The sequence below is a fragment of the Sus scrofa genome, chromosome 12 (genome assembly GCF_054392235.1).
Source record: "Sus scrofa isolate SSC_HxYL_T2T_F1_AM1 chromosome 12, Sscrofa_HxYL_maternal_Yorkshire_Landrace_v2.0, whole genome shotgun sequence".
Lineage (NCBI taxonomy): Eukaryota > Metazoa > Chordata > Mammalia > Artiodactyla > Suidae > Sus > Sus scrofa.
In genome coordinates, this window is record NC_139394.1 from 12,073,694 (window position 1) to 12,215,890 (window position 142,197).

The window sequence follows — 142,197 nt, forward strand, 5'->3', positions numbered from 1 at the left end:
CCAGAGAGAGAAAAACACTAAGGACCAAAGAAGCTGTGCAGATCGCGCCACTGGCCCAACCAGGACTCCAGCTTTTCTCCCATCCTTTTCCCCTCCTTTCTTTCATTAACCAACATCTCACTCATTCCGCATAGGATTTGTTTCTCCTCTAAACATTCCTTGAGGGCCGAGTGCGGTGTCCCACACATCCCCATTAAATTACAGAGCAACGCTGCTGTTGGATATTATTATCCGGTTTTTAACTTTTCCTTTTCACATAAGAAATTGAGACCTAGAGATTTTAAGGAACTCACCCAAGGCTGTCCCACTGGCTAGTGGCATGACATGGCAAAGCCGGCGTTTTCCGCTGCACTTATTAGTGAGGCTGCCTTGCTGCCCTTCTGTATAGAAGTCCCATCCTGCCTAAAAGGCTCGCTCTCGGGGACAGATCCTTCCACTTGCGGGTCCCCGACACGCAGGTCTTACCTGAAGCTCCCCGGGGGTCCCAGCCGAGACGGACGCTGCCCCCTGGCGACAGGTGGGCGCAAGCGCAGCGCACGCTCCGGAGCCGGCGGCGCGGCTCGCTGATTGGCTGGCGTGGATCCCGGCTGCTTCCCCGGGGGCGCGAGCCGCGCGAGTAAAGGGGCGCCGCAGGCAGCAGCCGCCCGCCCGCGCCCCCCGCGCCCCGCGCCCCGCTCCCCGCGCCGCCCGGGGACGCCCTCGCCGTCTCTCTGTCGCGGGGCCTCTCCCTTTTCTCTCTCGCTTGGGTCCTGGTTGTGAATTCACCCAGGGTCCAGGATGACAATCCGACACCAAGGCCAGCAGTACAGGCCGAGGATGGCATTTCTCCAGAAGGTGAGCGTGGTCTTGTCGCCTGAGCCGGGGAAGGTGCGCAGGGACCCAACTCGGAGAAGAGATGGTGGGACCAAGCCTGTGGACAGGAGTGGAGGAGGGCATCCCTTGCGGTCCAGTAGTGCTGCTTGATGTTATTAAGTGACTTATTTGTTCTGTGTATGGATACGTGTCTGTCTTTTAAAGACTATGCTGATTAGGGCTGTTTGTAACCTGTTTATAGTGGAGCATATGAAGCCAGGGGCGATGGTCGGCTGGAGGCTGAGAACAACCTGTTACTCGGGAGAGGAGGCGCCAGAAAGCAGTTCAGCGAGGCTGGGTCAGATCTGAGACAGTCTCCTGAGATTGTTTTAAGGCACCCAGATGTTCAATGAACATTTTTGCTGTAGTTTTTCTGATTCAAAACTGCAGGATTTTAAAGCGTGTGTGTGTGTGTGGTGAGTATGTACACACAGACCATGAACATGGTGTGATCTGTGGGATAAAGGGACACCCCACTTCCAACGCTCCTGGGTTCCTCCTTCAGGTGTGTGTACTTGTGTATTGCAGGTGTCTTGGTGCTGGCAGCCGAGTCAGAACTCGTTTCCTTGTGTGGCAGAGGATTTCTCAGACCAAGTGGCCAGGCACAGGGTGTCTATCTCGGGGACTTGTGGAATGCATCTTATGGGGTGATCTGTTGGGGATGAAGCAGCTTCTTTTCTTCTGGGCTTTTGAAATAACCAATATGGGAAGAGTTCGGCCGAGGATTAGGTCCTGGGTCACTCGCCCTCCCTCCCCCCCATCCCATCCACAGCGACTTTTCACAGTGCGTTGTCTACCTTCTTAGGCGTATCTTGAGTAGAATTAGCGGAATGCTTTGTGACACTAAGAGCCCTGTCCTGAGCCTCTGGAGCTCAGCAGATGTGTAGTCAGTGAAAAACTGTCCTGGTTTGTCTAAGACTTTCAGTGCTAAATCCTGGCCAGTCCTGGGCACACTGGGACAGTTGGTCACATGTGGTCCACCTGCTTTAAGAAGCTTGTGCATATTGCAGGTGGTAGAGACAGAAGATCTAAAACAGAGAGGCAGAGGGTTGATTCATGGGGAAAGAACCCTTAGACACCAGCTCCTACAAGCAGAAGGAACCGCCTCATCCCAGTCCCTGAGAGCCTTCGGTCCTCTTCCAGGCTTTTCCCAGCACTGCCTTCTTCTCCCAGACAGGGTAGCTCTGGCTCAGAGGCTCAGAGGATAATTGTCTGGAGACATTCCGTTTGTTTTTGAATCTTGGACATCCTGTTCCTTCATGCTGTTACCTGGTAGATCTCCTGCCTTTACCTGGGCTTCCCGACTGGTGTCTTGGTCCCCAACCTACCCTCCTCCCCAGCCTGCCTGCCTCCACATACCCTTCATCCATCAGCCCGTTGGTTTTCTCTCCCAAACCAGCGCTGATCTCCTCGACCTGACACCCTGCGCTGACTTCCCATGTGCACAGGATGAGCCCGGCCTTCTCAGCCTGGCCACTCAGGATCCTGCCTCCCACCCCCCATCTCTCTGGCTTCACCTCCCACCGCCTTCCACACCTGCCCTCCAGGGACCCAGAACAAAGCAGCCAAAACCACTCAGTGGGCTCTTGACTCAACGACCACCTTGCCTTTCCAGGAACCCTGTGCCCTTTCAGGCCTCAGTTTCCTCCACTGGGAAAGCCCTTTCTCTGCTTACTCGCCAGCCGAGCCCCTGTCCCTCCTCCTCCCAGGCCCAGCTTCCCAGGTCTTCGGTCAGGTCACAGTGCTCCTTAGAGCAGGTCCCAAAAGCCCATGACAGGAGGTTCTTTTTTTTTGGCCATACCTGTGGCATGCAGAAGTTCCTGGGCCAGGGATTGAACTTGTGCCATGGCAGTGACAGTACTGGATCCTTCACCCGCTGAGCCCCCAGGGAACTCCTCCAGGAGCTTCTTAACAATGAACCAGCTGAACTAGATTCTCAGCCTTCGGGGGAAGGACCCCAGCCAAAGGAATGTGGACTCGGTGCAAATGTTACCCACCACTCAATGAATGTTTATGAAGTATGCTGTGTCCCCAGTGGGGGCTTTACATGCATAATCTCCTCTATTCCACAGGACAGATGCATTTTACAGAGCAGGAAAGGGAAGCTCAGAGAGCGGAAGCCCCCTCGCCCCAGTCCTGGCGCTAAGTGGTGGAATCAGGAAAAACACAAGACTGACCACCGTCTGTCGTCAAATGTGATCCAGTGCTATGAGCTTTCCTCCCGTGTAGGCTGGAGAGGAGGCCATGGAAAGGCCTGGCTTAATGTGCCTGTGGGATGCAGAGCTGAGAACTGAAGGGTAAATTCGGGTTCTAGGCCGCAAGAATGAGGAGGATGTTCCAGGCAGAGAGAACAGCATGTGCTAAGTGTGTGTGTGTGTGTGTGTGTGTGTGTGTGATGACACACCGTGGACCACCTCCTATGGCTCCCATGGGCTCTTGTCCTTGGGCTGGCCCCATCCCCCCTGTGACTTCCAGCTCTCCATCCCAGCCAGTACCAGTCACTGCTGCCCTTGGGAGTCACTGCGGGATTGACTTTCTCGGTGCCTCGTGGAGACGCCTTCTGTCAGACTCCTTTGCTTTCTTGTGTGGCATCGGGCACCTCCTTTTGCTGGGGGAGAGAGTGGGGAAACACCTCTTAGGAGACCTGGGCACGGCAGGGGCTCTTTTGCTTATGTTGTTCTTACATTCACTACACACACAGAATCGTGCACTTATGCACCTGGTGCTCAGGACACTGTGGAGATTAAGACATGGCCTCTTTTTTGCTGGAGCTTAGAGTTTAATGGAGAAAGACAGCTGCATAAATAAGGAGAGTATTTTGCAGGTCTTGGCAAACTTTGTTAGAGGACTCTCATCCATCTATCAGCCTCTCTCAGCCATCTACCTATCTGACTACCTATCTATCCATCGATCTATCTATCGATTGATCGATCTATCTATCGATCGATCTATCTATCTTTCTGCCATCTACCTGTCTATCTGTCTATCCATCTATCTATCCATCTATCCATCTCTCTCTCTCTCTCTCTCTATCTATCTATCTATCTATCTATCTATCTCTGTATCTATAACCCCAAAGTGGGAAGTGGCCAGTCCTACCTGGAATCCACCTGCTTCACAAGGGGTAGTTGGAACTGAGTTGAAGTGTGAAAAAGTAGTAGTTTTTCTTTGTTTTTTTCGCCAGGAGGATGGGAAGAGGAGTGACATTTTGGGCAAGGCAGGACTCCGACGTGTGGAATAGCGCGGTGCTGTGGGAGAGCCCGCAGGGGTTGGGGTAGCTGGGTGGGGTGGGGTGGCAGGGACTCCATGCTGGACAGACTGGTAGTGAAGAGGGGCCCAGAGCTGGGGGGCCTCGCACATCTTGAGAGGGGGTTTGGTGCTTTCTGTTTCAGTGAGAAGCTGTTTGATGTTTTACAACCAGGGACAGATGAAATGAGTTGGTTTCCGTGTTAGAAAAATGATTCTGGAGTTCCCGTCGTGGCGCAGTGGTTAACGAATCCGACTAGGAACCATGAGGTTGCGGGCTCGATCCCTGCCCTTGCTCAATGGGTTAACGATCCGGCGTTGCCATGAGCTGTGGTGTAGGTTGCAGACGCGGCTCAGATCCTGCGTTGCTGTGGCTCTGGCGTAGGCCGGTGGCTACAGCTCCGATTTGACCCCTAGCCTGGGAACCTCCATATGCCGCGGGAGCGGCCCAAGAAATAGCAAAAAGACAAAAAAAAAAAAAAAAAAAAAAAAAGAAAAATGATTCTGACAGATGATTCTGACCTTACCTAACAGGGTAGGTAGCAGTGCCTCTCTACCGTGGCTGCCCTTAAAAAAAGTATTGCTTTCAAGTCTCCATCCTTAGAGTTTCTGATTTTCTTAAGAGATACGTAGGTAGTTAGGTCGGGTGGAACCCAAACACTGCTGTGTTGTTTTGTTTTGTTTTGTTTTTGAAGCTCCCCAGGTGATTTGAATTTACAGCCCAGAGGCCAGCCCCTGGGACATGTGGCGGCTTCTGGAGACCTTTTGGGTTGTCACAGCTGGGGAGGGTGATGCTCCTGGCATCCAGCCGGGAGAGGCGGGGATGCTGCTGGACACCTACCAAGCACAGGTGCAGCCCCACCACAGGGGCTAGTCTCAAATGTCAATAGTGCCGCTGCTGGAGGGTGCCCTGGAGGCTGGAGAGGTGCCCGGCGGGAGGCAGAGGCCAGCGGGCAGAACGTGATGGTCCAGGATGGGGGTTAGATGTTCCACTGAGGCAGGACTTAGTGGGCAGGTAGGAGACACGTCACAGACAAACGCAGAGTCCGCAGAAGTTGGCCACCACTGGCCAGGGTCATGAAGGGTGCTTCCTGGGCTTTGGGCCAGGGCAGGAAGACAAGGTGTTGGGGAGAGACGGCGAAGCACCGATCAGGGCGTGTGTGTGTGCTGCTCCCGAGCGTCCACGAGGCATCAGGAAGAGATGGCTCGGGGCTGGCTGGCCGCTGTGTGGACGGCCTCTTCTCCTCTGTTTGCAAAACCACCCTTTGGCTCCTGGTACCGGGTCACTTTCCCCATGCTTGTTCAGAAAAGTACTCATTATTATAACTCCCCCGGGAACTTTCTCTGGCTCAAAGGAAAATTCCAACCCAGAGATCTTGCACAGTGAGTGACAGCTCCTTAGGCAAGGAGCTGCGTGGGCGGGGAGGGTGGGCGACGTCGAGGCCTTCAAAACCCCTGTTTCTGCTCCTTCGTGACATCAGGGTTCCCTGACATGCCCTCAGTCACCCCGCAGCACGTTGGATCTGACACCCCCATCTGCCCACAACTCGGGGTCACCTGGGGTCCAGTGCGACCTGGTGACCCCACTGTCCTTGGGCTGCCCGGGGAACAGGAGTGGCTCCTTGGGCAGGGGTGGGGGGCCGTGGAGCTGAGTCTTGGGGGGGGTGCTCTGCCATTCGGGGTGGGGATGGCATGCCCTCCCTCATCTCTGGAGGGACACCCAGGCCCGAGGAGGAGGCTGTGGGAGAGGCCAGGGCTCCTCACTCGCCGGGGCACCTCCCCTGTGTGATGTGCGAAGGGGCCTTGCCCTGGAGTCCGGATCCGCGTGGTCCGGCTGCTGCGACAGCGCCCTGCAGGCTGGGGATCGCATGGCTGGAGCTCGCGTCCTCCCAGCTCTGGATGCCCGAGGTCCCCGGCCGAGGTACGCGCAGGGCTGGCTTCTCGGTGGCGTCTCTCCACGGCCTGCAGACGGCCGTCTCCTTCCTGTGCCCTCGTGTGTCCTCCTTCCATGTGTGTCTGTGTCATGCATGCCTCTTCCTCAAAGGCCATCCAGTCATCGTGTCAAAGCCCCCCTCTCCTGCCCATGACCCCATTTTAACTGCAAATCCAATTGCGTTCTGAGGTCCAGGGCCGTGTGCGTGCGTGTGTGTGTGTGTGTGTGTGTGTATGTGTGTGTGTGTGTGGTTAGGACTCTAACCTGTGAACTTGAGGGCTGGGGCGGCAGTCAGCCCAGAACCATCTCTTGGAGACAAGGCCACGGGCCAGAGTCCTGTGGTTTCTGTGGTTTCCTTGTTGGGTGACTGAGGAGACCCCTCAGGGGAATTTACACGAGCAAAGGTCCGAGGAAAGTGGATCCGGAGCCCAAAGGGGCGAACGCCTCCTCCAAACGGTTCCCAAGGTCCCTGTAAAGTTCCCTCCTCCCACCAGCCCTTCCCTTCTGCAGAGGGTGACACACCTGCCAGAAAGAGATCTGACTCCCCTCATTGTGTTTTTAAAATAACTCTCATTATTCCTCCTCTGAAAGGTTATTTTCAAACCCTCTGTAACTCAAAAAAAATTTTTTTTTTTTTTTAATGCAAAGAGAGGGAATCAAATCCTCTGACTTTCTCTGGGAGAATCTCAAGTTCCTAACTCCTAAGGGGGCGGTTTCTGTCTCTTCTTCAATCTATGGGCCTCCTGAATCCATGAAAGGCTGCTGTTTCATCTCATACAAGTTTTTGAATAAATGGAGACTTTGCTCGGACGGTTGGGAGAAGGGAGGCCTGGGCTCTCACATCAGAAAGGCAAGCGCTAAGTATTTCATCTAGAATGGGTAAGCAGTGGGGTCCTGCTGTACAGCACAGGGAACTCGAGCCAGTCACTTGTGATCGAACGTAATGGAGGTAGTGTGAGAAAAAGAATGTGTATGTATATGTGTGTGTGTACGACTCGGCGACTTTGCTGTACAGCAGAAATTGACAACATTGTAAATCAACTATAATAAAAAAAATTAAAAATAAAAAAGTAAAGCTCTGATTCGTTCTATACATTTAAAAAAAAAGAAAAGAAGGAAAGGCAAGCAATTCTCATGTCCAATGAAAATCTGAGACTCTCAGTTGAGAAATCCAGAAAAAGCGGCTCCTGCAGCATCTGGCTTCTCTGTTCCCGATCGTGTTCCTGAGATGCGGGGCCACCTTCCAGCCTCCCCAGGACCCTCCTCCCCTCTCTCTGCTTTGAGCTGCTCAGCTGAACCACTTCTGTGAGCCAAGAAAGCGTCCGTGCAGACACAGCTCATGGTCGGTCCTGCACGCGGAGCCCTGGGCGCCGCTAGGGCCCCAGCCAGTCTGAGTGCTGGGCGCTGTGCCCGGAGCAGCCTTGACCTTGCCCCAGATCTTGGCCGTTTCTCAGAATTGTGGTTCTGCTGCAAATGCTGGTTTAGCAACAGATGGAAATAGGACATCCCAGCCCTTGGGGCTGACTTAGGACATTGTCTGTCCACACTCCTTCCTGCCTTGGGAAAGTGGGAGCCTTCCAGCTTTGGGAGCCGGCTGAGTGGGAGGGGGCAGGTAGAGTTTTTCTCATTCGAGGTTCCCTTACATGACCTTTCACCTCCAGTGCATGTCCTTTTACCTCCAGTGAGATGGGCCGCTGTCTCCCTCTTTTAAAAAAATTCTGTTTTATTATGTTAAGAACACTTTGCTTGGGCATCTACCCTCTTAATTTTTTTTAAGTGTGCAAACAGTGTCAATGTTAACTCTAGAAATAATATTACAGGGCAGATTTCTAGAACTTAATTCCTCTTCTTGGCTGTAACCTTATGCCTCCTGATTAGCAGCTCCCCATCTCCCCCTCCCAGCCCCTAGCAACCACCCTTCCACTCCGATTCTATGAGTTAGCCTATTTTATTGCATTTAAAAATTTTTAATTTGTTTTCCTTTTTACAGCTGCACCTGCAGCATATTTAAACTCCCAGGCCAGGGGTTGAATTGGAGCTTCAACTGGAGCCTCTGCCACAGCCAGGGCAACACCAGCTCTGAGCCGCATCTGTGACCTATGCTGCAGCTTAGAGCAACTCTGGATCCTTAGGCCACTGAGCAAGGCCGGGGATTGAACCTGCAACCTCACAAAGACAAGTTGAGTTCTTAACCCATGGAACCACAACAGGAACTTCCTCTCTTTTAATTTTGGAGGGGACCCAGCAGACACCGCTTTGCATTCCTGCCAACAGTGCACCAGAGTTCACTCTTCCTCTTTCCTGCGTAGAAAAGCGCGGGGCTCCTCACACCATCCCTCCCTTGGGGTACAGCCACCTTCTGAGAAAGTCGTTCTCATCCTCTGTGCACGCTCTTTGGGGGATCACCTCAGCTGCCCTCTTCTCCTGGCTCTTATTCGAATCTGCTCCTTCCCTGTTCTTTGGAGCCTAATTCAATCGGCAGTTGCTGTCTAATAAATACTTTGCGCATAATCCAGTACTAATTGCTTTAATGCTTAATCTTGTTTAATTTTCAGGACAGCCCTCTGATGACGTAGGTACTGTTGTCATCTCTCTCTTACAGAGGGCTGGCTCTGAGAGAAGTTGAGCGATTTGCCTCGATTACTCGTTGGAGTGGGATTTGAACTGAACTTTTTTTGCACCCAGATCCCTAGTGTTTATCTTAGTTCATTAAAAAATCTTCATAAACACGTCTTCCCAACTCTCTGAGGACTGGGAGGCTGTCTTTGACCTCGTATCCTCCGCAGGGCTGGACACCTAAGATGTGCTCAGTAAATACCTGTATTTGGATGGTTAGCAGAGCAGGATTTTTACTCCTAGGCATCTAATGGAAACTTTTAAAGAGGTACTAGTTGTAAGGATGTAACATTTTCTTTCTTTCTTTCTTTTAAAATGTAAAATTTTAAAGATGCACCAGTTGTACAAACACTACTGATATTAATGGTTCTAACCACAACCACTAGCAAATATCTCGCCTTATAAAGTATGTATCTTTATGCTTATCTGTCTTTCGGTATCTTCATATGTCTGTCCTTACAAAGCATCTTTACACAGTTACTTAGATTTGGAGACATAACAGAACGCTCTCCGCTGTGCACGTGCTATCATTTTATGGAGGAGGAAGGCGATTCAGAGAGGTCGTGTGGACTCCTGCGGTTAGGGGGGAAGGGGGGGCTGTGAGGCTGTGAGGACTGTGAGTTCCTTTCCTTTGAGGCACAGCCCATGCAAACTCTAAAAGGACTTTGGAAATGGTAAGGGGCTGTGCGGTGTGAGGGAGTGTTCTTTTTTTTAAGTAGCAGGAGAATAATGATGACGTCACCAAGGTAGTTAAACCAGGGAAGCGTTGCTTTGTAACGCGGTTGGAATGTGATCAGGTTGGGTTTGAGGGGTGATGGGTCCAGCTGTGTGCAGCTGCCTTGACCTCCAGAGAGGGCGTCCCCACCGGAGGAGGATGGGAAAGGTCTTTGTTCCCACTTACTTGTTCCTATTCTGTGTTTTTTGGTCCATGCCCATGGCATGCAGAAGTTCCCGGTTGAGGGATTGAATTGAGAACCATGGCAGTGACCCGAGCCACAGCAGTGACAACACTGGATCCTTAACCCATTGAGCCACCAGGAAGCTCCTTGGGTTGATTTTTTAAAAAATTGTGCCAACCCACCCAGTTTGTTTCAAAACATCCTTTATGGAGTTCCTGCTGTGGCTTAGCAGGTTAAGGACCCAACATTGTCTCTGAGGACGCGGTTTTGATCCCTGGCCTCGCTCAGTGGGTTAAGGATCTGGTGTTGCCGTGAGCTGTGTTGTAGGTCACAGATGCAGCTCAGATCTGGTGTTACTGTGGCTGTGGCGTAGGCTGGCAGCTGCAACTCCAATTTGACCCCACACCAGGAACTTCCATAAGCTGCAGGTGTGGCCCTAAAAAGAAAAAAAAAAATTCTTCAGTTGATTTTACTCACGTTTAATTTTTTTTCAAGTGGAAAAATATTTTTGTCATCGACATTAAAAAAAATGGTGTAAAGACACAAGGCTGACCTTGTGGATGTCTTCTGCTGTTCAAGCCTCCCTGGACAGCTCCTTGATTCTCTTTGGTTTCAACTCTCTTGTCCCATTCACAAATCAGGTTCACATCTCTGACCCTTGTGTCCTTTGAACTTATGCCATTCACTTGCCGTCACCTTCCAGCAGTAGCTCTCTCAGCAGCCCTTCATCATCAGCATCCCCCCAAACAGAAACATGTGCTCTTAGAAAGTGCTCCTGTTTTTGAATTTTCTATTTTGGTGACTGGCAACTCCTTCACATAAGTCGTAAACTTTGCCGCTATTCTTAGCTGCCCTTACCGAACCGGTCAGCCACTTGCAAGTAGAGCGAATCCCGTTACCTCGAGTTAGAACCAGGGCTCTAAAAGCCACCGCTTCTCATCATCCTCCCTGCCACTGCCTTCATCTATGTATTGACTCCTGCCCCAGTCGTTTCCCGGGTACTGTCCGTGCACCAGGCCCTGTTCAGGCAGTCAGAATCCAGCAGCGAACAGAACAGACAAAAGATTTGCCCGGAAAGAACTTACTTTCTAGCAGTAAGGGAGACACAGGGTAAACATTATGATAAGCAGATCCACTATTTTTGTATGTTGAAAGCAGAGGGCTATGGAAGAAGGGAAGGGACCAGGCATGCCAGGGTGGAGTTCAGGGCTGCAGCACTAAGTGGGATGGCAGGGGTGGGGCTGCCTCCTGACACTGTTAGAAGAGGAGGGAGGTGAGGGAACCCATCAGCTGGGGAGTGGCCAGAGCAGGGGCCCTGAGGCTGGGGCTGGGCACCCTGGGGGCAGCCAGGTGGGGCCTGTGTACCTGGGTCGGGGTGGGGGTGGGGGCTGGTTTGGCAGCGATAGAGGAAGAGTCAGGTGGGAAGGGGCTCCCAGCCACCATGACGACCCGTAGGAGAGCTCTGCCCCTGACTGAGTGGAATGGCTCTCTCAGGGTTCCCAGCAGAGGAGAGACACCCCCTAAACTAACGGAAAGTCTTCCTCTGGCTGCTCGGCTGAGAACAGGCTGAGGGGGTCGTCCTCCTGCAGGGCCTTTGCTCCATTGTGTGACAGCCACCCAGCTAGGCGGTGGGCTCCTGGCTGGATGTGCCCGCTGTTTCCCTGTGCATCTTCTGCTCCCTGCGTGCTGCGGAAAGGGCCTCCCTCAGCCTCGGCAGTGGTTCTGGTCCAGCTTTTGCTGTTCTGTGTTGCAGATTGAAGCCCTCGTGAAGGACATGCAGGACCCAGAGACGGGGGTCCGAGTGCAGAACCAGAAGATTTCCGTCGCCAGCATCCCTCACGCCATGACGGGTAACGTAGCTTAGGATTTCGTCCTTGGCCTGAAACAGACCACACCCAGGGGGGTTGGTAGACTTACAGCTCTTTGGCCAAGTGTGGCCTGTGTTCTGTTCTTGTGAATAAAGTTTTATTGGCACAGATACATTTACGTAATGTCTGTGGCCGCTTTTACACGGCAGTGGCAGAGTTCAGTGGTTGTGCAGAGACCATATTGTGGTCCACAAAGCCAAAAATACTTACTGCTCCTTGCTGATTCCTGGACCACAGGGTCCTCCTGAGGAGGGAGTCAGAAAGAAAAGAGAAAAGAATTCGGTAGGTCGCCTTGTGAATCCATTCCTCGCAGGAGGTCATTTTAAAAACACTTACTGTTGTTTTTTTTATTTGTCATGTTTGCTTTGTTTTCATCAAATCAAGTAGCAGGAAAAAAAAAAAAATTGGGGCTTTGTTTGCTCCATCTCTCCCTGTCTTCTAATTTCATATTCAGACACTTTTTTAACTCCCCCAAAGGGGTGGCACCGTGGTCTCCTTTCTCCGGGTGTGGGAGGAAGGGCATCATGTAAAGATAGGCGGAAGGGGCCGGGCCCCCAAATAAGAATGCATTTTGATCAGCGTGTTGTATATGTTTTGTGATTCTGGGTTGGCAGTAAAGAGTCTGTTTCCTGGAGTTCCCATCGTGGCGCAGTGGTTAACGAACCCGACTAGGAACCATGAGGTTGCGGGTTCGGTCCCTGCCCTTGCTCAGTGGGTTAACGATCCGGCGTTTCCGTGAGCTGTGGTGTAGGTTGCAGACGCGGCTCGGATCCCGCGTTGCTGCGGCTGTGGTGTAGGCCGGTGGCTACAGTTCCAATTAGACCCCTAGCCTGGGAACCTCCATATGCCGCGGGAGCGGCCCAAGAAATAGCAAAAAGACAAAAAAAAAAAAAAAAAAAAAGAGTCTGTTTCCTGCTGAGGCATATTGTCTGCAGAAGCAGGCGACTTCTCAGAGCACAAGGAGCCTGGGACTCGCCGTCGTGCCGTGTCCCCTGTGAACCCTTCCTCTCGACCCCATGGTGACCTGAGTATTTTTCACTCAAGGTGCCAGAGTCTTTGCAGAGGCAGGCTGGCCGGCCGTGTCCCATTTCCCTTTCTGACTGCCTGAATGGAGAAGTGCCTCCACCAGCTCGGGCTTCCTCCGTGAATGCAGCAGAAGACCAGCTCTGGCTGGTGAGAGCAACAGGGGAATTGATCAGAAGGCGACAGGGTGGCTCACAGAAGACAAGGCAGCTCTGATGGGCTTGGGAAACGCCAGGAACTGGAGTAGCCTGGACCCCCAGAGAGCAGGGGCCGATAGGCAGAGTTCGCAGGGTGTCTCTACTCTGCTGCGGCATTTAAGATGCTGCTGTGACAGTCCCTCCTGAAGGCATCCTGGACCCTGTCCCTTCTCTGCCTCTGGTTGTCATTCAATCTGGCTTGAATCGGCCACTGGACTGGGCCACCCTCGAGGGGAGCTGTCTCGTCTGGCTCCTCTGTGTACCCAGTGCTTAGCACAGCCGTGGGTTGAGGTGGAAGTTTAATACAGGTTTATGGAAGGTGGAAATCAGTCCTGGTCTAGAATCATCCAGAGGGCATCTGATATTGAACCAGACACCCCAGGATCAAGTCCTTTGGATATATATATATATATATATATATATATATATATATATATATATATATATATTTTTTTTTTTTAAAGCTGTGTAGCCCTAGTCTAAATGCTCTTGTTTTATTTTTTTTATTATTATTTATTTTTTGCCATTTCTTGGGCCGCTCCTGCGGCATATGGAGGTTCCCAGGCTGGGGGTCAAATCGGAGCTGTAGCCGCTGGCCTACGCCACAGCCACAGCAACACAGGATCTGAGCCGCGTCTGCGACCTACCCCACAGCTCTTGGCAACACTGGATCCTTAACCCACTGAGCAAGGCCAGGGATCGAACCCACCACCTCATGGTTCCTAGTCGGATTCTTGACCACTGCCCCACGATGGGAACTCCAAAGCTCTTGTTTTAGAAGCAGCACCGGCGACCCCTGCCTAAAGGCATGACCGCGGGAATCGGATGAGATGGTACTGTGCACGTGGCCAGCACGCAGTGGTGCTCGTTGGGGGCCGGCTGCCGGCAGTTTCCCACACTACGTCACCCAGAGTGAGTGTAGGGAAAGATGGGACCATCCGTCCCCTTCCCGCAGAAGGGGACACGGAGACAGAACGAGTTCTAGCAGCTCGTCCCCATGTCACTGAACCCAGCGTGAAAGGCCGAACCTGGATTTGCAGTCGCCCAGCTGCACGGCTCCAGAGGCCACACTCTGCCCCACTGCCCAGGTGTGTGAGCTGCTCTTCTTAGTTGTACATGGTGCAGCTCACCAGGTGTGTGGACTCCTTTTCGTCCTTGCACATGAGCCACTTGGCCCTGGATTTGGGCGGGGCTGCCCCAATTTCTCATGCACCTCTGAATTCCAGCTGCAGTCAGAATGGAACTCCGGAGGAGCCCTGGCCAGCAGCCTCAGCGCTAAAAGCAAATTGGATCATTGCCGCCTGATTCCTCAGATGGCAGGGGACCAGGGACCTGGGGACGATGGCGGCTGACATGGGAGCCTGAAGTGGCCCGTTTGTACTGTCTGCACAGATCGCTTGGTGGACATACCCACCGACGGCCCCCTAAGCTCATGGGCTCTGCTTCGGGAGGCAGTGGAGCAGATGAGAAGGCCCCGGGCTCCTTGCGGGCAGTGCTGATTGGGCTGCTGGCTGCCCGCCGCTCTCTTTCTTGGTCTGCACGCCGCTGTGTAGAGACTTGGGGTGGAAGGTCCGAAACACCAAGTCCTAGGATTTTAAGTAGGATTTTAGATGAAGAATTGTGCTTTTGAAGAGCGAACCATGGCTGAATAAAGCCAAGAGCAACAGAGGCCCCACTGAAGGCAGCTGGGGTGGGCATGGGGGCACTGTGAGCTGATGGCTGGATGTGCCCCGGGCACGTGTGGGGAGGAAGAGTCACAGGTTGTCTGTCCTCTGCCTTGACGTGAGCAGGTGACAAAGGCCAGAGAGTCCTCCCTGGAGGGCAGCGGAAGAAATGCCCCTTCACCATCTCTGAGGGAGGAAGTGTCGTTTGCAAGAGTCCAGCTACTAGGACACAGGCAGTGGGGTCTCGGACCCTGACCCTCCCCCTTGGTGTGTTTTGTGGGCCGGTGTGCATGTGGGCAGGCCCCTCAGCTTGGCCTTTGTAAAGCAGGCTGGAGTTGCTGGAGAATGTGGTCGTTGGCATTTGCAAGACGGCATCCCAGTTGGGGTCCTTGGTTGTAGAAGAGGCCGGCTTTCTTCTGAGATGCTGCTGTCCGCTTCCTGCAAGGAGCATGTCCTGCTTGAAGGGCCTGAGGGCCCAGGTCCAGGAGGTGGTGCCCCATTTCCTTGAGGGCCTGCCGCAGCTCTGGCCGTGGTGGTGGAACTTGGCCTGCCTTGGCCCTTAGACAAATCTGAATCTTCGTGGTGTGGGCGAGACGGCTGCCCGTTCCCTCCTCATCTCCTCCTCATCCGCCCTTCTGTTTTGTTCCACACCAGTCTTCAGTCTGCGTTGCTCCCGGGCCAGCGGCTGGGACTCGCGGGGCCCCGCGCGAGAGGGCCCGCGGTCCATTGTCTGACGTTATAAATCCCCCTGCAGAGTCCCTAGGCTATGTCCTATCCTTCTGCTCTAACAAAAGTACCTTGACGGCCAAGTTTGGATCTTCTTGACTCCTCAGAGTTCTGTCTGGGAACTTGGAGGTACAGAGAACCAGTGCCGCTCCCCCCACTTCTCCGCCCATCCCTGGCTCTGATTTCCTCCGTGTGTCCTGTCTCCACGGACAGCTTGCTTTGGGTCTGTTTTTTTTTGTTTTGCTTTTCATTAAGACTTGGTTAGCTTCCTACTTGATGGCTGACAGTCTGTGCACCACTGATGGTAAGAATAGAAGTACCCCAAGCGGTAAAGGCTGAAGGCGTGTAGGGGAGGTTAGGCTGGAAACCTGGCTGGCGTCCGATCATGGAGGGCCCCGAATGCCAGGCTGCAGGGTTTGGACGGAACATCGCTGGGGGGTGGGGTGGAAGGGAGTCCCTGAAGGTTGTGAGCAGAAGAGGGACGAGATCCCCTCCAATCAGGGGATCGGGGCAGCAGCGTGGAGGAGGGCGTGGGGGTGGGGGATGGGTGAGGAGGCTCCGACGGTGACCAAATCCTTCTGCTTTGCAGGAAGCGATGTCCTGCAGTGGATCACCCAGCGGCTCTGGATCTCCAATCTGGGTGAGAGCTCGTCCAGCTTGTCCGTGGCCCAGGGTTGCCGTGCCCACTGCATGGGTGGGGGCATCTCTGGAGGGTAGAAGCTAGATGGAGGCTTAGCCTGTGTCTCTGCGAAATTGGCATTTTAATTGGAGAGACAAGGTCTTCACGGGTAAAACAACAGACTCGAGATGGAAGGCGTGGTACTTGGGGCTATCAACAAAATTGTCGTTTCATGCACAATATTGGGAGCATGTAAGTAACAGGAGTAACTGGGGAGGAGTCAGTCAAGAGGGCCTTCTCGGAGGGGGTGAGGTGCACATATGCTTGTTCTTGAAAGATGCCTCTGAACTGTGGAGGGGAGCTCGGAGGGTCTGTCTTCCTGGGGTGGAAATTAGCAGGAGTGTTGGCTTAGAAGTGGGATGATTAAGAAATGGAGGGAGTTCCTGTTGTGGCTCAGCAGGTTAAGAGCCCAACATAGTGTCTGTAAGGTTGTGGGTTTGATCCCTGGCCTTGCTCAGTGGGTTAAGGATCTGGCATTGCTCTGGCTGTGGCGTAGGCCAGCAGCTGCAGCTCCGATTTGAACCCTAGCTGGAGACTTCCATGTGCTGCAGGTGCGGCCCTAAAAAGATTAAAAAAAAAAAAAAAAAAAAAAAGAGTTGAATGGTAATGAGAGGAAACCAGGAGTAGTAACTTCAGCTGGATATGGGAAGCTGTGGAAGGGCGGGATGCTTCTGGTATATTCCTAGATTCCAAGTTTTATCGGAGGGAGAGAGAGGCGGTAGTGATCCCTGGGGGATTTCTGAGCATGGCAGTGTGTGTGCGATAGTCGTGTTTAAGCTAGGATGTTTGGCAGCAGTTTGAAGGATGGATTGGAGCAGAAAAACTCTGGGGAGCAGACTTGCCGCCGGAAAAAAGCTGTTGGTACACGGGGCGTGAAAAATGAGGGTCTGGTGTCTGATGGAGGGAGGGTGGGAGGCAGGCTTCCCGCTCCTTGGAGGCCAAGCTGTGGGATGGGCCCTCGGACTTGGAGGACAGGGAGAATGGGATTCTCTCTCCGTGGTAGAAAGACACCTGCTCTCATTGGAACCTCTGAGACTGAACCAGGACTGCTGTCCTTTTAATGGATGCAAATCCAGAACCCCGACTAAGTTTCTGAGCAGCCTTGGTGGGGTGGGAGTTATAATGAGGTAGGGAAGAGCCAGAGGATCTGGGCCTGGGATCCAGGCAGAGTTGAGCTTGGGATTGAAGCTGACATTAACCATGGCCTTGCTTTCCCTTCGCTTCTGGAGCAGAAGCGCCTGTTGGATAAACAGAAACGTCCTCTCCCTGCTCCTGGGACCCCTCCACACCCAAAGGGCCCAAAAGTGCATCTCCAGGATTTTCCCATCTTTCACCCCAAAGACCTGCAGTGGACGCCCTGTGCTGCCCATCGTTCACAGACTCCCCTCCAGGTTTACTGAGTTGTCATTCCAGGGGGTCAGTCTGGGGAGTCCTCCTTTTAGCATCAGCTCTCCAGCTGCTCCTTGTCCACAGCGCATTTCAGGAATTGCCGTCTTGGATGAAGTGCTGTTAGGATGCAGGCACCTCTGTTGGGAGTTTTAGGTGCTCCAGGTGGGGAGCAGCAATGAGCTTCTGCCTTCAGCCCCCGCTCATAACGTCCCTGTCTCAACTGCTTCTCCTCAGAGGCCCAGAACTTGGGCAACTTCATTGTCAAGTACGGCTACATGTACCCCCTGCAGGATCCCAAGAATCTCGTTCTCAAGTCTGACAGCAGCCTCTACCGATTTCAAGTGAGTCTTGGCCTTGACTCGGGTGTTAACGCAAGGTTCATCTAATGCGGATAGGTAACTGGTTGGCACTTATCCTCATGGAACTTTAGAGACAGGGGAGGGGGCTAAGGTAGTTTTCTATTTTAAGCTACAGGGCTGGGGTGCAGCCTGGTGTTTCAGCACGGTTTCCTGCTTTCTTTTGTAGACGCCGTATTTCTGGCCCACCCAGCAGTGGCCGGCGGAAGACATAGACTACGGTAAAGCCCCACCCCTCCTCCAAAGGCCTTGGGTAACACCTCCCATGCTGCTTATTTACCTGCTGCATTGTGGGAGCGTTTGTCTTGCTGTCATCATGAGCTTTGTGTCAGTTCACATGTATGTTAGGAGTGATGCTGGGAGACGGGACCAGGTCTGTTGAGTGTTCTCCTCACCACGCTGAGCGCAACGGTCTCATGCATAGAGGGGCTTCGAAATGTAAGGATGGTGGAAGATGTCATTGTGTCCTTTTCCAGCCATCTACCTGGCCAAGCGAAACATCAAGAAGAAAGGGATTTTAGAAGAATATGAGAAGGTATGGAGATGCTTTCAAGTATCAGTTCTTATAATCGAGTGGACTACAGTCTTGAGCTGTTTTCCCCTGTTCCCCCCGTTATCCATTAACACCTCCCCTCAACCGTCCATCCATCCATCTTCCCACCCATCCGTCCATCACCCAGCCCTCATCCAGCCACACATTTAGAAGCAGCTGGCGGAAGTAAATTCTCCCCCATGTTGAGCTTCAGTTTCCCCTGCTGTGTTTGAAACCCTTGCCTCAGTAACCACTGGGCACGCAGTAGCTACCGCTTTCCTTTTGCCGTCCTCAAATAATATGACTTAGTATGTGTGACAATGCAAGTTATAAAGGATGGACAGATTTGAACTTGAGTTCCGAACACAGCAGTACAGACTTTTGTTCTAGGCAGGGTGAATCAGATTTCTCAAAGAACACACCCTAACCTGCAAAAGGCTAGATTTCTGGGCGGACGGCAACACTATTGCTTGTTTTTATTCTTTACGAACATGTTTTTAGAAGAGCCAGCGTCACCCCAGTGTTAGGGCTTATCTTTGCGGATTTGTGATGCTCTGTGGTTGCGTATTAAGTTTCCAGAGTCTTCACACTGTTCCCTTCTTCCTAATCAGATTTTAGAAACATTTATTAAAACAATCCAAACCACGTTGTGGCTTCTGTGGTGAAGGCTGTTTGAGGATTTGGTGCTGCCCTTTGAGCGAAGGCCTCTGCAAAGCTGGTCCGGGAGACTGGCCAGGTCTAGTCGCTGCAGAGCCCAAGGCCTTCCTTGTTGACTTAGGACTTCCTGCCCTGTACACTCGGCCTAGGTCGTGGGGCTCAGTGTTCTCATTTTGTTTTCCCCTCTCTAGGAAAACTACAATTTCCTGAACAAAAAAATTAACTACAAGTGGGACTTTGTGGTTATGCAGGCCAAAGAGCAGTACAGGTGAGTCAGAGATCTCCCCATCCTCCGGTTGTCCCTCCCCCCCGCAACCCCCCTCCTGAATACAATCAAGTTTTGTGGGCATTTCTGTGTTAAACAGTGGGCAGGGCTGGGGCGGGGGGGTAAAGCATCATCTGGGGAGTCAGCAGACCGGCAAGCAGGCCATGGGGCTGTCATGGGTTGAGAGCCGCGCTTCGGGGCTTGGAGAAGGAACTGTAGAAATGACTTTGAACCGGGAGGCTGCGTGGAATTCATCCAGGTGGTGGATGGAGAGGAAAGGCGAGGTGGGAGGGAGGGGGCGCTAAGCAGACAGAGCCAGAGCCTGGGGGAGGGGAGGCCCACTCGAAGCTGTTCCTTGTAGCCGGCACCGAGAGCGCAAAGTGAGACTGCGCCTGTTAGCGGGAGCGGATCGTGAGGGGGCTTGGAGGTAAGGACCGTGGGGAGCCATAGAAGGATCTTAAGCAGGGGAGAGATGTCATCAGATGCACCTTTCACCTGTTAGAGCCACCCCCTGCTTGCCCAGGATTTGGTTTCTGAGGAGGACTCTCTTCTGGGCTTGCAGGCAGCTGCCTTCTTCTTGTGTCCTCACATGGGGGAGAGAGAGAGAGAGAGAGACAGACAGACAGACAGACAGACACACACACACACACACACACACACACACACACACACACACACACACAGAGACTTTTGGGTATCTCCTTTCACTAGGGCATTGATCCTCTAATAAGGGCCCCATCCTCATGACCTCATCTAATTACCTCTAAACCCTAATTACTTCTTTTTTTTCCTTTCCTTTCCTTTCTTTCTTTCTTTCTTTTTTTTTTCTTTTAGGGCTGCACCAGCGGCTTATGGAAGTTCCCAGGCTAGGGGTCAAATTGGAGCTACAGCTGCCGGCCTGCACCACAACCACAGCAAATGCAGATTCAAGCCACATCTGCGACCATGTTACACCACAGCTCACGGCAACACTAGATCCTTAACCCACTGAGTGAGGCCAGAGACCGAACCTGCATCCTCATGGATACCAGCCATGTTCATTCCTGCTGCACCACAACGGGAACTCTTCTGTTTTTAAATTGAAGTGGGGTTGATTTACAGTGTTGTTTTAGTTTCCTAATTCTCAAAGACCCCCATCTCCAGATACCATCACATTGAGGGTTAGGGCTTCAAACATAGGAATTTTGGGGGAGGGTGGATGCAAGCACTCAGTCTGTAACAGTCTGTTGGTTCCTCCGTAAACTCCCAGTGCTTAGAACAGAGTCGGAGGTCAATAAATACATGAATGAATGAATGAATGAGTGAACAAGTGAATAATTGATTAAGTGACACCATTGCTGAAAAAGATTATTACGAGATGAACTAAGACTACTCCTCCTTTACTGGTTCTCGTGGAGCTCATTCATCGTAAGTCTCCTCCAAGAACGTGCATCACAGACGAGCAGAGGAGCAAAGCCAGAAAGGACTTTGCAGTAAATTAGCGATCGACTCTATTCCTAAGACTGTCCCGAGTTATGGAGACGCCGAAGCGCCTCGGGCTGTCTGCAGCGCATGCCCCCTGAGGACCCAGGGTCGTCAGCCCAGCAGAAAATCCAGTTAGGTTGGCCAGCGGGGGTGGGGGGGGCGGAGACAGTGTGTGTCGTTAATTTCCAGAGGAGGTTGCAAAACCCCCACACTCTCCACACATCTGGCGCTCTGGATGTTAGGATGTGATTCATGGTGCCTTCGCTGGCACGTCAGTCTGCAGACTCCATCTCGTAGAAGGCACGTGTGTCATCTCGCGTTGCCTGGGCAAACAAGCAGCACGGAGCGCAGGTCGCCGTGGAGATGGGGCTGAATGGGGCCCACGGCAGGATCACCCACGTCCCTTTGCTCCCGTGGGAGGGAAGTGCAGCATCACTTCCTGTCTGTGATGGGAAAGGGGGGGACTGGGTGATAAGAAGGAAAGCACCTAACCTTTGACAATTAGAAGCTGGGCTCGGAAAAACCCTGGCTTGTCACAAACTCTTTGAGGTGGCGGAGTGGAACTGACAGGTAGAGAGAACCGAGGGCTCCCCAGGGCTGGCGTGCTCCCCGTCGCAAGCGCTGACATGGGCGGCTCTCTGCTTGTTCAGATGTTGACGATGTTGTTTATCAAAGTGGGGAAGACGGGAAGCCAGGGGGTCAGGTGTCAGCCTGGAATGTCACCCACATCCAGAGGAGAGGCTGGCGGAGACGGTCTGCTTCTCAGGCTCATCATGTGGCACGTTTGCTTCGCACCCTGGTGCCCTCGGGGGGAGCCGGACTCCAGGACCAGACTCTGGGGTTCAGGTCCACTCCTGTCCCATGCTCCCAGATGGGGTGACCCTCAGTGGGGCCCTCCACCTCTCTGCTTCAGTCCCCGGAACTGCACAGTGAGAAAAGCTCGCTGGGAAGATTCAGTGAGTTAATGTGTGTGCAGTTACGTAGCAGGGTACCCAGCACGCCAGTGTGACGATGCTCCTGTTTCCGTTGTCATGATTATTATTATGGCGGCACACGCAGATGTTTGGACAGATTGGGAGAGTGGTCTGGATGGGGTCCCTCACTGCCAAAGATGCAAAATCGTACTGGCCTTCAACGTGCCTTTTGGCTTTTCAGGGCTGGAAAGGAGAGGAACAAAGCCGACAGGTATGCGCTGGACTGCCAGGAGAAGGCGTATTGGCTGGTCCACCGATGCCCGGTGAGTATTACCTCCGTGGTTTCGCCCACCTCCTCCCGGGCCTCCCCACCCCCATGCGTACCCACCTCCCCCTTCTGCTGGCTCGTCTCCGTCTGGAGCTAGAGTCCAACCTGCAGGGGTTGCCGCTCGGTGTTGAACCAGCATCCACGTGCCTCTTGGCTGGACCAGGAAATTCACCGTCTGGGTGGAGTCTGCCCATGACCCATCCGTTGGTGTTAGGACTGAGCGAAAGCACCCAGAGGAGGGACCTCAGTGAGTTTATCTCTTGGGGGTTGGAGGTTGGGACTTGACGCTTTGGAATAGGATTTTAAGAAGAAAAACTAGAACGCAGGCTCCAAAGTAGAAAAAAGATCACGCGCTGCAGGGAACTGGAAGTCCGCCGGCCACAGCCATGGCCGTGTCTCCTGCTCCCTCTCCCTTTCCTCCTCTGCATCCCGTCCCAGCAGCTGCGGCGGGCGAGGGATAAACGGGTGCCAAGCCCTGCCGTGCAGAGCACTGTGCCTCTCTGGCTCTGGGACTTCACGTGGCCTGGAGAGACAAGCTGTCTGTAGGTGATGTGACTTGTCTCAGCTCATGACTTGGGAATGGCAGCCTCATGTCCCAGCACAGAGAAGCCGGCTGGAACCACTGCCCACTCTGGGGAAAGTCTGCAGCCCCAGTTTACTCCTGCCTCAGCCCCCGAGCTGCCTGCGGGGCCTCGGAGCTGGGAGATATGAAAGAGAATCTGAAAACGGAAGAGTTCAGAACAAATGTTCCTTTTCGTCCTCCTTTGGTTTTCTTGCCTGATAAGGAACCCAATTCTCAAAACCAGGGGTCAGTCCAGGTGCCAGAGCTTCTAGATTTTTGAACTTCAAGGCTGTCAGATTATAGCCGTTTTGCTAATTTTCTTTCTCCATTCAAAACGGATATCTTGGAAGGTGTTCCATCTGTGAGCGTGTTGGCTTGGGTGCCTTGTTGCTGAGGTTAAGGTCCTGGGGTTGACCTCAAGAAGCATGTTTGGTTTTGCTTTGTTTCAGGGCAGCTCCTCTAGGTAGACCAGTTGGCCGATGCCTGACACAGGTCGCGAGGGGCCTGAGCAAAGGGCTGGTTGACTGAGCACGGGGTCCTGGAGGTTAGAACCCAGCACACACTGCCCCATTGGTAGCTCAGGAGTGAGATCTTTGTATGAGAAGGAACCAGCCTTTTTTTAAATTTAGTTTTATTGAAGTATAGTTGATTTACAATGTTGTGTTAATTTTTGCTGTAGAGCAAAGCGATTCTGCCGTACATGTACACATATCCATTCCCACATAGGTTTTCACAGAACAATGTGTAGATTTCCCTGTGCTGCGCAGCAGGGCTCCGTTGACCATCCGTTCCGTATGCAAAGTGTGCGTTTGCCATCCCAGCCCCCTAATCCATCCCTCCCCAGACCTTCCACTTGGGTAACCGTAAATTTGTTTTCTGTGTCTCTGAGTTTGTTTCTGTTTTGTAAACAAGTTCGTTTGTGTCATGTTTTTTTAGATTCACATATAAGCGAGAGCATACAATGTTTGTCTTTGACTTACTCCACATAGTATGATAATCTCTAGGTCCATCCATGTTGCTGCAAATGGCACCATTTTGTTCTTTTTTATGGCAGAGTAGTATTCCATTGTATATATGTGCCACATCTTCTTTATCCATTCCTCTGTCCGTGGACATTTGGATTGCTTCTTGGCTTTTGTGAATAGTGCTGCAGTGAACACCGGGGTGCATGTATCTTTTTGAATTATGGTTTTCTCCAGAGAGATGCCCAAGAGTGGGATTGCTGGGTCACATGGCAGTTCCATTTTTAGGTTTTTAAAGAACATCCACACTGTTCTCTGTCGTGGTTGCACCAGCTTACATTTCCACCAACAGTGCGGGAGGGTTCCCTTTTCTCTGTAGAGAGGGAAGTAGACTTTGCTCAGTTATCTGTTCATGAACGGGAACCCTTGGTGGGGATAATGGTAAGCCACTCAGCTGGCAGGATAATGCCCGTGCCCAGTGGCACCAGGACCGAGGCAGCCCTGCCCCTTGCAGGGTGGAGAATGGCCTCCATGTCACACGCAGAGACTCCGTGGTGTGGGGGGGATGGGAGTGCATCCTTGAAAGGTGACATAGACTGGCGGTGCATAGCATCTGCCCTGGGTCCCGCTCCCCTCCCTCTGTCCCTGCAGCCAGAAGGCCTGTAGGGACACAGTGAGAAACAGAGTATCTGAGTTCTCCGGGGGTGAGCTCCCTGCCCCCGCACCAGGCCGATGGCTGGGTGGCTCTTTTCCATATGCTATAGAAGCACAGCAATTTGAGAGTGTCTCCCTCTGGGTGCTCATCCTCTCCTGTCACCTCCCCTGCCTCTGCTACCTCTCCCTCTGCCCCCACTTTCTCCACCTCCATCACCACCACCATCCTCATAGCGGACCTGCATGGAGGACTTGCAGTGCCCTGGGCACAGCGCTCAGCATCCTTCTGCTGGCACTTGCTTACTTCATCTCTCCAGCCCTGGGGGGAAGGCAGCATAATTGGTCCCATTCTGCTGATGAGGAAGCTGAGGCTCAGGGATGTTGCTGATTGGCCAGCCAGTGAGCACAGCCAGTGAGCACCAGGGGATCTGAACCCCCAGATTGCAGAGCCCTCCCTCCTGGTTCCGGGGCTCTCCTGGTTCCTAGACTCTCATGGGACCATGTGTCTTTAAGACCTTTTTTTCACCTCCTCAGTCATTAGAGCATCGCATGAATCTCTGTTGCTCTCATAAACACCATGCCAGGGTTCAGAGGCACCTGCCCCCTCATTGGTAGCGGTGAAGGGGAGGCACATTCCTAATGAGGCTTGATGTGCCCTGAACAGACACAAAACTGCTCTTTGTAGCCAGGCTCTCTCACTGCCACTCGCCTTGGTCCATCCTGGACCAGGACTCTGTTCTCTATGTCTGTGAGTCTGTTTCTCTTTTGTAGATAAGTTCACCTGTGCCCTATTTTAGATCTCATGTGTAAGTGATATCAGATGATACTTCTTTCTGATTTACTTAGTATGAGAATCTAGGTGCACCCATGGTGCCGTAGATGGCATTGTTTTGTTCTTTTTTATGGCCGAGTAGATGCAGACTATTACATTTGAAACATATAAACAACAGAGTCCTACTGTATAGCACAGGGAACTCTATCTAGTCTTCTGGGGTCAACCGTAGTGGAAAAGAATATTAAAAAAAGAATATATGTATGCATGTGACTGAGTCACTTTGTTGTACAGCAGAAATAAGCACAGTGTTTTAAATCAATGATACTTAAACAAACCAGGAATCAGAGAGAGATGAGGCCAGAGTGCCCCTGGGTCTCCCAGACTTCCTCACTATCTGTCTGTCTGTCTGTCTATCTATCAATCTATCTATCTATCTATCTGTCTATCTATCTATCTATCTGTCTATCTATCTAATTATCCATCTTTTTTTGGCCACGCTGGTGGTGTATGGAACTTCCTGGGCCAGGGTTCAAACCCACATGACAACAGCAACCCAAGCCTCAGCAGTAACAATGCCAGATCCTTAACCCACAGTGCCACAAGGGAACTCCTCCCCGACTTTCCTAAAACCCTCTAGGCCAGAGACCGTTAGTATTAAGGATGTGTCCTGTTTGCAGAGCCTCAGGTTGGCAGGCTGTCTCAGCCTGGAAAGGGAGCAATCTGCCTAACAAACTCAGGAAGTCCAGGAGCTTGGACTGTCAGGCTGGCTCCCGGAGACCCAAACAGACTGTCAATTGGGTGGGAAAGAAGCCGGCCAGGCAGGCCAAGCATGTGGCTGGGGGAGTGCAGGGCCGCCCACGCAGGGACTGACTGTAACTGACCATGGTGGCTCCCGAGCAGGTTCGTCCCTTGTTCACTTGTCTGTTCATGAATCTGTGGGGCCTTCCTGGGGCCCTAAGTCTGTGCCAGCTGAGGAGTTGGGTGCCAGGTGTGAAATAACAGCTGAAAGTGGTCGAGCACCTGCCCCCGTGCCTGTGTTAAGCTCTGGGCACAGTGCATCCCTTTTGCCTGACGACGATGCTGTCACGTTGGGTGTGCCACTCTCTCCATGGTTCAGAAGGGGAGGCCACAGCGCAGGCGGTTCAGGGCTGGGATGTGTGTCCGCCTCTGACAGGCTGTGTGGACGGTCCGCCCGTGAGGCCCCTCCCTCAGCTCCAGGAGCTCAAAATCCAAACTGCTGTTCATAGGTGAGCCTCGTGCTCCAGGGGTGATTGATTCCGGGAGGGGGGCGCATCCTGTAAGGAAGAAAAACAATGTTCCTCCCTCACTTTTTACCCAAATGGAATGAGAGACAGATCTGGACACCATGCAAACAGTAGTTCATTGTGTAAATGAGCAGGGGCAGAAATAGTTCCTTTAGAAAAGTCATCTTGGGGACTCCCCCGCATCTTTGCTGCGCCTTCTGCGATGCCTGTGTCTCCCCAGGATACGGTCCGCTGACATTCGGACCATAGATATTAGGACCCTGTGGTCCAGGGCAGAGGCTGCTTCTGCGCTGTGTGCTCCACAGCAAGCAGTTGTTTTGTCTGAACATCGAGCTAAACGGCTTTTGTTTCAAGCACAAACGCAGACACCCGAGAGGATGTCTGCTCTCGATTTCCTGTCGAGGTTGGACTAAATGTCCAGTGATGGACACTGGCAGAGTGCATTAAGCTATGGCCACACGATGGAATATTGTGACACCATGAAAATAATATTTGCAAAGGAAAATGATCTGACATATCATGTCACATCCTTGAAATAGGATGGAAAACTCCCTTTACTCAGATCCAAATTTTTTTTTTTTAAAAGCAAACATCTATTTTATGAATTCCCACTCCATGCCAGAGGCTTACAAGGCATGAGGGTACTTGAATTAGAAGCCCGTGCCCTCAAGGAGCTTACAGTCCGGTGGAGAGACAAAGACTAGAACTATTGCACAAATGAGTGTGTCCTGCACAGATGCCAGGGCAGCTGTGAGGGGCCGGGGTCATGTACAGATCCGGGGTCCCAGAACCTCCCTGCATGGAAGTGACAGTCAAGCCGAGATCCGACTCTTCCACCCCTTCAATCAAACCTCGTCTCCCCGTGGCAGCCTCTTCTCTCCCCACTGTTTTATTTTGTTTTTGAAACTACTGTGTATTTTATTTGTTGTTTGTTTTCTGTTCCATACACGAAAAAGGTCCAAGCTGTACGTTAGGGAAGAGAACGATGGTGAGAGAGAACGATGGTGAGAGAGAACGATGGTGAGAGAGAACGATGGTGAGAGAGAACAAGTCGAGAGGGACACGGGCCCCAGGATGTGACATCCCTGCAGCACCCACTCTGGCCCTGCTCGGGGTGCTGATTCTGGGCCTGTCCCCTCCTCGCGGTGCCCTTAATGGTACAAAGGTCCTTTTTTTTTGGCCATGCCTGTGGCACGCAGAAGTTCTGGGCCAGGGATCGAACCTGTGCCACAGCAGTGACACTGAATCCTTACCCCACTGCAGCACCAGGGAACCTGCCCCCCACCCCTCGCCAAGGCCCTTTTCTAACCCGAATTACGGGGCAGTTAGCAGATTGTCTCTTTGGCCTTGGTGTGAGGGAAAGTTCTCGGCACTGCACCCCGGCATTCAGGTTCCTCCAGGTCAAGGCAGTTGAAGGGGGAGCGCTTCCTGCACGCGGCTGAACCTGTCTGCCCTGCTTATCTGCTGACAGCCCACCGCAGGGCTGCCGGTTGCCCTCGTTTCCTGTGCATCGACCATCAGCTCTGCGTTATCTTCATTCGAGCTGCCTCCTGTGTCCCAGAAACTGCGTCAGCAGTGACTCTTGGTGACTGTTGCAGGGAACAAAGACCTCGTGCTTCCTGGTGAATGAATGAATGAGTGAGTGAGTGAATGGAGCCTGGGAGTCTCCCCCAGACCAGCAGAGGTAGAAGGGCAGCTCCTTGGGGAGGTGAAGGAAGGGCACTGGGGTGGGCCTGCTGCCCCACGGGAACAGCTGGGGCTGGCGGAGCTGCTGAGAGGAAGGGAGGGGTGGCTGGGCAGCCAGGGCAGCCAGAGGGGCTGATGGGGACAGGTCGGCAGAACCCCAGGGCCCGGTCGGCAGAACCCCAGGGCCCGCTGGGTGGCTCCAGTTCTGAGGGTCTGAGGCCTCGGGTCCAGGGAGCTAAGGGCAGCCTTGCACCGACTCTGGTTACACAGATGCACTGCTGAATTTAGATCAGAGCATGGGTCAAGTTCAAAGGAGAGTTGGAGAAGGACGTGCGCAGATGCCTGCCCTGAGCTGCTGAGGTTGTGAGGGCTTGGGGCGGGGGGCACTAAGGGTGTGGTCTCGGGGGCTGAGTGTGAGAGTGTGTGCATAGATGTACTTGTGTGAGTCGCAAGCGTGAGCACGTGTGCCCGCCATCGGAGCATGCGTGCAGGCCTGGGAGAGTGCGAGAGTGTGACACGTGTGCATTGTAAGTGTGAGGGAGTGTGTACACGTGAGTCGTAAGTGTGAGACTATACATGTGTGTGTGTGAAGCCTGTCTTCTGTCACCCTGGGGAGGGAGTTCTTTGGACCTGCTGGAAGGGGCGATTCCTAGAATCCGAAGGTATTGGATTCTGTGACCACAGCTGCCCCCACCCCCGTGCTGGGTTGGATCCCGTCAAGGGCTGCATGGACCTCTAGCTTGTCCCTTTGGAGAACTTGTCACAACCGTAATTTCTCACTGGTGTGATTAACGGCTGAGTGGTGGCCTCCTCCGTGAGACCAGAGGGGCCTGCGATGCCTGCTGCGAGGCAGGGGTCCCCTTCGCCACGGCTCCCCAGAGCTGAGCACATCAACTCTGTGCATACTGATCGATGGAGGCCCCTGTGTAACAGCTGGGTGAGGACATCCGCTCCCTCCCCCTGTCCTCTGCCCCGCCCATTTTCTGTTTCTTTCTTTTTTCTTTTCCTTGCCTTCACCGCATGCCCAATATGTGTCCCCAGGGTGGCCTGCTGAGCTAAGTGGCTTAATTTAGTAGATAAAACAGAGGGTGCCCAGTTAAATTCACATTTCAGGTTAACAGCAAATCATGTATGTCCCAATATATTTTTTATTGAAGTATAGTTGATTTACAATTTTGTGTTAGTTTCTGGTGTGCAGAAAAGTGATTCAGTTATACATATACATATATACATTCTTTTCCGTTATGGTTTCTTACAGAACATTGAACATAGTTCCCTGTGCTATAAGTAGGACCTCGTTGTTTACATATTTTAAATATAATAATTTATATCTGCTAATCTCAAATGCCTAATTTATCCTTCCTCCACCCCCTTTCCCTTTGGTAATCATAAGTTTGTCTTCTATATCTGTGAGTCTGTTTTGTAAATAAATTCATTTATATCATGTTTTAGAATCCACGTATATGTGATACCCATATGATATTTGTCTTTCTTTTTCTGATTTCCTTCACTTGTATGATAATCTCTAGATCCATCCATGTTGCTGCAACAATGGTATTTCATTCTTTTTTATGACTGAGTAATATTCCATTGTATATATGTACCACCTCTTCTTTATCCATTCACTGCCGATGTCATGTCCCAATATTTTTATACTTATTGTATATTTATACTAAAAAAACCCATATACTTTTATATAGAATTACTTCAAAATTATTTCTTGTGTATCTGAAATGCAGACTTAATGGGGCATCCTATACTTTATTTGGTAACTCTACTTTTGAGCTAAAATGTGGCTGATCGTCTTGATGAGACAGAATCTGATGGGGAGAAGGCCCATTGCTTCCTGCCTCTGCATCAGCATAGTCGTCCTGGTTAATCACCAGGTTAATCACGTGTGTTGAGATTTGATGGTTGCCTATACCAGGCCAACAGAGAGGAGGTGAAAAACCCAAATTGCTGGCCTTGAGTTGACAGGGACCAAGCAGGACTGGCTGGGGACCTGGTTGCCTGATGGAGAAGGACAAAGACTGAGACCCAGCTTTTGGCCGGGCATTTATATGCATGACCTGAGAATGAATAGAAGCCTCTGCTTAGTAACAGCTACCCTCTGTTGAGAGCCTCACACTGCATCTTGTTAAATCTCCCCAAGGACTTGACAGGTAAAAGGATCATCTCCAGTTCTCCAGGGTAGTGAGAGCAGAGAGAAGTAGTTTCCAAGCTCCTCCTCAGAGCTGGGAAATGACAGAACCAGGATCAGAACCTCTGGGTGCCTGGCTGAAGCCTGGACTCTCTAAGGCCGTGATCTGTAAAGTGGGCAGGGGCTCTGCAGGGGAGGTGGGAGTCCCATGTGCTATTCCCAGTGAGCTCCTGTTGAACTTGAGTGTAATGTATCCATTCACCTACGGACCCACGCATCCTCCATCTACCTCTCCATCCATCTGTCCATCCACCCACCCATCCGTCCATCCCTCCCTCCCTCCCTCCACCGATTCCTCCTCCATCCATCCATCCTCTCATCATCTCTCCATCCATCTATCCATTTATCCATACATCCACTCACCCTCCATCCTTCCCTCTATCCACCCACCCTCCATCCATCCATCCACCTATTTCATTTATCCATCCACCCACCCTCCCATTCATCCATCCACCTACCCACCATCCATCCATCCATCCATCCATCCATCCATCTCTCCATCTGTCCATCCATCCATCTCTCCATCTGTCCATCCATTCATACATCCACCCACTCACCCTCCCTCCCTCCATCCATCCCACTTTGTTAGGTTCTGGGGGTGCTGTGGTGATGGAGTAGCCCCATGAAACCCACCAGCTCACCTAGAGATTCTTACACACCCTTCTAGCTCCCCTTGGACTGGGCTGCAAAACTCAGCTTGGTCTCACAATTGGCAGCCTGGCCAAGATCCAAAGTTGGCCAGAAACTGGAGACTCTCCCAGCAGTGGTCCTTATGTTGCGTTTTCTGCCTCCAGCCAGGAATGAACAACGTGCTGGACTATGGCCTGGACCGAGTGACCAATCCGAATGAAGTTCAGGTAAACCAGGTAGGTCTCTGCTGCATACCTGGGGCAGGGCCTAGGTCAGGATCCTAGGCCAGGAAGGTGTCCACACGTCTGTTGTCCATGTCTGTGGGCAGTGGTCTCTCCCCTTGGAGACTGCCAAAGAGAGGAGGCCTACGGGCTCCATGTGTCGGGGGGTGGGGGGGAGGCCGTGGTGAATGTTCTGCACCCAGAGAGATAAGAGATGATAGAGCACAGGTCAGAGCAAATGGGATCCAGATGGTTGGGTTTCAGACTTTTCTGAGTCACTCTTCCTCCTTGAAAATCTGATGAAGGTTATGCACCTGTTTTACCCAGAGATGCACAGACAGGCATTTTGCGGTTTCTGCCAGGTCCCCCACACCCTGACGTCTGTAGGCCCAGGTTCACAACCCTTCAAATAACTTTGGGATTAAACCTAAATCCACGAGACAGGGCCTGGAATGTCCCACTTTCTTTTGCTTCTCAGTAGGGTGGGATCTCTGCAAAGACCCTTCTATGGTTTTCATCTTAAAAGGACTCTTTCCCTCAAGAGACCACCATTCATGATGGATGGACAATTTCCATGATAGGTTTTTTCTTTCTTTTTTTTTAAATTTTTTTTTATTTTAAGGAAATGCATTTCAGAAGCTGCTAAAACTGTGAACATCCCAGTTGGGTCTCTCAACCCTGACACCATTATTTGGGGCCAGATAATTATTTGGGGGGGGGCTGTGCTGTGCGTTGCTGGGATGCTTAGCAGCCTGCCTGGCTTCCACCCGCTGGATGGCAGTGGCTCTGTGCTTTCTCTCCCGGTCCCGATGATCAAAACTGTCTCCAGGAGTTCCCGTCGTGGCGCAGTGGTTAACGAATCCGACTAGGAACCATGAGGTTGCGGGTTCGGTCCCTGCCCTTGCTCAGTGGGTTAACGATCCGGCATTGCCGTGAGCTGTGGTGTAGGTTGCAGACACGGCTCGGATCCCGCGTTGCTGTGGCTCTGGCGTAGGCTGGTGACTACAGCTCCGATTCGACCCCTAGCCTGGGAACCTCCATATGCCGCTTGAGCCGCCCAAGAAATAGCAACAACAACAACAACAACAACAACTAAAAGACAAAAAAAAAAAAAAACTATCTCCAGACATGTCCCTGTGTACCCCAGGGGGACAGGACAGCCCCTGTTGAGAAGCACAGATCCCACTCAGGCAGCCTCAGACCCACTTAAGCTGGTCGTAGATGGTTTCATTGCTGTCCGTCAAATGTTATCTTTTGGGCAGCGAGGGGTCAGGAACCTCTAGCCTCGTGTGTCATCTGTAAGCCTCCGCAGCACCTAAAGGCACACGTGAGAGCCTGGAGGGATGTGCCAGGAAAGAAGAAGAAGGCAGTTGAAGGAGAAGGAGGGAGCAGCAGGGAGAAGCTAGAGAGGAGGCTGGGACGGGTAGACTTTGCCCCCCGGGACTGGAACCTGGGGTGGCTGTGGAACTCCCACCAGTGCACGAGCCAGAGGCCCAGGTTTAGGGGAGGTGGGGGATGTGGTGTCCCCAGAGGGGTCAGCCTTGGGCACAGCTCAGAGTGACCCTTCCTGTGATACACACTTGGCACCGTCAGCCTTCAGCAGCCTTTTCTGAGTTTCGCCTCATCAGATGACAGATAATTGCCGAGGCCGTGTCGGGCTTGGTTGCCCCGGCAACAGAGTCATCAAGGAAAATACTGGGCCAGGGTGGAAGATTTGCTTTTTTTATGGGTAACCGGTGGCTCTGGAAGCTCCTCTGCTGTGGGGGAGGAGAGGGTAAAGGGCGAAGGCCTGCCACGCACTCTGAGCAGCCAGCCAGCACAGGTTGTGTGTGTGTGTGTGTGTGTGGTTTGTGGTACGTGTGTGGGTGTGGGTGGTGTGTGTGGGGGTGTTGTGTGTGCGTTGTGTGTGCGTGGGGTGTATTTGTGTGTGTGTGGTGTGTATGCGTTGTGTGTGTGGGGGCGTGTGTGGTGTGTGTGTGGTGTGTGTGGTGTGTGGGGTGGGTGTGTGTGTGTATGTGTGGTTTGTGGTGCGCGCGCGCGTGTGTGTGTGTGTGTGTGTGTGGTATGGGGGGAGAGTGTGTGTGGTGTGTGTTTGTGTGGGGGTAGTGTGTGTGTGTGGTGTGTGTGCATTGTGTGTGGTGTGTGTGGGGTGTGGAGTGTGTGTGGGGTGTGTGTGGGGGGTGTGGGGTGTTTGTGTGTGGGGGTATGGGGTGTGTGTGTGTGTGTGTGTGTGTGTGTGTGGTATGTGTGTGTGTGTGGGGTATGGTGTGTGTGTGTGTGTGGTGTGTGTGTGGGTGTGTGTGTGGTGAGGCGGGACCTCTGACTTCAGCCCTGGTGGGGCAGCTGAGGAGCTGAGCTGCTCCCGTCCTGGGTACGATTTGGGGTCACTGCCCGGCGGCGGCGGCGGAGGCCAGTCGGGTCCCGCTGAGGAAGCGTCTCCCTGCTCGTGGGCGGCCAGGCCCGGCGAAGAGCGCGCCTCTGGCTCTCGAAGCCCATGCTTAGCAGATGTGGGCCCTGCGCTGAGGCCGGGGTCAGAGCAGCCGAGCGGGAGGCCGAGGGCCGTGGCCGCCGTGGGGGTGTCTGAGTGCGGTTCCCCACCGTCTTCTCTGTCTCTCTCTCTCCCGCCAGCTCTCTTTGTCCTGTCTGCACCCTGGCTGCTCCGCTGTGTTAAGAAGAACAAGGAACCGTAATTCTCCTGCAAGCGGGGCCCCTCGCATCCCCCCCCCCTCCCCCGCAGCCAGCCCCAGCCAGGGTGTCACATGCAGCGGTTAGGGGACGGGGGCCCGTGTGGCAAGGGTCCCCCGTTGATCTGGCCTGGGAGGAGGGGTCAAGAAGACGTGACGATGTGTGTCCGGGAGGCCCTGGGCGTGCAGAGGTGTGGGGTTTCTCGCATTTCCAAGAAGATCTCACGGTGTTGGTTGGAACGGAGAGCCCATTTCTGAGAATTTGTAAATTCTTGAAAAGATACCTGTTTTCCTTAAGTGGAGGCAAATAATCCAAAGGAAATGAACCCCATAGAGCACGGGAAGGGCTGTGGGGCCAGCAGGTGTCCAGGGCCTTGGGTGACCCACTTCCTCTGTTGGCCAGTGGGGCTGCCCAGCCCTGGGAGGCACTGCCAGAGCAGGGTCCCTCCCAGAGAGCGCGTCCCAGTTCCCCCAGGCCTGCGGGGACACGCAGCACCCACTGTCCCCACCTTCCCTTTATTTCAGAGAGAATTTGGCTTCAGGTGAGGAGACGGGGGTGGGTGGCCAGGCCCTAGCCTGGCTGTGGACAGCGGTGCCCAGGGCTGGCCCTCCATCCCCGACTGGGACAGGGTGACGAGGGTCATTTTGTGGTGCGGGCCAGTGCCGCGTGCAGGAGTGAGCTTCGACCTCAGGGTTATCCCAGCTCCGCTGCTCCCTGGCTGGGTGGTCCTGGACAAGCTCGTGTGCCGTTCAAAGCCTCGGCTTCTGCGTCTATAACATGGGAATAACAGCAGTTCCTTCAGGGGTCTTTCATGTGAAGCATCTAGAATGGTATCTGGTGTGTAGACACGCCACAGTCAGCATCCTTGTTATAACTGTCACCATGCTGCCAGAGAGAGGCTTTATGGGGCTCCATAGCCCCCAGACCCTGTTTTGGGGAGCCGTACTCAGCCAGTTTTCTCCGTCCTTATACCCGCTCGTACGTCTGCCCTGGTTGGAGGCAGAGAGAGGAAGGTACACAGCGATTTCAGCCTCCCTGCCTGGTCCATCACCAGCTGGCGAGAACAGCGCTGTTTACTCTGGTGGCCGGTGAAAGGTAGAAATATGCTTAAGCACCGTGCTTGGCAGAGCCCTCAGCCTGGAGCCTTCCGTGAGTGACAGCCTCACTCCCACCAACTGGGCACAAACAGCGTTCTTCCTGTGGCTCCTTTGTGACCAGTCGTGGCTGGAGTTGGGGCGGCTCTCAGAGGGTGGCCTGTGGACGGTGCCCCGAGGGTCAGGGCTCGAGGAAGACCCACAGCAGCAGTGTTGTCAGCGTCTCTGTTTCGTAGCTGAGGAGGCAGGTGGAGGGTGTAGGCAGCTCCTCCAGGACACACGTCTCGGGACTGGGAAAGCCAGGTTTGAACCTCAGCTGCAGGTGCCTGAGCCCGCTCTGTACCCCACTTGTGTGTCCTAATGTCCCTGATTCGGCCTCTGGAAGCTCTGTTGGATGTCACTCAGTTCTCACGGCAGCTTGATAAGAGAAGGCATATCAGTTCCATTTAAAATTTTTATTTGTTTATTTATTTATTCATTCATTCATTCCCAGGCTAGGGGTCGACTCGGAGCTGTAGCCACTGGCCTACACCGTAGCTCACGGTAACGCCGGATCCTTAACCCATTGATCAAGGCCAGGGATCGAACCTGCATCCTCATAGATACTAGTCAGGTTCTTAACTCACTGAGCCACGATGGGAACTCCCCAGTTCTGTGTTTCAGGGGATAAAACGGAAACAGAGAGAGGGAGCCGATGGCCCGGGCTGGGCTGGCCAGGGGTCCCTTAGCTTCTCCTTTACGCATCTCCCCTCCCAGACCGCGTCCTCGGCTCTTGCACTCCGTGCTCGATTTCCTGGCAGGGGACATGTCCTCACATGCCCAGCAGGCCCCACACGTGGCTTTAGGTCTTTGTTGTCCTAAAAAAAACCCTGACTACGGCTTTTGGGACCTGCAGCCCTGCATTTTCAAGTTGCCCTGAGCTCTGGAAGCCGTGGGGTCAGTCCCACCTCCACCTGATCAGGAAGGAGGACGTGGCAGGACAGAGACTTACTTTGATGACCACAGCCCAGAATTCTTGTCTCCGTGGACAGCCAGCTGCCCCCCCCCCCGCCGCACCCCCCGCTTTTCCTGGCAGCTCTCTGCACTGACCACTCAGCACGCAATTTCCGGGTCTCTGGCTTTTGACCCCCTCTCTGCTCCCAGCCCCAGTTCCTCGTGGTCCTCCCCGCCTTGCCTTTCACCCTGGGGCTGGCCCGGCCCTTGCCTGCGCATCCGCAGAGGTTCCTGGCCACCCGTTCTCAGGGCCCCTCCTTGCTCCTCTCCTGGGCTCCCGTGCTCCTGTCCGTAGTAACCCCTGGGGTCTCACAGGGCACAGCCCTGACCCCCTCGTGCCCTGTAACAGTTGCCTGCAGCCTGCATCCGGGGCTCAGGGCTGGCCAGCTGGTCACCACAGAGCTGTGCAAACAAGCGCTGGATGTGTCCCTATTTGGGCAACGCTGCAAGTGAAAAATAATAAGTTAGAATCCCAGGAATGCAGAGTATTTGAAGATCCCTTAGGGAGAGTGCTCCTCCTGCAGCAAAGTGTGTCACTGGGGCGAAGGACAAGGAAGTGACTTTCCTCCAGGAGCGCCAAGCGCTGAGAAAGTTGCGGCTTGTGCGTGAAAGCCAGGGCGAAAGGAAGGTTTCTTCCTCATTTCAGCATTCCTCGAGTTGCTTAGAAATGTGCGTGGGCATGTTTTTAGTAACTTTGCTTTACTGTTTCTTAGGGCTTTTGGCTGAGTAATAAGATTATCAAGAGTCGGTCTGTGAGATCTAACAAATACAATACAGGGTGCCCTGTTAAATTTAAATTTCAGATAACAGGGAATCAGTCTTGTTGGTATGAATATGTCCCCAATGTTGCACGGGCATCCTGTATTTTTTCTTGCAACTGGGCTAAAGCATCTTCTCAGCAGCATATGAACCTTCATCCATAGCCAGGGTGCACTGGGTCCCTGCTCTATGCCAGTCTTTTAGGTCCTGTTATGTCACTCAGTCCCCCTATTTTCTATTTCCTTTTACAAGTGAGAAAACACAGGCTTTGAGATACTAAATAACTCATCCAAAGTCCTGTAGCCTATAAGTGACAAAACCACAATTTGGACCTTTCTGACCCCAAAATCAGAAAAAAAAAATACTTTTTTTTTTTTTTTGGTCACGCCCAGGGCATATGGAGGATCCCTGGCCAGGGCAGGGATAGAATTCAAGCTGCAGCTGCGACTGTGCCACAGCTTTGGTAACTCCGGATCCTTTAACCCACTGAGCAAGGCCGGGGATTTGAACCTGCATCTCTGCAGTGACCCGAGCCCCTGCACTCGGGTCCTTAACCCACTGTACCACAGCAGGAACTCCTCAATACTCTCTCCTAAAACTACCCTGACTCCATCACATTCTCTCTCTGTCTTTCAGAAAAGCCCAGAACCCTCTCCCCCACTGCCCAGGTACACATACACGCACACTCCTAAAAGGACAGAGACACCCTGTTTGTCAGTCTATGGGAAGCAGGTCTCATGAACAGCCATTTTTAAAGCTAGAAATAAATGCTAAAATCCATGTGGACAATCCAGGATGCTCCAGGGCAAGCTCCTAGACCCAACCCAATCCGCTGCAGCCTGATTCCCAGAAGGCAGCTGATAATTTTGGAAATCAGAAAACCAGCGCAGAGCTCTAGAAAGATAATAAAGTCAAGAAGTGAAATAAAACATAAAACGTAAAAAAAACCTGAAGCCTGAGTTCATGGCCCCAGAAATAAACATCTCAGGTCAAAGTCAGACCACACCAGATAGACCTGCAATGAGTGTGCGGGCGGTTGGTTTGCAAGGACAGCGCCCCGTGGAGCCCAGAGCAGGTGGGCTGTTTGTCCACTTAGAATCCCCCTAGTTGGAGAGCACTGGTCCACAGGAAGTTTCGTCTGGGGGCCTGGGCGCTTGGAAGGAGGGTGTCTATGGAGCCGCCCGCTGGGCACAGGCCCAGGGCAATTGCAGCCTTTGCCCTCAGTAGTGTTTCCCCCGCTGAGCTTTGTGGAGATATTATGGGCATACGGCATAGGCAAGTTCAAGGTGCACAGTGTAGGATCAGATGCTGGCATATATCCCCCAATGATCGCCACTAATACAATTAGCTAACCCTCTCCCCGCGTAATTTAAGTTTTGTGGCAACAACAGTTAAGATCTCCTCTTGTAACGACTTCCAAGTGTCTGACACAGGGTTGTTAGTGACAGACACCGCGCTGCGCCTTAGATCCCAGGTCGCCTTTCTCTTCTAGCTGGGCGTCTGTTTTACCGTCCTGAGGGCTCATTCAAGAGCCTTTCCTGCGTGTGTGCTTCCTCTTGTGATGGGGCTCAAACGCTTATTTTTGTTTTAATTTTAAACTAAATGGCTGGACAGAGGCATCCCATTCTGCGGGATCTTGAGCTTCAGAGCAGGGAAGGACTCGGTGATGAAACAGACTGTTTTCTGTTTCTCCCGGGTCCCTCCTCAGCTTGGCAAAGGGCAGGTGTAGGGGTGAATCCCGAAGCGGCCAGTTACCGACCAGGAGATGCTGAGCGCGTTGCTCGTCGCCTCTCTCAGCTGCAAGAATAATAAAACCTCCCTCCCTTAAACATTGTAAGGGCTCAGAGAGGCGTAAATTGGTTTGTATTATTGCCTGGTGCCTCTGATTACCGCAAAGTCCAGCCTCCCGTTAGAGCAGAGGGCATCAACCAGTAGGTAGTTTTCTGAATCCACTTCTGCAGGACTTGAACTGAAGAATGATTGTATTAGGCCTGCATGCAAATCCATTCTGACCCCAGGGTCCTCTTCTACCTAAAATATGTATCTTCTAAAACAGCCTTAATTTAGGAGAGAATGGAGCAGTGTGATTGCCAAAATCCTTGGGTCCTTTGGGGAGTGTTTTCAATTTTTTTTTTTTTTTTTTTTTTTTTTTTTTGCTGTGCCCGCAGCATACAAAATTTCCCTGGGGCTGTGGCAGCTACCTGAGTCACAGCAGTAACAATGCTAAATCCTTAAACTGCTAGGCCCCCAGGGAACTCCTCAGTTTTTTAAGTGGAAAAACATTCCATTACCCTTAAAATACATCTCCGTTTTTCTCACCTCCAAGCACTCGTTCTCACTTGTTTGATATTTAATGAGCACTTACTCTGTACCACCCTTGATGCTGGGGAGAATAAACACCATCTTCCTGCTCTGGATGGTGCCTAACGGGTGGTACGTATGTTTAACTAAGAGTCACATGAACACATATGTAATTACAGTAGTGACGAGTGCTATGAAGGAGGACGTTTAGGGTGTGAGCATTACCTGTCTTAGGTACCTCCCCTTCCTCCCTCATCCAGGAAGAAGGACCTCCTGTGAAAAGCAATTGCATAAACGCATTCTAGTGAAGCACAGTGAAACCCAGCACGGGTTGGAAAGGAGAGACTATGTCAGATTGGACCCCCCACACTCCTTCATTCATTGCCAGTGGACGCTGGTCCAGTCCTTATTTTACTAACTGGCTGAGGGAAATAGTGTCCTTCTTGGACTTCTGACTCTTCCAAATGAAAACCCGGTTGCATTAGCAGCACAGATCCTAAGCAGCCAGGAACTGAGGTGCTCAGCTTGCAGGATACATGTCAGTGCCTGGAGGCCGCTAAACCTGGGAACGCTGAGAACGCTGAGACGGAGATCCCCAGCTGTGCCCAGCTTCCAAGAGGAGCCTGGGGCAGAAGAGCGATACCAAGGAAGCCTGTCAGCTGGTAGGAGAGTTTAGTAGGGAACAGGTCTGAATGGCTCCCAGGAGCGTCTTTGAGCCTAGACACGGAGTCCTTCTTGCAGCCGTCCTCTTCTCTGCTATAAACCGAACATTCCGGAGAGAGGGTGCCATGCAGTGCATCCCCAGCATGAACTGGCTTCAGCAGCTTCAGGGGATGAGAGCCTCGTATAATCTCCCATATTACAGTCCAGTTCTGGGACTCAGCTTGCAGTGGGGCTGGTCTCGAGTCTTTTAATTGTGTGCTGTATTTTTGGCGATGTGGCTTCGCCCCCAACATATGCTATTGGTCAAGTCGCTGGTTTCTCCATCTTTACCTCTCCTTCCCTTTAAGATGGTCTGTCGGCAAGCAATCCCAAACTTCGTCTTTAATCCATCTTGGCGTTTAAGAGAGGAGAGTAAAGTGTTTCTTTTTTTTTTAAATGATTCTTATTTTTTCCATTATAGTTGGTTTACAGTGTTCTGTCAATTTCTACTGTACAGCAAAGTGACCCAGTTGCACATATATATACACATTCTTTTTCTACATTATCCTCCATCAGGCTCCATCTAAGTGACTAGATATAGTTCCCTGTGCTATACTGCAGGATCTCATTGCTTATCCACTCCAAAGGCAAGAGTCTGCAGCTATTAACCCCAGACTCCCAGTCCATGAGGAGGGAGTAGAGTCAGAGGGGGCCATCGCCCCCCTTCGCTTGCCAAACCTCTCAGTTGGTCTGATTCTCCCGTGGTTGTGGAGAATAGGGCGGAAGGGTGGTGATGGGGAGATTCTGTCGTTTAAGTAAAAAAAAGCTGGACGGTTTTCTCTTGGGGAAAAGGGTTTTTATTTTTCAAATGGGTATTTGAAACGTGATTTGATGACATCTGTTTAATGGTTTTCTGCTTCTTTGCTTTTACAGAAACAAACAGTCGTTTCTGTCAGAAAAGAGGTAATTAATCTCCCAGTTCAGGGAAGTTTAATTAAATTAATTAATTAATTGGGGGGAAGTTTGATTTTAAATCCTCTAACAAATTATATATACTTTGGATACTTTTTTTTTTTTTTGTCTTTTTAGGGCCACACCTGAGGCATATGGAGGGTCCCAGGCTAGAGGTCGAATCAGAGCTGTCGCTGCTGGCCTCCACCACAGTCACAGCAAGGCCTCATCTGTGACCAACATCAGAGCTCACGGCAATACTGGATCCTTAAGCCAGTGAGCAAGGCCAGGGATCGAACCCTCATTCTCGTGGATCCTAGTTGGCTTCGTTACTACCGAGCCACAACGGGGAATGCCAAATTATATGTACTTTGGTTTCACACGCAGTGAGGAGATGAAAACCATATGTAATGTTCAAATACTTGTTTCCAAATTAGCAGGCAGCGTGTGACGCCAAAGCATCTCCTGTAAGATTCGGATGGGGCTGATGCTGGGATGCAGGATACGAAAGCCCAGATCTGAGAGGCTGGGAGAGGACGTGCCCCACCCTGGTCCCTGCTCCTACATAAATGGCCGTTCAACATCCGTCCGGGGGCAAGCGACCTATTTTAGCAAATCTCGTGTCCAGGGCCCAACACAGAGCCCTGAGGACCGCTGCCCGTGGAGGTTCGGCCTGCTTTTGTGAGTCAGAGGCATTTGAAGGAAACACGCTGAGCTTCTCTCCCTAAGCCCAAAACACCAACTTGGTTTTTTCCTAGTGGATCTCTTTTCCGAGACTAACACATGATGAGCTAAGAGGCCCCTCGTTTAGAATTGGGGATGGGGGGGTTACCCTTCCACTGCCCACCAGAGCCCTGCAGGTACGGAGGTGGCCAAGCTTGAGGGGACAGAAGGGGATGCTTGGCTGGAGAAATGGCTTCTGGTTTGGAGGCCAGTGGAGGCGTCAGCGGTAGTGACCCTCCGGGGTGGGGTAGGGCACCTGCTAACGAGTGTGTCTCTTGCAGATCATGTATTACCGACAGGCCCTCATGAGGTCCACGGTGAAGTCCTCCGTGTCCCTTGGAGGGTAGGTCCCTGATTTGTGGGTCTTGCTGAGGTTTGAGCAATTGGCAGCAAGAGGAGCACTGCTGCTTTAAGGCAACATTAACAAGTCATAGGCTGACTTAAGACCCCAAAGGACTCTGAGGGACAAAAGCAGTGTCTTGGGGGTTGAGTGACTAGTTCCTTGCTCAGTGTCAGTCTCCAGGTCTTGAACTGGGCACAGTCAGGGGTCGACGAGGCTCGGTGCAGGGCTGTCTGTGGGGATGGGAAAGCGGGAAGAGTCAGAACTTCGTGGACTGGATTTTACTGTCCAGCGTACTGATGCATGGCCATCGTCCATCTTTGATTTAACATCGGATGAGGGGAAATTGGAAATTTATGTTTGATTGATTGCATGTTCAGGCTATTTCGACCCAGTCCCCCCAGGACATTATTTGGAAGAGGCAAAAAGGTTTAGCGTTTCTCTCCACCCCCACCCACCATGTAAGCAGTTATCCTTTTGTAGGGAGCACCTTGCTAATTCTGATTTTTCTGCACATGTGAAAACGGACTTGGCTTATTTCTGGGGAAACACAACATGGCTACTCATTTATTCTGACCACGGAAGGCTCCAGTTGTGGGACTGCTTGATTGGAAGATGCTGTGTCTGGTCCACTGCCTTTCTTCCAATGTGGTGAGGGGTGGGGATCCTATAAAAATCTTCCAGTATCTTCTTATGTCTTCCCAAACCCCTAGTTTGCAAAAATACCTGCCCAAGAAGCCGTGCCCTGATGTCACCCACTTTTTCACTTCTGTGCCCAGACACAGATGGGCGTGTGCCCTGGTCCTCAGTGGGAAACAGCGATAACCATTGCTCTCTGATAGTCAGACTCATTGACTCTGATGTTTCATGAAACTTAACAGAAAGGACATCAAAAGAGACTCCAAAGCTACTGGATACTTCCTAGGTCCTCTTTCCAATTTTTAACTGTCTCGGAGCCTCATTACAACAAAATATATATATATATTTTTTTTTTATTTTTTTATTTTTTTATTTTTATTTTTTTTGTCTTTTTAGGGCTGTACCCAAGGCATATGGAGGTTTGCAGGCTAGCGGTCGAATTGCAGCTGTAGCCGCTGGCCTACACCACAGCCATAGCAATGTGGGATCTGAGCCGTGTCTGTGACCTACACCACAGCTCAGGGCTGGATCCTTAACCCACTGAGCGAGGCCAGGGATCAAACCTGCGTCCTCATGGACACTAATCCGATTCATTTCTGCTGGGCCACGATGGGAACTCCAACATTACCGTCATTTTGACACCATTAGAATTTGGACATGTGGACGAGCTATTTTCCTTCCCTTCAACTGCTCCCATGTAAAGGATTGATAAGAATGAGAAAGTCTTGGGAGACGTGAAGCCAGGGACTTGAGTTCTGCACAGAATGGTAAACTGGGAGCGTTGGCACATCTCCAGGGCACGGGTCCTGTTCTATCAGAATCTCGTGGCTGAGGGCAGACTTTGTGGCAGGTGCCTTATGTATATACTGTGGACACAATTCCCCACCTGTAGGGTGAAGGCGTGGCTGGTTTGTCCAAACTGCTGGACACCAGGAAATATGGTGACGCAGATCTAATCCAACTAGAGCGAATTAGCTCTTACCCACGTTTGTCTCAATGAGACCACAGTTTTGTTTTGTTTTTCCTTTTAGGGCCACACCCGAGGGATATGGAAGTTCCCCAGGGTCAGGGTCTTGGGGTCAAATTAGAGCTGCAGCTGCGGGCCCACGCCACAGCCACAGCAATGCCAGATCCGACTTATGCCGAGGCTTTTGATAACATGGGATCCTTAACCCACTGAGCAAGGCCAGAGATCAAACCTGCATCCTCGTGGATACTAGCCGAGTTCTTAACCCATTGAGCCGCAGCGGGAACTCTGAGACCACAGTTTTGAATAATGGGTCGAAGCTCTCAAACATGGGTGTTATCTTGCCAAAGGGTGGACTCCAGGGTGGCAACAGAGCCTCAGAGCCCGTGGGCACCTCGTACTTCCAAGATGGCGCCAAGACACCTGTGGGAACACCTGCAAACGGAGTCAGCTTTGAATTTTGAACACTGATGGTAAAATGCAAAGAGGCCAATGTTAACGAAATGCCCGCAGAGACATTTCTGTTCCCACATAGAGTGAGGACAGATCTTGTTAAACACCCGCCTATCCCTCGAGCTATGACAGTGTCTTTCTTTTCTTTTTTTTGTCTTTTGGGGGCTGCACCCATGGCATAGGGAGGTTCCCAGGCTAGGGGTCGAATCCGAGCTACAGCTGCTGGCCTACACCACCGCTCACGGCAACGCCTGATCCTTAACCCACTGAGCGAGGCCAGGGATCGAACCTGCGTCCTCATGGATGCTGGTTGGATTCATGAACCACTGAGCCACGACAGGAACTCCAATGAGAGTGTTTTTCTAAGAAGGCAATAACACGTGTGTCACTAAGTCAGTGAAGTTGAAGGAGGACAAGCTGGTCACGTCGTCCTGAGTGTTGATTTGGTCTCCGGGGCGGTGAACCTGTCGGCACCTGCTTTCCCTTTGCTTTCCAGGATCGTCAGGTACAGCGAGCAGTTTTCATCCAATGACGCCATCATGTCAGGCTGCCTGCCCAGCAATCCTTGGATAACAGATGACACCCAGTTCTGGGATTTAAACGCCAAATTGTATGTATGCCGTGTTCTTTTAAAAAGAACTTTTTTTTCTTTTTTTTTTTTTTCTTTTTTTTAGGGCCGCACCCATGGCACATGGAAGTTCCCAGGCTAGAGGTCGAGTTTGGAGCTACGGCTGCTGGCTTACTCCGACGCAGCATCCCCAACCCACTGAGCGAGGCCAGGGATTGAACCCGCAACCTCATGGTTCCTAGTTGGAGTTGTTTCTGCTGCCATGCCATTCACCCATTTAAAGTGTACCATTCAATGGCTTTTGCTGTATCCACAGAGCCATGCGACCATCACCACAGTCAGTTTTAAAACATTTTCATCACCCAAATAAGAGCTCCCTACCCTTTAGCGATTACCTCCTCCCAAATCCCCTCCAGCTCTAGGCAACCACCAAACCCTTTTCTGTCTCTATGGCTTTGTCTGTTCTAGACATTCAACATCTAATATGTGGTCTTTTGTGATTAGCTTTTTGTCTCTTAACAAGGCCTTCAAGGTCTATCCATGCTGAGTGTATTAGTACTCAACTCAATCCCTATTTATGGCTGAATAATGTTCATTGAATGGGGCGATCTCACTGTGGCTCAGTGGAAACGAATCTGACTAGCATCCATGAGGACGCAGGTTTGATCCCTGCCTTCACTCAGTGGGTTAAGGATTTGGTGTTGCCATGAGCTGTGGTGTAGGTCACAGACCTGGCTCAGATCTGGTGTGGCTGTGGCTGTCATGTGGGCAGGCAGCTGCAGCTCCGATTGGACCCCTAGTCTGGGAACCTCCATAGGCCACAGGTTCAGCCCTAAAAAAACCAGCAAACAAAAAAACCCGTTGAATGGATCTACCACATTTTGCTTCCATTCATCAGCTGATGGACACGTGGGTTGTCTGCCCTTTAGCGAGTGTGACTAATGCTGCTGTGAACGTTTCTTTGCTGGTTTTTGGTGGATGTTGTCTTCCTTCCTCGGGGCTGCGTACCTAGGAATGGACCGGCAGGGTCGAATGGTAATTGCGTTGTAACAATACGTCGATTGTCTTCGAACACAATCCTCCTCGTGGCTTTGCATGTTTGATCTTCTAATTAGGGTAAAGTTCCTGGGCGGCAGGGCTCTAAACCTGCTTTGGGGATTACTTATATCACGCACGCCTTTGCTGTTTGTGAGTTTTGAACAGTTGTTGCTGCAACCTGTGCCTGCGTAAAGCTGTTGTGTGGAAGAGGGGACAGAGGCCGAAATGCAGGTGGAAAAGGCCACGCAAATGAGGGAAGGAAGAAGAGATGGGGCAGTGGGAGGGGCTGGGAGGGGCCGAGATGAGTGTGAGGCAGGCGGGGTTGTGGGAGACAGATCCCTGGTTACATACCGCCGCTTGGGTCAAGGCCAGGGCCATCCCCACCCAAGGCAGGAGGAATATCCAGGTGCGGGGTGGGTGGGGTCCAGCCAGGTGAGCAGGCTTAGCTGGGCGCCCTTTCCCCTGGTCCAGGTGGCTGTTGTGGGCAGCAGATGGATGAAGGAGGTCACCCATCTGGAGTTGGGGGTCACTACTTAAGAGTGTCACCTGCAGAGCCCAAGATTCTAAAACCCTCTTGTGGGGAGTCTGCTGGGGCTCTAGTTACTAGGATGGTTGTCGGGGGCCCGGGTGTCTGATCAGAGGGACGTGCCGAATCGCCTTGTGGACAAGGATGTGCAGCATTCCGCTCTCCGTGGAGGAGAGGGCAGGGCCGCCTGGCAGGGACCAGGGCTGTGGCCAGGGGGTTTGCGAAGGAGCTGTGGACAGCTGCCGGTGTTGAAGGAGGTGGAGAGGATGGTGTGAAAGCTCGAAGTAGAGATTTGCTGGTGAAGAAAAGGAGGCGAGGTTTCTGTAAGAGCCCTTGAGCAGAGGTCCTGGGTGGGTGCTGAGTGGGTGCCGTTGAAAACAGGAGGCCTTGTTCTTTTTTCTTTTTAGGGCCACACCCGTGGCATATGGAGATTCCCAGGCTAGGGGACTCATCGGAGCTACACCTGCTGGCCTACAACACAGCCACAGCAAAGTGGAATCTGAGTTGAGTTTGCAACCTGTGCCACAGCTCATGGCAGCATTGGATCCCCGACCCACTGATCAAGCCCAGGGATCGAACCTGCATCCTCATGGATACTAGTCGGGTTTGTTAACCACTGAGCCACGACGGGAACTCCCCTGGAGGACTAGTTCTTGATTTACATCACCTATGACGCTTCAAGAAACAAAAAACCTACAAAAACCCATATCCAGCCCTTATCACCAAAGCCTCTTGCTTGATTGGCCTGGCTCACCTCCTACCACCTTTTTTTTTTTTTTTTTTTTTTTTGCCCCACTCCATGGCATATGGAGTTCCCAGACCAGGGATCAGATCTGAGCCACAGATGCAACCCACACCTCATCCTTTAACTCACTGTGCCGGGCTGGGGACCAAACCTGCGTCCTGGCTCCCCACCGATGCTGCTTATCCTATGGCACCACAGAGGGAACTCTCCATCAGTCAACTTTAAAAGCTCCTATTGGAGTTCCCTGGTGGCTCAGCCAGTTAAGGATCTGCTGTGGCTTGGATTCTTTCCCTGGCCCTGGAACTTCTGCATGCCAAGGGCATAGCCAAAAAACAAAAAAGTCAAAGCTCTCATTGATTTTTAAAAATTAAAACATTTTTTATTAAAGTTGATTTACAATGTTGGGCCAGTTTCTGTTGTACAGCAAAGTACAGAATGTGTGTGTGTGTGTACCTATGACTGGGTCACACATTCCTTTTATTTTATCTTCCATCACGGTCTGTCCCAGGAGATCGGGTATGGTTCCCTGTGCGGTACAGTAGGACCTCGTTCTTTACCCATTCCGAGGGTAGTAGTTTGCATCTGTGGATCCCAAACTCCTGTCCATCCCACTCCCTCCCTCCTTCCGTGCTCCCATTGACAATAATGAGCACCTAGCTTCACAAGAATGGCTTAGAGCCTCAGCTCCCGGGATGGGCCCCGGACCAGCAGCATCAGCATCCCCAGGGAGCGTGTTGGAAATGCGAATTCTTGGGGCCCACCCAAGACCCCGACTGAATCCAAAGCTCAGGGGATGGCGCCCAGCAGTCCTTGTTTTAAGGAGTTTTCCAGGGGCTTCTGATGTGCGCTGAAGTTGGTACAGCTCTCTTTTACTCCAGACTCTGCTTCTTACTGTGCGAGCCTGGGCAAGGATCTACCCTCCCTGAGCCTCGGTCTCAGGGACCATGATATCCAGCTCACCGTGCTCTCCTCGGGACCCAGCGAGGTCTGTGTAAAGCCCAGGGCTTCACAGATGGTGACACTTGTAAATCTTACTCCAGGACTCTTATTGTTCCCACGCTGGTGGCGTGGAGAGTGTAAGCTTGCCTGGCCCGCTTTCGACCCCATAAGCATCACTTGTTCCCAGTCCTGGTTCCAGCTGTCCCATCCGTGGGAAACGTGGTGTTGTGGGCTTGGAAACCCCTATTTCCAAGGGGCTGTGTTGGGTTACAAAGAATTTCATAAGAGGAGAAAGACCAGCTGTGTCCCTGATTTTCTGGAATGTGAGACCCATTGTAGCCTGGCTTACATGTCCTGCCTGGGATCAGGGAGGCTGTTCAAAACAAGTGGGAGTGGAGGGGGGCTTGCATCTCAGAGGAGGCTCGTGGGCGGCAGGTGCTGTGGATGTGCACGAGGCTTGAGGGCAGAATCAGGGAGAACCACCAGATGTGGCAAAGGGGCAGCTGTGCGGTGGGTGACAGGCATTGCCTGGTGCTGTTCTGGGCTTCTCTCCTGGTCTGGTGGCAGCCAGAGCCTCTGAAGGCCTTGCAGGAGGCCTTGGCATCCTGTTGCCCTGAAGAGTGGGGGTGCATGGGGCTGGAGCAGGAGGTGGTCCGCCAGGGGCCGCCTTCTCCCTGGGGTGGCCAGCAACTCTCGTCTGAGGCTGCGTTTTCCTAGCAAGTGACTCCTTGGGTTGTTTGCGCAGGGATGGGGGAGGGGAGGGTTGGTCTCATCCTGGGCCCTGGGACTGGCGGAGGTTGGCGTGGGGGAGGGGGGCACTGAAGCACGGGCACTCTTTGCACAGTGTCTGCAGCACTTAACGAATCGTGGTCCTTGCAGGGTGGAAATCCCAACCAAGATGCGTGTGGAACGATGGGCCATCAACTTCAGTGAGCTGATCCGAGACCCCAAGGGGCGTCAGAGCTTCCAGTACTTTCTCAAGAAAGAATTCAGTGGTGGGTCTTTTCTTTATGTGTATATAAAACGTTTGCCTTTCGAAACACTCCAGAATGTCTGGCCTCGGGTCCCGAGGATGCTCGGCAGATGTTTCCACGGCTCTGCTCGTGCAGACTCTTAAAGAGGCGCTTCCGGCCCCATGCACTCCATCGGTTCCAAGGGGCCCCACAGTTTGGGGGAGGAAATTGCTTCTGCTCACAAATTCCACATTCGCCTCACTCGAGCTGGCGGCTTGCTCACCCTGATCCCCGGGGCACCCGCCCCCGAGCTCCTGGATCCCCTGTGGCGGTGTGCCTGGTTTTCTTCAGCCCAGTGCTTCTTACCTTGGCGGCCCGTTCAGTTCGCCTGGGGATATTTTAAAAGACATTTGCTTGGCTCCCATCCCCAGAGATTCCTTTTTAATTGATTTGGGGTGGAATCTCCGAAGATTTGAAAATCCCCCAGGCGATTCTAACCTGTGGCTGTACTCGAGAGAGACGCTGTCTCCGCTCCTGGTCTGCTTCCTTAGAGGATTTGAATGGCGTGGATGGGGCCATATTTTCTATCCCAGCTCTGGGCAGCTCACCATGGGCGGCACCTGCAGCCTCTTGAATATACTGCACGGGGAGACCTCAGGAAGAGCAAAGTCCGATTAGGACTGGTTTTAGTAGGCTGAGCATTCTCTGGGCTTCACCACCTTCACTGGCGTACTTACTTTTACAGGGTCTTTTTACTTTTTCAGCAATCTCGGTAGGGGAGAGCATCACATTTTTTTTTTCTTTTTTTGCTATTTCTAGGGCCATTCCTGCGGCATATGGAGGTTCCCAGGCTAGGGGTCTAATCAGAGCCGTGGCCACCAGCCTACACCATAGCCCCAGCAACGCCAGATCCGAGCCGCGTCTGCAACCTACACCACAGCTCAAGGCAATGCCGGACCCTTAACCCGCTGAGCGAGGCCAGGCATCAAACCCGCAATCTCATGGTTCCTAGTCGGAGTCGTTAACCACTGCGCCATGGCGGGAACTCCGGGAGAGCATCGCATTTGAGCCTTGACGCTTGTTCACCAAGACCCCCTTGCCTGTTTGGTTGCACTGGAAATTAATCCCACAGGACATGCCATTAGCCTGTTTGACTGCCCTTTAGAGCACATTATATTGTTTTTTTTTTTTTGGGGGGGGGGAAGTGGGACAGGAGTTGCTTTTTTTATTGACTTTTTGTCTTTTTGTTGTTGTTGTTGTTGCTATTTCTTGGGCCGCTCCCGCGGCATATGGAGGTTCCCAGGCTAGGGGTTGAATCGGAGCTGTAGCCACCGGCCTACGCCAGAGCCACAGCAATGCGGGATCCGAGCCGCGTCTGCAGCCTACACCACAGCTCACGGCAACGCCGGGTCGTTAACCCACTGAGCAAGGGTAGGGACCGAACCCGCAACCTCATGGTTCCTAGTCGGATTCGTTAACCACTGCGCCACGACGGGAACTCCAGAGCACATTATATTGTAATATGGATTCCTGAAAATACTTTTTCCCCCCTAATTAAGCCTAATTGCCAGGATATAATCAAACCCCGAATAGATGGATGGGAAAGAGAAGTGCTTTTAGCACAGGCCGGAAGCAACTGGCGACTAAGTGGATAGGGTGCCATCTAGTGGCCGGATGACAAACTACATCACAAGCTTATCCCACTCACGCATGCCTGAGTGAGCATCCCTAAGATTTTCTGTGTTTTAAAAATAGAACTATTGTTGATCTCTGGATGAGATCTCTTGACTTCAGGTATGAACGAATAGATAGTTCTTTTAATTAAAATTGTTAAAAATTTAGGTATGCTTCACATGCTACATGCATTCACATACCATATAATTCACATGCCATAATCCACATACCCTTTTAAAGTGTACAGTTCAGCGGGTTTTCGTATATTGACAAAGTTTCACAAAGGTCACCGCTATATAATTCCAGAGCATTTTCACCACTTCAGAAAGAAACCCCTAACCCATAGAGGTCACTCCCTGGGCCACTCTCTTCCTCTGCTCCCTGCTCCCCGCTCCCCAGCCCTAGGCAACCACTCATTTACTTTCTATTTTCATGGAGTTGCCTCTTCTGGACATTTCCTATAAACGGAATCCTACAATATGTGGCTTTCCGTCTTCTCACACCTAGCGTAGTGTTTTCAGAGTCCTGCTCTGTGTTGGAGCAGGTGACAGTGCTTCATTGCTTTTTATGGCCAAAGCATCCATTCTGTGGATGCCCCACATTTTCTTTTATCCTCGGCTGGTGGACGTCTGGGTGGTTTCCATGTTTTGGCTGCTATGAATAGCGCTGCTGTGAACACCATGTATGCCTTTTTGTATGCTCATTTCATTGTTTCACAGTGGTAAGATATTCCTACGACGCACCATTTTAACCATTCCAAGTGTACGGTTCAGTGATATCAACACTGTTGTGTAACCTGAGTTCCCCCAGTGGCCTAGCAGCCTTGTCACTGCCATGGCTCTGGTTCGATCCCTGGCCTGGGAACTTCTGCCTGCCAGGGGTGCCGCCAAAAAAATAAAAAATAAAAAAATAAAATCGATTTTCATCCCTTAAGGAAAAAAAAAATTGTTGCGCAACCATCACCACCATCCATCTCCAGAACTTTTTGATCTTCCGCAAATGGAAACTCTGTCTCCCTTAAACAGTAGCTCCCACTCCCCCCTCACCCAGCTCCTGGGAACCACCATTCTACTTTTAGTTTCTATGAATGTGACTATCTAGAGGCCTCGTTTAAATGGAATCACGCAGCATTTGCCCTTGTGTGTCTGGCTTATTTCACTTGGTGTAATGTTTTCAAGGTTCACCCACATTGCAGCATGTGTCAGAATGTCATGCCTCATAAGGCTGAATAATATTTCTCGTACGTATGCGCCGCATTTTATCCGTTCATCTGCTGAGGGACGTTTGGCTTGTTTCCACTTTGGGGCTGTTGTGAAAAACTGCTCGTTTTAGTTTTACCCCTAAGCAATGAACCGCCTTTAGTTCTGGGCAAGGTGGTCTCCAGGGCACTTGATGTAAGACCCATGGCTGCCACCTAAGAGCATCACTGGCCTGTTTACCTGTGCCTGTGATCAGTGCTAAGAATGCCCTGGATTTCAGGCCGAAGAGGAAGGCGCTCTGTGGAGTTAGGGGACGGAGGTCAGCTAGCGTAGTGCAGACTTTTCCAGTCCGAAGTGCTTGGGAGCCTTGCAAAGAAAGGGGAAGAGGGGACGGTTTTATGGACTTTCCCACATAGTGGCATTCTCTCTCTCTCTCTCACACACACACACACACACACACACACACACACACACACACACTTGCTCCCCACTGGTGAGACCACATTTATTTTCTCAGGCATAAATTACCACCCGGGATGGCTGTACCCAGGTGTTCGTTCACACTACTTCCGGGTGCTGGGGTGAACAGGTGAGAGAAGGTGAAGTTGGAGTGAAACAGGGTGTCAGCAGGCATCTGGCTTCCCCTCTGCGCCCCAAGGAGCAGCCTCTCTCTGGCTCAGGTGACGCGCGGTCAGGTCCAGGCCTCCCTGCAGAGCCAGTCTATCCGCATCACGGCTTCCGCAGCTTCTCTTTGAGGACCTTTGATTGAAACGTGCCCCGCGAGGGGCTCTGAAAGAGGGGTCTCTGCACACAGGGGAGGCAGACATCCCATGTCGCTGTTGAACACGAGCCAGGCCAATGGGGCTCTTCGTGGGGGAGACCTAGAGGGTGGCAGTGCCTCTAAGCCTGATTGTACGTGTGCGCGTGCAAGCCACGTGTCCCTCAGCAGGATTCTAGAACAAAAAGGAACGTGACAGCTTCTGGGGATGGGTAGGATATGAGCTCCAACTTGTATGTCACTGGGGGAAGCACAGGTTCCCAGCAGACACGCAGGGCGGCACACAGCGTGTGTGCCAACCTAGTTCGATGCCAAGAACAGGTAGCTGCACCCACTGGGTTAATAACAGTCTCTGAGCCCTGGATGAAATCCGGGCTCCTCCTCCCCAGGAGTGTGTGGTCCAGCCTCGCCACCTGCTGTGGCTTGTGCGAGGGAAGCTGTTCCCCCCCCCCCACCACCCAGCTGACCTGTTTCTTTTCTCTCCTCTTTTCTCCTCTCATCTTCCTTCCTGTCCGGCTGGACCCTCTGCTCCCTGCGCAGGGGAGAATCTGGGATTCTGGGAAGCCTGTGAGGACCTGAAGTACGGAGATCAGTCCAAGGTCAAGGAGAAAGCGGAGGAGATTTACAAGTGAGGAGTAGCCAGAGCGAGGGGATGCCTCCCCTCCGAGCCCCCCCACCTGACCCCCTCCTTGCGCCTGAGGATGGAGGCTGAAGGGAGGCACCCTGTCCCCATCAGCCACTGCACCTTGTGCTGTAAAGACCTTACTGCTGCTCAGGGAGGCTGGGAGGCGGGTGGCGTGACTCCCCTGCATGGAGGGGAATGTGCCTGGGGTGAAGAGCAAGCTGCCCTGAGTGACAGTGCACAGGGCCTTGTCTCCCTTAGGTCTTGTGAGGGGTGTGTGTGTGTGTGTGTGTGTGTGTGTGTGTGTGTGTGTGGCAGAGAGAGGAGAGAACATAAGTGAGGTGGGAAAGACTGCTCCCAGGCTGCCTTAGAGAAGCAAGCACGGGGGTGGGGATGGGTGGGAAGGAGTGTCTGGGACAGTGAGCCCAGCTTGGGGTACAGATGTGACACACACCCCCTTTTTTGTCTTAAAATGGTCCTTTGTGACCAAGGAGTTGGCCAGCAGGCATAGGTGGCATCGTGACTGGGGTTAGATTCTGCCCAAGGTCGCCGCATTGAATTACACAGAAATGTCATCCGCAGGACGTTCCCCCTCTCGCATCTCATCATTCGGGTGTAGCCTCCAGATGACCCAAGAGGCAAGGGTTCCCTTCGGAATGGCCAGGCTGGCTTCCATTGGCTGGGTGGAGCGGGGAGGGGGGTGCGATGAGCCCAGCAGGGTTGCTGAGGGGCAGAGGGGCTGGAGTCTGCACCCCGTCCGGGGTGGAGGGCGCCCTGGTCTGGCCGTGGTCACTCCCTGCCAGTCCTTCGCTCTGCACTGGCCAGAGTGGACCCCCGTCTTGGGCTCTGCTGACTCAGTGTGTTTAGTTCATAGTGGTTCCCAGCCTGTGCTGCTGAGCAGCAGGCAGCCCTCTGAGCGCGGATCCTTCTGGACCCATGGGCTCAGGACGGACATGCCAGTTTTCAGGGGGGCACTGCTGTGGAAGGGAAGGTCATGGGGCCTCACTCCTCACACTTGGCAGCTCCTGGACTTTCTCAGAATTTGCCCACCTCGTCCCCCAGGGCAGAACCGTGCACAGCCGCAGAAATGGGGTGAGGGAGGGGCTGTGGGTCCAGGAAGCTGCCGGGACACCTTCCCCAGGACAGTGGTGCCCCTGGCCTCGCGCACAACCACCCAGCATCGCTCCTGATTCCAAGACTGGCTGCCCCGCCTTTGTGTTGGCTTCGTCCCTCCTGGGCCCCCTGCCAGGCACAGCTTCGTCTGAATCTCTAAATCTTAATGCGCAGCTGAGGAGGGCGGCAGAAGAGCCACAGCCGTGTTCCCAACCCCTCAGCAAGTCAGAGAGGGAGACATCAAGAGAGCTGCTGGGGCCTGAAATACCGGGAGGGGCGGGGGCAGGATGCAGGACATGCCACCGAGTCTGGATTCAAACTGGCGCTCGTCATTGAGTGCCAGGTCATCAGATGGGCTGCCTCCTGACTCCAAGTTTAAGACTCTGGATTGGGCCAGGGGAGAGCAGAGACCCCAGCACACCTGTGTGAGGGTTTCTTAGCCTGATTCCAGGGGGCCCTGAAGCCTGATAACTAAGGAGACAAGTTATAGAGTTGGAGGCTGGATCTGTCATTCTAAAGGCGAGAGCAGGCGTTCCCTGGTGGCTCAGGGGGTTAAGGATCCAGCATGGTCACTGCTGCAGCTTAGGTTCAGTCCCTGGCCCGGGAACATCCACATGCCTTGGGAGCGACAAGAACAACAGCAAAGGCAACAGCCTGGGGCTAATCCCCCAAACCTTTCTCTGCTCTCTTGCAGACGTCAGGGACAGCACAGTTAAAGGCAGTTTCGCATTCCCAGGGCTGGCAGAGCAGCTTTCTCACTTCTAGGAGATGTTCCTGGACAGCCCGTTGGAATTCTCCTGTGTCTCCTAACAAGGGACCATGCTCAGCCCCAGCGACTTGAGTCACGTCTGCCAATCCTCGCTCCCAAGCTGCTGGGAACGTTTCATTGACGGATGTGGTCTGGCTGCCTTTGCTGACATTTTCCTCTGTCTCAGGCTGTTCCTGGCCCCAGGGGCAAGACGGTGGATAAACATAGACGGCAAAACCATGGACATCACGGTCAAGGGGCTGAAGCACCCCCACCGCTACGTGCTGGATGCCGCACAAACCCACATTTACATGCTCATGAAGAAGGTAGGTGGTGTCGTGCTGCGCCTCTGAGGAGGCCGGGGGCCCTTCCCTCCCCAGGTGCCTGGAAGTTTCTTTCTTTTCTTTTCTTTTTTTTTTTTTTGGGCCACACCTGCAGCATGTGGAAGTGCCTGGGCCAGGGACTGAACTCATGCCTCAGCAGTGATGACACTAGATCCTTCACTGCTAGGCCACACTAGGCCACCGGAGAACTCCTGGAAGGTTCTTCTTCTTCTTCTTCTTCTTTTTTTTTTTTTTTTTGTCTTTGTTCCCGCGGCATATAGAGGTTCCCCGGCCAGGGGTCTCATCAGAGCTGTAGCCACTGGCCTACACCAGAGCCACAGTGATGCCAGATCCGAGCCACGTCTGCAACCTATACCACAGCTCAGGGCGATGCTGGATCCTTCATCCACTGAGCGAGGCCAGGGATGGAACCTGCGTCTTCATGGGTTTGTTACCACTGAGCCACAACGGCAATTCTCTGGAAGGTTCTTTAGATACAGGGAAAGGGAGTTAGTATGTGGGTTCCACTTCACTGGTGTTGGGATGCAGAATTGCCAACTGTCTCTTCCACCTGTCCACGGGGATGGCCCTTCCTCCTGCCACCAAGCCCTCTGGCCAGGGAGGACCCTCTGCGAGGCTGTGGGTTTCTGTGAATGACAAGGTTTTATTAGCTTCCCTTATTTATGTGTTTTTATTAATCTTTTATGTAGATTGTGTTATAAAATTTTAAATTTACTTTAAAAATAGGTAATCATTTATCATTTTCACCAGGCCAGATGAACCATTTTTTAATCATTTCTTTTTTTCATCAGTGGGTTTTCTCAGTGTTTACAAGAAAATTCGCAGCAGGGTTTCTTTCTTTCTTCTTTTTTCTTTTTGTTTTTTGTTTGTTTGTTTGCTTTTGGCCATTCGTGTGGCATATGGACGTTCCTGGGCCAGGGATCGAATCCCAGCTGGAGTTGTGACCTATACCACGGCTGCAGCCATGCAGGAGACTTAACCTGCTGAGCTGGGCGGGGAATCAAACCAGCGTCTTCATGGGGACAAGCTCGCTCATTAACCCACAGCAGGAACTCCAACAGCAGCGTTTCCTTAATCATGCTCTTCCTTGATGTATTTTAAAACTACATTTTGATTCTTAAAAATGGGGTTTTCATAAAACTTTATAGGGAGTCCCCCAGAGAGGGCAGCTGCGAGCCAGAACTAGCCCCTCGTCGTGGGTAACTTAAGAAGAGAATAACATATATGCTTCTTGGTCTCTATGTCACGTGCCGTGTGACACAGTAAATTTGCAGTGACCCAGTGGTTCCAGAATCCCTGTTCCAGAGGTCTAGACTGTCTCCTAGTTCTTCTGACTTCTTCTTTTTTTTTTTTTTTTTTCTTTTTGCCATTTCTTGGGCCGCTCTCATAGCATATGGAGGTTCCCAGGCTAGGGGTCTAATCAGAGCTGTAGCCACCGGCCTACGCCAGAGCCACAGCAACATGGGATCCGAGCCGCGTCTGCAACCTACACCACAGCTCACGGCAACGCCGGATCCTTAACCCACTGAGCAAGGCCGGGGATCGAACCCGCAACCTCATGGTTCCTAGTCGGATTCGCTAACCACTGCGCCACGATGGGAACTCCCTGACTTCTTTTTATTTAAACTGAACTATAGTCAAATTACAACATTGTGTGAGTTTCAGGTACACAGTAAAGTGATTCAGTTGTGCATACATATGCATGGGTATGTGTGTGTGTGTGTGTATGTATATATGTTCTTTTTCAGATTCTATTATAGATTATTACAAAGTATTGAGTATAAGTCCCTGTGCTAGACAGTAGGTCCTTGTTAGTTATCTATTTTATATATGGTAGTGTGTATCTGTTCATCCCAACCTCCTAATTCATCCCGCTCCTCCTCCTTCCCCTCTGGTAACCCTAAATGTTTTTCCTATGTCTGTGAGTCTGTTTCTGCTTTGTAAATAAGTTCATTTGTATGTGTGTTTTTTAGGTTCCACATATAAGTGATATATAATATTTCTCTTTGTCCGATTTACTTCACTCGGTGTGATCATCTCTAGGTTCATCCATGTTGCTGCAAATGGCATTACTTCATTTTTTATGGCTGAGTAATATTCCAGTGTGTGTGGTGTGTGTGTGTGTACACATAGCATATTTTCTTTCTTTCTTTCTGCTTTTTTTTTTTTTTTTATTTTTAGGGCTGCACCCACAGCATATGAAAATTCCCAGGCTAGAGGTCAAATCAGAGCTGCAGCTGCCAGTCTTCACCACAGCCATAGCAACGTGGGATCCGAGCCACGTCTGTAACCTACGCCACAGCTCAGGGCAATGCCGGATCCTTAACCCACTGGGTGAGGCCAGTGTTCAAACCTGCGTCCTCATGGATATGAGTTGGGTTTGTTACCGCTGATCCACAACAGGAACTCCCCAGCGTATTTTCTTTATCCATTCACCCGTTGATTGGCACTTAGGCTGCTTAGGTTGCGTCCATGTCTTGGTTATTGTGTATAGTGCTGCAGTGAACATTGAGGTGCATATATCTTTTCGAATTAGAGTTTTAGTCTTTTCCAGGCATATGCCCAGGAGTGGGATTGCTAGATGATATGGTAGTTCTGTTTTTAGCATCTAAAGGAACCTGCATACTGTTTTCCATAAGTGGCTGCACCAATTTCCATCCCCACCCACAGTGCGGGAGGGTACCTTTCCTCCACACCCTCTGAAGCATTTCTTGCTTGTAGACGTTTCGATGATGGCCACTCTGACTGGTGTGGGGTGGTACCTCATTGTGGTTTTGATTTGCATTTCTCTCATAATCAGTGATGTTGAGCATCTTTTCATGTACCTGATGGCCGTATGTCTGTCTTCTTTGGAGAAATGTCCACTTGGGTCTTCTGCCCCTAGTTCTTGTAACTTTTACTGCTACTACTTAGTCTTGCGAATGGTACCATTTCAATACATTGTTTAAAAATTCTCAACTGGTTGTTGAGAAATTCTCACGGCTGTTGCTGTGGGCTTTGTCCTGTTTTTGTTATGACTTGAGTTTTCAGTCGGCTTGGAGTAGCAAGTATTCAGGAAACCACTTCTCTGACTGCCCAGGGCCCAATAGGAGTCTGAGCCTGGGTCGTCCTCTTTTGCTTTCAGTTTTTTTGCTTTGTTTGTTTGTTTGCTTTTTAGGGCCACACTCATGGCATACGGAAGTTTCCAGGCTCGGGGTCCAATCAGAACTGTAGCCACCAGCCTACGCCAGAACCATGGCAACTTGGGATCTGAGCCATGTCTGCAACCTACACTACAGCTCATGGCAACACCGGATCCTTAACCCACTGAGCAAGGCCAGGTTCCTAGTCGCATGGTTCCTAGTCGGATTCATTAACCACTGAGCCACGACGGGAACTCCTCTTGGTTTCGTTTTTGAATTCTCTTGCCTGTAGCCTCAAATTCCGGGCAGAAGGGGTTGTTAGCGGGCTTCAAGGTGGAGGGGACTGGGTGAGAGAGGGCGCTTGCTGTGTCCTCGGTTTCACGTGTACGACCCTGAAGCGTACATGAGATGTTGTGTGGGCAGCTGTGGACCCCGGTTCTCACCCGAGGTGCAGCAGCATCACCCGGAGGCTGGTTGGGACTCAGCCGGACCCACACCCTGGGTTTCGGGACCAGGGTGGGCCTGAGGACGTGCATTTCCGGCCAGGGGCCAGATGAAATCGAGGCTGTGGGTCTGGGTCCCACCCTTGAGAACCGCTGCTTTAGACACACCCCTGAGTGCCTTTCACACAAGGACACACCTTCTCTTAACGCAATCATCTCCTGGCCAGAGAAGGCTGGAAAAACGTGGAGTGTCTTCGTGTGATGTGACACTTTCCTTCTCCTAATGACGGTTTCTCTCTTGTTCCCGCTAGGACTCTTATGCTCGCTATTTAAAATCCCCAATCTATAAGGAAATGCTGGCCAAAGCCATCGAACCTCAGGAAACCACCAAGAAAAGGCAAGTCAATGGATGGTCATTGCTGGTCACCTGCTGTTTTTGTTTACAGAGACACGAGGGTCCCTTTCAGCCAGATGGCTGTTACTGAGACCCTTGCCTGATGAAAATGCTGGGGGGTAGGAAGCAGGTCGCAGGGTATCGCTGCCTCCTGGGCTTCACGATGCCCAGAAATTGCGCTCGCGAGACGTGCACAGGAATTACTGCCCGTAAGTTTTGCTTCCCCAACACGGGTTTGAGAGAGTTTGGATGGTCAGATGGGATAATTAGCTTTATCGCACGTGGGAGCATCTCACTGGCATTTCCACTGTTCCGCTTCTCCACGTCCACCCTGATGTTGTAGGAATCATGTAACTACGTCCTGGTGATGTGCTGGGTAATGGCCGGAGCCCATGGAGAGAACAGTTGATTGCGCCCCAAGAATCTTGGTCACGTGTTCGGGGCAATGAAGAGGGATGCTCCCCGTGTTCTTGCGGACCTGGGGGGACGGCCTGCTGTCAAGTCCCTTCATTCCTTTATTCATTCTCGCCTTCCTCCTTGGAGATGAGGGTCGTGCCACCCAGCAGAGTCCTTGGGCGAAGGCTGAGATGGTCTGCGGGGCAGTGTGAACGCTTTGGGGGAGGAGGGAAGAAAACTCTCCGGGGAGGGAAGAGTCACAAGAGTCACTGAATGACGGCTTGAACAAAGATGGGGTGGGGGGCTCTGGCGGAGGTTTAGCAGCACCAGCACGTGCCCCCCCCCCCCCCGCCACTGAGCGGACGGTCCCTTGTTTGCCGGCTCAGCCCCCATGCTGGGCTCTCTTCCCGCGTCTCCAGTCCATGCACAAGAGCGGTGGTTGGACCCGAGCCTTGATCAAAGGCACTTAAAAAAAAAAAAAACAACTAGTTTCATTCTTGAGGATAATGGGCCTGTTATGAACAAGAGAGAAAGGAGGTCTTTGTGGTGCTGCTAGGTTTACAGGCTGAGGAAGGAGTTCAGTGTCCCTGGGGACTTGAAAGCTGCTTCTTTAAGCCACAAGAAAAGGGCCATAAAAGCTCCAGAAGTTCTGCCCGGAGCGGGGAACCGAGGAGAGACTCCAGCTTCTCTCTCCAGGGATTTTTTTTTAAGCTGGCGTGGACCTGAGAGATCAGCTGGATTGTTGGTGGGCACCCTGGGGGCGGTGTTGGGGGGGAGTGCTGTCACCTCTATTGGGAATGAGAGCCCCCTTAGGACGTGGGAAGCCTGGCCAGTCACTCTGTGGAGATGGCAGAGGGTGCGGGTTTGTCCCATGAATTCCGGGTGTGAGACAGTGCACAAAACTTCATTTTTCCAGAACAAGTTAAATTGGGAGCCCCTGTCTCAGGCATGACTTACGGGGAGGGGAGCCCTCTCCCTCCCTGGGGTAGATACGAGAGCTCCAGCGGCTCATGTGGCCCTGAAATTTGGGGAGGTCTTCAGTTTTAAGTTTCCTCTTGCTGCCGAAATGCTTATTTTCCAAGCCTGCTCAGCATCGCCTGCAGCACTCAGGCACCTGGAGCTTTGTCCTGGCTCCCAGGGCTGTGGTGGAGAGACTTGGTCTTGGGCATCTCCGTCCAGCTCTTGTAAACGGTGCTGACCTGTCCACCTGCACACGGCGCCACCAGCTCATCGCCCTCTTCAGGCCCCTGCCCCTTTCTCCACCCACCCAGGCTTGCTCTTGGACAGCTCAGCTCTTTCCTTCCTTCCGAGAACCTTGGCTTTTGAAAACAAAGGCTCCAACGGTCCCTAGAGGCAAGAACCCTGGGGCTTCCAGTATCCAAAAGCTCCTTGTCCCTTTCTTTCCCTTTCTTAGGAAGTTTAGATGACGTGCGGATTTCTAAACATTGTAGAAGGGACGTCTGTACTTGCGCCCCAGCCTGCGATCTGATGGCAGCTGGCGGTCCCTCTGGCGCCATCCTCCATGGGGGAGAAGAGAGCTAAGGCCAGATGTGCTTCTGTGGGCTCTCCCGAGGTTCCCCAGGAGGATGAGGGAACAGTCCAGAGTCTGGCGAACTGCCCTCACCTCCTGCCACCGGTCCCCTTGTCGCCATCGGGCGAGCACCTGGCTTCCCACCGACTGCCCGTCTTGTCCTTCCTTTCAGCTCGAGCCTCCTGTTTATGCGACGTCACCTGCGCTCCAGCCCGAGCCCCGTCATCCTCAGGCAGCTGGAAGAGGAAGCCAAGGCTCGAGAGGCAGCCAACACCGTGGACATTACCCAGGTCATGAGCAAGCTGGACCGCAGGAGCCAACTCAAAAAAGAGCTGCCCCCCAAATAAATCCACCGTCATTCCCAGGGAGGGGGGTTGGGTGGAGGGGCACGTGGGCAAGGCCAGCAAAGAGGCAGGTCAGAGTCTAGAGGAGGCCCTTCGGCATTCGTGGGGCAGTGGGCTAGTCAGAGTCTCCCCGATTCCTCTGCCCTCCATCATGGGTTTCCTGGTCCCACTGCAGCAGCACACCGAGGCGCCCGCTGGGCATGGTAGGGGAGGCATCTGACTCATGGGGCTGTGAGATGGTGTGCCTCACCTTAGGGAACTTTTGGGAGGGAGACCCAGAGAGGAAAGGCCGCCTTGTGCACCGCCATGGGCTTGGGAAAATTAACCAGAAGCCCTCTCCCACCCCCAAGGCCTTGTTCATTCAGGCAGGTCTGTTTCCAATAGCTTCATGAAGCCCCTCATCCTATCTCTGAGGCAGTGGGGGGGTCCCCCCAAGGGGCAGACTGCAGGGCTCCGCACAGATGTCCTGCTCCTGGACCTCTCTGTACACCTGCCTGGAAAAGCTCGGCTGAGGCATTTCTGCTGAGCTTGTTCCTGGTCCTGGTTTTTGAGGGTTGGTGGGCTCCCTCCTCTCCTTTTGTGTCCCCATCGCAAAAGGAGATGATGCCAGGGGAATTGGTGGCTTGTCGGAATGAAGGACTCAGGTTGGAGGCCTCTGGGACGGTCAAGGTGAGATGAGCTTCCAGGTGTACCCCCCCGTCCTTGGACAAAGGACATGGGGAGGGGGCTGGTAGCGGTCTGGGGATTTTCACAAGGAATCAGAGTCAAAAGAAATACTCTCTGGGATATTTTCTAGATGTTGGATCTTCCCTCCTCTGTAGCTTTAGATGAGGCCAGCCTGCGTCAGGGACGGTGGGGGCGGGGGTGGTCAGAGCAGTTCCAATTCTGACCTTGGAGCCCTAGAAGGTAATTCTCGAAGTTGGGTCTACCCCTGTACACGGGTGTAATAATGCAAAGGAGCTAGAACGAGTCGATGAGCAAGGGACCAACCCTATACACCCAGAAGACTCATTGTTCAGCGACTTAACTGAGCACCTACTATGTGCCAGGCACTGGTGAATAACACAGACATGGTCACTGCCTCATGGGGTGTATAGTCTGGGACTCATGAGAAAAATCATGAAGCCAACTATAGCACATAGCTATTGGCTGTGTAACAAATGACCACAAAACTGGAGTGGTATGTAAGAATATGTTGGGACCATGCTTCTGGTCCCAACCAGATATGCCATATGGGGTCATCTCTGTGGCTGTGTTGATCTTGGTGGGGCTCGAACTGGGGTGGCCTAGGCTGGGATGAGTGGAAGGTTTCTGCTCACACGTCTCTTAGCCTTCAATAGCCTGGCCTAAGCATGAGCCTGTGACGATGGCAGAATTGCAGGGGAGTAGTTAGGAGCATGTGAGGTTCTTGTGATGAAGGCTTGGAACCCGTACCTCATCTTATTAACCAAAGCAAGTCACAAATCTAGCCTCGAGGCGAGGGGTGGGGAACATGGTTCTACCTCTTCCCGTGAGAGGAATTTCACAACCTTGCGGTAAAGGACAAGGAGACAGCCTAAGGAGGGCTGAAGCAATCCTTGCAATCAACAACTCAAACACATAAGAGGATAAAAGCCGGAGAATATGCTTCAAGGGAATGGATGTGGTGCTAGGACAGGGAAGATGAGGCGAGTGTAGACCAAAGAGGTGGTGACAGACAAGAGGAGTTGGCCATACGGAGTGTGGGCTGGGCAGGAAGAACTTGTCCAGGTGAGGGGACTGCTTGAGGTGGGGAATGGCTCAGAGCGGATTGAAAGGCCAGGGGAATGGAGCCTGGTGGACATGGGGGAAGTGGTGCCAGATGAGGTTAGAGAGGTGGGAAGGGCAGGTGATCAAAGACTTTCTAGGCCATTGTAAGGAGTTTGTGGCTCTTGGTTTCGTGTTAGAAAAACGATCTATTACTTCCCCCATGTTCCCTGGTCATAGACTCTGAAAGAGCACCTAGAAATATGCTGTATTCATCTCTGTTTTGAAGAATGTTGGAGTCTTCTAACGCAGGGAGGGCACCCTAAGCAGAAATTTCAGGTGATGAACCGTTGTAAACCAAGGGACACGAGGGGAGAGACCCGATCTCACTCACTGTTTGGAGTCTAATGCCTGAGATGTAGTGAATTCGGCATAAATATATTACAAGGGTAGATAGATGGTTGGATGGATAATGAATAGATGGTTGGGATGGATGCATGGATGGATGAACAGATGGATGAATTAATGGATGCTTGGATGGATGGATGGATGGACAGATGGATAGATGGATGATTAGAAAGAGCCTTGGATTTGTAGAAGGCATCCTAGGCTCTGGTCGTCATTCTACCACTAGCCATGTGATCTTGAGCAAGTCACATCTCCTCTCTGCTTCGTGATTTGAGAAATGAGGGGTTGGGACCAGATCCATGCTTCTCAAATCAGACTCAGTGAATTCCAAGAGGATACTCAGCTTTGAGCATCCGTTTTACTTGAAGATTTGGGATGGGAGAAAAGTTAGATAATTTTTCAAATTTCACATTAAAATAATCGTGAATATATTACGAATTAGACTGCAAGATGTATATGAATTTTTTAAGATAAAGTTTGAGACATCAAAGACATCTCACGCTTGGCTGTGGCTTTGCCCTCAGACTCCTGGGAGAGCAGGGTTCCCCGGCTCGCCTGCTGTTTGACCTACTTTCATGGGAAAGTTTGAGAAGCATGAAACTGGAGGTATTCGCCACCCCTTCTAGTTATCCCGTATGACCTGGGATTACACATCTAGCAAAACAGTGATAAGGGGATGGAGGGGGAGTCAAAATATATCCTGAGTTCATCAGGGCACAGACCATGTCTTGTTCATCTTTGACTCAGCCATTCACCATTTTACTCCTCTCACGTGAGACAAGCCTGCTTCACTTGACTCTCATCCTCCATCAGACTAGCAGGTGCTCTGTGTCAGACACATAGTAGGTTTGCCACACATATTGATGGAAACCTCTCAAGGTCGGACACAGAAGGATCCCACAATCTAAGGAGAGGCACAGGCAGGTTACCAAAGTAGGTTATCATTCTTGGATGCACGAGTAATGAAGGGCCTCAATGCGACCCATCTGAAGGAAGGTAGATAATAAATGGCTTCACTTCTTTTTTTTAAGGGCCACACCCATGGCATATGGAGGTTTCCAGGCTAGGGGTCAAATTGGAGCTGCAGCTGCTGGCCTACGCCACAGCCACAGCAATGCAGGATCGGAGCCACGTCTGCAACTTACACCACCGCTCACGGCAATGCCAGATCCTTAACCCACTGAGCCAGGCCAAGGATCGAACCCACATCCACGTGCGTGGATACTAGTCAGGCTCCTTACTGCCGAGCCACAGTGGGAACTCCCAATGGCTTCACTTCTGGATGGCAGCAGTCACGCTCCACAAATATATTTTATTTTTCATATTAAAGTATAATTGATTTACAGGATTATATTAGTTTAGTGTCAACATACACAATGATGTAGGTGTGCAACATAGTGATTCAATGATTTTGTAGATTATACTCTGTTTAAAGTTACTATAAAACATTGGCTATATTCCCTGGGCTGTATATTCATTATACCCTGGTCTTATTTATTTTCTACCTAGTAGTTTGTACCTCTTAATGCCCATCCACAAAGGTATTTTTAAAAACCTGTTTTGTGGGAGAGCCTGTGGTGTGTGCTGTGGCACAGATACAAAAACCAACAATGTGTTCTCTGCCCTCAGGGGGCTGACAAGGGTACATAGATGCCAACAGCCACAGCCCGAGGCAGGAGGTGATCGTGGCTGGACAGTGTACAACACGCATGGAGGTGGCAGAGAATCATTTGGCCTGGGGGATTAAGGCAGGATCCACCAGGAAATTCTGATGTTTGGTAGGAAAGGAGCCACAGGTCCCTACCCAGTTTCGAGGTTTTGTAAGAGCATCTGCTTCTAGACTCCAGTCAGTGGCACCTGCTCCCACCAGCTTTGTTTCTATGCATCAATCTCAAATAGTATAAAAATAGTGTTCATGTGGACAGTATGATGGATACATTTAAATTACTATGATATCCTCTATTATGCCATGTACTTAGGCACCCTCTTAATTCCATTAATGCTGTGGGGTTTTTTTTTTGTTTGTTTGTTTGTTTTTTTTTGCCTTTTCTAGGGCCGCTCCCGAGGCATATGGAGGTTCCCAGGCTAGGGACTGAGTTGGAGCTGTAGCCACCAGCCTACTCCAGAGCCACAGCAACGTGGGATCCGAGCCATGTCTTTGACCTACACCACAGCTCACAGCAACGCTGGATCCTTAACCCACTGAGCAAGGCCAGGGATTGAACCCACAACCTCATGATTCCTAGTCAGATTCACTAACCACTGTGCCATGGCAAGAACTCCAATGCCATGTTTTAAAGACAGCATGAGTCTCTCCACCCATGTGTTGTGTATCTTATACTAGAATATGTTATGCTGTGAGATACGAGGATTCCTTTTGGAGGATTTCAGATTCAAGCTTGGCTTTTGGGGAAAAGACTGCTTTTGTTGTGAGAGTTGAGTGGAACTACAAGGTCTGGGGACAAGACCATATGAAATAGAGTGCTTAGGAAAATGCCTGGTGTATTTGTGCTCCGTAAATGCTAGCTGCTGTGATCATCACAACCGTTATTATCATTACTATTATTACCATCACCACCACCACCATCACCGTGATCAGCACTGTCACTCTCATCATCACCACCACCACCACCAACACCATCACCATTGTCACCATCACCATTATCATCACTTTCATCACCACCACCTCCATTAGTACCATCACCACCACCATCATCACTCTCATCATCACCACCACCAACAGTACCATCACCCCCACCACTATCACCATCACCATCATCATCACCATCACCACCACCACCATCAATACCATCACCACCACCATCACCATTATCACCATCACCATCATCATCACTTTCATCACCACCACCGCCACCATTAGTACCATCACCCCCACCACTATCACCATCACCATCATCATCACCATCACTCTCATCATCACCATCACCACCACCACCATCAATACCATCACCACCACCATCACCATTATCACCATCACCATCATCATCACTTTCATCACCACCACCACCACCATTAGTACCATCACCACCACTATCTTCACCATCACTCTCATCATCACCACCACCAATACCATCATCACCACCATCACCACCATCACCATCACCACCATCAGTTTCATCACCACCACCACCACCAATAGTACCATCACCCCCACCACTATCACCATCACTCTCATCATCACCACCACCACCAACAGTACCATCATCCCCACCACTATCACCATCACCATCATCCATCACTCTCATCATCACCACCACCATCACTATGATCAGCACTATCGCTCTCATCACCACCACCGCCATCACCATCATCGTCACCATCACCATCATCACCACCACCACCATCACCACCACCATCATCACCACCACCATCAACACCATCATCCCTGGTAGCTTGATGGTCTTAAAGTGTGCTTGTGCGTTCTTGCATCTGTCAGTGTTGCCCAGTACTGTGATTCACTTTATTTATTATTTAGGTAATCTCCTAAGGTGTATTTAAAGCATTGTTGACCCAAGTCATCTTACTTCCCTTGTCCCTCAGAGTCTAGCTCCCAAGGGACCCTTTAGGAGATATTGGAGGGAGGAGAATGGGGCGCTGGTGTCATGTCGTCTGTCTGCAGCTCCTATGAGAGGGCTGACCAGCAACAGCATAGTGACTGGTCAGTCAGTCCATCGATCCTGAGTTTCGTGGCTGGGTAAGGGTCTGTTCAAAATGAGGGGGTCTTGTGCTGGGCTGTGACAGATGAGATGACCGGTAGCAGAAGTGGCGTGCTCATCCACGTGGACTTTTTCCCCACGGAGCCAACTTTGCTCATTCTCTTTTGGAGGCAGTGGGGAAAGGGAGGGGGGGGGGACGGGAAGGGGCTCGGGTACACTGCATGCTGCACCGGGACGCGACCCTCTCCTCCTGCCTGCACCCAGGAAGTGGCCGCAGGGTCTCCTCCAAGTTCTCAGGACAGGAAGTGAATTGCATCTCTGCACCACCTGCTTTGCCTTTCATTAAAAAGCCTGTGCTGTGTTCTCATGTCAAGGAACCCCCTCCATTTCATGCTCCTTTCCCCAGCTCTCTTTGCTCCCTTGCATAATAAAATGGCAGCACACAGCCTAGCGTTCCTTCGCCGTGTCTCTGTTGTGTCATTTCTTTGCCACGTGCCTTGCACGCCTCTGCTTTGCTACTTCACACCAATGGTGGGTGTGGCATGGGCTGAAGGGGCAGGGTTTCTGTGGGAGGGGCCAGGGGCACCGAGGGCCAGGGTAGAGGAGGCATCTTCTTGCTTCAGTGTCCAGGGCCCATGGGCTAATGGCTATTTGCCCAGAGAAAAGGATCTTCTCAGGCCAGGTAAGTGAAGCAGGACCATGGCCACCTTCCTTGCCTGTCCTGTCATTCCTCCTGGGAAAAAGAAGGTACTGGGGGAGGAGAGGAGTCGGGGAGGAAGGTGCAGGATTGGGTGGGGGGATAGGGAGTGGCTCATCCTATCATAAGCTGTATAATCTTGGTCAAGCTGCATCATTTCCATGAGCCTATGGTTTTTTTGTTTTGTTTTTTACTCTATAAAGTGGGGATTATAACAGGGGTTTGGGGATTATACCAGGAGTCTATCACAGATTCTGAGTAAGTGGGCTTTACATGAATGGACTGAGGGCGGGGGGTCCTCCGTCGGCTCGAGGGAGGAGAGGATGCCTCTCTGTCTCTCTTAATGAAGCCTATTTCCTAGTTTGGTGTTTTGACCCGCTCACCAGGACTCCAGGTCCTGTCCAGATCCCACAGGCAGTGGGAGGCAACATGGGTCAGTAGAAGAAGCAAGGGCTCTGGGGTTACACCCACCTGGGATAGGCTTCTCATTTGGTCACTGTATTGGTTATTGATCGCTACAGAGCAAATCAGCGCACACAGCCATTTATTATTAGCTCAGGTGAGACTTGCCGGGGTTCTCTGCTCAGGGTACACAGCTCAAGGTGTTGCCAGGCTGTCTATGTTCTTTTTTTTGGAGGGGGTGCTGCATCAGTGGCAAGCAGAAGTTCCTGGGCCAGGGATCGAACCCATGCCATACAGCAGTGATAACACCACATCCTTAACCCACTGAGCCACCAGGGAACTCCAGGTGTCTCTGTTCTTATCTGGAGGCTCTTGGGAAGACTCTGCTCCCAACCTCCTTCAAGTTGTTGCAAGGATCCAGTTTCTCGTTGCAGGACCGAGGGTCCCCTCTTTTTGCAGGTTGTTAGCTGAGGGTTGCTCTCGGCTTCTAGAAGCTGTTTGAATTCCTTGCCACATGCTCCCCATCCTCCATCTTCAAAGCCAACCAGGGAGAACGTCTCCCTCCTTAAATTCCTATCATGCTCAGACCTCTCTGACCTCTGTCTGTGGCCTTGAGACTCAGATTAGAAGTGTCCCGTGCTGAGGTCAGGCTCCCTCGAGCCAGCCCTTTGTAAAGTCACCTGTGCCCCATCACATGGCCTGACCACGGGGGTGGCTATCCCATGACATTTAAGTTTACAGCCATCCCGAAAGACAGCCAGGGATCTTGGGGCCACCTTAGAGTTGCACAGTCACCAGTTTGTTGTGGGAGCCTGGGGAAGAGACTGAACCCCTTCGGTCCTCAGCCTTCTGTTCTTTAAAATGGGGTGGTTATGGATTCCTGGAGTACCTGGCACCTAGGAGATGCTTAATAAACTGCAGGCCATGCTTCCACCTAACACTCATCTCCCAACCATCAGGGCTCAGTCTCCCCTGCCATTAGTATCATTCTTCTTTGCAGACTGTGTCCTAAGTGGGGACCTGTGTCCCTGTAGCAGGTGTTAGAAGCACAGGGCAGAGCTCACCTACGTACAAGGCAGTGACCTCCGTGTTTGTGAGAAGAGGCTTCCCTGAGTCACACCCCTGAGATGCTCCTTCCGTGGGGCTGGGCTGGGGCTGGGATCTGCGTTTATAATGGGCGCCCTGGGTGATTCTGATCTGCCCGCCACACAGAGACATCCAGCAGCCCTCACCCATGCATACTGTGCTGCCAGCGAGCCTAGTTTCAAAGCCTGCTCACCATTCCCCGTGGTCCGGGGGACTGGTTTCTCAAAGCGTCCATTTTCCCATCTATAAAGCGGGTGTCATCATATCCAGCGGCCTCCCTGGGTGGCTCTGGGGGGTAAATGCCATGATCCACAGAAAGGGCTCAGCCCAGAGGCTCACATTTGCCAGATTCTCACTGCACATTAACAGCAATAATAACGACTTTTTTTTTTTTAATTTTTGGGGCCGCATCCATGGCATATGGAAATTCCCGGGCTAGGGTCGAATCAGAGCTGCAGTGGCCAGCCTACGCCACAGCCACAGCAATGCTAGATCTGAGCCACATCTGTGACCTACACTGCAGCTCACGGCAATACCAGATCCTTAGTCCACTGAGTGAGGCCAGGGATTGAACTCACATCCTCATGGACACTAGTTGGATTCTTAACCACAACGGGAACTCCGTGATAATGATTATAATAAGCCAGCGCCCCCAGGTCTGGGCCTTGGCTCTGGTTTGTTGGCCTCTCTGAGCAGTGGAAGAGCATCAGCAGCTCTGAGCTGCTGTTTCAGAGTCTTGCTTGGACAGCAGGGGGCAGGTGGGGGAGAATGGAGAGCTTCCTGCCCTGAAGGCAAAGCCCTCTGTGGCCTCCTGGATTTTCTCTTCCTCCAAAGGCTTTTCTCGGATGTGCCTGCCCTTCCCTCTTCAGGTGGGAACTGGCGCACTCAGGTGGCCTGGGGACCAGGCCACACTCCTCAGAAGCCAGCAGCCTGCAGCGCAGCGCCCGGAGCTGCCCTCCTTTGGCCCCAGGGCAGTGTCCGGGCCCCGCGGGCAGGCAGCTCCCTCTAATCGGGCCGCCGTGTGGCTGTGGCCATTTCAAAGAGGGTTTGCTCTTCACTTCCAAGTCTCTACTGGAGGCAGACTTGGTCCGACCATCCTGGAGCGTCCCCTCCCCGCCAGGATCAGCTCATCTTCCAGCTCCGTTCACACGGGCCTTTGACAAGGCATGTGGCCTCGACAGGCCTCCTGGAGGGGACGGTGAACCGGGTGGAAGAGAGGTGAGAGTACAGAGCCTCCCTGAAAATTCTGATTTTAGCAAAGCTCTCTCGGGCTCCTTCAGCTGGAAACGTGCCTGATCCCACGCTCGTGCCCCGCTGCTCCAGGACACTGGGGCCACTGTGGACCCAGAAGGTGGATATTCCTCCCCTCGGGGCACTGAGTAACCTCTTCCCCCTGTATTCCTGGTTCCTTCTCCTTGGCTGTGCCTGCGGGAGGCCTGGGAAAGTGGCCAGTGTGGACATGGGTTGGGGTCAGGACAAGGCGGGTGGACTTGGGCCTGGGAGAATCAGCACCAACACATCGAGGGTTCCTTCTGCCACCTCCACTGCTCTGTCAAAAGACGTTTCTTTCTTTCTTTCTGTCTATCTGTCTTTTTAGGGCCGCACCCACTGCATTTGGAGGTTTCCAGGTTCGGGGTTGAATCAGAGCTATAGCTGCTGGCCTACTCCACAGCCACAGTAACACAGGATCCAAGCCACGTCTGCGACCTACACCACAGCTCATGGCAACACCGGATCCTTAACCCACCGAGCGAGGCCAGGAATCCAACCCTCGTCCCCATGAATCCTAGTCAGGTTCTTTACTCTTGAGCCACAACAGGAACTACTCAAAAGAATTTTAAATGGGAGTTCCCTGGTGGCCTAGTGGTTAAGGATTCGGGTCGGGGTGGTCATTGACGTGGCACGAGTTCCATCCCTGGCCTAGGAACTTCCACATACTATGGGCCCAACCAAAATACGATAGGAAAAAAAAAAAGAGTTAAAAAAAAAAGAGTTTTCAATGCCTCTGACCCTTAGGTGGTACCCTGGGGGGGAGAGCTTGGGCCGGCATGTGGTGGATGCTAAGCGTGGCTCACTGCGGCTGGAGCTAATGGATGACTGGGGGCGCCTGGCCGCACCCCAGCATCTCAGGCCTGGAAGAAATTCAGTCTGTGCCCTGGGATACAACTGTCTGGCTCTGGGGACATGGCTAGGGCTTGGGGACAGGCAGGCCCCTTGGCAGGAGGTCTCTGGGTGGCCGTGCCATTCTTCTGAGTCCCCAGGAGGCAGCTAGACGGAGCCCGAGCTCCAGGCTCTGGAGGGGCTAAGTCAGCAGAGAGCAGCCCACGGGCCGTGGACCGGCCGTGCCACTCACTCTGAGCTCTCTCTCTCCTTCTCCGCAGCTGGGCCAGCTCATGGCCCCCAGCCCCCACCTGGCCGTCTACACTGGGACCTGCGTGCCCCCCTCTCCTTCCAGCCCCTTCTCCCCGCACTGCCGCTCCCCCCGCAGGCCCTTCCCCTCGCCCTGCCGCTTCATCCGGAGGCCCAGCAGCGCCGTCTGCCCCTCGCCCATCAGAGTGGCCTTGGAGAGCTCCTCGGGCTCAGAGCAGAAGGGGGAGGCCAGCGGGGCCGGAGCCTGCCGCGGGCCCTCGGATGCTGAGACCAGCGAGGCCTCCGTGGACCAGCCCCGGCCCGGAGCCCCTCCCAAGGCCCGCGTGGCTCTGTCCCTTGGCCGGTTTCTGAGGCGGGGCTGTTTAGCCTCGCCCGTCTTTGCCAGGCTCTCACCCAAGTGCCCCCCTGTGGCCCACGGGAAGGTGCAGCCTCTGGGGGACGTGGGCCAGCAGCTGCCACGACTGAAATCCAGGAGGGTGACAAAGTAAGAACAGGGCAGATTGTGCATGTTTCTGTGTATGTGTGTGTGTGTATGTGTGTGTGTGTGCTTGTTTATAGATGTCTGGTGAGGACTGCACGTGCATGCGTGTGTGTGTGCACGTGCATGCACACACAGATGTCTGTGTGTACACACACGGTGAGGACTGTGTGTGTATCTGTGCATGGATGTCTGGTAAGGACCGTTTGTGTATCTCTGTGTGTGTGTCTGTGCATGTATGTCTGGTAAGGACTGTGTGTGTGTGTTTGTGTGTTTGTGCACAGATGTCTGGGGAGGACCGTGTGTGTGCGTGCACACACGGGTGTCTGGTGAGGACTGTGACTCTGTGGTCCAGGTGCTGGGGGAGGTGGTTGGGGGCTGGGTAATGAGGAAGATTCTGGGAGATCAGACACCACAGGCAGCCCTTCAATACCCCTGGCCCGCTGGCTAGTTTCTAGAAGCTCAGAGCCGCCCTCCTCTGTCTTCCCGAAGCGAGAAGAGTGTCTTTCTAATCCATCCTTCTCCCTCTGCCTGCACTTCTGCCCACCCTGCCACACCCCAAGAACGTTTAGTCTTATGAATCTGCGGCATTTTTTTAAAGGGCAGGAAAGTTCAGTGGCAGCAGTGGGAACCCAGGTGGTGGGTGTCCAGGGCGTGGTTCCGGGGCTCCACGTCCCCTTCCCTGCCTTTGGTGCCCACTCCTTCCACCCCAGCGAGGTCCCTCAGAGGGGCTGGCAGGGATGCCGAAGTGCCCAGTCTCTGTCCAGGGGCGGCCCCTCTAAATTCCACCGCGAGTGGTGCTGCAGGACTGGCCCCATGCCCCGAGGCAGCTCTCTGGGTACAGAACAGAAGCTCTGAGGGGCACCTGATCACTCCTGGACCAGTGGCAGAAAGGAACGTTCTAGACAATGCAAAACAAAGAATCAACCCCCACCTTTATTTGCTTTGGGGGAGACCTTGGGGGATATCCCTGGACCAACTGACACGCTGCTGTGTCTGGCCATGCCTGGTTCTGGAGAGAGGAGCCCTGCTGAGGTCTTAGGTTGCCATGGATACCCCAGTACCCACCTCTACTGAGCAGTGTGCTGGGGGACAGCCGGGAGTTGACATTACTGCTCCTCTCCTGCCTGGGTCGGCTGGTGGAGGAGGTGGGGGAGGGTCGGGATGCAGCTCGGACACGTCTGTCGATTCTTCCCAACTGGCCCTGCTGAGGGAACGTTCTAGCTTTGTGGCCACAGCCATGTACACATGCAGACTTGGGCCTATCCGAAAGCTCTTTTCTCAGTGGCCACCGCTTCATGGAAGCCAGTTTAAAGGGGCTGAGGATTAAGTCCTTACAGGTGCAGTATTTGTTCTGCGTTCATCAAAACCGTAAAAACTCAGGTCCCTTGAAAATGAAAATAAAGCATTTTCTGAGTTATCTGAATTTCAGCGGGAAAATGTGCGTTTCCCCTCATCCCCAGTGAAAGGGACCTGCTGGGCAATCCCTGCACACATAGCTTTTGGCAAATACACCTGTGTCCACGCTTCTGTAGGGGCATCGGGGTGGGTTGGGGATTTGGTGGCCCTCCTGTCCCCACACAGTTGCTTTCCTCTTGTGCCTGAAGCTTTTTCCAGATCAAGATGGATGTGCCGACGGGAAGCGGGACCTGCCTGATGGACTCGGAGGACACTGGGACAGCAGATCAGGATGGCCAGGCCATAGAGAAGGAGGTCATCTGCCCCTGGGAGAGCCTGGCCACGGGGAAAGCTGGCTGAGCGCGGCGCCTCGGACCGGGAAGACGCGCCCACAGACTCGGCTGGATGGGGCCACGGGACACGCTTGCTCTGGAACCAAAGTGCATTAGATCATGTGTGGGGATTGGAGAAACAGATGGGATGGAGTCCGAAGAAGAGCATGCTGGCCGGGCTCCCGGCGGCCAACGCCTTCCCCTTCCCCTGACTTTTCCTCCCTTGGTCAGAAGACAGGCATGTGGACCAGAGGCCTCTATTGCTGCCTTAAACACTGATAAAAGGTTAACTTATAAAAGTGTTTGGGGGCTGGAATGGTCGTGTGCCTGGTTCCTCTCGCTATTGACGAGCTATGGCTTAGGAGATAAACGCCTATCTTTGGTTTTCTGGACAAAGGGAACGGAATCCCTTCCAAGAAACTCCCTCCCTGTCTAAATGGGTTTGCGTGTGATGCTTTCATCAGCAGACGCCCCCGAGGGGAAGCCTGGGGTTGGAGGGCATCACACAGAAAGAGGGGGTTGGGGAAAGACATCCTGCAGATCCACCAAGAAGCAGAGGTCAAGACGGGAGGAGGTGCTCAAAGGAATTTTTGGGGGAAATACCTGTGAAGGGTCAAGGGTGGGAGCTGGACAGGGTGGTGGGAGACATTTTTTGGGTGCCAAAACTGGGGCGGGAAGAGCTATGGCATCGAATGGGTAGAGGGCAGGGATGCAGCTAAACATCCTAGCAGGCACAACAGAAGAGTATCTGGTCTAAAATCTCAGTGTCACTATTGAGAAACCCTGGACTAGAGGTTGTGGGTTACACCCTGTGCCACAGGGCGCGTGCCCCCTGTCACTGGTTTCTGCCCAAAGCCCCGAAGCCTTGCCCCAAAGGGTCCCACTGGGATCAGATTTGGATTGGATACTGGGTTGAGATTAAGGGTGGTGAATAAAACATTTCTTAAAAGTTCCGTGGAGGACCTGACATTGTCACTGAAATGGCCTGGGTTTGATACCTGGCCCAGGAACCTCTGCATGCATGGGCGTGGCCAAAAAAAAAAAAGTTCCAAGGAAAGTCCTTGTAGGAACGAAAAATGTTAAGTGGTTTGTTGAGCCCTTAATTATGCTTCTTACCTTGTAATCCTCAACTTCATCAGAACTCAGGTAGTGAATAAGGGCTCCTTACTTGCTTTTGCCATGGACAACTGACTTTATTTTGTCCCTAAATACTGGGGTCACTGAGCCATCTCTCTGCTCACATCTGAAGATGAGAGGTGGCAGGTGCATCGCCAGAACCTGGACTCACTGACCCTGCAGGGAAACACAGACACTTCACAACTGAAAAATGTGCATCATTTTATTTTTTGTTTTTTGGCTGCACACACGGCATATGGAAGTTCCCAGGCCAGAGATCGAATCCCAGCCGCTGCCTCAACCTACATCACAGCTGTGGCAATGCTGGATCTTTAACCCACAGTGCCACATTGGAAATGCCAAGAACATCTCACTGATTCTACAGAAGCTACTCTTTTGGGGTCACAAGAGTCACTTATCCAGAGGAAAGGAAATCTTTCTCCCAGAGAATAAGCCAAATCAGCCAGCTCTGTCTTGGAAGGCAAGCAGGCCAATTAATTTGATGTCTTGACGTGCAAAACTGGTCTAACATGAGATTAAAGGCAAATCCATACCCTACCAGCAGCCAGTGTGTCTGTAAATAAGGAGAATTTCAACCGTGAACTTGCATATTTGCATTATGGGGCTCTTCTCCTGGGCCCCCAGAGTCCTATAGAGAAACCAAGCCTGCCTGCCTGGATCCCCAGCATCAGTGACAGAAGGCTGCAGGACTCTCTGGGGCATTAGGCAAGTTCCAGACCCAAGTGCAGTAACGAAGACCCCGAGAAGGAAGACAATGGTTCGAACACGAAGGAGTTTCTATCTCTGCCACCCAATTGTTCAGAGGCAGGAGGCAGCCCAGGGTGAGAGGATTCCAGGGGACACAGGAAATCCAGGGACCATTACATTTTTATCTTGCTGCTTCACACATCCCCTGGGGGCCGGTGTGATTATTCTCTATCTTGTCTGGACATTAGAATTCTCTGGGCCAGGCCCAGTGCCATCAAGTCAGAATTTCTGGAGGTGGAGTCTTGGTATCAAAGGGTGTGGTAGTTTTTAATTTTATTTATTTTTAAAAAATTATTTTAGTATTTATTTATATATTTTGCTTTTTAGGGCTGCACCCAGGGCACATGAGAGTCCCCAGGCCGAATCGGAACTGCAGCTGCTGGCCTAAGCATTAGACGGCAATGTGAGATTCACAGCTCACAGCAATGCCAGAGCCCCCACCCACTGAGTGAGGCCAAGGATTGAACCCCCATCATCATGGATACTAGTCAGATTCATTTCTGCTGCACCACAATGGGAACTCCCTAAAATTATTTTTTAAAGCTTTGCTCTTTTTAAATTTATTTTTATTTTTTGGCTGAGCCTACAGCATGCAGAAATTCCAGGACCATGGATCAAACCTGCACCACAGCAGTGACCTGAGCCACAGCAGTGACAATGCCAGATCCTTAATCCACTGAGCCACCAGGGAACTCCCAAGGATTTTTTTTTTAAAACCTTTCCCAGGTGATTGCAATGTCCACAGTTAAGAACCACTACCCTTGGGTAGTGACTGAAGCTGATTCACCACCTCAGTGTCCACGTTCATGCCCTGGGAGACAAGGGACAAAGAGGACATGGTGGGAAGGGAGCTTCTTCTTAAGTTCATAACCTGGAAGTAGTATCATTTCCACTCACCTCCCATTGGTTTATACTTGGTCACATGGCCACACTTAGGTACAAAGGAGGCTGGGAATTGTAGTCTTTAGCTGAATTTCTGGAGGTTCTAATACTAGGAAGGAAGATGCAGAGAGTGGATAGTTGTGCACAGGTAGCCACTCCCACACTTCAACTGTTGCATAGTCTTGGCTGGGGATGGGAAAATGGGAGGGGGTAGGAGGTGGGCCAAGAAGAGATGGGAGTGGCTGATTAGTTTTTATTTAGCCAAATAGTTTGTAAATAGTTATACAAATGCAGCCACGCTCTATTCCAAGGCTGGGTGGCCTTTCATTCATTCAGACTGAATGCCTGCTAGGTGCCAAACACCAAAGAAGGTACTGGGAGTAAAGCTGCTTAAGTGGAGGAGCTCTATTCTTGCTCAGAAGGCAGGGAAGTTGGGTCCACGGATAACTGGTGGATTGTAGGCTTCTGGGATGCTTTAATTCTCCCCCCTTTCCAGCATGGGATGGCACTTCAATTTCTGTGAATCGGGTGGGGGCAGGGGATCATTTGACCTTCCTTATAGGGTTATTTGTAGATATATAAAATGAGAGGATACCGGAGTTCCCACTGTGGCTCAGCGGGTTAAGAACACAACACAGTGTCTGCGAGGATATGGGTTCTATCATTCAGTGGGTTAAGGATCCAGCGTTGCTGCAAGCTGTGGTGCAGGTCAGCAGCTGCAGCTCAGATTCCAGCCTCAGCCTGGGAATTTCAATATGCTGCAGATGCGGCTATAAAAAGAAAAACAAATTAAAAAAATGAGATGCTACCTATGTAGTTTTCGCCCGTTCAGAACTTGAGAGGAAAACAACTTTATATTTTCCTCCAATTCTCCCTTTAAACCTACCCTGTGCATTATTCCTCTTCTTCACCCTGAGTGAAATCTCGGGCAAGTCCCATAACCTTTCTGGTCCCTTTCAGATAGTAAATCCTCTATGTGACAGAAACAATCTGTTGCAGAGCCAATGTTCGTGTAATGAACAAACTCAGAACTTCATCCCGGAGTAAACCCCTTCCCTCGTCCAGCCTGAGCTATTCCAGGCTGCGGGGACCTGTGGCGCCCAGGTGGGGGCAGAGGGGGTCAGCGTCTTCTCTCTTTGCCTGCCCTGCTCTGCCTTTCTTTTCCTCCCCACTGCAGCCTCTGGCTCCTGGGGGCGGCGGTTGGGAGATCAGGGAAGTTCTTAGTTGCCTGACACGGAAGCCGCTAGGTTTCTCCTGCTGACTCTTCCTTAGGTGGGGGTTTTCCTAGATTCTCGGGGGCTTTCTGGCTTCAGCGTCCTTGGTCAGAAGCCACCACAAGGCTCCTGCAGCTGGCTGCCCTTGAGCAGTCCTTGCTCCATATCTTGCTTCTGGTCCGATCTCCAGGTGCCTGGGGCAAGATTCCAATGGCACTGAACCCTCCCTTCTGCGTAGCCCTTTCAGACACCAGCATCCTTGCCCAGCAGGGCAGCCCTGACCTCTTGCTCTCCCCTCGGCTGTGTGGCTTCCTCTGACCTCAGCTTTCCTCCAGCCCTCCCTCCTCACTCTGAATGGCCCTGTGAACCATCCCCCCTGCCCCCCGCCACCGCCACATAGCTTAAGAAAGAGCAAAGCACCCCCTCCACGACAGGTGCAATTGCAAGAATGACTTTCCAGGAGTTCCCACTGTGGCACAGCAGGAATGAATCTGACTCGTATCCATGAGGACGCAGGTTCCATCCCTAACCTCGCTCAGTGGGTAAAGGATCTGGTGTTGCTGCGAGCTGTCACAGACACAGCTCAATCTGGTGTGGCTATGGCTGTGGCGTAGGCCAGTGGCTACAGCTCCGATTCGACCCCTAGCCTGGGAACCTCCATATGCTGCGGGTGCAGCCCTAAAAAGACTGACAGACAGACAGACACACATGCACGCCCCCCTCCCCCCCAAAATGACTTTCCATCCGCCAGGCAGACGGATGGCACTTTGTTACGACCTAAGCAAGTGCTGCTCTTTTCATCTCAGCCTTTGGGACCACAGCCGAAACAGAGACAGAGAGAATCCAATGTTAACGGCCCATTCCATTTGCCCACGTTTCAGGAAAGTGTTTCTTTTTCCTTCTTTGGAAAATCTACAACCAGGGCAGTTTCTCTGGAGTCCTAAGGTGGTTGTCCCTCTGGGGAGGGGACCCTTGGTGGCCCACGGGAAGCTGTGAATTCATTGATCCTGTGAGGAGACAGCGCTGCCCCTTGCTCGTGCCAGGCAAGGGAAGAAGGATGAGGACGTTTGCAGCAGCTGAGTGCTCTGGGGTCCTTGAGTGCAGGGGAGGCAGGCTCGGGGGTGCGGTGGGGTGAGGGCACAAGGGGCCCCCGCCCACCTCGGCCTCAGAGGCCCAGCCCCCTCCCCACACTTCACCAGAAGAGGGAGTCCGAGGCTCACAGATCCCCAAAGAGAGGCAGCTGGGCTGTCCCCTTCGGAATTCAGAGACCGAAGTGGGGGAGAAAGAAGAGAGACTTGGAGAAAAGTACTTTCCTTGTCGGAAAGCCAGACATGGGAGGTGGGGGGGCAGTGAAAGGGACTGGGCCTCCCCTACACACTCTGTCCTGTCCTCAACCCTGGAGGCCCTGGAACCGGCAGAGGTGGAGGCTGATGAGAGAGCAGGGGTGGGCCCGATGGGGTTCTCCTGGCTGCTGTGTCCTGATGGGGACTCGGGCCCCTACTCTGTTTCTAGCGACTTTTGGGGAGGGTTGAGCCTCTGCATAAAAACTCCTGCAGAAAGAAAATCCCCTTCCCCACCCCCCAGGGACCACCTGTATAAGTCCGCCCTTTGGGGCCATCTCTTTGAGCCCAGCTTCTGCTCCTGGGACTATAGACTGATTCAGCCTCCTTCAGCCTCCACTCCTCAGCCCGATGCGATTTGTCAGCTCCTCGCTGAGCGGGTGAGTTTGGAGCGCCGGGGCATCCCGAGGCACCAGACTGGGGTCATACACAGAAATACATTGTTATCAGAAAAAAAGCTGCCACTTCTGGTGAGAGGGAGATGTATGGCTGTTTGACAGGGGATTGCAGGAAGAGCAGGCTTATTTTCTTTTTCTTTCTTTCTACCTTCCTTCCTTCCTTCCTCTCTTTCTTTCTCATTAAAGCATAGTTGATTCACCATCCTGTGCCAATTTCTGCTATACAGAAACGTGTCCCAGTCATGCATACATGTACATTCCCTTTCGTATATTATCTTCCATCGTGTTCTATCCCAGGAAACTGGATAGAGTTCCTCGTGCTCTACAGGAGGGCTTCATTGCCCCTTAATTCTAAATGTAATTCTAAATGTCTGCTAACCCCAAACTCCCCACTCCACCCCTCTCCCTCGGCAACCACAAGTCTGTTCTCTATGACTGTGAGTCTGTTTCTGTTTTGTAAATAAGTTCATTTGTATCATTTTTTTAGATTCCACATATAAGTGCTATCATATAAGCGCATATAAGTGCTTTTTGCATTTGTCTTTGTCTGACTGACTTCACTTAGTTTGAGAATATCTAGTTGCCTCCATGTTGCTGCAAATGGCATTATGTAATTCTTTTTTATGGCCGAGTAGTATTCCATTGTGTATATGTACCACATCTTCTTAATCCATTCATCTGTCAATGGACATTTCAGTCGTTTCCATGTCTTGGCTATTGTGAATAGAGTGGCTATGAACATAGGGGTGCAGGAATCTTTTTGAATTAGAGTTTTGTTGGGATATATACCCAGGAATGGGATTAGAACAGGCCCATTTTCTTCTCAAGAAGTAGAACAAGAATATTTGAAGGTCCCTATGTGTAGGAGGAGTGTTGTAGGGACTACTGGGCTGGTGTACAGGTGCTGGTTTATCAGCATGGCTGTGTCTAAGGAAGGGAGGGACTTGGCCTGCGTGCGTGGAGGTGTGTGTGTTCACATGCGTGCAAATGTGTGTGCACCCTGTTTGTGTGTGCAGGATGAGCCTTGAGGGCATTATGCTAATGAAGTCAGACAGTCACAAAAGACCAAATACCATATGATTCCAATTATAGGATGTGATATAAAGCTTATTTGAAGCCGAAAATATCTGAAAAACATCATTTCCATCCATCCACCCATCCATCCAATTTCACAGAGGGCCAGCCAGCTAGGCATTCAGTATGTTGCTATGAATGAAATCAGGGCCTGTTTTCAAGAATGTATAGTTTAGTTGGGGGACCTACTAAAAATTAGCATACTCGGTATTAAGAAGGGGTGCAGAACACGACAGCTAGGAGCACCTGCCAGGTGCACAAGCCCTCAGGTCAGATCCACGTTCTACCCTTTTCTTTTCTTTTTTTTTTTTTTTTTTTTTTGTCTTTTTGCCATTTCTTGGGCCGCTCCTGCGGCATATGGAGGTTCCCAGGCTAGGGGTCTAATCAGAGCTGTAGCCGCCGGCCTACGCCACAGCCACAGCAACTCGGGATCCAAGCCGCGTCTGCGACCTACACCACAGCTCACGGCAACGCCAGATCCTTAACCCACTGAGCAAGGGCAGGGATCGAACCCGCAACCTCATGGTTCCTAGTCGGATTCGTTAACCACTGCGCCACGACGGGAACTCCGTACGTTCTACCCTTTTCTACCTGAGTGACCATGAGTGTTTTATTAAAAGCCTCCAGGCATCCTTCAGTGGTGCAGAAGGTTAAGGATCCAGTGTTGTCACTGTGGCAGCTCCCGGCCGCTGCTGTGGTGCGGGTTCTATATCTGGCCTGGAAACTTTCACATGCTGTGGGCAGGACCCTCCCTCCCCAAAAAAGACACCCTCCAAACTCATCCATAAACTTGGGATCTGGGTAATGTCTGCCTCACACAAAGGCGTGAGGGTTATGAGCAAAGTCATGTAAAAAAGGAAGGCACCTCCCATCGGTGCTTAGTCCCTAGCGGATGCTTGATGCGTATTTGCCATGTTTACACGTGCGGTTGTACTAATGCAGAGGAGACGCGAGAAAACCCCAGACTGTTGGCCCTCTGTGTGGGGTAGGCTAGGGTAGGGAAGGTTTGCATTGCCCGAGGAACATGTCTGTTGGAGGGAAACCCAAGAAACATATCAAAATAATCTCAGGCGCATCCCAGGCTTGCTGGGGCTTTGGGTGTCTATTGTTGAGTGTCACCACCACCCGGGGTCCCAGTACCTCTCAACAGGAAGTGGGGGGGGGTCTTTAGTATGACCTCAGTTACCATACACTTTGCATCCTTTGGGTATGTGATTTGTCTTCCCCCGGGGTGGTGAGGTGCTTAGGATCAGGTACCAGTGAGGCATCTTTGTGTGGATGGTAAGATTTGGAGAAGCCTGGGTTCCCTCAAGCTGGAGAAACAAGCATCTGTTTTCAGCCTTCTTTGGGGGCTTCTGCCCTGGAGATTGCTTCCACCCCACAGCTTCCCCAGCAGCAGCCGTGCACCCTATGACTGCAGGCATTAAGTGTGAGCCACCCCCTGGGCTCCCCCCCCCCTTAGCAGGCCTCAGGATATCAGTTACTGTGTTGGGCTGTCCTGACTCCAGAAAGTGACTCACCTGGGACCCTCACCGTGGGAAGGCCCACGCAGGAGAGGCTGACTCCTGGGTTGCTGAAATAGAGGAGGCAGTTCCTGCCGATGGCTGCTTAAAATTCATGTTGCCATAGCAGCGTGGCATTAGGCCACGGGTGATCCAGCTGCACAGAGCTTTGATCTCGGGGAAGGCAGGGTTTCTTTTGCTCTTGAGCTGGTTCCGAGGGGACATTGCCTTGAGGTCAAGCTTTGGCTTTGCTCTGAGCCTGGGGATCGTCCTAGGAGTGGCAAGCTGAGGACTGGAGGACAAAGAAAGAGGCCCTCAGAAGTCGGCTGAGCCTGGAGACTGAGATTCCTGTCTGGGGGAAGTGCCTGGAAACCTTCCGGGCAAGAGATCTGGGTCTGAAGAGAGAGCAGTTGGATGGGTCTGTAATGAGAGGATGCATCTGCGCTGCTTGATTTGCAAGGAAAGCACAAATGAGATGGGTGTGTGTGTGTGTGTGTGTGTGTGTGTGTGTGTGTGTTTAGCAGCAGAGCTGAGGAAGAGAGGGGTTTATCGGTAGACGTGGCAACAACCTTAGTCCTTTTAAGGATGACTTAGGTTGATCCCCTGTCATGAGTATGTGTTGGGTGGTTGGTGCTTGAAGAGGCAAGAATGGTTGGCATTGCTTCAGCCCTCGAGGGCTTTCCAGCTGGTCAGGGCACTAAGACCTGCATTAAAACGATACAAAGCAGGATGTGATCAACTGCTTGCAGAGCACAGAGTGTCAGGGAAGAGAGATGCACCCTGCTGGTGCCACAGGTGTTTCATAGATGACTTTAGGTGGAACTTTAAGTGATGGGAAAATGTTCCCTGTGGATGTCACTGTGGGTGTCACTGCTGTGGCATGGATTGGATCCCTGGCCCAGGAACTACTGCACACATGCGGTGGGCATGGCCTAAATAAATAAATTAAAGAAAGGCTGAGAAGAGGACAAGGAAAATGTTCCAGCTGGAGGGAACCACAAGGACAATGGTGGGGCCTGAGGATAGAGAGGGGGTGTGTGTAAGAACAAAGAGGCGTCTGGTTTACTACGTGGATAGTCAGAGATGATCCCAGATGGTGATACAACTTAGGTTGATCCCAGAGCTGAGCTCAGGAGGGTGGACATAACGTGATTGGCAATGGGGGCGTCCCGGGGGATGTGGAGCTTGATGAGGGCTGATCAGAACCTCACCCAAACGAATACATCTGGGGACAGTGTTTGGGGTGGCCTGAGAAGTGAAGCCACAGGAGCTTGTGAAATCTTCATAGGACGGAGAGGAAAGGGGACTGGACCGGGGGAGCCGTGGGACTGGAAAGGAAGGAACAGGCCAGAGGGGGGCCAGACCTGGAAGATGACATCAGAGGGAAAGGGAGGGTGAGGCCACAGGCAGCTGAGCCAGTGGAACGCGGTGTGTGGAAGAAGGGAGCTGCCCTTTGATGAGACCAGGAGATTCAGAGGCGGAAGTGGTTTGGGGGAGATGAATTCACGACGCTGGGTTGGAAAATGTGGAATGGGTCCCTGGGGGAGGAGACGGGAATGGGGATGTCGCTTTTGCGGACCTGCTCATAGACGTGACGGAAACACGGAAGGCCCGGAGGAGATGAGGATGTGGGGGACAGAGCAGAGAGGAGAGGGAAGAGCAGGATCGGGGGGAAAGTGGAAGTGAGAATGGGCAAGAGCCATGCGGAGGGCTGCTGGCCGTGCTCAGGACCCCCTGCTGGTTAGGGAGCGGGCGTGAACACGACGGCGCCCATGGAGGCTGTGAGTTGGGCGGCTGCTCCATGTCACAGGAGTTTTCATGGGCAGCGCCACCTTACTTAGGTGTCTACATATGTGTCCTTTAGCCCTTCCTCCCTGTAGGCTGACTCTTCATATTTAACCTCTTCAGTCACATTTTTGGTGACTTGCAACCCTTTCTTCTTCCTCCTCCTCCTCCCTCCCCCTTTCCCCCTCCCCTTTCCTCTCCTCCCCCTCCTGCTCCCTCTCCTCCTCCCCTTCTCCTCCCCCTCCTCCCCCTTCTTCTCCTCCTCCTTCTCCTCCTTCTTCTTCTCCTCCTTCTTCTCGTCCTTCTCCTCCTCCTTCTCCTCCTTCTCCTCCTTCTTCTCCTCCTTCTCCTCCTCCTTCTTCTTCTTCTCCTTCTTCTCCTCCTTCTCCTTCTTCTTCTTCTCCTCCTTCTTCTCGTCCTTCTCCTCGTCCTTCTCCTCCTCCTTCTCCTCCTTCTTCTCCTCCTTCTCCTCCTTCTTCTTCTTCTCCTTCTTCTCCTCCTCCTTCTTCTTCTCCTTCTTCTCCTCCTTCTCCTCCTTCTTCTTCTCCTCCTTCTTCTCGTCCTTCTCCTCCTCCTTCTCCTCCTTCTTCTCCTCCTTCTCCTCCTCCTTCTTCTTCTCCTTCTTCTCCTCCTCCTTCTCCTTCCTCTTCTCCTTCTCCTCCTTCTTCTCCTCTCTCCCCCTTTTGTTCTACCCAGCTATGTGGAGGGTTTCTTGCCCTTTTTGGAAGTCTAAGGTCTTCTGCCAGTGTTCAGCAGATGCTCTATGTAAATCATCTACATGTGGATTTTGTTTTGTTTTGTTTTGATGTGTTTGTGAGAGAAGGTGAGCTCCACATCCTCCTCCACTGCCGTCTTGAGCCCGCCGGCCCTTTCTTTGAGACATAGTCGAAATTCCCTGATGATATCCCTCCTATGTAGCATAGAGGAAAAAAATGCTTTATCCTTAAACAACCTCTTCTTTTCACATTTCACTTCACCCACTTGAGCCATCATGTGTAAAGAGGGGCATACAAGCAATAATAGTGTTTTTCCTCCCCTCTACATATTGGTGATCATCTAGGTTCTAAATTTCAGTGGTTCCTAAACTTTGCACTAAGGAGCTTTTTTATTATTCTGTTCTGCCCGCATTGACCAAGTTTAAAAGAAAGGAAATTCATTTAGCATTCATACGTTTTCCTGTGGTATTCATTAAAAATTAAGTAGCTCCCAATTATGTCTTCTGGTCCTTGGCTCTTCTGATGTTTTCAGGATTCTGGAGGACATTCGTAGGACCAGAATCTGATGTGAGAGAAGGAAAGACCAGGGATACAGCTAGAGGGGTAAGCCAGATTATGAAGATTGTTCTATTTTTCTTTCTTTCTTTTTTTATTTAGGGCCGCACCTGCGGCGTATGGAGGCTCCTAGGCTAGTGGTCCAATCGGAGCTGCAGCTGCCAGCCTTCACCACAGCCACAGCAATGCCAGATCCAAGCCACATCCGTGACCTATGCTGGATCCTTTAACCCATCGAGCAAGGCCAGGGATTGAACCACATCCTCATGGGGGTATTAGTAGAATTCTTTTTTTTTTTTTTTTTTGTCTTTTTTTTGCTATTTCTTGGGCCGCTCCCGTGGCATATGGAGGTTCCCAGGCTAGGGGTCGAATCAGAGCTGTAGCCACCGGCCTACGCCAGAGCCACAGCAACGTGGGATCCAAGCCGCGTCTGCAACGTACACCACAGCTCACGGCAACGCCGGATCCTTAACCCACTGAGCAAGGGCAGGGACCGAACCCGCAACCTCATGGTTCCTAGTCGGATTCGTTAACCACTGCGCCACGACGGGAACTTCCGTTATTAGTAGAATTCGTAACCGGCTGAGCCACAGTGGGAACTCCAGGATTGTTCTAAATATGCACTTTTTTTCTATGAATACAGTGGAAAGCCATCAAACAGGTTTCGAATCAGGAAGGACATGATAGGCTTTGTGTGGTTGAAAGTTCTTTCCAGCTGAAATGTGGAGAATGGATTCGGTAAACTAAGGAAGGTGGCAATGAGGGAGAGAAATGCAAGGATTTGAGGAATGGCTGGGCAGGTGGTGGAATCAACAGGATTTGTGGGGCCATTTGCAACAAGTCTGAAGTACTGTGAGACATACAAAAATGTGACACAGAAACATGAAATGAACAAGTGCTGTTGGAACAATGACGCCAATAGACTTGCCTGAGGCCAGGTCCCCACAAACCTTCAATTTGTGAAAAACGCAGTATCTGCAGAATACAATAAAACGAGGTATGTCTGTACGCAAGCAGCCAAGAAGCAAGTTAAAACCACAATGAATGCCCCCCCCCAAAAAAAACCCACAATGAATGTACCTAGAGAGGATCATCCTGTGTAAAGTAAGTCAGACAGAGAATGACAAATATCACATGATATGGCTTATATGTGGAGTCCAACGAAATGATACGAATGACCTTATTTACAAAACGGAAACACTCATAGATGAGGAAACCAGCTTAAGGTTACAAAACGGGGAAGGGTTGGGAGGAAGGGATATTAAGGATTTGGGAGTCACGTATACACACTCATTGTATATAAAATAAACAAGGACCTACTGTGTCGCGCAGGGAACTGTACTCAGTATTTTGCAATAACTTGTATGGGAAAAGAATCTGAATCACTTTGCTGTGCACCTGAAACACAACATTGTAAATCAACTACACCTCAACAAAAAATTCGTAATGAGGAGTTCCCTTCATGGCTCAGCAGTTAATGAACCCAACTAGGATCCAGGAGGATGCAGCTTCGATCCCCGGCCTCGCTCAGTGGGTTAGAGATCCGGCATTGCCGTGAGCTCTGGCGTAGGTCACAGACGTGGCTTATATTCTGCATGGCTGTGGCTGTGGTGTAGGCTGGCAGCTGGAGCTCTGATTTGACCCCTAGCCTGGGAATGTCCATATGCTGTGGGTGTGGCCCTAAAAAAAAATAGTAATGAGAAAGATAAGATAAAATAAAATTTTTAAAAATGTTTAAAAAAAAGATCTTCACATTGAGATAGCTAAAATGAAAAAAAAAGATTGGCCACAAACACCACTATGGAGAAAATGAAGGGCAACGGGAACTCTCATGTTCTGTAGTGTAAAGTGGTCAGATGCCTTGGAAACCGTTTGGCATCCTCTTAAAAAGATAAGCATGTATCTATATTATGATCCAGCAGCCCTCCCCTAGGTATTTATGCTAGGGAAATGAAAGTGTGCTTACTCAAAAAGGCTCGTACAGACTGTTCTGAGTAGCTTTATTCATAATAGCTCAAATCTAGAAACCACCCTGGTGTCCATCAACAGGAGAGTGAATAAACAAACTTTGGCATATTCGTACGGTAGAATACGACTCAGCAATACAAATGAACTATTGATATGTGCAACAGTCTTTATTTTATGTTTATTTTTTATTTTTTTGCCTTTTTCTAGGGCCGCTGCCGCTGCGTATGGAGGTTCCCAGGCTAGGGGTCTAATCGGAGCTGTAGCCACTGGCCTTACTCCACAGCCACAGCAACGCTGGATCCTTAACCCACTGAGCAAGGCCAAGGATCGAACCCGCAACCTCATGGTTCCTAGTCGGATTCGTTAACCACTGAGCCACGACGGGAACTCCTATGCAAGAGTCTTTATAAATCTTGATATGAATTTAGAGCTTTAAAAAATTTCTTACAAAGCAATTCCACATCTAGGAATTGAGTTGGAGAAAATTATTTGAAATTCAGTGTGATTTCCTAAAGCAAAAAAAAAAAAAAAACAAAAACCAAAAAACCCCAAAACACCCCCAAACCAAGCTCCCCACACTTTAAGTACTTCAGCAAAGTTACCATTACAATTATTTTTATAAATGGCATTTAATGGTGTTAGAAAATGCTTATGATAAACAAAAATAGAATATAAAACTGGAGTTTCCACTGTGGCACAGCAAAAATGAACTGACTAGTATCCGTGAGGGTTCAGGTTCAATCCCTGGCCTCACTCAGTAGATTAACGATCCGGCATTGTCGTGAGCTGTGGTGTAGGTTGCAGGTACGGCTCAGATCTGGCATTGCTGTGGCTGTGGCGTAGGCTGGCAGCTGCAGCTCTGATTTGACCCCTAGCCTGGGAACTTCCGTATGATGTGTGTGCAGACCTAAAAAGACACACACACACACACACACAAACACACATACATACATACACACACAAAACCCTCAAAAACCAGAACATAAAATTGACTATACAATATGCTTTTAGCAATGGAAAACTGGAATTAAAAGCTAAATCGTGGGAGTTCCTTCATGGCTTAGCAAGTAAAGGATCCAGCACTGTCATTGCTGTGGCTCTGGTTGCTGTTGTGGTGGGGGTTTGATCCCTACCTAGTCTCGGAATTTCTGCATGCCACAGGCACAACTGAAAAAAAAAAGAAGAAAGAAAGTTAAATTGTGGGAGGTAGATTTTTGGTGGCTTATGTGAAGACCATGCATTATTTTCCCCTTTTTGTGCATCATTTCCCTCCTTAGAACAGTGATTGCCAATTGTCAGTCATGGATTGAATTTGGCCCCCAGTCAAATTTGTTAGGTCCAGTGTTTTAAAAATAATCAAAATTCATTTCCAGGATTTAAAAATTGAGATATATTATGTGAAATTGTGATTTCTAGGTCCTCTTGAAAACTCCAGTTCCTCTCGAAGACTTGGCAACTCCTGATGATTGGAGGTGAGCAGTGGTACCCTCAGGCGGGAGACCTGCCCTCCCGAGGCTTGTCCTCACACAGTGCCTTATTACATTACCCACTTTGCCCCTACAGGCATTTGCTTGCAGGATTTCTGATTACACACTGAATTTAATCCTTGGGTTTTATCAGCGCATCAGGGAGTTCCTCCCCTCAGCCACACCACTTCAGCTCTGGGCCATCGGCTTGTGGAATTTGTAACTATTATCACTGCAGCAAGTTGAGAAGGTAATTCTCTACAATTCACAGGACAAATTTGTCTCTGCATTCAATGCCAGAAAATACCTCTGCTTCTCCCCAGCCATGATGATGATGATAATGATTTTTTATCCCCAGGATGCCTTGCATCATGCAACCCATCCTGCCTCTCTCAACCCTGGCTTCTGGGAAGATCAGAGCCAAATCTTCCACCAAATACAGTGTATCAGCGCTGATCAGCATGTGTTGTATGTCAACAAAAGAAGAATAGAAGGAGATGGAGGAAAGCATCAACAGCAACATCGTAGCTGTGTTTCCTAAAAGTAGACCTTGAGATGAAGATGTGTGTGCATGTGATTTAGGGAGGAAGTGCTTCCAGGAGAACCTGGCCAGGGAGGTGGGGGGAAGCAGGACAGGGAAGGGGAAGAAGCTGAGTAAGAATGGGATCTTAGCACAATTTTAGACTAACTTCAGTCTCCTCCCCCAGGGGAACTCAGGAGCAGATGTTCTGCCTCACCACAGTTTATACTCTTTTGTGTGTAATCTACCCAACCACCTCTCCCTCTCTGCACCTTTGGACAAAGCAGCTCGAGTAACCTAAGGGTAAACCTTCAAAGAGAGTCACAGATGCTGGTGGTTAGAAGCAAAACCATGGGGAACCCAGAAGAGGAACTCCAGAAATGATCAAAGGGACCCGTGGCATCTCAGTGGAGCATCAGAGACTCCATACCAAGGGCTCATTTCCAAGAAGCCAGCTACTGTATGATTAGTACCCTTTTTCATACATTTTTATAATGTTCTGATTTCTACTTAACTAGCATTATTTTTAAAACCAGAATAAAGACTAAAATAAAATGCTAAGCCACCCCTTGATACTATTTTCCTCTAGCCAGTGGTCTTTCTTCTTTCCCTCTTTGATAAGCTTCCCTTAAAGAAGAGTTAGGATAAAATTTAAGGTAATTTAAGACCAATTTTATTTATTTTTCTTATTAAAAGCCCTATAAAGTCCTACATATTCATTGTAGAGAAGGTAGAAAATACAGAGAAGTAAAAACAGGAAAATAAACTCCCCCCAATCCTGTCAGGCACAATAGCCACTGTGGTCAGCTTCAAGGCTATTCTTCCTTACACACATGTCAAAGACCAAAGAGGCGGTACTGTACATGGATCTTTTTAAGATATTTAGACAAACTTTATTTATTTATTTATTTATTTATTTATTTATTGTCTTTTTGCCTTTTCTAGGGCCGCTCCCACAGCATATGGAGGTGCCCAGGCTAGGGGTCTAATCAGAGCTGTAGCCACCGGCCTATGCCAGAGGCACAGCAATGCAGGATCCGAGCCTCGTCTGTGACTTACACCACAGCTCACCGCAACGCCAGGTCCTTAACCCACTGAGCAAGGCCAAGGATTGAACCCGCGACCTCATGGTTCCTAGTCGGATTCGTTAACCACTGCGCCACGATGGGAACTCCTAAGATATTTAGACAAACTTTACATATGAGAGTAGTTTTAGACTTACAAAAATATTGCGAAGTTGTACAGGAGATCCCATATACCTTTCAACCAGTTTAATACCACTTGTTTTCACTTACTTCATCACAAACACTTTCCCATGACCACAAATATCCATCTCAACATTATTTTCAATAATAGCATTGTATTCCATTGTAAGGGATATCGTGTATTTATGTCACTAATCCCATTGTGTTGGCTATTTGGAATATTTCTAATTTTTCACTTTTACAGGTGTTGCAAAAATTTTTTTAGAAGTAGAATTGCTTGTCAAATGAAAGGAACATTTCAAACGCTCTTCATACCTGTCGGTCATTTGCCTTCCAGGAAAATACTCTCAGAAGAGTGTGTGAGGACCTGTTTCACCCACTATTGGTATTATAATTTAAAAAGGGCACTTCTAAATACATTATTTTTAATTATTATTATTATTATTATTATTTGCTCTATAGGGCCGCACTCGCAGCATATGGAGGTTCCCACACTAGGGGTCCAATTGGAGCTGCAGCCGCTGGCCTACGCCAGAGCCCCAGCAACTCGGGATCCGAGCTGCATCTGCAACCTACACCACAGCTCACGGCAATGCTCGTTCCCAGGCAAGGGGTCTAATCAGAGCTGTAGCTGCTAGCCTATGCCACGACCACAGCAACATGGGACCTGAGCTGCATCTGTGACCTACACCATAGCTCACGGCAACTCCAGATCCTTAACCCACTGAGCTGGGCCAGGGATAGAACCTACAACCTCATGGTTCCTAGTCAGATTCATTTCTGCTGCACCACGACGGGAACTCCCTAAGTCGGTTCTTAACCCGCTGAGCCACAACGAGAACTCCAGCTCCTTCATTTTTGGTGGAACGACTTAGAGGGTCCCATAGCGGCAGCCCCGTCATGAATACACCGTTCATTGGCTTTCCCCCTTCCTATCTCATTTACCCCACCGCCTCACAGAACTTTCTGGAATCACCTCCCCCAAATAATCAACTCGTCCCCAAATCCTTGTCTCAGGGTTTCTTTGCAGGGGAAGGGGTGGTGATGATGATCCATGGTGAGCCAAGGCACGCCTAACAGATTTTTAAGAAACACCGCTTGGCAGGACACATCTCATGTATTCCGAGCTTTCCTTTTCCCTGCTATTCTGCTGGACATGATCCACCAAAAAGATCTGCTGACCCACTCATGGGTCTCAGGCTGCAGTTGGAAAATCACCATCCCCGAGGGCCGGTATATTTCAGAAGAACGGGGTCTTGATCAGAAGGGCGGTTTGCTAGCTGAACTTGTCCTTGGGAGGCACTGTGGGCAGCTGAGGTCAGCTGGGAGGGCTTCGAACAGCCTGAGGATGCCTCCATTTCATCAGATTTCAAACCAACCCTTCCCATCAAGGGGCTGCTTCATTGGCCTCTGCCGACCAGTCTGGCACAGAGCCCGATAGAGACAATGTCCCCTGTTTTCTCTGAAGAGTCCTTGGGGTCATCTCTGAGAAGACCGGGGCTCCGATGAGGGTGGGGAGGGCAATTAGGAAGGAGGAAGATGAGGGGGAGCTATGAATTTTCAAAGGTCAGCTGGAGTATGATTAGCAAATGTGTGGAAATCTCTTCCAAGGGTCTTTCCTGACTGGAAAAAACAGCCATACAAGAAAAAAACAGAACAACCAAAAAAAAAAAAAAAAAAAAAAAAAACCCAACCCCAAACCCGCGAGTGGGGTAGACGTTGAAAAACACTTTAATTCATATGGAAAAGGACGTGAATAATTGATGCTGCCGCCATGCCAAAGATAATTTCAGGGCTCGCTCTATCCCACAAAGACATTTAGCATTGATTGAGATCAAAGTATCTAGAACCCCTGCTGCCAGGCTGAAAGGCAAAACTCGCAGCGGCCTTTCTCCTCTCTGATAATGTCGTCTTTATGTAGTTAATAAACTGCGCACTTCAGTCAAACTATATCATTACGGAAGACTTAGGGAGCTAATAATTTAAAAGCAAAGAGTTGCCTCTGTTCTTGACTTTGAACTGAACAACATTCTGTTGAATGGGGAACACATCAAAGTCTTGTCACTATTACCAGTGTGGATTGAGCAGAAGGCCTCACAGAGTGGGTACTTCAGGCATCAAGGGGAAAGGGAGAGAGAGAGAGGGAGGGAGAGAGGGAGAGAGAGATGAAAGACATTGGCTTATCAACCCAAAGACAGTACCAGGGGTTTTATTATTATTTTTCTACCACGCAAGCATCAGGTGGTTTGCTTATCAATGAATGTTCTTGTGAAAGGGAGGTACTTGAATGAGGTCAAACTGTTGTTTTTCACTTTGGCCCCCTTCCCTTTTTTTTTTTTAATTTTATTGAACTAGAGTTGATGTACAATGTTGTGGTAATTTCTGCGGTACGGCAAAGTGATTCCGTTATCCATATGCTGTGCATATTCATTCCCATAGAGGTTATGACAGCATATTGAGTAAATGACCCTCTGCTATACGGCAGGTCTCTGTTGACATTCCGTTCCATGTACAACAGTGTCCGTGTGCCAACCCCATGTTCCCAATCCATTCCTCCCCGTCTCCTTTCCCCGTTGGTGACTGTAAGTTTGTTTTTAAAATCTGTGAGTCTGTTTCTGTTTTGTAAATAAGTTCATTTGTATCATTCTTTAGATCCCACATATAAATAATATCATATGGTATGTGTCTTTCTCTGACTGACTTCACTAAGTATGATAATTTCCAGGTCCACCTATGTTGTTACAAATGGCATTATTTCGTTCCTTTTTCTGGCTGAGTAGCCCTCCATTGTATATATGTACCACATCTTCTTTATCCATTCCTCTGTTGATGGGCACTCAGATTGCTTCATGTCTTGGTTATTGTAAATAGTGCTGCAATGAACACTGGGGTGCATGTACGCTTCTGAATTATGGATTTCTCTGGATAGATGCCCAGGAGTGGGATTGCTGGATCATACGGTAGTTCTAGTTTTAGTTTTTTGAGGAACCTCCATACCATTTTCCCTTGCCATTGTACCAATTTACATTCCCATCAACAGTAGAGGAGAGTTCACCTTGGCACTATCCCGAACTTTGTCTCAACTACCTTCAACCTACCCACCCTTCTCCCCACTTGTGGTCCTTTTAGGTTGTGTTTGCTGGCTTCCTTGGCCTCTCTTTGTGAAAGGCAGTAAAGCTCCACATCACCTTCCTTTAGCCCTGGCTTGTTTGATTGAACAGATCATCTGCCCCTACATTGCTTCTGAGACTCACTGGCTTGCTGGCTGTGAGCATCCTATGTGCCCATGCGTTTGGGGAGATGCGTCCATTTAGAGTAGGGGAATTCTGGGATTGAGAACCCCTTTCTACCAGCTCACACACTCATGATGCCAGGCTCTATTGCCATATTAAAGAGTGACAACTATACAAGGCACCTAAGACCTTCCATCTTAGCACTGTGCCCACGCAGCCATGGAATGGGTATTTGAAGATGGAGTCTCCAGAAAGGATTCTCATGCAAATGATTTAGTTATGGAAGGAGGCTCTTAGGAGAAAAGCCTTTCAAGAAGTGAAGGAAGCAGGATAAAGAGAGAAACTCAGCCAAACATGGCTCAGCTGAAGGATGCCACGGGGAGCAGGACTGGAACCAGGGGTTGTCCCACCTTGAGGCAAGGGGACTGGCCTTTGAACCCTGTGTCAGTTAGCCATTGGCTGCAGGCTGCCCTGGAGGGTGGGCTAACATTCCAGGCACGTCTCAGGTAGGTGGTTCTGAAAGGTCAAGGGCAAGTCTCTAGATGAGAACGCAGCTGTGAGTGCTTTGCGGTCAACTTGCCCCATGGGTGGGAAACAGGAGGATCAGCCTGGCCAAGGGGTTATGGGCTGGGGCCGTGGAGGGTAAATCAAAATATTTATCAGAAGATTTTAGAAAATGTACATATCATTTAAGCCAGTAGTTTTGTCTTTAGGGTTCCCCCCACCCAAGGAAAATACAGATTTGTAAGAAGTTGTGCGGTTGTCGTCATGACCATCAACGTCATTTTCATCCCCCTTAGTTGAACATGTATTTCCTGGGCATTTTATTTATTTACTTATTTACTGTGTCTTTTTGTCATTTCTTGGGCCGCTTCCATGGCATATGGAGGTTCCCAGGCTAGGGGTCTAACCGGAGCTGTAGCTGCCAGCCTACACCACAGCCACAGCAACGCAGGATCCGAGTTGCGTCTGCAACCTACACCACAGCTCACTTAACCCACTGAGCAAGGGCAGGGATCGAACCCACAACCTCATGGTTCCTAGTCGGATTCGTTAACCACTGCGCCACGACAGGAACTCCTCCTGGGCATTTTAATCAGTCCCTCTATTGTTTCACTTAATTCTTCCAACTGGAGTCCCTGTTGTGGCTCAGTGGGTTAAGAACCCCACATAGTGTCCGTGAGGATTCAGGTTTGATCCCTGCCCTCATTCAGGGGGTTAAGGATCCTGTGTGGCCCCAAGCTGTGTAGCAGACGTGGCTCAGATCTGGTGTTGCTATGGCTGTGGCGTAGCCTGGAAGCTGCAGCTCCAATTTGACCCTTAGCCTGGGAACTTCCATATGCGGTAGGTGTGGCCATAAAAAGAAAAAGAGAGAGAGAGAGAAGTTCTTCCAGCGATTCTGTGAGGTGTTGCCAATGTTTTATAAATCAAGAAACGGAGGCTTAGAGAGGTGAATTACCCTTGCCTCAGAGCTCACATATCAAGAACGGCCTGCCCATGAGACGTGCATGGCAATGTCATTTACGCAAGTAAAGATCTGGAAATTCAGACAGCTCCCCCCCACACACACATCTAAAATCATTCGACTCGTGATTTTTTGACTTTAAGAAGGTGCGGAAGTGATACACGTTCAGTAGAAACTACACCTTGAATTTGGAATTTGGCTCTTTCAACCACTGCTACGTGGGGACACACTCTCCTTTGATGCTGGGCAGAGGCACCTTAGTTCCCAGTCAGCCAGGCAATCAGGAAGGTAAACAATCCACACACATACAGCCGTTCTGTACCCAGAAAGCTTCTTCTTTTTTTTTTTTTTTTTTTGGCTGTGCCAGCAGCTTGTGGAAGTTCAAGGGCCTGGGATTGAACTTGTGTCACACCAGTGACAAAGCTGGATCCTTAACTCCTAGGCCACCAGGGAACTCCTACCCATTCTGTGTTTTGCTTCCAGTCCAGTATTCGATAAACAACATGAGTCAACACTTTATTATAAAATGGGCTTCATGTTAGAAGATTTTGCCCAAATGTAGACGAATATAAGTGTTCTGAGGTTGGCTAGGCTAAGCTATGCGGTTTGGCGGATGAGGTGTATTAAATGCATTTTCTTTCTTTTTATGGCCATACCTGCCACATATGGAAGTGTCCAGGCCAGTTAAATTGGAGCTGCAGCTGCTGTTTACACCACAGCCACAGCCACACGGGATCCCAGCTCCATCTGCAATCTATGCTGCAGCTTGCAGCAAGGCCGGATCCTTAACCCACTGAGTGAGGCCAGGGATCAAAACTGCATCCTCACAAGAGATGATGTCAGGTCCTTCACCTGCTGAGGCACAACGGGAACTCCTAGTGCATTTTTAACTTAAGATATTTCCACTTTATGATGGGTTTATTGGGATGTAAACCCAACTTTTTTTTTGGGGGGGGGGGGAAGGGGACTCCCATGGCATATGGAGGTTCCTTTGCTAGGGGTCCAATTGGAGCTACAGCTGCTGGTCTATGCCACAGCCACAGCCACATCAGATCAGAGCCATGTCTGCAACCTATACCACAGGTCAGGGCAACGCCAGATCCTTAACCCACTGAGTGAGGCCAGGGATCGAACCTGCCACCTCGTGGTTCCTAGTTGGATTCGTTTCCGCTGTGCCACGATGGAAACTCCAGATGTAAACCCATCTTAAGTCAGGGAAGATGTGTAGGGTAGTTCTCGAACACTGGGCACAGTAAGGAAAATGAGTGCACCTCCATACCAGGCATAGCATGTGGCAATAAAAATGCCCTAATGATACAGGGATGGGTCCATAATACATTGCTAAGTGGAAAAGTTAGCCCACAAAGTTGCATCATACTGCAATGTGTGTGTGCACACGCGTGTGTAGACAGTATCTTTTAAGCATTAAGGGATATTTTTGTATCCATTTCCTCTTACCCTTTGCTGAACCTCCTCCCACTCTCTCCGTCTTAGAGTTCGGCTCTTTGGTGTTTACTGCCTCAGGGCAGGGATGTGAAAGAGAAAGCAGAAGAAAAGGAGAGTCGTCAGGGTTTGGGGGCTTGAAAAACAGAAAGGTCTTCAGGGCTGAGACAACAGAAGTCATGATGCATATACTTTCCCCCAGCCCCACCCCAGAGAAAGATCCTCTGGGGGTTAAAGTCGGGGCGGGGGGGAATGGAGGAGTGTTGAGAGGGGTGGAGGAAGAGAAGTGAAGAGTTTAGATGCTGGAGGGTTCCTGAGAAAAAGTCCTGAGCCTTGCTCATCAATCACTTGGGTGCACCTGCTGGGGGCTGCATGGAGGTGGCAGATGCTTCAACACCTCTAAGAACCAGGGGATGCTGAGCTCAATTCCCCAGGGGGTTTTGACCCCAGAGGGGGAGTGCTCTGTGGTGAAGACCCTGTGATGGGCCCTCAGACAGCCTCTATGGCACACCCTGGCTTGCCCCCAACTCCAGGAGACCCCCAAGGTAGAGGCACTGGTCCTGCAGGACCTGCAGATGGGCATGAGGGGCAGAGAGCCGAGAACCTGGCAGAGGGATGCCAAGATCCATGAACCAGAGCCCCTCCCCCTCCATTCCTCCTCGCCATCCCCCTCCCCCTCCTTCTCCACCCACTGTGGGGAGGTGGATACAACTCCAGGGAAACGAGCGAGATTGAACCGATGAGGCTGAATTCCTGTCTGCAGTGAAATGAGCTCATAGCAGAAATAAAGGTGAACTAGAGGAAATCAAAATCCAGTTCTTGCCCACCTGAGACCATGGACCAGGGTTTATGCCCAGGACAGACCTAAGAGTACGTACCATTAAGTGACCATTCAGTGCTTATCGCTGCGGGGTGTCTGTTTCCTTCCGGGTGCTTTCCTGGGTTTTTCATGTGTTTGGCAATAGAACATTCATTCATTTTGAAATTAGAAAAAGAATTTATTTCAGATCCTTCTCCAACAACAACAGCTCCCATCTAGTAAAGAAGCTTCATGCACGGGGCATGGGACCGGCGCCTTTATATGATCCCAGGCATTCTGCATGATGGCGCCGTAGGGTAGGGACGGCCAAGCTCACACTTTGCAGATGAGACATGTGAGGCTCAGAGGGGTCCAGCAACTTACCTAAAGAGGCAGAAATGCAGGGCCTGTACAGATCCGACTCCAAGACCTGTGTTCTTTACTGTCTCATCCCATTGTCTATCAGAGGGATTTTTTTTCCCCCTCTGAACACAAAATTAGCCGAAGCATCTGGGAGGGGGTTTGAGATTCCAAGCCAGCACAGGTGCGGAGCAGAGCTGGCCTTGCCAGTAAACAGCAGAGTCTGTACAAAGGGCTGGCCAGCATGGGGCCTGAGGACACAGCTGTCTGTACGGCGTGAAAGGAAGGCTTGCCATGATGAATTATATTGATGCAACAATGAAAGAATCATTTTTGAAAGAATAGAACTGTTTTTAAAAGACAAAAGCACATGAATCACATCAACGCTGTTCTACTCAGAGCAATTTTTGAAGCAGGCAGTCTCTTTGTTAAGGTACATTCTTGTCCAAATTTGACGTAAATAGCGAAGCCCACACGGAGAACCAGGGTCCAGCTTGATGAATTTTCACAAACCACGTAACCCACGTGACCAGCTCCCAGCTCAAGAAATGAGCATGTCAGGGACCCCAGAAGACCCCCCCCACCCCAGTGCCCCCTTCCAGTTTCCTTTCTCTCCGTTAATAACCACCCTGACTTCCGACCCTTTGAATTAATTTCATCTGATTTCATTTTTATGTAGATGGAACTTTCTGGACCTTGTATAAACAGAGCATATAATATGTTTATGAGATTGACCCAGGACGTTTATGTGAAGTGCGTTCAAGTTCATTGACATACCGTATCCATTGAGTGACTCTAATTATCAAATGTGTCTATACAATGGAATTTACCCATTCTCTTCCTGACGGGCACCTGATTGTTTCTAATTGTTTTTCACATTGTTTGGTGAATGTGTATTTTGGGGCATACACTGAGGAGTGGAATTGCTCAGTCATAGGGTATATGTAGGCTCTGCTTTGCTAAGCCCCATCAAACTCGTTTCCAAAGTAGTTGTATCAAGTTACATCCCCCCGCAGAGTGTGCAAGTGTTTCTAATGCTCTGGTTCTTTGCCAAAATTTGGTCTTTTCTATTTTGATGGACACACAGTAGGATGTCATTGCCTAAATAAAGTCAAATACCTGAATTCCTCTTGGTGTGTTTATTGGCCTTTTAGATGTCTTTTTTTTTTTTTTTTTTTTTTTTTTTTTGGTGAAATCCTATTTCAAGTCTTTTATAGAAAGTACTATTTTAAAGAAAAATTACTATAGTCCTTGGTGGTAGAATTCTGATTTTGTCGGTTAAGTTGGATACGGTGGGGTATGATTTTTTTTTATGTTTTCCTTATTCAAAATATATGTACCGACTGCAGTGTCTCCATCACACTTTCCTTTGAGGCAGGACACGCGCATGATAGGTGGAGAGAAGGTGTGATAGGTTCTTTCAAGTTGTGTGAAACAAAGCCATGTTCAGGTTACCAGGTTATCACAGTTAATGGGGTTTACAATAAGGGACCCAGGATATCTAGAGAGGCAGCAGGTATTTTAGCAGCTGCATAGCTGTGCCCCAACGAAGAATGGGAGTGTTTATATATTTTACAACAGGGGTTACAGCCTGTCAATAGCGAGGGTTTTCAGTGGGACATTTCCAGAGCTAGAGTATTTCCATAGCAACTGCAGTCATCTAGTGAGTGACTTGGTTACACTCTTGCCCTCGGAGCAGAGGTCCCCAGTGAGCTGCTTAGCCAGTAGTTTCCTACGGCTATTGACAAAGTGGCTTCAGATTTCTTTCTTCCCGTTTCCTGGATTTTGCCACGTGACAGCTTCTACAGCCTCAGAATATCCCTGGCATCTCATGTCTTCCCTCTGTGTGTCTTTCAATGGCTTCTCCCACCCTATTAATCACAACTCTCTTTCTCTACATGTCTCATGTTTCAGTAAGAGAATCTGATTGAAAGGATGGCCGCTGTAGGTCACTCTCTCTTTTTTTTTTTTTTTGGAAATTTACATATTTAAAAAATTAAAGTATAGTTGATTTACAATGTTGTGCCAATTTCTGCTATACAGAAAAGTGGCCCAGTCATATACATCCCCTTTCTCATATTATCCCCCATCATGGTCTATCCCAAGAGACCGCATTGCTTACCCATTCAAAATATAATCGTTTGCATCTATTAACCCCAAACTCCCAGTCCATCCCTCTCCCTCTCACCCCCGCTCCTTGGCAACCACAAGTCTGTTCTGTAGGTCCGTGAGTCTGTTTCTGTTCTGACATGTCACATACCTTATTTCCTTATTTCTAATAACAATGACAAAAGGGACACAGAGAGTGTGTTGTTTGCATGTAAAAGGGGAGGAGGAGTTCCCTTTGTGGCTCAGAGGAAACGAATCTGACTAGTATCCATGAGGATGCAGGTTCAGTCCCTGGCCTTGCTCAGTGGGTTAAGGATCCAGCATGGCCGAGAGCTGTGGTGTGGGTCACAGATGAGGTTCAGATCTGGCGTTGCTGTGGCTGTGGCATAGGCCAGCGGCTACAGCTCAGATTCGACTCCTAGCCTGGGAACCTCCATATGCCATGGGTGTGGCCCTAAAAAGATAAAAATAAATAAATAGATAAAATAAAAGAGGAGGAGATTGAATTCCAGTACCTCCTACTGATTCCTGCAATTTGCATCTTATAAATGGTAGATCAGTGATTTGAACTCATCTCTATGATATTGTCATCATTCATTCTGCTGCAATGGCTCAGGCACCACTCTGGGCATTTGGGTCAGACACATCCGTGAACAAAGCTGACATGTGGGTGCTCAAAGAACAGAGCTGTGTGAAGGAGGCCAAGTCTAGGCAGGGAGCCGTGTTAGTCAGGACTCTGAGTTGTAAGTGACAGAATCCACCTTGAACAGGCTTAAGGAAAAGTGGGTCTCGATTCAAAGATACTGAGCAGGTAATAGGGGAGCTCTGGGGACCTCAGAGTCACAGGCTCTCACTCTGCTCCCATCCCTGCTTCTTCCTGGGGGACAGCTCGTTTTGTTACTGAACCAAATTTGAAGCCTCTTGCCTGCAGTAAAGCCAATCTGCTGACATCAGGTGGTATTGAAGGAAAGTGCAGCATTTATGGCAGGGCTCTGAGCAATGAGTCCAGGTGGCTGGTGCTAGAAGGGCCTCCAGGGAAAGGTTTGTAAAGACAGAGTGAGGGAGGGGGGTTGTAGGCTGAGTGATTAGTTTGTGGACGTTCTTCTGGTTGGTTGTGAGGTAATTGGAAGTCGGCATCATTGATATTCTGGTTGCAACCAGACAGAGGTCTGCATACTTGTGGGCAGCACAACCTAACTTCGTCCACCAGGCGGGGATTTCAGTACCTGCAAAACAGCTCAAAGAACACAGCTCAGAATATCATCTACAGCTCTCGAGGAGGAACTAAATGTCCCTGACTTTGTTTAATAACCAAAGTATTATTTTGTTTTGCTTGACCGTTTTCCCTTCTATCTTTGTTTTCTCACTTCTCTGATTAAATTTATTCTCTGAACCTCTGGGAAAGCCTAGGAAGCTAACATTTTTCTCTAGAAAAGAGGCAGGCATGGAGTTCTCATTGTGGCTCAGCGGAAACGAATCCGACTAGGATCCATGAGAATGCGGGTTTGATCTCTGGCCTCGCTTAGTGGGTTGGACATGCGGCATTTCCATGAGCTGTGGTGGAGGTTGCAGACAAGGCTCGGATCCTGTGCTGCTGTGGCTGTGGTGTAGGCCAGCAGCTGTAGCTCTGATTGGACCCCTAGCCTGGGAACCTCCATTTGCCATGGGTGTGGCCCTAAAAAGCAAAAAAGAAAGAAAAGGAGGAAAAAAAAAAAAGGCAGGCAGAGGACATGGTTCAGGGTCGGGGGGCCTGTTCTGGGGGACCCCCTAGGGTTCTACTTGGTTTCGCTTTCTCTCAAGCAGAGAATATGGGGTTGGTCGATCTGGGGTCCCTTCATTACCATGGTAGGGGTCTCTGATTAGACCATCTTACCAAACATGTCCACCCCCCAACAACCAGGGAACTGGGGTTTCTCATGAGAAGTTGGGGGTAGAGAGAAAGGCTGTTACCCAGGTACCTCAGAGGGCCTCCCCGCTCATGTAGTCAAGAGTAAGAAGATGGGATTCACAAGGGATTTGCGGTCAAGGAGACATGGAAAGACTCCAGAATGAACTTGGTCTATATTCGGGCAATATTCATGGAGTTCCTTCAGAGTCAGGCTCTGGATGTGCAGCTGTGAACAGAGGGATGAGTAAACTATCTCCTTGAAATACCCAGTCCAGCAGGGAAGATAGTACATACGTCTCACATTAGGTGATAACAAAAAGCCACCTTGTCAGGACAGCTCAGCCCCCCCCAGGTCCCAAGGGACAAACCATGACTGGACAAAGCCAAGGGTAAACCCCGCTTCTAGGGATGGGCTCTGAGGGTGGTCATGTGACCAGACTTGGCTAATGAGGCGCTAGGAGAAGTCTTGTGCGGAGAGATGGGGCGCCTTTCCGACCCCGAGAAAGGTTGCATACAGATAGGGCGTCCGAGAGGTAGCCGCTGGATAGGGATATGAAACAAGTATGGAAAGTCGAATGCTGGGCTTCACAATATGGAAGGAAAGAACCAGGTTCCTAGAGGGCCTTGTTGAGTTGCGGCGCCAACCCCAGAACCACCTCCCCCAGGACGATTTTTCTCAGGCGAGATAATCAGACGTCTTCAGCCACCAGGCTCTCTGTACCTGGCAGCAGGGCACATCCGGATGGATATTGCCTGTGCAGGGCTGAGGCCATGGAGGAGGGAGGTGGATGCTGAAAGTGGGACAGATCTTGGAAGCTTCTTGGGAAAGAGAGTTTGGAGATGAGCCGTGCAGGACAAAGAGATGCGTTAGAGAAGTGTGGGGTGGGGGAGGGGAGAGAAGCAAGGTCTCGAGAAGAACAAGGCAGAACTGCCCGGCATTTTTGCGACTTAGCCCCGGAGGTCACGTGGTGTCACGTCTGACGTACTCTATGGTCAGGCAGCCGTCAGGCCCACCCTGGTTCAAGGAAAGGAGGATGGCAGAGTTCCAGAAGAGCACGTGGAAAAGAAGACATTACTGCAGCCCTCTTTGCAAAGTGCAAGGTGCTGTAATCCTTTCCCACCTCTCAAGGCCTATGGCTTTCATTAAAATGTGTCCTAGGGAGAAGTAGAGAAGAATACAGATGCTGCCTGAGGTAAGTCGGTGTAGTGGCCAGGTGGCATTTTTATGTCCTCCATATCGCTCCCTCTGGACATAGAACCTGCCTTTCCATTCTGCTCATTCCCTGCAGGCCACCACCATAAACCTGGACTGACCAATCAGAGGACTTATTCTGTTCTTCTGCTCACAGTGATTGGTTCAGGAATAGCCCCCTGACCCAAGGCAGGCCTATCAGAGTCAGCCCTGGGATTTTAGCTAGAAGTCCTGAGAAAGAGTTCTACTCTTTTCACTATGATTACTGTCAGGAAGGACCAAGTAAGCGTGGAGCTTGTGCAACAAGCATTTTTTTTGAAATCTCCATGTGTAAGAGCCTGCTTAAGAAAGAAGCCCAGGAGTTCCCATCGTGGTGCAGTGGTTAATGAATCTGACTAGGAACCATGAGGTTGCGGGTTTGATCCCTGGCCTCGCTCAGTGGGTCAAGGATCTGGTGTTGCCCTGAGCTGTGGTGTAGGTCGCAGACACAGCTTGGATCTGGCGTTGCTGTGGCTGTGGTGTAAGCTGGCAGCTGCAGCTATGATTAGACCGCTAGCCTGGGAACCTCCATATGCTGCTGGTATGACCCTAAAAGGACAAAAGAAAAAAAAATAATAATAAAATAAAATAAAATAAAATAAAGAAAAAGAAAGAAAAGAAAGAAGTCCAAACCGAGGAAAGCAAGGTTGTGAGATGAAGAGCAAGGAAGATTTCTGATCAGCCTGTTTATGGACAGAGTTCCAGAAGAGCAGCTATACACAGAGGCGAATCCACCTGTGGAGTTTTTGTTTACAGACTTCAATAAATTCCCTTTGGGCCTTAAGCCAAGTTGGGCTGAGTTTTTAGTGCTTGTAACCAAAAATGTTCTGATTAACACAGTGAGCTTCCTACATAAATATTAACATGAAGAAATTGTTATAGAAGTTTGCAATATTGTCCTTGGAAAAAAGATTCAAGTTTCAAGGACATCAAATTAATGTGTAAAATATCTCCTTCTCTTCTGGAATGGACAAATTAGAGGCCAGATTGGGCCTGAAAGAAATGAACCCATGGCTAAGTGAGACTTGGATGGCTAAGGAAAGATGAAACCCACTGGGTTGGTTCTGTGTTGTTTCTGATGCCTGCTTCTGGTCATTTTTATTGTGATACCAAACCTGGGGCAAGACAGGAAGCCTCTGTTAGACTGATGGCATCTCCAGCCACCACCCATTCATTTCTACATCTGCCTGTTGATTAAACAAATAAAGAACTGGCCCACGGCCTTATGAGGGAGAGAACTGGAGGCATCAGGTCAAAGTCAAATTAGCAAGACACTTCTGTGCCCATGGAGGTTCCCGGGCTAGGAGTCGAATCGGAGCTACAGCTACCAGCCTACACCACAGCCACAGCAACGCAGGATCCGAGCCACGTCTGTGACCTACACCAAAGCTCGTGGCAACACGGGATCCTTGACCCACTGAGCAAGGCAGGGGATCGAACCTGCATCCTCATGGATACTAGGCGGGTTTGTTTCTGCTGCACCACAATGGGAATTCCATCAGACACCCTCTTTTTCATGAGAAAAATGAGAATATCTAACTAGACACTGACTCACATTCCTAGGAGTGCTCTGGTGACAATTCAAACAATGCTCAAAGTGGATAATAATGCAGAGCATTATCTGGTCCGATATTCTCATGCCTGGGGTGAGAATACCCCAGCTTTTGGTACCCAAAGGCCTGACACCCACTGCACTCCTCTGTGACTTCATCACCTGGTGATGGCAGGTGAGTGGGGAGAGGAGGAAGATGGAGCCAGAGCTGCAGGTTGGGGCCACAGGGCCAGTTAAGAACCAGAGAGAGGCAGCTGGGGTGGTGATGGGTCCAGCAGCTGGGACTCACACGGCACAAAAAGCGGAAGAAAAGAAAGAGCTGGGAGCCACCGAAGGGCTGCCCTGTGGTTCTTTCCCCCAACAACTGAAACACAAAGCATAGCTGCGTGGGCCGGGGAAGGAAACGGGCCCAGCTGCCTTGCAGGACTGGATTTCTAAGCAGCGGCCCCAGGAGCGTGTGAAATGCCTGCTCCGGGCAGGCTCATGGAGGGCGCCGGGCTGCTCTGCCCAATAGCTCTTTCCCTGAGTCCCCTTCTCCAAAAAGGAAATTGCAGGCTTGTGACTGCTTTGCTCTGGACCGGGGATTATGGAGCTTAAACTCTCTCCTTCAAGCCGTGCTCAAGTTTTTGACTTAAAAGGGAAATGTTTCATTTTAGGCCAAATGCATCCCCCACTTTCCCCCTTCCTGGACCGAGAACAAAGCAATTCAAATCAGAAAACAGAGGGAACTCCATGCTCACTGTCCACAGGGACCCGGCTCCCAACTGGATCCGACGGAATTTGATTGAAGTACAGCTGAACCCCTCCGCGTTTGTTCAAATGTCATTTAAATAGAAACGTTTCAAATCTCTGCCAAGGAGCTGCGCAGGGGGTGGTGTGGAATGGAGTCGGGCCCGCACTGCTCTGCGGGCAGCTTGGGCCGGAGACCACAGGGGCGGGAGCCAGGCGAGGCTGACTCAACCCAGCTCGAAGGGGGTTGGGGGGGCATAGTGGGAAAAGAGAGGAGGGGGGAGGAGGAAGGTGGGAGGAGGTGAACTTTCTGGGCCGTTTTACACTAGAGATGCAGATATAGATGGGATACAAGATGCTTGGATTTGGGCATCATATTTTACTCCTTTTTTTTTTTTTTAAAGTTACAGACTAATTCAAAGCCTAAGAATTCAAGATTGGGAGACTGATGAAGCTTCAAGATTTGGCTCATCACCCACTTGGTGCCATGGCGATCCAACGTGAGTGCACCATGCTTGTCAGTTTGGAAAGAGGACACTGGGTCAGGCTTTGCCTGGGCTTTGTCACGGCGATTGCATAGGATCTGGTTGGAGGTTGGGGCTGAAGATGTGCATATTGATTTCCTTACCCCATGTGGCGAAGATGACCATGAAGTCAGGGGCTTGATCGCCGAAACATTCTTGAAAGAGAACAGGAGTTCCCGTCGTGGCGCAGTGGTTAACGAATCCGACTAGGAACCATGAGGTTGTGGGTTCGGTCCCTGCCCTTGCTCAGTGGGTTAACGATCCGGCATTGCCGTGAGCTGTGGTATATTGCAGACGTGACTCGGATCCTGCGTTGCTGGGCTGTGGTGTAGGCTGGCAGCTACAGCTCTGATTAGACCCCTAGCCTGGGAACCTCCATATGCCGCAGGAGTGGCCCAAGAAATGGCAAAAAGACAAAAAAAAAAAAAAAAAAAAGAAAAAGAACAAAGTTGAAAGACTCACACTTTCTCTATTTCTTTTTTTCTTTCCTTCTTTGTGTGTGTGTGTGTGTGTGTGTGCGTGCTTTTTAGGGCCAAATCTCTGGCATATGGAAGTTCCCAGGCTAGGGGTCCAATTGGAGCTGCAGCTGCCAGCCTATGCCACAGGCACAGCAAAGCAGGATCCTTAACCCACTGAGCGAGGCCAAGGATCTTATTAGTCAGGTTTGTAACTCGCTCAGCTGCAACAGGAACTCCCCTTTCTCAATTTCAAAACATACAGTAGCTACAATAATCCGTAACGTCTCCAGGGAGTTCCCATCATGGCTCAGCAGTTAACGAATCTGACTAGCATCCATGAGGACACAGGTTTGATCCCTGGCCTTGCTCAGTGGGTTAAGGATCCGGCATTGCCATGAGCTGTGATGTAGATCACAGACCTGACTTGGATCCAGGGTTGCTGTGGCTGTGGCGTAGGCCAGTAGCTACCTACAGCTCCAATTTGACCCCTAGCCTGGGAACCTCCATATGCTGAGGAGGTGGCCCCAAAACAACACACACACACACACACACACACACACACACACACACACACACACACAGCTAAAGGAATCAAGACCATGGGGTCCTGGCATAAGGCTAGACCTATGGATCAATGGAGTTGAATTGAGAGTCCAGAAATAAACCCATATACTTATGGTCAATTGACAAATATGTCAAGACAGTTCGGTGGGGAACAAATAGTCTTTGCAAAAAAAAAAAAAAAAATGGTGCTGGGACAACAAGATATTCACATACAAAACAATGATGTGGGGGCCCCTACTTTATACCACACACACACACACACACACACAAATTGCCTCAAAATCATCAAATGTAAGAGCCAAAAATTTTAGAAGAAAATATACATGTACATCTCTATGATCTTAGATGAGGCCATGGTTTCTTCTTAGCTCTAACCCCGAAGACAAGGCCACCAAAACAAAATTAATAAATTGACGTCATCCAAATGAAGTGCTTCAAAGGGCTCAATGAAGAAAGTGAAAAGAAAACCCGCAGGATGGGAAAAAAGTATTTGCACATCTTGTATCTAATATGCGTTTAGTATCTAGAACACTTTAGAGCGCTTACAGCTCAACAGTGAAAAGACAGCTACCCAAAGTTTTAAAAAAGGAAAAAGGATTGGAAGAGACACGTCTCGGAAGAAGACGTGCCAACAGCCGATAAGAATCGGCACATCATTAGCCTTTCGAGAAATGCAAGTAAAAACCACCACGTGGTAGCCCTTCGCACCCCTAGGATGCCTATAATTTAAAAAGATGGACAGCAGCAGATGGAGGCAAAGATGTGGAAAAATTGGCAATTCCCCGACATTGCTGTTGGTCATGTGGGTGGAGCTGTCATTTTGGAAAATGGCTTGGTAATTCCTCAACCAGTTAAAGAGAGAGTTGGCGTAGGTCTCAGCAATTCCATGTGCTGAGGTCTGTCCCAAGAGAACTGAGAGCTAGTGTCTACACAAAAACTTATACTTGAATGTTCAGAGCAGGATAATTCATAATGGCCAAAAGGTGGAACCATCTCTCATGTCTATCAGCTGGTGAATGGATATGACTTATTCCTACAAGGGACTACTTTTCAGCTGTGAAAAAGAAAGACATGCTGATACCGGTTACAACATGGATGCATTTTGAAAACGTTATGCTAAGGGAAAGAAGCCAGGACACAACAGGCCGCATGTTGCAAGGTTGCATTTTTATGAATTGCCCAGAATAGGCAAATCCATAGCGACAGAAAGGAGATTAATGTTTGCCAAGAGCTGAGGGCTGGAGGTGGGTTAGCAAGGGACTGTTAATGGGTATAAGACTTATTTTAGGGGTAGGTGAAAATATCCTGGAATAATATAGTGGGGATGGTGGCACAATTTTTTCACATCCTTCCAAATCACTGAACTGTACACTTTTAATGGGTGACTTTTGTGGTATATGAATTGTATCTCAATTTTTTAAAAGGCCATGGGGATGAATTTGGGGGGTGGATGAGGCAAGCGAGGAGGGCAAGTGAGAGCTTAGGGGGTGTCTAGACTCATTTCTCTTGGTCCCACCAGAATTCTTCCTTAACTGTCAAATATCAGCCAGGTATGCAGGAGGTCACTTGTCCATAGTGACAGTGGCCCAAACTAGGTGACTGAGACACACGCATGTTCTGGTCTCCTTTCTTCCACTGCTCTGGTCATTGGACATCTGATTTCTCCCATACGGGGCGATGGCTCAGTAGAGAAAAGGAAGGGGTGCTTCGGAGACGGGCCGAGCTGTGTTGAATCTTGGTTCTGTACTTTGTTCCCTGCGAGACCCTCAGCAGGTGACTTGACTCCTTCCTCCGCCCCCGACCTGCCCTCACCAACCTGAATTTTCTCATCTACAACATGGGTTGGGGCGGGGCAGGGGGTGGGGAGAGGTACACAGTGTCAGTTCCAGGCACCTGGTGCATATCCAGTCAAGGTGAAAGCCTTGCTCGTTCCTTCTCCTTGTCTTCTCCTAGTCGTAGTTCTACACGACAGAGCAGGAGGACAGAAAGGCTGGGTGAAGGGACAAACTGTACCTTCTGGTACCCTCACTCGAGCTCTCGCAGCACCCTCTTCTCAGCTCCAACCAGAAGGGACTCTGATCACAGCCCCCAGGTCTAGGGTCCGTCCCATGAGTCCTGCAAGAATTCAGCTGACTGTGCTCTTTCTAGGATGGGGGTGCCCCCCCCAAGAGGATGGTGAACAATCGGGTTCCAAATCCCTCAGGTCTAGACGGTCCGAGGGCAACTTCCCAGGAGCCCTACAAGAACTCAGCTGGACCACAAGGCTCAGGGCTGGGTGCACCCCATGGTAACCAGATAACTTCGAAGAGTTTTCAAGAACCCAAGCTCCTGTTGCCTCCTCTGCTCCCCTGGAAAAATTCAGATTGCCTGCCAGGTTCCCAGGTAGCTGCACCATTGCGCTGGCTGCCATGACGTCACTAGACTTCTCCTAGGGACCTCCCTGCCACCTCCTCCTTAAGAGCCAAGAGAGCCCTCAGTGGAGGCGGAGACGGAATCAGATGGTTCCTTCCAGAAGCCAGTCCCCCTCTCTTCCCTCTCCCTCCCCACTCTCTCACCCGAAAGCTGGTTTTCATTCTCTGTCTCTCTCAAGCTGGGGAGGGTTTCTCTTCCTAACACTTGTCAAAAATTAAAGTGAGACCTGCTTTCAAATGTTCTGTCTGTACTTGCCAGCCAGGAAGGCGAGTCTGTCTCCAAAGAATTTGCATTTACAATTCCAAATATGCACTTGTGCTCAGACGAAAGAAGGTCTTCCCGCTTTCAAGCTGGGTTTGGCGTGACCTCTAGATCTTAACATTTTCAACAAAGTGTCATTTGACGATTCCGCCGCATTCAGAAAGAGGAGGAAAGTGGGCCCACTGGATGGAGAGGCAGATGAGAAGACTGGACCCAGAGACGAGGGCTTGATTTTCCTCTTTTGCTCTCACCCTTAATTTAATTGAAAAAGTCTCCGTAGAAGCATTGCTGTTTTCATTTCTTCGTTTTATTTCTGCTGTTTTGGTTAAGAGGGTCAACACGAGTTTTTCTTGAGACCAAAGTGTCTGAGATTCCTGACATAAGAGCATCAAGCTGAGCCCTTTCTCTGTCTCTGTGTTGCTCACGGCCAAGCCAGCACCCTCTCCCCGGCTCCACCGAGAAGGGACTCTGATCACAGCCAAATCCCCTGTGGTTTTGTCCGAGGGCAACGTTCCATTTGTCCTGCCAGCTGACTGTACTCTCTCTGGAGCTACCTCCAAAGGATGGTGAACAATCCGGTTCCAAACTCTCTCTCAGAGTGGCCGGGGTCTGGCCGCCCCCAGACAGGAAGACCTGAAGCTGCTGTGACAGGTGCAGTCCCGAGGGAGGCCAGGAGGAGGCTGTCTTGTGCTTCGAAAGTCCTGTTTATGGGCCTCGGTCCCCACCCTGTTCTCTGGCTCTGTTCCTCCCCTCCCGCTTCGAACACAGAAGGCTCCCTCTTGACAGATACGCAGCGGTGACCCCACGACTCAGCCCGTGGACCAGCTTGTGACAATAATCAGCGCTGTCCCAGCTCCGTTTGACTTAGAAGTCGGCCAAACAGTGGGGTTTCTCGCGACAGTTTCATTCAACACCCTGACGGGTCTGTGGGCCAGGATGGGGCAGGTTTACACAGATGCGAGGCTCTCTGTTGCCCAGAGCAGGTGTCTGATAGCCTCCCTCGGACCACCCTCGGGTTCCGAGAGGGACGAGAGGCTGGTGTTTGGAGGAGACGTGTGGGCAGGTTGGGGTGTGAGGGCGTGAGTTGACTTAGGGTCCAGGGCGGGGAGAGCACAGGCCCCTTCCCTGGTTCATCGTGTCTCACCCCTTGAGACACTGGCAATCCCATCTCCACCCCAGGAAGCAGGCTCGGGTCCATGCAGCATCCCGCCAGGGGTCACAAAAGCAGTAGGTCAAAGAGCCAGGGCCCAATCGGAGGCCCTCTGATCTCTTAGCCCAGGCTTGGGCCGCTGTACCATCTGTACAAACAGACGTGACCCCTTGGAGGCAGAGGAAAGGGCCAGCCACCGTCACGTGTTTTCAGCCTGCAAAAGCCTTTTCACGTCTCCTTCTGTTACCTTGTCTGCCGCTCCCAGGAGATCTGGATGGTGTGGTTGCGGGAGATGCCAGCTCTGGCGCTGGTCTCTCCCTACCGATCGCTGGCTCCCTCGAGGGTTCCCCCCTCAACCGTGTTGGGCAGCCAGCCCCCAGGTACGTGTGAGTGGCCACTCTCTCCTGAGAAGCCCACCTGGGCTCAAGAGCCCTTGCTGGCACCGTGAGCCAATGGGACCCACCTATACCAAAGGGGAATGATCACGTGACCTCCTCAGGACACTTGGAAAGGCTACCCCTTGGCCCTGGATGTACAGTTTTTATCGACAATTTCTACCCACCTGTGTGTCCTAGACAGCAGAGGAGATGCAAGATGCCCAGAATTTTTCCAAAGTGGTATATTGTATCCAAAGAAAAAATTAAATTACACTCTACTTCCTCCCCTGTAATTCTTTTTTCTTTCTTTCCTTTTTAAAAGAAGTAGTAAAACACACATTCTATAAAATGGACCTTCTTAAGCATTTTTAAGTTCAGAGCCATTAAATATATTCACGTTATTGTGCAACCATCACCCTCATTTACTCCCCAACTTTTCACCTCCCTAAATGAAACTCTGTCCCCATCCAACAAGAACTGCCCGTTCTCCGCTCTCCCCAGCTCCTGGCGACGGATTTTGTAGTTTTTGTCCCTATGGATTCGAGTACTCCAATAGCTATATAAGTGGAATTGTACAGTATTTGTCCCCTTTTTTTTTTTTTTTTTTTTTTCCTTAAGGCTGCACCCGCAGCAAATGGAAGGGCCCAGGCCAGGGGGTGAATTTGAGGTGCAACTCCACAGCCACAGCCACGCGGGATCCGAGCTGGGTCTGTGACCTACAACACAGCTCACGGCAATGCAGGATCACTGAGTGAGGCCAGGGATTGAACCCGCATCCTCATGGATACTAGTCGAGTTCGTTACCGCCAAGTCACAAGAACTCCGGTCTTTGTCCTTTTGGGACCGGCTTTGGCGCTTTTTGTAATGTCCTCAAGCTTCCTCTATGTTGTAGTGTAACAGAATTTCCTTCTTTTTACTTAATTTTTTTTTTTTTAATAGCCACACATATGGCATATGGAAGTTCCCTGGGCTAGGGGTTAAATTGGAGCTGCAGCTTAATTTATATCACAGCCAAAGCAATGATGTGGGATCCAAGCTACATCTGCAAACTACACCAAACTTGCCCACTGAGCGAGGGCAGAATTTGCTTCTTTTTAAAAGCTGAGGGAGTTCCTGTTGTGGCTCAGTGGGTTAAGAATCCGACTAGTATCCATAAGGATGCAGGTTCAATCCCTGGTCTTGCTCAGTGGGTTAAAGATCCAGTGCTTCCAAAAGCTGCAATGTAGGTCGGCAGCTGCACCTCCAATTTAGCCCCTAGCCTGGGAACTTCCAAATGCCATGAGTGCAGTCCTAAAAAATAAATAAACAAATAAAATAAAAGCTGAATAATATTATTCTGTGTATGTGTGTGTGTGTGTGTGTGTGTGTGTGTACACTATGTTTTGTTTATCTATTCATCTATATCTTTTTTTAATAAAATGTCTTAAGATTACTTACTGGTTAAACAGATTACTCACACCATGTTAAGCCTGGCATATAGGGTCAGGGGTCAGCAGACTTTTCCTTAATGAGTCATTTAGTAAATATTTTAGGCTTTGTGAGCCATTATGCAATCACGCTGCTATTAAACTCTGCTGCCATGGACCACCATGGACCCAACATAAATCAATGGGGGTGTTTGTGTTTCAATAAAACTTTATTTGCAAAGACAGGCAATGGGGTGGATTTGGCCTCTGGTCAGTGGACAGTTGCAGACACCTCTTCAGGGGGTCAGTGTGGTACCTCCTTAAGGACACAGGCTTCAATGTCAGTGGGATGACGCAGTTCATACAAAAAGTTGCCTCCCCAGGGCTCACACGAGCAGCAGAGGTAAGACCCAGCCAGCACACTCTGCTCCAAATGAGCCCCAGCCCTGATCTTTAAATCCTGATCTTCAAGTCTGGCACCCTTTGGCCAAATTCCTTCTCCCAACACGGCTGATTCTCAGTTGATCCGGTCCCTCCCAGCACCCCTGCCCAAAGTTTGCCAAATATATCTGCCAATGACTGAATGATGATTGCGTACAAAATGCTGTCCCCCGGAGGTCCTCTCTGCCGCTCTGTAGACCCAGGAGGAAAGAGACACTTGGGAACTGGGTGTTGCCACTCCAGATGCCAGGAGAACCCGATGCCCAGCACTGGCCAAACAAGAACTCCACGTCCCTCTGCCGCATTAAAATCTTTGTAGTTGCTTGCAAAGTACCCATGTCTATTTTCCCTTCCTGGGAGGGAGTTTACCTGGGATCCTTGGCACTTTGCCTTGGCCTCTTAGAGATGCGCCCTCTAAATCAAGAATGCCGAGCTCTGTGTCTCGTGCCTCCCATCAATGTCTCAGAAGCAGAACCACAAGAGCTCCAGTACCGGGCAAATTGTGCAATGGGGAAAACAAGATTGCCAAGTGGAAACTTTTTCCTCTGCCTTATGACATTTTTTAAAACAGCTTTTTTTCTTTTCTTTTCTTTTCTTTTTGTGGTATAATGACATGTAATAGGCTGCACATAAAATGTACAATTTGACACTTTTTTTTTTTTTTGTCTTTTTGTCCTTTTGTCTTTTTGTTGTTGTTGTTGTTGCTATTTCTTGGGCCGCTCCTGCGGCATATGGAGGTTCCCAGGCTAGGGGTTGAATCGGAGCTGTAGCCACCGGCCTACGCCAGAGCCACAGCAATGCGGGATCTGAGCCGCGTCTGCGACCTACACCACAGCTCACGGCAACGCTGGATCGTTAACCCACTGAGCAAGGGCAGGGACCGAACCCGCAACCTCACGGTTCCTAGTCGGATTCGTTAACCACTGCGCCACGACGGGAACTCCAATTTGACACTTTTGACATGTGTCTATATCCACAGACTCATCACTACAACCAAGAAAGCGAACACCTCTCTCCTCCTAAAGTTTCTTCAAGTTTCTTATTTCCCTCTGTCTTCACGCCACACCTTTCTCCCCAAGTAACCATGATCTTTCTGTCATTAGAGATTAATTTGTCTTTTCTAGAGTTTTATACAAATGGAGTCATAAAGTAGGTACTTCTTTTTGGCTCATTTCTTTTGCTAAGCGTAAGAATTTTGAGGAGTTCCCGTTGTGGCTCAGGGGTAACGAATCCGATTAGTATCTATGAGGATGCAGGTTCGATCCCTGGCCTTGCTCAGTGGGTTAAGGATCTGGCATTGCTGTGAGCTTCGGTGTAGGTGGCAGACACGGCTGTGTCGTAGGCTGGCAGCTGCAGCTCCAATTCAACTCCTAGCCTGGGAGCTTCCATATGCCATGGATGCAGCCCTAAAAAGAAAAAAAAAAAAAAAAGAATTTTGAGATTCTCCCGTTTCATTGAGTTATTCATAGTTTATTCTTTTTCGTTGCTGATGGTATTTTACTTTATTTATTCATCCCCCTTGATGAGCATTTGGGTATCTCCAGTGAAAGAGGTCAAGTTTGTGGACAGGATTATCCAAATCCAGGATATCTTTGCTGATTTCCAGTCTATGTGATTTATCGGTTATCAAGAGCGGAGTCTCAGGATCTCCAACTGTAATTGGAATTTGTCTGTTTCTGCGTGCAGGTCTGTCAGGTTTTGCCTCATGGATTTTGAAGCTCTGTTATTAGAAGCACAAATGTTCGGGATTCTTATGTCTTCTTGATCCATTCATCCATTTATCTTTATGAAATGATGTTATTTATCCCTGGCCGTGGCCCAGAAGGCAACCTTTTGGTTGCTTCGACTTATTTTCACCAATGAAGAGTGTGCTGACTGGGTCCAGCCCGTCGTGGGAGGCCGAGTGTCTCTTCTACTTGACCCACTCGGATGGGCTGTGCCAGGCACCATCTCCAGGTTGCTTCCCATGTCTCTCCACTGGGAGGGGCTTAATGGAAGCCAGGTTCAGGGTGGGGTCGGGTTAGGGCTGGGGGTCCAAGGTTTGAAATGTCTTGGTCTCTCACTGGACGCAATCCCCGATCTATGACATATAAAGACGCAGGGGTGGCAAGGAGGTCGTGGTGACTGTGTCTAGACTTTGAATTTATTTTTTAAGAGACCATTTTTTTGGAACCAGATCCCAGACTGTTCAGTGTGCTCTGAGATGGTGCTCAAAGGATCTTCTGTACAGGGGCAATGTCCTAGGTTTACGGTTTCCTGACTAATTCCACCATAAATTTAATTGCCTTTTCTTTGGCTTTGAAGTCCTAAGACTCCCTTGGCACAGGGCTCCCTCCCACACACACTCAGACTCCTGGCAAGAAGTAATGACTGAGTATCCAAGGCCCAGGGCTTCTTGACTCATTCTTCAAATGGTTCCTTCTGCCTGGCCCAGGAGCTGGACTCTCCCTCTTTGGGAGGTGACGTCAGGGAGAAGCCACTTGGCCAACCACACGCTGGAGCATTTGGAAACGAATGCCCAGGAGCTGCTGCTTCTAGGTCCTGTCCTGAATGCTGCTAGGAGCACTAGGGATTCCAGCTCATCATCTCGTCCACCTAAGCCCACCCCTCTACGACGAGGAGCCCAGCTGAGTCTGCCAGATGCTTTATCCACATTGCCTTAGATCTTATTTTATGCTCAGTACCACTCTGGAAGCCAGGTATTGTGAACCCATTCTACAGAGGAAGACACTGAGGCCTGGGTGAAAGTAAAGGAGCTGAGCGAAGTGACATGCCTGGGAGGCGTAGCGCTAGGGCTCAAGTTCAGGTCATCGGATTCGAAACACAGGATCCATTCCATGAGGCTACACACATCTGTATTCATTTCCTCCAGCCGCCATAATAAATTACCTCAAACCTGGTGGCTGAAAGCAACTGGCATTTATTCTTTCTACAGTCCTGGCAGCCAGAAGTCCAAAATCAAGGTGTTGGCAGGGTAGCTTCCTTCTGGAAGCTCTGAAAGAGGATCTGTTCCATGTCTCTCCCTGGGCTTCTGGCTGCTGCTGGATATCCTTGGCATCCGTTGGCTTATGGCTGCCTCGCTTCGGTCTGTGCTTGTCTTCACCAGGGTCTTTCCATGACCTTCTTCGGATAACAATGAAGTAATTGGAGCACTGGAGGCACTGTGGGAAAGCCAGTCTGGGATGGAAGGAGGATTTAGAGTCAGGGACTCCTAGGTGGGGTCCTGGGCAGTGAACTCAGGCTTTCCACGCCTGGGTCTCCTCATCTATAAAACGGGGCGAGGCACGGCGCTCACCTCACAAGGGTTCTTGGAAGAGTTAAATACATATGACATGCTTAGCCCTCTGCCTGGCACCAAGCAAGAGCCCAATTAATATGAGCTATGAAAAAAACACCATTGATAAGGGAGTTCCCGTCATGGCACAGCAGTAATGGATCCGACTGGTACCCATGAGGATGCGGGTTCATCCCTGCGCTCACTCAGCGGGTGAAGGATCAACATCGCCATGAGCTGTGGTGTAGGTGGCGGATGTGGCTCGGATCCATGTTGCCGTGGCTGTGGTGTAGGCTCTAGCCTGGGAACTTGCATCTGCTGCGGTGTGGCCCTACAAAGACAAAAAAAGAAGAAAAGGAAAAAAAAAAAAAAAAGCCGTTGATAAGATGGCTCCCATCTCATCTCTTTCATCTTTGGGGATAAAATCCAAAGTTTTTGCTGTGGTAGACAAGCCCTTGCCTGCCATGGGCCCAATTCTTTCTGATCTCACTTCCAACCCCTCACGCCTCTGTTTTCAGCATTTCAGCTGCTCTGATCGCATGGCTCTGCCCCTTGCTGCTCAAGGCCTTTGTGCTTGTAGCTCTCGCTGCCTGGCTTGACTCTGGTCTCGCCCCAAGGTCCTCTGGTCTGAGATCTTCCCCAGTGTCCCTATTTAAAATGCTACTCAATTAGGAGTTCCCATCGTGGCTCAGTGGTTAACGAATCCGACTAGGAACCATGGGGCTGCGGGTTTGATCCCTGGCCTTGCTCAGTGGGTTAACGAGCCGGCGTTGCCGTGAGCTGTGGTGTAGGTTGCAGACGCGGCTCGGATCCCGCGTTGCTGTGGCTCTGGCGTAGGCCGGTGGCTACAGCTCCGATTCGACCCCTGGCCTGGGAACCTCCATATGCCTCAGGAGGCAGCCCTAGAAAAGGCAAAAAGACAAAAAATAAATAAATAAAATAAAATAAAATAAAATGCTACTCGATTAATCAAATCAGTCGAATTCCACCCTGGTTCTCCCTTATGTTCTCATCTGCAGCGTTTCTGGACCCTGCAGACTGCTTTATATTTTCTTAGCACTTATCATCAATTGATATGTGCAATACTGTTGACCCTTGAACAACCGGGGTTTAGGGGTGTCACCCTGTATAACTTCGCAATCAATCATCTGTATCCCCGGTTTCTTATTGGCTGACTCAAGCAACTGCGGATGGGGCCATCTAGTAGTACTTACTGAAAAAAATCCACATGTAAGTAAAACCACAGGGTTCGGACCCATGTTGTTCCAGGGTCAACTGTACTTATTTATCTGATTGTTTATTTCTGTCTCCCTCCACCAGAGTACAAGTTTCTCGAGACTCTGTTTTGTTTATGGCCAAATCCCTAGTGCTCACGACAGTGGATAGTAGCTCTTAATAACTCTTTGCTCCTTGCGCGCGTGAAAGAAATGAAGGAAATCTGGCTGGTCAGCCCCAGTTGGTAGTGCAATCCAGGTCTGCAATCCTGCCACGTTAGCCACTGTTTGAAGAAAAAAATGAAAGTAGGAGCTCCCATCGTGGTGCAGTGGTTAACGAATCCGACTAGGAACCATGAGGTTGCGGGTTCGGTCCCTGCCCCTGCTCAGTGGGTTAACGATCCGGCGTTGCTGTGAGCTGTGGTGTAGGTTGCAGACGTGGCTCGGATCCCACGTTGCTGTGGCTCTGGCGTAGGCCAGTGGCTACAGCTCCGTTCGACCCCTAGCCTGGGAACCTCCATATGCCGCGGGAGCGGCCCAAAGAAATAGCAAAAAGACAAAAAAAAAAAAAAAAAAAAAAATGAAAGTAAGCATCTATCATCTGGATTGCACTTTTTTTTTTTTTTTTTTTTTTAATGGCCGTGTCTGTGGCATAAGGAAGTTCCCAGGCTAGGGGTCATATTAGAGCTGCAACTGCCAGTCTACACCCCAGCCACTGCAACACCAGATCCAAGTCACATCTGTGACCTACACGCAGCTTGCAGTGATGCTGGATCCTTAACCCACTGAGTGAGGCTAGGGATTGAATCCACAGCCTCACAGACACTATGTTGGGTTCTTAACCCAGTGAACCACAATGGGAACTCCACATGTTATGTCTACTTTTATACATGAAGAAACAGGGCTCAGAGAGGTTAGGTCAGTTGCCCAAGATCACACAGTTCATCAGTGGAGAGATGGAATTCATACCCGAGTCTGCCTGTTTTCCACCCCAAGCTGGGGTCTCCCTCAGCTTTGGATTCTAGAGGAGGAAAATGGGAGACGATGGAATTTGCCCCCATCAGGGGGCTCCATGGGAAACTCTCCACCCTCGGCTCCCAGAAGAGGGTCCTGGCCTCTGGAATTCTTGGCAGGAGGCACGAGATGTGCCTGGATCCTCCTGTCACTGACCTTGAAAAAGTGTCTTCAGAAACTCTTTTAATCTAAAATCCCCTGCAGCTTCCAGCCACCCACATCTTAAGTCGTGTCAGCAGAGCCCTCTCATATTTGACATTCTTTCCCGGAGTCCCTGACCCCAGCATTCTCCAGCACAGCCCTCTTCTGCATTCCCACCTCTGTGCTGACTGGTGCGTCGCAGAAGCGGGGGTGGAGGACGGGAGAGACCAGGAGACCTCAGCCTTCCCCTAACGGGGACAGTGAGCCGCCATTCCTCTGCAGCTTTGCTGCAGAGAACCCAGGTCCAGGAAAGGTTCCTGAAGCTGTCATGAGAAGTTGGGCTCTTCTAGGGGATGTCTGGAGTCACAGACCACAGGACTGGGGCTCAGCCTGTGCTGGTCCAACGTCAGAGGCAACAGGCCCACCACTCAGACCGGCAGAATCATCTTCAGACAACGGTCTCCAAGACCCTGCATTGCTCCCCACTCCGCGTGGCGTCTCCAGCACAACCCAATGGAAAGTGTGTGCAGGGCCAATATACAACCAGCTTGGGGCTCAAGGCCCTTTGTGTCCGCCTGGAGTGTCCCTCCCCCCTTTCCTGCCCATCCATTGCCTGGCCAAGACCCAGCATGGCTCTCAAAACCATCCCGAGACCTTCGCAGGTTAACCTGCCTGGGCTTCGGACCCCGGTTCCAATGCCTGGGGGTTGCCCCTCCTCACCAAGCACTTCTCCGTGACACCAGCTGGGCGCCCTACCACTCAACCCAGTGCTGACACGAAACTCCCAGAAGGCAACATCCGATCCCACAGGTGGGGGGGGTCTAGTCCCACAAGACCCCCCCGCCCCTCGCCCGGCAGATGCCAGTTGAAAGTCCACATTGTTACCTGCGCTTCTGACCAACTGGAGTTTCCAGTGACTCTCCTCCTTGGGTTCAATTAACTTGCTAGAGCGGCTCACGGAACTCGGAGGAAGATTTTACTTACTAGATGAGCAGCGTATCGTGAAAGGATGTACTTGGGAAACAGGTGAACAGAAGAGATGCTGGGGCAAGGTGTGGGGAAAGCTTGCACGCCCTGTCCAGGCACAGTGCTCTCCCCAGATGTCCATGAGTTTGCCCAGAAAAAAGCCATTGTTTTCTTTTATTTATTTATTTATTTTTGCTTTTTAGGGCTGCACCTGTGGCATATGGAGGTTCCCAGCCACAGAAACGTCAGATCCAAGTCGCATCTGTGATCCGCACCACAGCTCACAGCAATGCCGGATCCTTAACCCACTGAGAGAGGCCAGGGATCGAACCTGTGTCCTTTTGGATGCTAGTCGGATCGTTTCTGCTGAGCCATGATGGGAACTTGGACTTGTTTTCCTATGGTAGGTGTTTCCTTGTGGTTCCTTGAGGGCAGGGATTCAAGAGTGTGGCTCTTGTTGCTGAAACTCAGCCTCTGTCCACAGCTGCCGAGTAGAAAAGTGGAGATAGAGTTTTGGGTGAAGGAGAAAAAGATAGTTTTATTGCTTTGCCAGGCAAAGGGGGCCACAGCAGTCTAAGGCCTTCAAGACCGTGCCCCCCTTGGGAGAGATTAGGAGGTGGTTTTATAGTTTGGGGAGTGGCAAATAGGGCCGTAGATAAGATCCCATCACGTGGGAGGCAAGCTTGCATTGTTTTTCAAAGCTGGGGTTTAGTGGCCCCAGGACTGGTTCTGGTGGTCCTCCTTCTTCCCGGAATGAAGAATGCTTCAAGTAGTTCTTCCATTTGTTGGGGGTTTTAGTTCTTCAGAAGGGCTCAAAGGCATTGTTATGTATATTTCCTGAGGCGGAACCAGAACCTGCCCCAGGGCTGCACTATTGTCTCCTGACTGCCCCTCCCTGGTCTCTGCCCCCCCTCCCTTCCCTGATTAGCAGCTGCCCTTTGGAACTCGGGGAAGGTTATGGAGACTGAGGCTTATTCTCTAAAATCAAGCAATGGAGGACACAGAAAGATTTGTGTGCCTAGGAGCCCCACAGGACACTGGCTCCGTTAACCTCCCTGTGTTAGTTTCCTACCTTGGACGTCTTCTTCCCGACTGAGATGGAAAATTCACACCTCCAGGTATGGAATCTGGTGTGGCTGCCAAGGGGCCAGAAGACACAACCAATGGCATCGTCTCCTCATGGTGGGAAAGTTGCCCACTGGCAGGGAACTGGGCAGAAAAATCCCTCCCCCCAGCCCCTACCATCTACTCTGCTTGGCATCTCCTCCTGCCGGCCATTCTGGAGAAATCCTGGGTGCCCAGCAAGCACGCCTGCTGAGCAAGCTCATGGGAAAGTGGTACCCGGCGTGATGGTGCGAGGCGTGATGTCGCTTTACCTCTCTTCTTGCCCTCTCCCCCTGTCTCATCTTCACTGTCCCCGGCTTGTATCTCACAAAGAAAGCATCAGCACAGATCCTCTTTGCTTCAGGCTTTGTTTTCTGAAAGGTCCAGCCTAAAACAATAGTCAAACAAGATTAGGAAATATGACCTGCTCTACCCTGCTCCCTGCTTCCAGAGCGGGACACATAAGCCTGTCAAAGGCTGAGTGGGTCTCAGTTAAAAAAAAAAAAAAAAAAAAAAGTTTATCTTACAAGCAAACATTTATTTTTTAAGGTATTTATTCCCCCTTCCCCCTTTTTTCTAAGTATAGTTGATATACAATGTTGTGCCAATTTCTGGTGTACGGCAAAGAGACCCAGTAAAACATATACATACATTTCCTTTCTTATATTATCTTCCATCATGGTCTATCCCAAGAAAGTGGATATAGTTCCCTGTGTTGATATGGTAGGACCTTTTTGTTGATCCATTCTAAATGTAATCCTTTGCATCTACTAACCCCAAACTCCCAGTCTATTTCACACCTTCCCCCCTCCCCCTTGGGAACCCCAAGTCTGTTCTCCTTGTCAGTGAGTCTGTTTCTGTTCTGTAGATACGTTCATTAGTGCCATTTAGATTCCACATATAAGTGATATCATGTGGTACTTGCCTTTCTCTTTCTGACTTAGTTCACTTAACTAGAATATGAGAATCTCTAGTTGCATCTATGTTGCTGCAATAGCATTATTGCATTCTTTTTCGTGGCCGAGTAGTATTCCATTGCGTACATATGTACCACATCTTCTTAATCCATCCGTCAATGGACATTTAGGTTGTTTTCATGTTTTGGCTATTGTGACTAGTGCTGCAATGAACATAAGGGTGCACGTATCTTTGTGAATTGTAGTTTTGTCCAAATATATACCCAGGAGTAGAGTTGCTGTACTATATGGTGGTTCTACATTCAGTTTTCTGAGGAACCTCCACATTGTTCTCCATAGTGGTTGTACCAACACAAGCTAACATTTCTAGAACACTTATTCTCTGATAAACATGATTCCAAGCATTTCACAGATACTGACTTGTCAACATTCCGTTGGTAGGTAGGTATTATTATCATTCCATTTTACAAACAGGGAATCTGAGGCACAGAGCACTTAAGCAACTTGTCTAAGGTAGCACAGCGAGCCAGTAGAGAAGCCTGGCTTCAAATCCAGGAAGCCTGGCTCCAGAGGGTGAATATATAACTATCATCCTATATGTTTTCTTGCTTTAAACCAGAATTACCATTTTTTATGGATGATGGATTAAAAAAAAAATCATACCACTTATTAACATCCACTGAGCTGGTTCTAATGAAAATGGTTTGCTGCAAGTTTATCTTGGTTTCCTGCAGAGATGCTCTTGCAACCAACAGTGATCCTTCTCCTGTTCTGTTCAGAGACCTAGTCCAACCCCCTATGAACTCACAACTTTGCCCTCTAATAAATATTTATAGAAAGGGAAGGAAGGAGAAAAGGAAGGAAAGGTTGTGCTTATTAAAAAAAAAAAAAAAAAAAAAAAAAAAAGGCAGGATCCCTGTTTTAAGAGCAGGAACTCTGGACAGAGATTCAGTGGTACTCTCAATTCTTGGTTGTGGCTCCCACATTGAAAAAGAGTCTTCGTCTCCTACATACATAATCATAAGTTGCTCTGTTACTTTGTGGCTTCTAAACAAGGGGGATGGCCAAGAAGAAAACCAGAAGAGGCTCTGTGTAATGAGACACGGTCCCCTGGCTTATGGGAGTGGAGCTGCCACATACAGTTGCATAGGTTGTGCACTGCACAACTGTAGGGGTCGCCATTCACATGATTATCCATTGCACCGTTGCCCTACACGGGAACCAAACAATACAGCAAGCACAATGCTGAGGTTTGGGTGGGGTGGAGTGTGGGTAATTGCAGGATTATAATCATTCTAAATACAATCTGGCTTATCGGAGTGGCTCAGGGTGTAGTCCTTGCATATCACAAAGCACCAGGAAGTTCTGACACTGGCGCCTGGAAGCCTGCCCTGTCTGAGGCGAGGCCTGAGCTTGAGCGGGAGTGTCTGCAGTGGCATCGCCCTGACAACCTGGCCCTGAGTGCCCACTTCCTCCTAGCATTCTGCGGTGCTCTGACTTGCCTCTATCAACATTTCCAGCAGATCATTCTCTGTTGTGCCTTGCGCCTTGAAGGATGTTTAGCATGTATTCCGTCTCTAACCACAGATAGAACCTAGATATCACCAACTGTCCCCTGGGGAACAAAATGGCCTGGGATTTGCAAAACAATGCTTTAGAGGTTAACTCAAAGTGGTCTAAATGGTAGCCACTGGCCACATGTGGCTTTTTTTTTTTTTTTTTTTCCCAGGCCACACCTGCAGCATTGGGGAAGTTCCCAGGCTAGGGGTTGAATCAGAACTGCAGTTGCCAGCCTCAGCCACAGCCATGCCAGATCTGAGCTGCATCTGTGACCTATGCCACAGCTTGTGGCAACACCAGGGATGGAACCCACATCCTCATGGAGGCTAGTCGGCTTCTTAAACCACTGAGCCACAATGGGCACACCCACGTGTGGCTCTTGAGCACTTGAAGAGTGACTGGGCACCAGATTTCAAAGAGTTAGTCTGAAACAAACAATAACAGTGTAAAAGATCTCAATAACAATTTTAAAACATTAATTATTCTTTCCTGGGGCTAATTAAAATATGCCTTTAATTTCATCTATTTCTTTTTACTTTTTTAAAAATGTCACCAACCTAGAAAACTTAAAATTACACAGGTGACTTGAATTCTATTTCTGCTGGAGACTGCTGGGTTAGCTGTTGCTCCTGGCATCTAGGACTCTAGGTGATATCACGAGATTAGAACCTTAGGACAGCCTCTGTCTCACCCCAGCTCCACTCCTGACCCACTCCTGTGGAACTTTCTGCTGCAGCTAACATCCAAAGACCCTGCTCAGGCTCACCTTCTTTAAAAATGCCCCATTCTCGAAACTCAACCTTGTCAATAGCCCTGGGGAAGCAGGACCCAATAGGCCTGCTCCTTTATGACAGCTGGTCACATGGGGGACCCCACCTCCAAGCATTTGCATGTTTGTATCCACCAGTCAGATTAGGCATTAATTACACAGCCCCTGGGGGAAGGACTGGGTCTGGGTTTGCATCCTAGCTTGAAATCCTACAAGCTGTGTGGCTTTAGGCAAATTACTCAACCTCTCTGTTTCCACAGATTCATTCATAAATTGAAGATATGATACCTCATCAGGTACTGTTTTTGCCATTCTAGAACCAGTCTATCAGTTTCTTTTTCTTTTTTCTTTTTTTCTATTTTAGGGCCGCACCTGTGGCACGTGGAAGTTTCCAGGCTAGGGGTCAAATCGGAGCCACAGCTGCTGGCCTACGCCACAGCCACAGCAATGTGGGATCTGAGCCGCATCTGCGACCTACCCCACAACTCATGGCATCACCAGATCCCTGACCCACTGGGCGAGGCCAGAGATGGAACCACATCCTCATGGATCCTAGTCAGGTTCATTACTGCTGAGCCACAGCGAGAACGCCCCGTCCATCAGTGTCTTGACCCCATTTCTTCTGCAGTCTTCCAGAAGCATTGCTCTGATCCTCCTGGTCCTCAGTTCAGAACTTTCACTGGCCGTCTCATGACACCGAGGAAGCCCAGACTCCTTAGCTGGGTGGTCAAAGCCTGTTGCAAACTGGCCACAATCCACTTGGTGGGGTGGGGGGCTTACTGTCATAGGGTTTCCCACAAATGGATTTATTTATTTGCATGTCTTCTGCGCCTGGCATGGTCCCCCCCCCATCAAAGCCTATTCATCCTCTAAGATCCTTTTAAATCCCTCCTCCTCCTCCGAGAAGCCTTCCTTGTTGACACTGTGCAGGGTCACCTTTCTAGTCATCCGATCAGGTCTGCACCGAGTGTGTGGGTACAATCATCCGATGGTCTTGAGCAAATCCTGGTATCTAAGGTTTTTTTTTTTTTTCGGTCTTTTTACAACTGCACCCGTGGCATATGGAAGGTTCCCAGGCTAGGGGTCAAATCGGGGCTGTAGCGGCAGGCCTACGTCACAGCCACGGCAACGCCAGATCTAACCCATATCTGTGACCTACACCACAGCTCACAGCAACACTGGATCCTTAACCCACTGAGCGAGGCCAGGGATCGAACCTGCGTCCTGGATGTTAGTCAGATTTGTTTCCGCTGTGCCTCGACAGGAACTCCTCTAACTATTCCTGAATGACTGTATCACTCCTTGGTATTTCAAGGGTTTATTGTTTATTTATTTATTTATTTATTGTCTTTTTGCTATTTCTTGGGCCGCTCCCACAGCATATGGAGGTTCCCAGGCTAGGGCTCGAATCCGAGCTGTAGCTGCCAGCCTACGCCAGAGCCACAGCAACGCGGGATCCGAGCCGCGTCTGCAACCTACACCACAGCTCACGGCAACACCGGATCGTTAACCCACTGAGCAAGGGGCAGGGATCGAACCCGCAACCTCATGGTTCCTAGTCGGATTCGTTAACCACTGCGCCACCATGGGAACTCCGTATTTCAAGGGTTTAGATCTTTACTCAGAGAGTTTGTCAATCCCTTGGACTTGCCTTCCATGAATATATTCATGAGAGTAACTAGACCTGACATTTACATTTGGGGCTCTCCCCCTCCCATTGGAGGTGAAAGGTGATCATGTTTAAACCTCTTGCTCTTTCCAAAAACCCAATACTGTGCAAGGCACATCCGAGGACTCACAAATGTTTGTGGGAGAACAAGGGCCCCATTTAGAAGAACACATCAAATGGGGCAGGGGGGTCAGGCAGGGTAAGACCTTGGAGATATTTGGGGTACACCTTGGAAGCAATTATTCCCCATACCTACGTGTCATGGCCCCAGCTCTGATGTTCTCTGGGTTAGGGGGAAAGAGAAAGGGGGGGTGTCCCCATTCTTTGGCAGAACATCTGAGGAGCAGTCTCCGTGGCTGTGTCTTAGATTAGTGATTTCCTAGGAAGGGGTTACCTTCTTCTCCAGCCACCTTCTAGTTGAATATTTGAACTGCCAAATTAGGGCAATTCACCAGAATGGTGGGTCTCATTGTTCTGCATCAAATGGTGCCGGGCTCTGGCTCTGGGGTTGTAAACCCCGATTCAATGGCAGACAGTCTGCCAAGGAGGATAGTCATCTCCGAATAACACACCTTATGTCCAATCGGCCCGCGTGAGCTGTTACTCTTCCTCCACTGACATATGACAGAAACCAACCTTTGTTGATTCAACTATAAACGGCTCTGCCCTCTTCTGACAGCCCGACTTAGCTGTGAGCAGCCTCCTGTCCTCAGGGCCTGACCCTTTGCCATTCAAGTTACCCCTGGAGTTCTCGTTGTGGCTCAGCGGATTAAGAACCAGAATAATATCCATGAAAATGTGTGTTTGATCCCTGGCCTTGTTCAGTGGGTTAAGGATCCGGCATTCCTGTAAGCTGTGGTGTAGGGCGCAGATACGGCCTGGATCCCACGTTGCTGTGACTGTGGTGTAGGCCAGCAGCTGCAGCTCTGATTCCACCCCTAGCCCGGGAACTTCCAGATGCTGGCTGTGGCCCTCCCCCGCTACCCCCTCTCCCCAAAAGTTACTCCTTCTCTTTGGCTTTGTCTTCAGAACAGGATGAGAGGAAGAAAGTTGGGTCTGCCCAGGGCACCAGGGACCAAACTAGCCTGGCCCAAAAGTGAGCAGAACAGACAGAAAATCCTGGCACAGAGCGGTGTCCACCTGCCTTCACAGGCATGAGCCTGCTCCTGGGTTTCTGGGGCCTGTTCTCAGAGCAGCCACTAGGTGGCTCTGTTACACACTGTTCACGGCCCCCCTAAGTTCTTGCAGAAGAAAGTGCACCAGAAACCAGATGTGGAAAGGCCTCCCTCCCTCCCTCTCTGTCCAAATTGCATCACCCACCTTGCCCAGGGATGGTCCAGGGGTTCTCAAGTCCCCTCTTCTTGGCAGGAAGCAGGAGGGTGCATTTTAGGGGCTGGGAGAAGGCTGGGAAGACCGGACAAAGTGCGAGGCAATGGAGAGAGAGTACAGGTTTGTGCAGCGTGGAAGAGGAGCTAGGAGGTGGGGGCCCTGAGTACAAGGCGGGCAGGAAGTGGGGAGGAGGGCAGGGACCTGATGTGAAGGGGGAGGCACTATTGCAGACATATTAGTGACACAACTCCTGGAGGAAGGGCTGGGTCTGGGTTTGCATCCCAGCTTGAACTCTTACAAGCTGTGACTTTAGGCAAATGACTCAACCTCTCTGTTTCCATGGATTCATCCATAAATGGAAGATATAATACTTCATAGGGTTCTTGAGATAAGAACCCCCATGAGCAGTGCCTGCCACATATCACGTACTCAGTAAATCTTAGCTATTTCTTTCTCTCTTTCTTTCTTTCTCTCTCTCTCTTTTTCTTTCTTTCTTTCTTTTTTTTTTTTTTTTTTTGGTCTTTTTTTTTTTTGCCTTTTCTAGGGCTCCCGCAGCATATGGAGGTTCCCAGGCTAGGGGTCGAATCGGAGGTATAGCCACCGGCCTACGCCAGAGCCACAGCAACACGGGATCCGAGCCGCCTCTGTGACCTACACCACAGCTCACGGCAACGCCGGATCCTTAACCCACTGAGCAAGGCCAGGGATCAAACCCGAAACCGCATGGTTCCTAGTCGGATTCCTTAACCGCTGAGGCACGACGGGAACTCCAGCTATTTCTTATTAAGTGGAAGAGGCAGACAGGAGAGGTTGATGCAACCTCCTCCCCCCTCCCATTAAAGACAGGAAGAGAAAGCTGATAAAATAGGTCAGTGAACAGGAATGGTCCCTTCCTTTGGTTACAGAGATCTGATACTGCCAGGGGATTAGGTGAAGTCTCCACAGTGAAGGATGACTCACCTGGAGAGGAGGAGAAGCAGTTGAGAACTTGGAAGTCAGGTTTGATTCAAAGCTGCAGGGCCTGTGGAGATGCACCTCAGGGTCCCTAGGGACAGATGCCTGCTGAGATGGAGCTCTTATCCTAGTGTCTTCCTGGAGGAGGGGGTGTGGCAGCGACTGCTCACCTCTGAAGAAGGAAGAGAGCAGATAAGCCCTGTTAACCTGTGGCCAGTAGGCTGAACCTTTCCCCGGGGGATGCTGGAACTGGTCACCGGCCATCTACGAGAGCATGGGTGGAGTGCAGCTTAGTGACCAGGGGCCTTGGGTTTCCAATCCTAATTCTCAAACTGGCTCTGCAGCCACTGGGCAAGTGCATTTCACTCCTTCTATTCCTTCTACCTGCCATGAGGATGTTCCAAAGATCCAGTGCGTTAACCTGCGTGAAGCGCTAAATAAAGGATGAGTATTTCTCTGAAACAGAGGAAAAAACAAGTGACATTATAAAGAATACGTGGAGCTCCCGTCATGGCGCAGCGGAAATGAATCCGACTAGGAACCATGAGGTTGCAGGTTCGATCCCTGGCGTCTCTCAGTGGGTTAAGGATTCGGCGTGGCCGTGAGCTGTGGTGTAGATCGAAGACGAGGCTCAGATCCTGCGTTGTTGTGGCTCTGGCATAAGTCCTCAGCTACAGCTCGGATTCGAGCCCTAGCCTGGGAGCCTCCATATGCTTTGGGTGCAACCCTAAAAAGACAAAACAATAAAATAAAATAATAAAATAAAATAAGTATAAAAATAAAGAACATGTTATCCCAGACGGATTTAATTTAATTCATCTTCACTTTTTAAAAATTTTTAAAAAATATTTTGTCTTTCTACAGCTGCACCCCAGGTAGAAGTTCCCAGGCTAGAGGTTTAGTCAGAGCGATAGTGGCCAGCCTACACCACAGCCACAGCAATGCGGGGTCCGAGCCATGTTTGGAAACCACTCTGCAACTCATGGCAATGCCGGACCCTTAACCCACTGAGAGAGGCCAAGAATCAAACCTGCGTCCTCATGGATACTAGTCCGGTTCATTACCATTGCGATGGGAACGCCTTCGTCTTCACTTGAAGGGAAAAACATAGCAGGCTGGGGTTACCAGGGGAATCCAATCATTTCGTTCAGACAAAAGTAACTTATCCAAGGTCATGAACTTGTTAAAGGCAAAGGTGGGATCTGATCTCCTGACTTTAAGTCAAGTGCTTTAAAAATTATTATTAGTCTTCATCCTGATGTGAAGATTTATTCCATAAAGCATTTTTGCAAATGCTTCTCAAAGGAATGGTAATACATGCTTCTAGGAACAGGGTCTTATAGATAATCAAATTTGGGGAAAGCTGAGTTTGAAAAAATAACATGGATTTTTTTTTTAAAAACTGCAGGACTTCTCAGAGCCTTTATTATGCCCTCGCACATTGGGAAGCGCCTAGAGACCAGTAGAGTGAAAAGCATTTCTCAAAGGAATTAACAACGCCACCCTTGTTTTCTTGGACCATCTCATGCAGGTTATTCATGGACTGTCCAGTTGATCCTTGAGCAAGGCAGGAGTTGACTGCTGACCTGCCTTGCAGTCGAAAATCTGAGTATACTTTGTGGTCTGCTTTCCTGATCTATGTTTCCTCCATATCCATGATTCCTCTGCATCCTGGGTTCTTCCCATGGTGGATTCAACTGACTCTGGATCATGTAGTCCTGTAGTATTTACTACAGAAAAAAAATCCTTGTATGCGTGGACCTGTGTCATTCAAACCCATGTCGTTCAAGGGTCAACTGTAGTTTGGGTTGCGTGAGTGTATGTATGTGTGTGTGTGTGTGTGTGTGTGTGTGTGTACATTATATATAAACGCTTTCGAGTTGGGAATATCTGTGTAGTAGTTGGGTATGAATAGTAACCAGCTCTCCGGTCATGCTGTACAATCAAGTTCACAAATAAGCACAGATGTATTTCACTTAATATATGTCGACTAGTGTATGTATGTGCGTATATATATTGCTTTTTATATACACATGTATTAAGTATATATAATATATATTTAACGAGAGGGATCCACCCTAAAGGACGGCCCTTCCATCTGCATGGTGGGATTCCAAGTCCTTTTTATTTCCTTCTTGTGCTTATCTGCGCTCTGTAAACGTTCTGCAATGAACACAGTCTACGGCCAGAAAGAAGAGCCATGCGTTATGGCATAATCAGTGCTGTGGCATCTACTTGAAAGATTGCCGCGCCTCTGGGGATGAAGTGCCCGGCCGATCTTTACTAATGACTTAAAACAAAAGGATAGAGGCTGTGCTCATCAGATGCGCACATGATGCTAAATTTGGTGGGGTGGCTCACACTCCGAAAGCCAAGAATAAAATTCCAAACAACCATGACAAATTGAAAACACGACCCTACCAAAACCGAATGAAATTCAATAGTACAATTAGGAGGCAATATATTTAGGGCTAAAAGCAGCCACCATATGTGAAGGATGAAGACGGGACCAGCTCCCGGGGGTGGGGCGGGGGGGTCCCCTGACGACCAGGTGAGCAGCTCTCCTGAGGTTAGGATTCGGGCCAGACTCGGAATGGGAGAAAATGTCCTAGCAGGGATATCTGTCACGAGCTGGGGACAAACGGGGGAGATGGTTCATGGGATTATATTTTCTACATACAGACTCCTAACAGAGGGGTCTGGCAGGATGGATAACTACCGATTGGCAACAGGGAGGGGTCTTTGAAAAATCTTGGACTGCCTTCTCCCATGACCTGGCCGCATCAAGATGGCATCTGTCCCCATGGCATCTGGGCTGGGGGAACACTGCAGTGTCCCGACCCCGGGTGAGAGGCACTCCGGGGCCCGCGGTGTGGAGGCAGCCAAGTTAGAACTACTGGGACATGTTACTGGTTTATGGGGACAATCAAATAGAAGAGCTGAAATCTGAACCACCGCCAAAAAGCCCGTCCTGGAAACTCCAGGGCATCTGGTCGCAGTCAACAGAGCGCCTTGCCTTCTTCAAAGCCGGCTGGATTCCACACACATAAAAGGTCTGTGACATGCCCCGGCCCCGAGTCATCTCCCTTCTCGGGTCCGCATGAGTCAGCGCCTCATTAGGCCGCTGAGTCCGGTCTGTGTCACCCTCCTGAAAGGGCTCCGAGAGGCTGGAGCGTGTCCAGGCAGGAGCCACAGAAATGATCAAAGCAATGGAAACAAGGGCCTTTGAAGCAAAGGGTAAAGAAATTGGAACTATTTCACTTGGAAAAAGCCAGGGAGAGTCTGAATAACCCAGCTCCAGAAATGAACTGCCCAAAACCCCGGGTTAGGAGTTCCTGTGGTGGCTCAGCAGGTTAAGAACCCGACTAGGCTCCATGAAGATGCAGCTTCCATATCCCTGGCCCCGCTCCGTGGGTTAAGGATCCGGCAGAGCTGGATGTGAGTTGCGCAGGTCGCAGACACGGCTCAGATCTGGCGTGGCTGTGGCTGTGGTGTAGGCTGGCAGCTGCAGCTCCGATTCGACCCTGAGCCCGGGAACGTCCATAGGCCGCAGATATGATCCTAAAAAGAAAAACAAAAACCGAAAGGAAAACCCGGGTGAGGCTGACTTTCCTCCATCGATGGCGGTCCTCCAAGGAGCCAACCAGAAGTAATCCCCAGAGCTCGTAGGGGTCATGCATTTATTATGCTCCACAGTCTGTTAAGCTCTCTGCATACTTCTTTCATTTCATCATCAGGAAGGTCCTTCGACGCTCCCTGCCTTCGGACGAGGCCCAGCACAGAAGTGATGAAACTTGCGTGAGTGTGTTGCATGGGACGGGAGCTCAAGAATCAGTCTCACGCCACTTCAGACCGTTTTCCCACAGCCAGTGTTCTTTCTGCTGCCCTTTGTGAGAGCATCTTCCTCTCACGCGAAGCTCCGGGATGACAGCTAACAGGGAAAACTTAAGGATGGAAGGTACTCGGCTGTCATCAGATTCGCTTTCAACAGTGCCTCGTATACAATGGAACACAACCACCTGCCCCTAGGACAAGTCTGGAGTCAGAGGTGGAGTCGTGTCCCCTTCTAAATTCCTATGTTGGGATCATAGCCCCAGCACCTCAGATTGTGACTGTGTTTGGAGACGGGGCTTTTTTAAGGTAATTAAGATAAAAGGAGGCCGTTGGGGGGCCCCAAGCCAGCAGGACTGGTGTCCTAAGAAGAGGAGACTAGGACACCGTCACAGACCATGTGAGGACACAGGGAGCTGGCCATTTACAAGCCCAGGAGGGAGGCCTCGGAAGAACCCTGGCGACACCTTGACCTTGAACTCCAGCCTCCAGAAATGCGAGCAAATACACCTCTGCCATTTTGGCCACCCAGCCTCTGGTGCTCTGAGAGGGCAGCCCCAGCAAATGAATACCACGGGACGCCCTCAACCAACCCCCTTTGCAGAAGATGAAACGGAGTCTTGGAAGCATCCAGGGACTGGCCCCCTGCCGCGGAGGGAGCTAGTGGCAGGAATAGATTCAAACCCCTGTCTTGTGACCCTAAGCCCTGTGTTCCTTTTGGTAACACCCCCCACCCCCACCCCATCCCAAGAACACGGGGGAGAGAAAGAAAACACACAAACATCACACGGCACACACCTGGGTGCTCGAACCCGGACTGGTACAAGTTGCATTTTCCATCCCGCATCTCAGAAAGTGCTGACCCTGATTACATTTGCAGAGAGGCTTTTTGTTTTGTTTTGTTTTGTTTTTTTAGGGCTGTACCTGCGGCATATGGAGGTTCCCAGGCTAAGGTCGAATCGGAGCTGCAACTGCCAGCCTACACCAGAGCCATGTGGGATCTGAGCCTCGTCTGCAACCTACACCACAGGTCACAGCAACACAGAATCCTTGACCACTGAGAGGGGCCAGGGGTCGAACCCACGTCCTCACGGACACTTCGTTGGGTTCTTAACCTGCTGAACTAGAACTCCTGGAGAGAGTTTTCATAGCAAAGTTAAGTGTGGATGGGGCAATCCTGAAAAACAAAACCAAACCAAACAGGGGCCGAGGGCCTGGCAAATTACGCTTAAAACGTAAGCCTGAAAAAGCTTCCCCAGCCCCTCTCGGGGGATGATAAAACGGATCGGAGTGTGGAAACACAAATCCAACCCATCTTGAACTCCAGTGAAGTTCTTGCAGATCAAAGAAGTACACGCTGGCTCTCACCCTGCCAGGGAAAATGTGGAATTAGGCCTTCATAATTAGACCTCCACTTAAGAGCAGGGGTGGGGGTGGGGACGCTTCCCACTGAATAAATAGAAATAGAGGATTAAATTCCACGGGTCCCAACATGGGCTTCCTGGGCCAGTGTGGAAGGTGGGGCTTGGAGGGCAGAGAAGACCCCCCGTTGCCAGGGGCTCTAAGGGCACTCAAAAGCCATCAGGAGCTGGCCTCCCTGGGAAGAAACTGGCCTCCAGATGGGCCCTGGGAGGAGGCTGGGGGGTTTGCTCAGGATCCCGGACCATGGCAGCTGAGTCCTCCAATCCCTGCCCACTCAGAGTGCCGTCTACACGTGGCACCGCAACGGGTTATCGTTACGGCACATGCTGAGTACCAAGTACTTCCTATCCTTTTTATTTTGAGGCATCATTAATATTCTAAGATGTCGTTAATTAATTGATTCATTGATTGCTTTTTACAGCTGCATCTGTGGCATATGGAAGCGCCCAGGCTAGGGATCCAGTTGGAGCTGAGGCTGCCAGCCTACGCCACAGCCACGAAGCCAGATCCGGGCCACATCTGGAACCTATGTTGTAACTCATGGCAACGCTGGATCCTTATCCCACTGAGCAGGGCAGGGGTTGATCCTGCCTCCTCATGGATACTAGTCAGGGTCTTAACCCGCTGAGCCACAGCAGGAACCCCCAGATATCCTTATTTCGCACGGGAAGAAACAGAAGCCCCGAGAGGCCAAGTGACGAATCAGAGGTCACACAGCTCATCAATAGCAAGCCCAGATCCTGCACCCTGATCCGTCTTATTTCAGGCCCCCTGCCCTCGGCTATACACGGTTTTCTTCCAGCTCCAAACTCCCTGCCCTCTCCTTGCTTTTCCATCTTCCCAGCGCTCAGCCTCGTGTCTGGCACTGAGGGTGGAGGCCCGATTCTGCCAGATTAAGTAACAGCCGTGGTGAAACACAAAGGATCCATCTCCCCATTTTGGACCCAAGTATTAGTGAGTGTTCCTCTGTTTTGACATGTGGCTCCTCAAAGAAAGGTCCCCGTGGTCGGAGAGGAGCGGGTCTCTGCGTATTACAGCCCTTCTTTGAGAACCACGATGGGCTTTGGCATGTACGAGGCACAGTGGACGACACCTGCTGTCCCCACTGTGTCCCTAGGGCCCAGCCCCATGCCCAACACCAGAGGAGCCCACAAATATGTTATGTGCTGAGTACAAGTGAGTGACTGAATGACAACTGTACTGGAAACTTCCACTCGGTTTAATGCATACGTTAGTTGGCTCGGGCTGCCACAGCACAAACTCATAAACCGGGTAGCTTAAACTTAATACTTCTGTTCTGATGGTCCTGGGGGCTGGAAGCTCAAGATCAAGGTGCTGGCAGGATTGGTGTTTGGTAAGGGCTGACAGTCAGGTGGGGTGAGGGGCCACTGTGGGGGGGATGATGGAGTGATGGATATTGAGGGGGACAAGCTCTTTCATGCCTCTTCTTCCAAGGGCACTAACCGCATTGTGAAGGCCCCACGTCCATGTTCTAATTCCCTCCCAACAGGGCATGTGTCCGAATGCCATCATGCTGGTCTTAGGACTGCAACATGTGAATTCTGGAGAGACCCAAAGCTGCAGTCTCTAACACTTAGGTTATGAAAGATCCTGTTTTTTTTTTTTTTTTTTTTTTTTTTTTTCTTGGAAACTGACAAGAAGGGGAGAGAAAGGGAGAGACAGAAAAATGTTGATAGAAGATGGAATGAGCTCAGCCTGGACGCCCAGGGCTGGACACAAAATGATGCGACAGGATGGGCATCTCCCGATGGGGTGGGAGGCAGCAAAGACCCTGGTGGGAAGGAGAGAAGATCAGTGAGTGCCCGTTAGAAGCGGAGTCCCACCGCCACCCTGTGGACAAGCCCGGGGAGTGATGGCGGATCCCTCTGCTGCAAACCTGGCGCCCCGGTGCCAACATGTGGGCAGGGGACTTTTCATTTCTCACAGCTGCTTCCCCGGGGAAGGGGGCAACCTGGGGCACCGCCCCTCTGAAAGTGCATTGGAGCAAGAGGAACCTGGGTTTCATCCCTCTGTGAACTTGATGCATCAGGGCCTGCTCTGTCCTCAGTAGTTTATCTGCGAAGTGACCCTCTCTGAGTTCCTTTCAACAGCGACATAGGAGTCCATGATTCCGGAGGGATCTGTGAGGCTCAGAGTCCATCAGCCCGGAAGCCAAAAGGTCTGGCTCCATGGAAGGAGGAACCCACGTGGCCTCCCCTTCCTTTCTCCAAAGCAGGAGCCCGACCCTGGCGAGCCCACAGCCTCATGGCAGAGTCAGTTTGGAATATTTTTGTTCCATTCATGGGCCTCTAATGGAATCAAGACCAGTCTATTTATATGTACAGATGGTGCAAACTTTAGTGGAACATCAAATGCACCAGATGTTGTCAGGACAGAGGAAAATGAGTGAACTTGGCTGATAGAAATCAAAGAGCCCCTGGGACAAGATGTCTTTCTGGACCCAAGATGCACAGGACGCTGAACAGGCAGATGATAAGAAACGCCAGGATGCCGGGCCCCTTGGATTGAGGGTGGCTTCGGCAACCTGGGGAAGGGAGTCAGTCCGAGCTTGTTTTGCTGGGGGAGAAAATGGAATCCTTGTCTGTTCCCATTGTTCCTTCTGAGCCCACGCAGGGGACCAAGCAGCAGGCGTTTCATCTCCAATTATTTTCAGCCAAGGGAAAAAGCAGATGGTAAATAGCACTGAAAAAAAAAAAACTTTTTTAGAATTAATATTAATAAAAGATGTGTTGGAGGCCCTGCCTGCATCTTGGGGAACAAGGGCCCGCCTTGTGGGTGGTGTTTGGGGGGATGAAGGTAGCAAGGGGCCAGGGCGGGGAGAGGTGACTGCAGCGAGAAAGCGACACAGGGGACTGAAGGTGCCAGAGGGCGGTGTGGGTGGCGGGGCACCCTTGGGAGCCCAGCATCTGGCGGGGCTGGAGCCCTAAAGCCATGAGGCGTCTGCCGAGGCCCTGAGCTCCGCAGAGGAGGAGGGCGGTGGGGGCCAGACAGTGGGCTGCCCAGTGCTCACAAGGAACACTGGCGCCACAGGGCCCCTCTTCCAGCCGGGTGTGGCCCAGATGGCTCTTTCATGCAGCTGCAGCGCACAGAGGGGGCTGGCGGGTGCCCTCACTTCCGCGGCCCACGCCGGCCACGATCCTGGCCCCACTCGGCCAGTCCCAGTGTCCATCTGTCAGCAAGTGCTATCGGGTGTCCACTGGCTGCCCAGCTGTCCTCTGAGAGTTTGGATTCCATGTTCAAGCAGAGAAACCGATCTGGCTCCTTCAGGATTTGTAGGCGTCATGGGAGGAAAGAGTGACATGCAGTGGGTCCCGGGGGCAGAGGGCCAAAGGCAGGTTCCTGGGGGCACTCGTGTATTCCACAAAAGTTTTGGAGCACTCGTTAGGTGCTTCCCATGGTTCTAGGAATGAAATAGATGAGGTCTCTGCCCTCCAGGAGCTTATAGTCCAGCCCGAGGGAAGCAATAGTCAAATGCATGCCTGCATATTTGTGAATTATTATCAGGTTAAATTAATTCATAGGAAAGGACAAATGGTGACAAATGCCTTAAAAGAGAGAATGAGAATGCCAGGAGAGCTACACGGAGTGAGTCTGTGTCGTGCTGATTTACCAGAGTCCCAGAGGTGTCTCTGAGCTTCTTTCTCCCTTTGCCCCAGAGCTCTGGGAGGCGTGAGCTTGGAGAAGAAGCTGCAAAGAGAGTATGTACATAGGCATTCACACTGAAAAAAAAAAAAAAAAGTTACCTTACAAGACAGAAGCCCCCACCTGGGACTATCTTGCTGCCTTGTCTATCTGATCTTGTTTCCTTCTTTGCTTTGGCTGCTAGAAAGCTCAGTGCAAAAGCATGGTTCACCTCCACAACAACGATGAAGAATTTCACACTGTATCTCTTTATAAAGTCATCTAGCTTCCATTTCATTTCCTTCATGGGATATTTTTAATTAGTATTTTATATGATTATATATTTGTGCCCCTTTTAGGCTATGCAGTTTGAAATGCTTTCTGAGACCCAGCAGAGAACAGATAAACAAAACAGGATGGCTACGGATGGAGTTCACTTAAGACTGGGGAAAATCCTCCTTGCTTTCTGTATTTCTAGATGGATCGCGAACCAGAAGATAAACATAGCCAGAAAGGACATCATGGGGACAGTTGATGACATCAGAATATGGAATATAGACCGTGGACTAGACATAGATCTTGTTTTAATGGAAATTTTTGCAATCTGGTAATTTACTGTGACTGCGTAAGAGAATGTCCTTGCTCTCGGGAAATATACCCTGAAAGGGGGGCAAGAGGTAGGGTATCTGTCACCTCTTCTCACGTGGTCCAGAAGTGGGGAGGAAAAACGTATATATATGTTTACATACATTTATATGCATAAATCTTTTTGCATGTATATATCCATGCTTATTTACATACAATGAGAGGGAGGACAGAGGAAGAGATTGCAATCTCCTACTTGAAAAATGAAAGCGCTTGTACATTCCAAGTGAATTTGCCCTGCCATTTTAATAACACAGGGTGCCCTTTGAAAAGGGAATCTCAAAAAACCCATTTCTTCCTGCTTTCAAAGCTGCCGGTTTTCTTCGGGCCTCTCCCCTGAGGACTCTCACCACCCCCACATCCCCCCAACACTCAAGGAAGACTGAATTTTGGAGCGACTCCGGGAAGAATTGTTTTCGGATAATTAGTCATGGTCTGCGTTTGCCTCTGGCATTGGTGTAGATACAAAAATCCCATCTGGATGATCAGCAAGTGTTTAAGCTTTTAAACATTCTCTTCTGGAGGCTTTTATGAATCCGCTGCAGAAACACCTCCACATTTGTCTCCCAGCCCTGACTTCTTGTCATTCGCAATCCAGCCACTTTGGGCTTCAGAAGAGACGGTGTTCTGCCGGCAAGGGAAATCACAGACTTTCTAGAATCGGAAAGGCGCACTTTTCGCAGGTTCAGGCTTGGCCGGAAGTCGCTTCCCACTGGCACTGCCTCCTCGCGCTCGCCTCTCTTCTCATCCACACCTCAGTCAAGGTGGGCTTGGGTGGGACGCTCTGAAAGAGAGGGGTGAGCGCCAGCCTCGACGTGGAGGTTCTGAAATTCTTTTCACCCCCTGCTCCGATTTCGAAGGCATCAAGACACCACGTCAAGGAAATGACCCTTCTAAGAAGAGCCTTGCATCCTGGCGCTGTGCCCACTGTCCTCTCCTGTGTTCAGACCATGGGCAGGCTCAAGTCCAGGCATGTGCGCTTGGGTCTGTGTCCAGCCCGTGGAACGAATCACACCAGCCTCTCTTCTTGGCCGAGGCTGGGTGGCCTCTTATTTCCCAGGCTTCCTCTCACCGCTGCCCTTCTCACCGTCCTGCCCACGCCCTGCTCCTTGGCACATGCCAGGTGATCCCCATTCAGGGACCACGTCTCTCTGCGTCTCCAAGTCAAGGAAAGGCTATGAACCTGACGCGTTTAGTCCCAAGCCAGTCCTGTGACTGGGGGCCAGTGTGGTGGGGGGGATGGTTTAAAACCCCTTAAATAGCATCTATGTCTGCAGGGAGGAAGAGCAGAGAAAACGCGGTGGTGGCAGAACGGCCTCTAGTGAACTAAACCGTGTTGTGGGCACGGAGAAGGAAAGCGACTTTCCTGGCGACACCCAGAAGGGGCACTTGACCCCTGCAGTCCATTATGTTGCTCTTTTCCACGCCCTTTTTCAAATCCTCTCCTGCACACAGTTTGAAGTGGTCTTTGAATCCTGGTGACCATGGCCTGAGGCAGCTGATAATGACAGTGGAGCGGGAGAGGCCAGGCCCCCACAGAACAAGGGGACTTAGGCTGGACCATGTGGCCTCAGCCTTGCTGCCCTACAGGTGCTCCTGGGAGGCGAGGCTGGGGCAGGGCTTCCAGGACAGATGGAGAGATTGGGAGAAGGCAGGTGGGCCAACCAGGGCTTGGGGTGTCTCCGGCCAGGGGCAGTGATGGCCATGGACCAAGGTCAAGACCAAAGAGCGGATGCCCTTCATCTTTTTTTTTTTAAGTGTTATTGAAGTACAGTTGATTTATAAGGTTAATTTCTGCTGTAGAACAAAGTGACTCCGTCACACACAGACACGTACCCCTCCTCTTTCAGATTCTTTTCCATACAGATTGTCACAGAATATTGGATAGAGTTCTCAGGCTATGCAGCGGGTCCCCTCTGGCCAATCAGTCCCGATACTTCATTGTGCACATGCCAATCCCAAACCCCCAGTCCATCCCTCCCCCTCCCCACCTGTCCTTATTAAGATGGATGCTCTTTATCTCGGACTCTGCTCCAGCTCCTAGCCCAGCCCCTGGCTCTGCCCCCTCCCCTCCCCTCGTGTCTCTGACCCCCCCCCCCCCCAGGCTGCTCTCAGACTTCCCAGGCCCTCCAGCAGGAGAGAACAGAAGCCTATGTTCAAATCCCATCCTGATCACCTAATCACTCTCTCTGGGGAGTCAAGGTGTCTGACCTTATAAGGTGGTGCACCCTGGACCTGGACAAGCGTGTCCCTCTTGTCCATAAACAAGTTTGTGTTTATTTTTCCTGGAGGCTCTTGGGTCTCAGCCTCCAAGCTAACATATTGAAGTTCATGTAGGTAAATAGTGACGGTGGTACCCCTACCAAGGAAAAGGGTTTTTTGGGTTTTTTTTTTGTCTTTTTACTATTTCTTTGGGCCTCTTCCGCGGCATATGGAGGTTCCCAGGCTAGGGGTCGAATCGGAGCTGTAGCCACCGGCCTACGCCAGAGCCACAGCAACTTGGGATCTGAGCTGTGTCTGCAACCTACACCACAGCTCACGGCAACGCCAAATCCCTAACCCACTGAGCAAGGCCAGGGATCGAACCTGCAACCTCATGGTTCCTAGTCGGATTCATTAACCACTGCGCCATGACAGGAATTCCAGAAGAGGGTTTTTTTAATGTAGCCCCTGTAACATTATGCAGAGGGTTGAGGGAATAACAGTTGGCCTTTAGGGTGGAAGTTGGGGGGACGCATAAGGAAATTTACTCCCCACCCCTCCTGACAATAGCAACCAGGCCCACCAGAACAGTTACCCTTTACTGCCCAGCCCCGTGCCGAGCCTGACCCAAACCATTTAAGACATGCTGGTGTTGTCCCCTCTTATAAATGGAGACTCTGAGGCCTCAGATGCTGAAGTAACCCAGCAGCAGCATTTGCAGCTTCAGTGCCCCCAGATCTGCCCCTATCCTCCCTCCTGAGTCCAACACACTTTAGAAAGCCCCCACCATAGAGTCCAGGGTTAGCATTTTATCCATTACTTTTAAAAGGTGCACAGAGTTCCCGTTGTGACTTAGCAGGTTAAGATCCCAACTAGTCTCCATGAGGAGGCAGGTTCGAACCCTGGCCCTGCTCAGTGGGTTAAGGATCCGGCGTTGCTACAAGCTGTGATGTAGGTCCCAGACGCGGCTCAGATCCAGCCGCGTGTATGGATCTGAGGTGTAGGCTGACAGCTGCAGCTCCGATTTAACTCCTAGCCTAGGAACGTCCATATGCCTTGAGTGCGGCCCTAAAAAGAATGAATGAATGAATGAATCGATCCATCAATCAACCAATAAAAAGTATATGTACCTACAGCAACTGTTCTCTGTCCTATCCCAGACTTGGAGAAAAGGAGGGTGTCAGATGGACCAGATTTGGGGAAGTTTACAATTGAGTTAGTTTACAGTCGGGGACCTGAGTTTGCAGTACGGAGACAACTTAGAGAGAAGAGAGGAGAAGCTGGCAGTGGAGGGATCACTTTGGATAAGGTGGTCCAGGCGGGTTCCCCTAAGGAGGTGACTGGGCTGAGGTTTGGAGAGTCAAAGAAGGCCCTCTTCCCAGTGGCATAGAAGAACCCAGGCGGTGGGGGGGCAGGGGGGCACCCCAAGGGCAAAGGCCAGGAGGCAGGACCCTGCCTGGCAGGTCAGAGCCCCTGAAAATGGTCTGTTGTGGCTGGAGAGATGTGACTGCAGGACAAAGGGGCCGCCTCGAGGGGGCCCTTGCAGGTTCTGGAAGGAGACTGAGATCGTATAGTATGGGGGGGATCCTAGCAGGGGTGGAAAGTTGTGATCCATGCTCTGAGCAGAGGACTCGGGCCGGCTGTGCCGATGGCCCCCAGGGGGGTGAGTGGAAGCTTGGAGACCCACCAGGAGTGTTGGCGAGGAGGCCAGCACATCCCGCACCGAGGAGAAAGGCATCTGGAGCCATGGACTAAGGGAAAAAGACATAGTGAAACCCCAGCACTGGTGCTGACACTTTGCTGAGGCCATGAGGCAGCTGATGCCAAGGAGATGGAGGAAAAGCATGAACCCCACTGGGAGGAGGGTTTCCTAAGGGGCTTGAACTCAATAATAAGGCCCCCTATAGACACATCCCCGGGGAGTCAGCACAGATTGGGTGCCCACCCCCCAGTCCCCTCCAGAAGCAACCTGTCCACGAGCACCAAGCCCTCTGGGCAGACAGATCCCCAAAGGTGCCCCCTGCTTGCAGCAGCCACAGAGTCAACTGTCCTGTTTCAGCTCGGGGCTCTGGGCTGCAGGCCTTTGGGGGTTCCTGCCCAAGTCAAAAGCTGGGCTGGTTCAGAAGATGATTAACCCGCCACCTGCCCTGCCCCCTGCACAGTTATCGGGGCACCAAGAAAGGGCCAGGACAGTGATGGCTAAGAGTCGAACAGAAGTTTCCACAAACCAGGTAAGTCCTGACTCGACCTCCTTCACAGGGATTTGGCCCCTGCCTCATCCTCAAACCACCCCAGGAAGTGGGTGCTCCTATTACTCCTATTTCATGTTGAGGAAAGAGGAAACTGAGGAACCAAATGACTAAGCAACTTGCCCCAGAGACAGGGAGAGAGAGAAAGGGGGGCGGGGAGAGAGAGATAGATAGAGAGAGAGAGAGAGGGAGAGAGAGAGATGGAATCAGGGGTCCAGCCAGCATCCAAGCCCACTGTCCAGCCTCCGTGTTCTTGCCATGAGGGCTGACCCTCCCCTGCCTCTCAGAAAGTTCCCCAGGGTCTAAGCTCTCAACAGTCGTTCAGAGCAGCCCCAGTCTTCTCGTCACCAAGAGACCATGGGCAACTCAAGAAAATCAGTCCATCAGAAAATGAGAACACTCACAAGAGAGCAGGAAGGCTGACAATTCTGAGGACCTGTCATGGGAAACGCAGCGGAAGGATTGGAGTCCCGAGACCATCTGAGGAGCCGTGTCCCTGGCTTGGCTGGGGCCACAGACCCGATTTCCCTGGAGGGAGGGAGGCTGGGCTCCGACAGGTGCCTGAAACCCCGTGCTTAGTGGCTGACACTAGGCAAGCCCATCTGTGGGAAAATCTAGAATGGCAGTCACTGATCCCCCAACCCGCCGTAATAAACCTCTGCTTAAACACGATTCGGTAGGCTCCCTGCAAAGGAGATGCCCCACAGTTTAGCCCGACACAGGGTACCTTCTCTCTCCCCAGCGCTGTTATGGTGGTGTAGGCAGCATACCCTGTTCTGAACCAGGACCAAGTCTGTCCGGCCAAAGCTCCAAACTGGCTGCTGCTTCTTTTTTCTTTTTCCAGCAGCCAGGGCCTCACTTATGCCAAGGAGAAGGCCAGATGTGGAGGCTCCATCCCTGAGCCAGGCTCAGCGCAGGGGGTGAGGATGAGGAAGTTCTGAGCATGCCCAGGAGTTCTTCTCTGCGCCTCTGAGCTCCAGCCGGACCGGCCTCCCAGCCAGTTGAGCCTCAATTGCCCTTCTCCAGGGAGAAGAACTGGGAAGAACAGAACCTCCGGGGGGCGGGGGGAAGGGAAGGAACATAGCTTTGTCCCTTGCTCATGTCAGGCAATTAGAAGAATTAGCAGGGAACTTGGCAAAACCAATCCCCTGCCACCCCCTCCACCCCCGATTCAATTCAGAACTAGAGCGAATGGTTTCCAAAATGAGCATTTTCCCTCTGCAG

At 50.7% G+C, this 142,197-nt stretch overlaps 1 protein-coding gene and 1 long non-coding RNA gene across 5 annotated transcripts; one reads left to right on the forward strand and one right to left on the reverse strand.

The window, feature by feature from the left end:
* Window positions 1-578: 578 nt before the first annotated feature.
* On the forward strand, window positions 579-74,116 carry RGS9 (regulator of G protein signaling 9). 4 transcript variants are annotated; one of them, XM_021066721.2, is made up of 19 exons: window positions 579-834; window positions 11,300-11,396; window positions 15,614-15,664; window positions 17,327-17,433; window positions 17,618-17,669; window positions 17,925-17,983; window positions 18,829-18,905; window positions 21,522-21,603; window positions 30,507-30,578; window positions 39,971-40,000; window positions 40,993-41,054; window positions 43,607-43,720; window positions 47,806-47,921; window positions 52,071-52,158; window positions 54,201-54,339; window positions 58,234-58,319; window positions 60,416-60,533; window positions 70,964-71,436; window positions 73,038-74,116. In XM_021066721.2, exons 1-19 carry the CDS (start codon window positions 778-780, stop codon window positions 73,186-73,188), a joined length of 2,031 nt encoding a protein of 676 aa, XP_020922380.1. In that variant the 5' UTR covers window positions 579-777; the 3' UTR covers window positions 73,189-74,116. The 4 variants fall into 4 exon arrangements, 3 of the variants coding, with proteins under 3 accessions (XP_020922380.1, XP_020922381.1, XP_084840019.1); XM_021066722.2 differs by having other exon boundaries at window positions 30,507-30,569; XR_014820910.1 differs by lacking the exons at window positions 70,964-71,436; window positions 73,038-74,116 and adding an exon at window positions 64,797-66,856 and having other exon boundaries at window positions 30,507-30,569; window positions 60,416-63,774.
* A 44,675-nt stretch (window positions 74,117-118,791) lies between these two features.
* Window positions 118,792-126,153, reverse strand: LOC146398046 (uncharacterized). The gene is made up of 4 exons (XR_014820358.1): window positions 126,020-126,153; window positions 119,923-120,172; window positions 119,753-119,816; window positions 118,792-119,164 (listed from the first exon to the last, which is right to left on the reverse strand). It is a non-coding gene; the product is annotated as an uncharacterized LOC146398046 (long non-coding RNA).
* Window positions 126,154-142,197: the final 16,044 nt, after the last annotated feature.

Coding starts and splice junctions, on each gene's coding strand:
- RGS9 (XM_021066721.2), top strand. CDS start 778: ATGACAATCCGACACCAAGGCCAGCAGTACAGGCCGAGGATGGCATTT. Junction 58,320..60,415: donor CAGGAAACCACCAAGAAAAG/GCAAGTCAATGG, acceptor CCTTCCTTTCAG/CTCGAGCCTCCTGTTTATGC. Junction 71,437..73,037: donor AAATCCAGGAGGGTGACAAA/GTAAGAACAGGG, acceptor TTGTGCCTGAAG/CTTTTTCCAGATCAAGATGG.